Source organism: Ammodytes marinus (genome assembly GCF_949987685.1).
Source record: "Ammodytes marinus genome assembly, chromosome: 17".
NCBI lineage: Eukaryota > Metazoa > Chordata > Actinopteri > Uranoscopiformes > Ammodytidae > Ammodytes > Ammodytes marinus.
Window position 1 is genome coordinate 7,708,996 of NC_137221.1, and position 144,179 is coordinate 7,853,174.

The 144,179-nt window shown below is 41.5% G+C and overlaps 6 protein-coding genes across 13 annotated transcripts; 3 read left to right on the forward strand and 3 right to left on the reverse strand.

Moving 5' to 3' along the window:
- Positions 1-7,057: 7,057 nt before the first annotated feature.
- On the reverse strand, positions 7,058-11,192 carry c19h1orf216 (chromosome 19 C1orf216 homolog). 4 transcript variants are annotated; one of them, XM_080044997.1, is made up of 3 exons: positions 11,080-11,192; positions 8,887-9,331; positions 7,058-8,494 (listed from the first exon to the last, which is right to left on the reverse strand). In XM_080044997.1, the coding sequence occupies exons 2-3, from the start codon at positions 9,307-9,309 to the stop codon at positions 7,793-7,795; spliced, it is 1,125 nt and encodes a 374-aa protein (XP_079901123.1). In that variant the 5' UTR covers positions 9,310-9,331; positions 11,080-11,192; the 3' UTR covers positions 7,058-7,792. The 4 variants fall into 4 exon arrangements, with proteins under 4 accessions (XP_079901123.1, XP_079901122.1, XP_079901120.1 ...); XM_080044996.1 differs by lacking the exon at positions 11,080-11,192 and adding an exon at positions 10,924-11,063; XM_080044994.1 differs by lacking the exon at positions 11,080-11,192 and adding an exon at positions 10,621-10,911.
- A 4,951-nt stretch (positions 11,193-16,143) lies between these two features.
- clspn (claspin) lies at positions 16,144-29,521 on the reverse strand. Its single transcript, XM_080045229.1, has 24 exons — positions 29,340-29,521; positions 28,398-28,518; positions 27,470-27,888; positions 26,838-26,993; positions 26,320-26,391; positions 26,161-26,233; positions 25,851-25,953; positions 24,855-25,402; positions 24,258-24,446; positions 23,951-24,114; positions 23,638-23,822; positions 23,409-23,461; positions 22,985-23,172; positions 22,065-22,587; positions 21,843-21,876; positions 21,643-21,730; positions 21,346-21,464; positions 21,043-21,204; positions 20,368-20,489; positions 19,787-19,917; positions 19,406-19,538; positions 18,420-18,499; positions 17,774-17,935; positions 16,144-16,735 (listed from the first exon to the last, which is right to left on the reverse strand). Exons 1-24 carry the CDS (start codon positions 29,364-29,366, stop codon positions 16,610-16,612), a joined length of 3,978 nt encoding a protein of 1,325 aa, XP_079901355.1. The 5' UTR covers positions 29,367-29,521; the 3' UTR covers positions 16,144-16,609.
- A 1,559-nt stretch (positions 29,522-31,080) lies between these two features.
- Positions 31,081-56,775, forward strand: ago4 (argonaute RISC component 4). Of its 4 annotated transcripts, none has more exons than XM_080045718.1 (19): positions 31,081-31,250; positions 41,855-42,029; positions 42,285-42,405; positions 42,942-43,123; positions 43,559-43,695; positions 44,778-44,912; positions 46,255-46,342; positions 46,481-46,628; positions 46,760-46,879; positions 47,039-47,227; positions 48,746-48,894; positions 49,256-49,440; positions 49,616-49,775; positions 50,017-50,218; positions 50,414-50,557; positions 50,895-51,029; positions 51,132-51,233; positions 51,891-52,090; positions 52,556-56,775. In XM_080045718.1, the coding sequence occupies exons 1-19, from the start codon at positions 31,232-31,234 to the stop codon at positions 52,662-52,664; spliced, it is 2,700 nt and encodes an 899-aa protein (XP_079901844.1). In that variant the 5' UTR covers positions 31,081-31,231; the 3' UTR covers positions 52,665-56,775. The 4 variants fall into 4 exon arrangements, with proteins under 4 accessions (XP_079901844.1, XP_079901845.1, XP_079901842.1 ...); XM_080045719.1 differs by having other exon boundaries at positions 47,066-47,227; XM_080045716.1 differs by having other exon boundaries at positions 31,090-31,250; positions 48,761-48,894.
- A 3,382-nt stretch (positions 56,776-60,157) lies between these two features.
- cldn35 (claudin 35) lies at positions 60,158-60,847 on the forward strand (the record flags this gene model as incomplete). The annotated part of the gene is made up of 1 exon (XM_080045712.1): positions 60,158-60,847. One exon carries the CDS (start codon positions 60,158-60,160, stop codon positions 60,845-60,847), a length of 690 nt encoding a protein of 229 aa, XP_079901838.1.
- A 531-nt stretch (positions 60,848-61,378) lies between these two features.
- Positions 61,379-63,492, reverse strand: airim (AFG2 interacting ribosome maturation factor). Its single transcript, XM_080045520.1, has 4 exons — positions 63,037-63,492; positions 62,171-62,350; positions 61,949-62,067; positions 61,379-61,798 (listed from the first exon to the last, which is right to left on the reverse strand). The coding sequence occupies exons 1-4, from the start codon at positions 63,303-63,305 to the stop codon at positions 61,758-61,760; spliced, it is 609 nt and encodes a 202-aa protein (XP_079901646.1). The 5' UTR covers positions 63,306-63,492; the 3' UTR covers positions 61,379-61,757.
- Positions 63,493-63,657: 165 nt separating this feature from the next.
- cdca8 (cell division cycle associated 8) lies at positions 63,658-66,873 on the forward strand. Of its 2 annotated transcripts, none has more exons than XM_080045242.1 (11): positions 63,658-63,716; positions 64,000-64,092; positions 64,276-64,404; positions 64,590-64,630; positions 64,745-64,820; positions 64,912-64,979; positions 65,136-65,218; positions 65,308-65,406; positions 65,878-66,007; positions 66,272-66,358; positions 66,460-66,873. In XM_080045242.1, exons 2-11 carry the CDS (start codon positions 64,002-64,004, stop codon positions 66,490-66,492), a joined length of 837 nt encoding a protein of 278 aa, XP_079901368.1. In that variant the 5' UTR covers positions 63,658-63,716; positions 64,000-64,001; the 3' UTR covers positions 66,493-66,873. The 2 variants fall into 2 exon arrangements, with proteins under 2 accessions (XP_079901368.1, XP_079901369.1); XM_080045243.1 differs by having other exon boundaries at positions 64,748-64,820.
- Positions 66,874-144,179: the final 77,306 nt, after the last annotated feature.

The following is a 144,179-nucleotide window of genomic DNA, read 5'->3' on the forward strand; positions in this document are numbered from 1 at the left end:
GCCAATACTTTGGCTTAAAGTCGTCAGATGGTAAATTAACTCGCTGCTTTCGTCCCATTCTGTCGGCAGTGTGTGTGTGTGTGTGTGTGTCACCTCCACAAAAGACTATGAAGACAGTTCAATACAAAAAAAAAGCACAAGGCCACTCTTTCCTTTAGTTAATCATGTGGGATAAACAGAGGGGGCTGTTTGTTATTCATTCTCATTATTCATAATGGTGGCGACATTAATCCCTTTATTTTGTTTTTATGCTCAAAGATGGTGTGAAAAAGCCTGCCGCACTTTTTTTTTGCCAAACCCCCAGTGGAATAAAGGAGACTGCAGAGTTTTAAGGGGGATTATGTGGCAGACCCACACATAGCCTTGGGCCACAGTTTGGAAAAGGGGAACACAGTTTGGACGGCAGAGATTACAGAGCAAAGTGTGCATGGTGCTAAAAAGGACCATTTTCAGGCAGAGACACAGCCTTTTTAATACGTGGGTCAACATGGGGGATCTTCTATTGATAAAAATTCTGCTAATAATACCCATAGCTTATGGTTGAATGCATGAAAATTAAGATAAGAGATGCTTCCACGAAGAGGGCCCACATGATAACAGATTAGCTATATGTGTAGCCTGACAATTTGCATCCTTTGTGTTATTTGATTAATTTATTTTTTCTCAGCAAAGTTGCGAGAGATAAATTCATGAGCTGCATTATTAAAGAGCTTCAGCTTCAGTCCATACAGACCACCATATGTTGATGTGAAACTGAAATCCAATAACCTGTATGGAAGAAGCCTCAGGGGACTGTAGTGAGACAGAGTTAAAGAGTTTGTTAACCCCCTGCCTTATGAGTTACTTGGCATTTAGTCTAAAAAAAAAAAAAATGAAAAAAAGGTTTGCACTGTTTATCAGTTTAATCCAAAATTTCATGGTGCTGAGGCTGGGACGACCCTGCGCCGCTTGCAGCTTTTGTGGACAGGGTGTCACCGTTTAGCCCCTATATCTCAGTGGGTTAGACATGGGTGGGGAGGTTGGGGGGGGGCCTAGGATACTATTTTGGGGGGTGGTGGCCGGGATAAAGAAAAAGAGCAAGTGAAATGCAAGTGACAATCTGCGAACATTCCTGCCGGCAGCTGCGTAGCAATCTCCATAGTTCGCCAACCCTTTGCATTGGTCACCGGGGGCCCCCACCCATCCTTATAGTCTGACCCCCCCATGCCTGGCACACGCACCTGCCGCTCCCAGCCGTGCTTTCACCCATAGCCAGATAATCTATGGGCGGTTCCCGGGCCGGGGCTCCTCTCAATGCACTCTTGAGAAAACCCCTTATGCGTGAAAGAGCCCCCTTTCTCTTCCTTTTGTCCGACACCGTTTTTATGGGACAACATTGGGCATTATGAGGTTTGGGGGATTTTTCACGGCACTCCATAGAAGGCTATAATCCTTTCAGGCACGGGACGAATAAAAAAGTTTTAACCTGCTGTTTTCATATTTATTAGCTGGTTAAAGCAGACGAGGCAGCTGAACCGTCACAGCACACACACACACACACACACACACACACACACACCCTCCTCCTCCCCTTCACACACACACACACACACACTCAAGCTTCAAGTCCTGGAATCAAACGTTGACAAGATGCTGTGTCTTCAGAGGGGGGCCCTCTTAGTAATGGACCTGATTGCTTTAACTGAATCAGCCAACAAGAGTCAAGTGGGTGACTGACACCGGGGTCAGCGAGGCCTTAAATGTTGTTTTGTTTGCTGTGTCAGTCAACAGGTTGTAACAGAACATTATTAGATGTTTCGGTTGATCAAATATTCACATTCTGAAGGAAGATTTGACCGATTTTGAGTCATCTTTGTCAATTAAAGTTTGAACGATGTGTAGCGTGTGCACGGTTTTCAATTAAGGCTTCAAGTCAAGTCGAATTAAGCCAATGTGAATGAGTGACAGTAACAATAAGATTGGTCAAAAGAATGCAAACAATGATAATTAATAGTTTAATTATACTGAACACAGTTTTTTTGTATTTTGAGCTTAATTTAACCACTTTTTAAGGTTATATATTTATAGGCAGTTTAACCATGTTCAGTATTTAAGCTGTCAATAAAGTGATTGTAGGCCTACTGCAGTATTTTATTACGTGTTATTGTTTTTAAGGCTACAGGGAAAAACACTTTCTACTTTATTTCGTAATGTTGCCTCTTTTTCAGTCAGGATTGCTATCTATCTATCTATCTATCTATCTATCTATCTATCTATCTATCTATCTATCTATCTATCTATCTATCTATCTATCTATCTATCTATCTATCTATCTATCTATCTATCTATCTATCTATCTATCTATCTATCTATCTATCTATCTATCTATCTATCTATCTATGTGTTGTTTCTCCTCTGACGACAGGTCTTTCTATCCAGTTCATCATACACAGGCCTGGGGGGGCCACAGCCTCCCCCTCTCCTCCCCTCACCCCCTTCATCCCTCCCTCCCTCTCTCCCTCCCTCCATCCCTCCCTCACCACCCCCTTTCTGTCAAAGCTGATTGTTTCCACGCCAGCAGAGTGCTGCGGGCGAACACACTGTCACACTACATCAGGCAGAGGCAAGAAGGAGAGAGAGAGAGCATGATAGGGTTTATATGTATGTTATTTCCTGCGTTTCAAAATAAGCTCCTCACAAACAGTTAAGGCCGAGGATGCAGCAGGGATTCCCAAACTTTTTTTTACATGTCAAGGGCGTCCCAGTTTTTTTTTTCTTTCCTGAAAAACGCTTTTAAAGCACTGTGTGAATCTACTGTAGCAGGGAGTAATACAAAATCATCATATACGGGCATGAATGTGCAACATATCAAGAGATTATGTGAACTTTGGCAAAAGAAATTTGCCTTTTCAACTGATAACAAAGGAATAAGTCAGTGTAACTTCTATCCACCACCAATGGGTTGTTTTAGCCCGCTTGTTTACCCAGTGTCATTTATATATTACTGTTGGGTTGTGTACCCATGAGATATTTTGTGGCTCAATATTTACCTATAAACTTTCAAAAATACATTTCAAAAAAACTGCAAGGCATATATTATACATAGAATACACATATTATCAATTATCAGTTATAAAATAGTGACTTGTAAGTAAGAACAGTTCGCAACCACAGCTTAACTTTAGTTTGTGTGTATATTCCAAATAAACCATTGACTTGGGTGGTTTCTCTCTCTTGTGTACTGGGTAAATTTGGATCAATTTTGACCCAGTGATTTTTAACTGTGTCCGTTCAACCAAATCTAATCTCAACCCACAAAAACCTTATTTTTAAATTCAAGAGGAGATCCCAGACACTACAAATGTCATCATTTTGAGGGGAAATTTGAATAAAAATGTAAATATATCCTTCACTAATAAACATTATAGCTTCAATGAACAGCTTGAACAGGTTTTTGATAAGCAAACGTGGAGAGCAATTATAATTTTTCTTTATTTCATTTCATACAATTTGTCTGTATCTGAAGAAAGTCACTCAACCAACATAACGTTTACTACAAGATGTAAAAAATAACCTCAGTGACCATGATGACAACTGTTCAGTTCTCAAAAAATGCCTCTCCTCAGGAAGTTGTCGAAAATGAAGGTAAGATGCCCAACACTTTCAAAACTAATGATTGAACTCATTTGAATTATAAAACAATTATCTTTGTGCATATGATCAGTGTTTTCCATCCATTTTGCCTTGTTATGACCCCTTGAAAAAAAGTAATGTCTACTTGCAACCTCTTGTCATTGCATTATTAAGTCTGCAGGTTGCAGTTGCATTGCAATTTTTTCATAAGAAAAAATAAAGCAAAGATTAGAGGGAGATCTGAAAAGAAAAAAACATGCTTTAGTGCAATACAAATGTGTTTTTTTCTGCTTTCATCATCCTATGACCCCTCACGTTGGGAACCACTGTGTTATATTATCCAACCGTTAGTTAAAAACAATCTTCCCAATGGGAAACCTTTCAAAGATCCCAGGTGGTCTACCCCAGTTTAGTGCACCACTTGCTGCATGATCCAGCCCCTGTGCACGCTGCGGCCCCCTGCTGTTAAAGCACAGTAACTACAGTAGATGTCGCTCTGATCTGAGCCTGTCTGTGATGCAGTGTCGCCCCCTAGTGGATGCTGTTGACTGCCGTTGTCCTCACAATGAAGCTCCAGTGTGTGTCCTTTGGGTCAGAAATGCATAAGTTTGCGTCCATGAAGTGTGTGGAATAACAGAAATAGTCATGAATTATGATTTTAGATGGAGAGATTTTTTTGTTTTTGAAGATTGACAATAGCCAGACAGATGGAATACTATTAAAATACTCTGTTAAGGGATTATTTAGTAACTACACTGTCCCTGCTCTCCTAAATCATGAGGCGGCCGTACAATGAAGCACAGATCATCTTCACAGTGACCTTGACATTTATTATTTATTTTTCTCTCTGTAATTTGTAGCTTGATTTATACTTTGGGCTAAGACTGGAACATTTAAGCTAACAAATAGTCTCTCCACCACTGTATAACAGGATCCATACATATTGGATTGGTGTTGTTCTGTTACAGATTGCATTTCATATTTTATTAATTAATTAATTTGTGCTTGACACTGATATGATAGAAAGAATAAATAAGGAATGGATGAATTGTTTTCATGTTGTGTTTGTGGTGTGTGTCAAAGAAGAACAATGGAATGGAAATAAGCAAAAAGGCCTTTAGTTTGATTTTATCCAGGATTATTGTGTTATATATTTATTAAGTATTTTCAAGCACGAAATGGCCATACATTAAATCAATAAATCAATATGTTTGATGTATAGATTAATTAGGATGCTAGTTCTCTCTGAATGAGATAGACAAAATAATATATAATACATTAATACAAATCTGTTGGTGTCATTAGCAGAGTATACATTTTATGGAATCCTCTTCCTCTTGAAAATGTAGCCAATGTTTTTTAATGATCCATTTATAGTTTCATTGTCGATTGATAAACCAAAGTGCTTATGAGCCATCAATAAGAACAATTGTTGGTCTAGTGGAAAATCTCTTCCATGAATTGTGTTTGTTTATGCTCTACCAGGTTATTAATTTCAACAGTGTGATCTGCTCATGGGATCTTTTTGAAACATGCTGGAGAAGAGCATCTGGGTTGAGATCTTTCATGTGACATTCATGTCACTTTTAGCTAACCAAGGAGTGTAACATATTCTACAATTTTGCATAGATGACAAACTAACTTTTGCTGATGGCTTTTTAGAAAGTGAGAAACACTTGACCCTCATTGTTAAGTAGGCTACTTACTTCGTGACACCTACAGCTTCACAATTTAATCTAATGGATTTTTAAATTATCAAATCTTTTTCAGTTTTGTTTAGCTCTTATTTATGATATAGGCTATTTACTAGCCAAATTATTTTGGGGATGCAAACCAAAATTTGATCAATGGCTTATAACCCAAAACGTATACTCTTAATAATGAAGAGTGCCCTATCATTATGAGCAGGCTTTTTAAAATTCTCATCCAACTGGATACAATGGTGAGGCCTAATATGCCAGGGGATAGAACAGGGGATAGCCTATGACTGCAACACAACACCAACATTGTCGTTGCTCTAAAAATACTTATTCCTGAGGCTAAAACTGATCAGGAATCATTTATCTCCGTGTTCCACCACGAGCTTTGTTTAGGGTGAATTCAGAACCTCTCCTAACTACCCCGAAACCACGTCTCGGTGGTTTACAGAAATCACCCTCAAAGGCACATTTGTTCCTCCTTGTTGTCCCTGTTTTCATAAGAGGTTGCTACATGCACGTTGCTTAGCTACAACAAGTCACTATTCCTGTAAACACGTTATCCTCGCCTCTCAAACATCCATCCACCTTCAGCCAGAAAACAAGGGATCAATATGTAAATCGACTCTAGACTTTTCATTGCGGTGGCTGCCTGTGCGTCCAGGAGGAGAGGCGATAAGCTTCGAGAAAATGAACGGGAGTTTGGAGGCACATATTCGGGGGGGATTATCCCAAACTTGCCCCGGGGTTTTGGCTCTACTGCTTGAGCCGCTACCGGACCGGCGTCTGTTCACCCAAACGCGGCCGGGTAGGACCTGCAGGGCCCCGGGGCGCAGACTCACAGGATCCCCGGGGGGTGGAGCGAGAGAGAGGCCCCAAATGACTCGCTCAGGATGGAGATTATAGGGTGGCAACGCGGCTGGTATCTCAACAAACACACACATACACACACATAGACGCACACATGGAAAGGGCTGAGATGATGATCTGCTGAGTGCCCGCGGCATCCAGCAGAAAACAGGCCCATATAAAGATTGACGCCTGAGCGTCACACGGCTATCACACTCGCCGCAGAACACACTCCCTAACGCCGTGTGATGAGCCGATACAAACCAACTTTGTTCAGCGGACAAAGAGGCAATTGATGGATGAAAAAGGTCATTCGCCCAAGGGCTCCTCCAGTACAGCAAGTATAGCGCTACATAAGAGATAAGAACTAGCCCTTCTTTAGTCATATCTGCCTCTGAGGGGGGCTTTTGATAAACCTGCTCACCCCTTGAAAAAATCAACAAGCTCATCTGGAATGAAATGAAGGCTTTGGGCTCTGAACAAGATGTTATCAGCCCAGGACTTGGAGTTCCCCTTAGATTTAGAAAAAAATTTAAGTTCTTACAAAATCCTGAAATGTCATTAGACAGGGTTTTCTAGAACAAACAGGGACACAGACAGAAGCTCAAGATATAAGAGCATTTATTCATTCTTTTAGTATATTATCTCTGTACACGGCATGATCTCAGGGTATAAATAATATTTGAATATGTCAAATCTACATTTTATTTTTTTCCAATAATCTTTTGGTACAGCAGGTGTTTTTTTTCCACACACAGATCGAGACAAAGAGAACGGCAAACACACACAGAATATTTCTGATATAAACGTCACAATAATCTCACAACACAGTGTTTATCATCGCGTTGCTTTGACCACAACAACATACAAGTCATGTATTTTTGGTTTGATGAAGATGCAGAGTGTTAAGTCCAGTTTTATATATATATATATATATATATATATATATATATATATATATATATATATATATATATATTAAATCTCTTGGTGGGACACCATTAAGGAACATCAACAAAAACACACCTTTTTGTGTGATTACGATATGCAACACGAGGTTGAAGCTTAGAAATGTCAGACAGGATGATGGGAGATTCTAGGGGTGATACTAGATCGATTCATTGGACAACAATACAATATTTGTCGATATCACAAAGTCTGTCGCGATACAACTTCGATTGGATTCATTGGTCTGTGATCGATATGAGACGATGTCATATGCCCTTTTAACACAACCTGTTACATTTATTTCAACTCACAAAAAACTAGCTGAAATAGGATTTTAACATATTTTATTTCTGAGCTCTTTTCAGATATTTTAATGAAAAACAATCCATTCTTTTAATGGAAATAGTGTCACACACAGACGTGCAGGGAGATTGTGAAAAAATAACCTTGTAAATTAAAAAGGGCGATTTGCATCCATGTTTAAGCGTTGCATCGATGCAATTCGATCTTCCACCAATGAATCGTTATGTCGATGGATATATCGATGTATCATTACACCCCTGGGGGATTGTTTTTTTTATATAGAAAAGTCTTCAGGACGAAACCAAACAGAAGAAAAATTCCGTTTTCAATCTGCTTTCGTCCCACCTCGCCTCCCCCTCCCCCCTCTCTTTCTCTCTCTCTCTTTACGACTGACTGACAGCGGCGGCGGGCGCTACGTTAGCGGAGGCCGCTCCCATCCTCAGCAGCTCCTTCCTGTTGTCCAGGATGACGTCGAAGCTGGACTGCAGGCGGTTCTGCTGCTCGGTGATGCGTCCCTGCAGCGTGCGCACCCAGCGGATGAGGGCCAGGCGCCGGTACATGGTCAGCTGCACCTGGTGCTTCTCCATCTCCTGGGCCTTGAAGCGCTCGCGGTCCCTCAGCGTCCACACCGCGTCCATCAGCTCTGGCATCTCGCCCTCTGAATCCGAGGAGTGGTATTCTTCTTCATCTCCGCCCCCGTGCTCTTCGGTTCTTTCCTCCAGCAGGTTTCCCAGGTTGGATCCGCTCAGCGACTTGCGGCCGAAGCTTCGGTGTCTCACGGCTACGGGGTTTTTGTTGTTGCTGTTGGTTTGGTTGCCTTCTTCCCCGTTGTTGGATTTGGTCTCTCCGACCCCGATGCGGTCCCAGCCTCCCATGAGCGTCCCCTCTCCTCCACTGTCCATGTTGAGGGAGGACACGCTGCCCCCGGAGCGCTGGCTGAACTCTGACTCGGAGCCGCTGTCGCCCCATTCGTCCTCGTCCTCGTCTTCCGGCCGGGGCTTGTTGCTTCCTTCCTCCTTTCCACTGAAACCCAAACTGCTTTTCCTCCTCTGCAGCTCCCACTTCTCCCTCTGCTTCTCCTCATTCTGGTCAATCGTGGACAAAAAACAAAGTCGGACAAACAATCACAAGATGAATTCAGACTAGTGAACAGGATCGAGAAACTGTGTTGTGTGTATGTGGCTCTCATGAGATGCACTTTGTTTATATGTGGATTGTTGTCTTTTTGTTATTGTTTTTCTTTGTTTTTTGACTTATGTCTTATTGTTTTCATTTAATTAGCATTATTGTAAGTGCAGCCAAGTTATTCAGAGCGGTGTCCAATACAAGTTTCCCCAAGGGGACAATAAGGTATATTGAATTGAATTGAAAAATGACAGCATAAACTGTTAGAAATGCCAAAAGTGATAAATAAATAGGCTACAATGAATGACGATTAAGAAGAGTTCTGTTCAATACTGCACATGGTTCCAATCACCCTTCTCACTTCTTCCTCCATCCGGGCCTCCTCGGCTCCGTCGGGGGGCACCCGGCCGTACCCGTCGTCCCCGGTCTCGATCTCGGGCAGCGGCTCCAGCGTGCGCCAGCAGGGCCGGCGGGAGCGCGGGGACAGCAGCCCAGAGCCGTGGTGATACCCGGTAGACTGTGGGGAGTTGGGAGTGTCCCGACCTAGGGGGCCCAAGCTATGGGGCCGCACCTGGTTTCGATTCTCGTCCCCTCCTCCCCCTCCTCCGTTTCCTGTGAAGCCATCGTCATCATGGTCGCCAGACAGGAAGTTGAAGTTGCCATCTTTGTCGCCCTTCCTGTTCCGCAGCGAGGAGGAAGAGGAGGAGCCTCCGTGGTTTGAGCCTCCCCGCCCTCCGTAGGCCGAGTTCAGGGGCTGGTCCTGATGGTGCAGCATCACTGACCTGGACTGAGACTCACTGGAACCACAAGGGACAAGGACAGTCAACATTTAATAAAGTGGACTAGTGTTCTCTTGTTTTACTACAAGTTACATACATTCAAAGTATTTGAATAGATGACATAAGTGTTTTTTTTCTACTGTCTTACCAGCCAGAGTTTAACTTTATAGTCAGTACAATGCAAAAATCTATTTGCTTCGCAATACACCTATATATGGTTTATTTCCGAAATATGGTGAAAAGTGATTATAATACTCAAAGTAAGGTATCAATTTATCAAGGTAACTCAGTTATTCTATCCATATACCTTTCAAATGGTATGGATAAAACAAATGATTATACAGTGTTAAATAGCAGTGTTTTTAAATTCAAACATCTAAGTCATAGCAGCAACCCGTTTAATGCAAGTCTCAAATTCTCACTGTCCTCCCTACTGCTGCAGTTTTTCCCATCTCTAGATGAAACATGGCACTTGTTCATTCAGTTCTGTTTGACGGTAAACTCTACGATCTCGGATAATAAAACTTTTCAGAAACTCAAGGGAATTCTTAAAACACGCCAAGCTTCCAGTCAACAATTTTTGAGTATCTGAAAGTTGATTTTATGTAAAAAAAACAGCAGCTTCGTAGAATATCTGTAAACACTTTAAAAATGTTTGTGCAATTAGTGGGTTAAAAGAGCAGGATTAAAGAAAATAACATATAGGATCAATTGTACAATACGGAACAATACAACCCGAGGAAAAATTAAGTCTACTTCAACAACCCACACCACCCAAAACACACACACACACACAGTCCTAGGTCGCACCAAACTCCTTGTTTATAATGTCTATACAACTACAGGCTGGTCTGCACACTCCACTTCTATTAGCATCAAATATTTACATGTCTCCTCAGAATGGAAATTTCTCTAATCCTGACTTCAGGCTGCTGTCAATCAATCCTCTCTCTCTCTCTCTCTCTCTCTCTCTCTCTCTCCTCTCTGTTATATACGCGCGTTCACGTGGTGCTGAAGGACAGCGACGATGGCTTTAGTCGGGGGCGCGCGTGCAGCAAGCACAGACAGACACACTGATGCTTAGCTGTCACGAGGTGGGAAAAAAAACACACGGATTGTCCGAGTAAAAAAATCGAAATTTTTACGTTCAGAGCTCTTTAAAAGCGAAAAAATCATTAAGAAATGTATAAAGAATAGTCTATTTAGTAATGTGTTTGTATTAATACTAGGCTATTTGTATTTTACCAATGCAAAACATCAGTTCGCGGTGAGAAAAACATGTGAAAAAATAAATAAATAAATAATACCAAAATAGTCCCGCTGCTGCTGGGTGGAGGTTTCTTATCTGTACAAAAAGATGCCGGTCTTTGCTCGGACGACGGCAGAAAATGCAAAAAATGCGACCAATGGCGCTTAGTGGCTGCATATTAACCGGTTAGTTGTGAACATACATTTTTTAAAAAAAGCAAAAAACACGAACATTTGACATCCAATGCCATCTACAAGGTTTACAAAAAGACTCGAAATGTCCTCCTAATGTGATAAAATTGAGACATAAACGCAGAAAAACAGGCATATTTCGTGTACGTTGGGCGTTATGTAACGCTCACCCCATGTCAGTGCCGTCTCCTCTCTATCCTTCCTCAATATAAAAAAGCAACCATCAACCTCAGAGCCTTCTTTTCATCATCTCCTATTCAACCAGCTCGGTAAATCAAATGACTGACACGGGGGTCCGCGTGGGATATAATAGTTTTATTTCTTACCTTTCTGCTGGTTCGTCGTTCGGTGGTGGAGCTGGACACTACGCCCTCCCAATTCTAACCCCCTCCTCCGACCCTCCTATGTGATGTTTATCTTCCTCTTCCTCTCTCCTCCTCCCATCCTCTCCCTGCTACTGTGTAGTTCTATGGAGAGAGAGAAAAAAAACAGTAAAGAAAAAGCGACTGTGTGACTAATAACTTCCTAAACTGGGCTGGGTTCTGACTGGACCGGAGGGGAAAGGGAAACGGTAGGCTGGCTACACAATGACATAGGCTACAGTAACTTTAATTCTGTGAGAACAGTAATGGCTGACATGCTTCTCTGGTGTCCTTGTAAGGCTACTTAACTGTAGGTTTGAATGTACAATAACAGTGTAGGCTACATACCACAACATATAACAGCCTGCCATGGTCCATATTGTGTGATAAAAATGACCATTGAAAGCAGTTCAAACTTAAATTTCAACCCACTGTAAAAACTTAGCATTCATTATCAGTGCCTACATTTAATGAATGGTTCATTAAAACATCAGAAACAGTCTTTGTAACGTAACTGACCTGCAGGTTTGAATGCTAAACAACAACAGTCCTACACACCACAACATACTGTATAACAGCCACATGATGACATGGAATTAACCTGAGGTTACCTGACATAAAAGGCTGTATTTAAGCACTATGGCTGAAATTCTTATTTTCTCCATATTGTGTTGCAAAAATGACCAGAAAAGCTGTTAAAACGTTACTTAAACCACTGTCAATGACAGCATTTTGAGCATGGAGAACAGAACAGTGAAAACACGATGTAGTGCCATACAAATTTTAAAATCACTTCTCTTGGGATGAGTCTCTTAATCCCCTTGCTAGGATGTCCCAACACATGCATGTCAAATGATGCATGCCCCAAATACCTGGATGTCCTCCTACATTCAGTAGCATTGTTGCAGTGTGGAAACCAGCATACTTTTTTTTGGCTGTTCTGTCCCACAATCTTCTGTTCAGCGGATGTTATGCCACATCGAGTGTGACACCAAGAGAGCACAGCCAGCGATGTGGACTGCAAAATATATGTAAGCAAAAAGGTCAAGGCTTTAGGTGCATTGTTATGACAAAATAGTCCGTCCCAATTGTTTGCATACTGCATGCAAAGAAAATATTTTTTAAGGGCAGCTGCAGTTTGTAGCACAGTAAAAATTCTGTAACGCAAGGTATGATAAACTCAAGATATGTTGGATGTCACCTCATAACACATGCAAAGTGGAGCCAGTATATTAATGTGATGTCTGGGGCCACACACAGCTTATGGGCCACATAACTCGGCCTTCTGGGACATGGTTCTTTTCAGGACACCTGAATCTGACCGGTTCTCACTTGGAGACACTGAGCTGAACATTTTTCTCGTAGTCATATATCACCAGAAATAGTAATGCATTACATAACCGACATGTCTTAAAAGCTAATTAACCAATACATTAAAATTAGTTTTATGTGACATGTATCTTATATAAGCACGTTCTTTTTCAATCATGTTTTATGTGTCTCATGCTCAGCTCGAGTATCTCCTGTTTCATCATGCGTAACTATAGTAACATAATAATATTCCCATGGCTACAATAAAGATAAAGAATCCATTCAGACGCAGTTTAAGATATGTTCAAAAACTAAATCGCTGTGCTGGAAATATATTCATGCACATGATATTGTTTTCCCACAAAAAAATGTCAGAATAATATTTTTAAACCACCACACAGAGGGACTTTCATCATAGGAGAAAAGAGACATTTTACGAGGGGTTTTCTTGTGACTCGAACCAAGGACAAGACTTACTTTCACCCACTGTTGTCCATTTGTTGAAGTCGACAAGTGAGGTTATAATAGGTCCATGGTTAGAGCCCGTCCTCTGGTGGTCGGTGAAAGGCATGCTGGGAAAACGGAAGGAAGGAGGCAAAAGCAGACAACGCTTTCATGATTACAACATAAAAGCGTTGCCTGGCACATCCCAGTGAGGCCCGAAGGATGGACAACATCACAAGATAACGACAATTACAAGTGGTTTATGGGAGGGAAACGTGCTACCCACAATGCAACTCTGGCAAGGAAACGTCACGGGAGGACTGCAGGATTTGTTGCAGTGTGATATTTCTATAAACTGGTGACTGGCTGCTTTTTGTGACTGTCAATCTCAGATCTAAGGGGCATGGCAGTTGAATGTGTGTGTATGTGTGTGTGTTTGTGTGTGGCAATGGGCTAGATCAGACAGACTTAACAAGTGTTCACCGTCTCCCACCAACCCGCTTCTCATCCCCTGACATATCGTCGCTGGCGGCAGAAAAAACCTTGTGTCCTCCTCCTCCTTTTTCTTCTTTTCACTCACACACACACACACACACACACACACACACACACACACACACACACACACACACACACACACACACACACACACACACACACACAGACTTCTATCCCTATCTACCCCCCCTCCCCTCCCTTTCTCCTTCAACAACATCCCCATTCAAGTGCATCAGCTCCAGGCATCCTCCCTCCCTCCCTCCCTCCCTCCCTCTCTCCCCCTCCCCATCGTTCACTAGTAGCCTAAGCACATAAAAAATACATCAAACACAGCCGTCCTGCCCAAGGCCTCGTCACACGCAAAATCATCTCTCCCTCCAATCTCGTTCCCCCTCTCTCTCTGTCTCTCTAGAAAAAAAAAGAAAAAGAAAATTCCAAGTTACAAAAGACGACTACAGAGGACACTGATGGAAGCAGAGATAGTCTGAACTTGGAGGTTGGTGGGGTCGTCTGCTAGGCCTCCTGAGAGAAGACAGATTATTGTAATGTTATCACACAACAGCTTCTCTCTCTCTCGCACACAAACTCACACACACACACACACACGCACACGCACACACACACACACACACACACACACACACACACACACACACACACACACACACACACACACACACACACACACAAAAAGGAGCATGACTTACCTTGTGCATAATAAGACCTTGTTTGAAATTGTACACAGCCCGCAGCTACCGTGACCCACTTTCCTTAGTTCAGCCTCCACATCTGCTCCAGCACCAGTCGTGGCTGTGACAGCGGCCGAGGGCGTCCAGCAGCCACCCTGTGGGCCCACACTGCCTGTCAGATCCCCAGTACTGAGATGCACTGAGACTGTAAAGAGAAGCCTGCCGGTCCTCCAGCTCACAGCCAACACAAAAATAAAGAAATAATCAGCCAAATCAGGCAAGACGTGCTAAATCGAGCCACTAATACAGCACGTTTTTTTTTTTTTTTTTTTTTGCACACTAATTACACACTTTTATTTTAGTCATAGAATGTGAGTGGACACACGCAGTACAGTGGATACACCATGACACAAGCGAACACTCCCTTGGGTGCTGCTGCATCTCATGGTTTCTCTATAAATTATTCCACCCTGTGCTCTCTCTCCTTCTCATAATCTGAATGAGGCCGGATCCGTGTCCTCTAGATATTTAGCAGCCGGGGCCTCGGTGCCAAAACGTGTAACCTTCCTCCTCTTTCCACAGCGGAGTGAATTGGGGAGTGCGTTGACCTCCTAATTTCCCTCTGGGGCAGGAGGGTGGGGTTAAACAAAGTTGTGAAATTCAGTTTGGAGAAGCTGGTGTTGATGCAGAGAAGGAGTAAAAAATATACAGCAAAAAAAAAAATTGCATTACGCCAATTGCTCTCCAACTTGAAAAAGACGTCGTTCCTATTAAATTCTAATTAGAAATTGATTTTCTTGACCCTGCAAACAGACCCTGAAGGATTCGGAGTCAAGTCTTTATCTGGATTAATTGCGATGGTAATGGCTCAAAGATAATGATCGACGCAGCTCCGGAACCAAACTATATCATATTATCATTCCTTTAGCCCAGAGCCACTTGGCTCTTTGCCTTTCACCCAAATCCAGTGATGTTCTTCTGACACTTTCCACTTTCGGATGAAAACAAAAGCCGAGGCTGGAACGCTTTGACAAAAGGTAAAAGAAATAACTGTATAATCAGTGCTTTTAAAAACACCAGGCTTATATTAAGCTTGCCTGCAGGTACAACGGCGGGCCCAATATGGGGTTCATGTCGGAGCCTGCTGGCATTGGCCCCTAATGATGTGTAATGGGGCCTCCTGCGCCCATTCCTAACCCCAGGACCTTCTCCTAATCACCGTGGCCACTAATGAGATGGAGACATGAGAGGGGCTCGTTAGAAGACCCCCGCCCTTTAATGCCGGCCTATTATTAGCCATTTACCAAATCATTAGTCTCTAAACTGCAATTAATAGTTTAAAACAGCAAGAAAAAGTTTCAAGTTAAATAGTCCCAAAGTGTGGATGTTTACTGCGGGTGGAGACGTATGGAGAATTGTTCACAAGCTTTCCTGCGATGTCGGTATGTATCTCCATGTTTTCCTACGACAACCATAGAGGAAACTCCTGATTCTTTGCTTTATTTTCTGTGTATTTTGATCTCAAATGGTCTTTTGTACCGTTTTCCAGCGACCTTGCAGTTCTGAGATTGTTCGATTGTAAGAGATACTCAGCTTTTTTTGCGAAAAAAACTCAAAACAGCTCCATACAGGAGAGAATGAATAACAATTCTAAAAGTCCACAGCCATGTCAGTTGCGTCATCATCTAAATACTAACACATCTTAGTTTAGCTTATTAGCATGCTAACATTGGCACTAAACGCTAAGTACAGATGGGACTGATGGAGATGTTATTACTGGTCATTAACCACAGCCCTGGATAAATTACTGTGGCGCTAGCTGAAAGGACACAGGATCACCACTGTATTCATTATTCATCATGAGGGAATAACTGAACCAAATTTAATGCCAATCCAGTCAATAGTCTTGGAGATATTCATCTAGAAACCACCGATGTCCATCTCATAATTCATACCTGTTGCACACCTGACCACCTGAAGTAAATCTCTCAAAGAGTCTGACAAGAGAAGACAGAATCAGTAAGAGCGATGTCTTAAAATACACTTTTATTTACATTGTAAAAGCAATACATTTAAATTCCTCCTAACCATTAAAAAAACAAATCAATCCTATTTACATGATAAAACATTTGAAATGGACTTCAGCGACAGCCCAGATTAAGTCAAGTAATGGACTCTTCCAATGCCCTTAAAAGGATTTAAGATTTAGATGCACAAGCCGAAGTAGTGGACAGCTAATGTGAGTGAGAAAGTCAAACATCAAAAGATGTCTCAGTGGTGCTTTTTCAGTTTGCCGGTTTCCTTAAAAAGGCGAGGTAAACAAACACACATACAAGCATCTGTATGTGTGTTTCATAAGAGATACAAAGAGGACGACGTCTGCTAGCCACATCCGAACGTAGTCCGTCATTTACACGCCTCCTTCATTATTTGAAGTCTTATTAGCCCAAGGATATCACTGGACAGGCCTGGTTAATTCTGGCCTTTACCGGTTTGATCCACAGCCGGCTTTTCAGTTCAGTTCATTCAGTTCTTGTGTGTGTGTATGGGGCTCAGTGATCCAGGAAGCTAAAGATGCTCCGCTGTGGGCCAGTAGTCTGTCCCGAAGGTTTGTTCTCCCTGCAGACCCTCTTGGCTGCTGGGTTAAGTCTCTCCACCGGACCCCTCTTTTTCACCATCTGAGGAGCATAGCACACACACACACACACACACATACAGTTAAAGCTTTGACTACACAATAACACCTTGATAAGCACTGGCAAAATGACTGAGGGCATTTAAGGGTGGAGTCAGTGATTCTGGAGAATGCTTGTAGTCCAAATAACTTTTTGTCAAAATGAGTGAATATCTACAGCCTAGGCTATGTAAACAGGCATGTTGCTAGCTACAGTGGGCCCTCTTTGTTTACATACCCTTTGATCACATACCAGTTTACAGAGCCTAGGCTATCTATTAATGCCAGATTTTTCTTCAGCGCACACACATTACGGACAGGTAGCAGATGGTGAGGAGATATTCACTGATTTTGGTAAAAAGTGATTTTGACAAGAAGGGTTCAAGACTTGTTGACATAACCTTTAAGTAATACGTGTGGTCTAAGAGCACATGAATAAATGTGTTCTGGGGTGAAATTAAAAATAATGTAGTTGTAAGAACAGCCAAATCCAATGTAGTTAATGCTGAGTCTGGTGATCTGCCAAGCAACACAATCAAATGTTATTATGCCTCTCAGTGGGATGTAACAGGAGTAGTGGGCTTTGGCTCCCCCTAGTGTCATATATTGAGAAGACGTCATAATCAACAAATCCATCCATGGCACTCACATGACTGTCACACTGAGCAGCCTCTCCAAGACAAATTTGTTTTTGTGCATATTTTTCAAACAGAGATCAGATTTCTTATCATCTGTACGACAGGACTGGAAAACAAGAAAATGACTCTGACCACATAACCAGTCATGCATTTGCTATATAAAATCAAAAGATAATCAATATTTAGATACAGAAAACACATGAAAAGGTTGTTTTTTACTATTATTATGTGAAGTTTTTGCAGACTTTTAGACGGTCCAGATTCAAAAACTAACTTTAAATGAATGATTACATTTAATGCTGCCTTTTTATAATGATTCGTCAAAAAGGTCAAACTCCCACTGTCTCAGCTCCAAAACAAATATTTTTTTAATTTTCTTTTTAAATGAATCTCCTTCCACCCACCTGTTTCTGAGGAGCGTCCGAGGCGGTGTTGTTCTTCTCAGGAGACAGAGTTTGGAAGAGGAACCCTCGGCTGTTTCGTGGCGCTAAAGGATTCCCCTCAGAGATGCAAGCTAGCTTCTGCAGGACGGATTGAGGCTGGCTCAGCAGAGAACCTCTCCTCATCTGGAAAAGAAACCAATAAAACATTCATATTAGACGGACCTTGGACAGATCACAGGGAATAGGTGATGTGATGAAATATTTAGGGCTCACACCTCTCAAGTCTGCATCATTTTTGGGTCACTTTTTAGTAGAAGGTTATACAAGGCAGAAAACTGATCTCTGTTCTTCCCTGGCTACCGCTAGCTGGTCCTCCAGAAGCCATTTAGACATTAGATTATTACAGGTGATGTCTGCCAAAGTGGCTTGTAGAGTAAACAGCATGTGGCTGCTTAGTGTAAGAGCCAGAAGACTGGCTTCTGGTTTGCACCAATGAGTGAAGAGGTTATTATATATTCTTTAAGTGCTTTACAAGAAATACCTTCTTAGCTTTAAGTGTGTCTTTTGTAAGCTGTCTTGAACTGGGTTCAAACTTTTGATGTAAATAAATAGAGATGTCCCCCATCACATATTTGAACATATGATAGATCCAGTGACAGTAACGTACCTGTAAGGGCTGCAAGGGTCTCTGGAAGGGATTAAGAGATGATGTCGTCTTCCTTTCTGGTTGTGGTGCCACAGGAGACTCTGTAGATAACATGTAGGAAAGTTAGAGGGTGAAATATAATGCAGGAATATAACCGTCTCCTTTGACTAAGAAGTATCAAGTCACATACAGATTTAATTTGTCTCAAATTCACACTTTGAACTGTTTTAATCTTACATACACTGTTGTAAAGGACTTAAAAATAGGCTGTGTCATTATTATTGATAACAGTCTGATAGAAAAGGCATTTTCATTTAAATAAACTAATGGTCTTTTGTAGAGCCCACTTTGTTGTTTGAGGAAGTGAAGTGGCCGGTAACAAAAATCCATTAATATTACATTTAGCCACTCAGCTTTATTCACATTTCTCTTTCCTGCCAACAAAACAACAGTCGGGAAATGAATGTCTGTAGTGACTCGCTATTTAGCAATGCCATTATTGGCAGCACGTTCCCCTCTGTATCCAGTTTAGTTTAGTTTGCTGGGACAAATGCCAGTGAGTGTCTGTCTTTTTTCCCTCTGTAGAACATCAGATGAAGTTAACAACAGTATTCTGAACTGATGGTGCTCAGTAGATCCAAAAGCATATTTCTTAAGAACTAAAAAATTTTTTCTTTAAAAAAAAAAAATCTGGGATTAATCACGCCTTCATCCTTTCCAATGCAGACCCTGCCATGAACTAGTGTTTAATAAACTCTTTTACTCCTTACATAGTTTTTTAATTATGGATCTAAAAAAAAAAAAAAGGATCCCATTTCTTGCATCTCTGATCTGCCATTAGTACGTGACAGTTTCAAAGTTCTTTACTACGGCTTGTGAGTGTGTCTTCATATTTTGTTTCCTTCTATTTTTTTGAAGACAATAACCGGAATTATCATTGGACACAAACACATCTGGGTGTTTTTAAAGTGATTGATTCCTCTACTGAGAGCTTGCATCAAACCGACCTTTCCTCTGCAGAGTCTTGGCAGTCAGTTTCTTGGCGAGCTTCATGAAGTGGCTGTCTTCCTCGCCAATCTTCTCCTCGTCTTCTTCTTCTTCTGCGTCTAAGTTTTCCCCTTTCTTGGGTTTCTGTGCGGACTGTGAGCCGAGACACGGAGAGAACGGAATGAAGAAATAATTATTACTACACTACATTGGTCTGAATGCACACAAATATAATTTTTTTTCTTTTATATGTAGACATTTTCAAAATCAAAAGCTGCAAATGTCTGGGGTAAATGGTCCTTTTATATACTTTTGCAAATGTGTTTGTTAAAAAGAAAGAACATTTATTTTTATTATTTACTCTTTATTTTCTATGCGTTGGACTTGAACACTCGACTCACCTGTTCTCTGAGCCACTGCTCTTTCTCCAGTCTCTCTTTCCTCCTCTGGATCTCGGCCAGGTCCACGTCTCCGTCTTCATCCTCCTCTTCCTCTCCCTCCGCTCCCATTCTGTCTGTGTCGAAACCATCGTCTGGAGGAAGAATTGAAAAAAAAAAAGAAAGAAACTGAATGGCTTGATTGGGCAACTTTATAAAGGAGGTTGTGTAGAAACTAAACAAGAGATTGAATGGACTAAAAGTTGAAAGATTGACCTAAAATCCACTCTCGCACATTTTTAGATGGTGTATATTTACAGATTTTGAGTGTTTTTTGTGGTTAACAGTGTTTTCTTATTGTCTTTTATTCTGGGTGGGAAGCTGCTAAGATCAGTTGTTCTAGTAGGGATAAGTAAAGTTATACCGAGTTGTATGAACAATGTGGGGAAAATATACAAACTTTTAAAATTCTTAAATAAATAGCTATGAATCCATATGTTCCTGGCCCAACAGAAACATACTTCCATACTTGGGGTTATGTCTTCTTAAACAGCTATAGTGGAAAATCAAATTGAATTTCATTACCAGTGTATTTCATTACTCACCCATATTTTTCCATCGGAAGCGGCGAGCGCGTCCCGGCCCGTCAGAGTGGAGGTCGCCGTCGGCCAGGTAACGCTCCTGGTACAGCCTCAGACGGCGCTTGTCATCGTCCATTATCTGTTTCCTGTTGGAACAAACGCAGGTTAAAATGAAAAATGTTCCTTGTTCCATCTCTCAGTTAAAACCACTACATTTCAGATACAAGTGATCCACTCTGCATTATTCCTACAGGATACTTCTAGGAGCAATGGTGTAGGAAACAGTTTAGGCTTGGTACAAACCTGAGGACTACAGAAGCTCAAAACCAACTAGGACTGGACAAACTACACAAAAAGGTAGTTTCGACAATTCTTTTTTCTTTGACTATCAAGAGAAAACATTAACATCTAAGTTAATAAACTAGAGAACACACTGAACAACTGGTAATTAACGTCAGGTGTTCAGACGACCCTGTAACCCCTGAGAATGTCAATTGTCATGCATTGTTGTACCAAAATAAACACCGACAGCAACTCGCAGATCATACTGTTTATATGTAGTGCACTTTAAATACTAAACAGAATCAAGTTGTTTAAAACACAAGTGACATCATCAGTCAGCGTCGTCATGACCTAAGGCTTACTGAACCTTACTGAAGTGAATGAAAGGCTCCAGATGGCAGCAGATGTGTGACTCACATGTGGATCTTGTTGACTTGGTCCTGCAGCTCTTCATCAGAGGGCAGCTCCTCCAGAAGCTCCTCTTCCTCGTACTCACTGCCTCCCTCTCCGTCCTCATCGTCACTGCCCAAGTCGCTGCCCGACAGCTCGGCCTCCGCTTCCAGGTAGTCGGCCATATGCCTGTGAAACAGGGACGCAACAAACTATTAAAACCTGTTGGATTACATGATGAAAATGACTGTGATCCATTTAGCTGTAACGTCACAAAACATCAGTTATGAATGAACAGAAAAACAAAGTTTCATTTGATTCTAAACGTACATTTTCTTCTTCTTTTTAGGCCGTTGAGGGGCAAACAATCCCTCCATCTCCTCCTCTTCTACGTCCTGGCCGCCGTCTTCATCTCCATTTTCATTCTCCTTTTCCTCTCCTTCGTCCTCCTATAAACCCCACAAAACTCACTCATTCATTTGCAATATAAATGTTCTAAATTCCAACATTGTACCTTCATGTTTGAATGCACTTATTGGAAGTGGTCAGCTTAATGTGTGATCTAATGTAATGTAAAAAGACGCACATCTAGGTTTTTTATGCATTAAATATTACATAATGTGTTACCTCTTCACTATGACTTTCCACGTCTGACAGGAGCCGGAACTCACAGTCCTCGTCTTCCTCCTCCTCTTCCTCATCGGGCTTCTTTTTGCTTTAAACAGAAAAATCACTATGAGAATCTTGCATTGCAATTAAAATATTGAATAAAACATGCGAGTAGAATTGATTACCGATTTGGGATTATTTGGATCTTTGTACTGTACCTGTCTTGTGCTGGTGAAGCCATGTGGAGAGAACCTAAAAAAAAAAAAACAGCAAAGCAGACGAATTGAAATACAATTAAAAACATATTTTGACGTAAAAAATACATTTTTGAGACAACTAAAGATCCCTGTGGTCCTCATAGTTTTAACTCTAATCACAGACGCTGCAAAATGGATGACGATTTCAACAAGAGACGGAACAAACAGCACACAGCCATTTACCTTGACTAGGAAATTTCCCTGAGCACATCCCCAGCAGCTGATCCATGGTGTTATCAGACTCTTCGTCCTCTTTCCTCTTGCCCTCTGTCTGCTCCTCTCCTCCGGCCTGTGTGGGTGGGAAAGCTCCGGAGCACAACCCTAATAGCTCGTCCTCTTGTGTCTCTCCCAGGCCCCTGTCCCGACCCGATCTACCACTGCCTTCTGCCGACCCGAACACGCCCGAACACAACCCCAGCAGCTCCCCCATGTTGGCGTCCATGGCGTTCTCGTCGTGGCTGTCCAGCATCAACTGTCTCTTGTGTGAGCGTGGCGCGCCGGGCCGAGGACCCACGTTAAGGAAGCCGTCTGCGTCTAGCAGCTGGGACTGGGTGTCGTCCTCCAGGGAGAAGCGCCCCTGGGAGTCACGGCCAGATGCTGATCCGCCCATCGGCCCCGAGTCAGCACCGGGGGACGAAGGGGCGTACAAGTCCTGAGAGTCCTCCACAGGCAGGCAGAGAGAGGGCTCTGAGAGTTTGCCCGAACTCTGATGGGTCCAAAAAAGAAGAAGAATTGAAACCACTTCAGCAAACACAATACAAAAATGCAGAATTTTCAAGCAGTTTGTTGGTCGATGCCTGTCCCTCTTTTTTCTTTTTAAGCTTTTAGCTCCCTACCAATCCTGCACAAGCTATTGTTTACTTGTGTACTTAATACATGTACATGTGAGTATAAGTAGGTATAAGTGCGTATGATTGTGTATATATCATAAATTGGTTGCATTTTTTGATTGAGCAAACAAATAGGAAAGGTGTGCACCGCTTTCTTCAAAGTAAATTTCTCTTTGTGTCTTACTCATTTGACTAAACTAAAACCCACTTGATCCTTGGCAGGTTTGAAAAATCCTTTTAAGTATCGAACCAATTGAGAAAGATGAATCTTACCTTAGAGGCCGAGCCGAGGAAGCTGGGCCTGAAGAGGCAGGGAGAGGGGGAGCGGAACATGGAGGGGAAGGCCCGTCCCGTGGAGCGCTGGTGACTGACGGGCTGGTAGGATGTGATCATAGATGCTGCCAGTTCAAAGCTGCTGTTGTGACTGTTCTCCTTCACCAGGGATATACAGTCGTCCTCCTCTGGAAACAAGAGGGATGAGAGAGTGAGAAGGAAAAAATTTACATATTTTGCAACAAAAGTGTCCTGCCCTATACAGTAGAGCACTTTCAAGTGGAAAGATAAATGTGAAAAAAAAAAGCATTGTCATCATAATATTTAAGTATTTTCTTTTCTGCAAACCATAACTGCAAATTAGTCTAGTTGAGTTAAAAAAAAAATATGGTCAAACTGAAATAAGGTCTTTCACTCTACTCACCCATCTTATTACCGCTGTCCTGTCCAGAGGGACCAGACCTTCTTCCACCATCACTAGAAATGAGAACAGTGCATGTGAAGCTTTAATACCAAAATATACAAACAAGAGTAATAACGACAACCACTTCATAATGAAGTTATTTAGTTTTAGTTAAAATTTGTATGGGTTTATGTTTTTTTTTCTTTTTTTCGCTTACAAGTTTCAAATGTGAAAAACACACACAACTCACCCGGTACGAGAGCAGGAGTTTCCGGGGAACAGCATGAGTGTTCCGTCTCTGTTGACCAGGTCAGGGGTTGGCGACGGCCCGTTCCGTGCCACAGGAGACAGACTCCTGATACTCCGGGCAACTCTGCCTTCCTCTTCCTCCTCCTCCGCCTCACCATCATCACCTCCCAGTAAATCATCCACATTCTGGTGATAGAAGATCAGGCTTGAGTGCGAGTACAAATTAAATCGATAAAAATGTATTATTAAAAGCCTTGTTGCAGCCCTATTATAAAGTCATCAGATTTTCACAGAGGAAACGAATGTCCTCTTACTTCCTCATCTCCAGACTCGTCCGTCATGTCTTCCTCCTCCTCTTCGTCGTCCCCACACTCTTCGTTGTCGAGGCGATTGAGCTCGGCCTTGCGCACCCTCTCCTCCTGTCTGCGCTGGGCCATGGCTAACTGCAGCCGCTGCTTCAGAGTCAGCAGCTTAGCTCCTACCAAGAGAAGAACAGATGAATGTAGTCGTATCAAGAAGAAAACCAAAAATCCCACAAGTTCATACACGTGCGTCTGTAGACCATGGCCTTGCTTTTTATCTTCTTTCTTTTTTTATAAGTTTCAGGTAACAAATCAGTACCTGGTTTGGTCACGGCTGGTTCCTCTGCTCCCTCTTTAACAGTGACGGTGAGAGACTCTGTGTGTAACTCCTCCTGGCCAGACGGGGCGCTGTCTTTGCGGATGATTTCAAGTTTCATGGTGCGCTCTCCATGAGGGCGAGCGGGCGGATGGACGTGACGGAGGTAACGCTCCTTCAGGGACTCCACGCCTAGTTAAAAAAAAGAGAGGTTAATGTAATAAACAGGGTTCATAGGACAAATTGTTACTCTATATCTAACTTAAAAAACAAATACATTTAAGTGAAGTGTGTAAAACCACTGCCTCAAGTCTTTTATTCTATAATACTTCTTCATCTTCAAACAGGTGCAGACACCCACTATATATAAAACGCGTGCAGCCGTTTAAGTTTGTCTGTTTTGGGATACTGTTTAACAGACGCTGCACACCGCTCCTATGTAGGTATAAAAGGCTAGTTTATAAAGGTAATCAAATAAAAAACGTTTTCAAGCAATTATACACGAATAAAACGTACTGATAAATATAATATTCCATTTCTAACATGTGTCAGAAAACAAATTCCCTTTACACACTGCACCATTAGAATGGCCACACTCACCAGGGTTGAGCTGTGGAGGCTCGAGCTGAACAAAGGCTCCTTCATCTGCACACAGCCTAGCGACAAGTGGAGGGTCCAGTCCGAGCTCCCTGAGTCGGGCCAATCTGTCCTTCTTGGTTTTGGTGGGTTGCTGTGCTGGATCGGTGCTCTCCACATGAGCAGCTAAAGGTTGTACCAAAGCCCCAGACACTGGCTCTTTCTTCGGCGCGTCAGAGGAGGATGTTACTGCAGTCTGGCTTTCCTCTAGGGTTTCAGGAGAAGTTTGGGAAGCCGGTATCACTGCTCCGTCTGCTGTAAAGTTCTCCGTTAGACTCTCAGAGAGGTAAAGCATAGGCCCAGATTCTTGCTCGGGATCCAGGCTCTCTGTAGCTTCTCCAGGCTGACTGAGGCTCTCCTGTTGGGGGGACGAGGTGGCAGCGGGATGGGGTATGGGCTGGATCTGAGTGGAGGACACATCCAGAGGAGGAGAGTCCTCATCTGTGGGGGCCGGAGGAGGTGGTGCTGGAGCTATAGGTGTCTCCAACATCAAGGCTGAATACTTTGTAGATCTGAAGAGAATGAGGTACATTTTTATAATAGTATATTATTGAGTTTTCTTACAGCATTATTCAATTCTAGTCAACAGTTCAACTGACATATGAACATACAACCCCTAGTGATGATAAAATAAAATAAATTAAACCAAAACAAATAACAGTCGAAATCAGAAAATGAAATAAAATATACAGTGGTACTTCAAAAACACATGGTCTCAAATATATAGTCTTACTATAACAAGCACAAGATCTAATCTGGTTAGGAATTGCAAGCATGAGGGAACATTTTGATTATTAACTTAGGTAGGTTTATTATGGCAGCATTGAAACCTCGAACTGAATGCTATTTGTATAGAGGACAGAAATAAATGTGCCTGTGAGAACTGTTCCCATGTGAAATTAGATTGCTGTGCTGGTGACTAAACATTGTGTGCAATCGCAGTTGTGTGTTTGTTTTTACTTCAACAAAGCCATGGCGGGACCCTCGGGCCTGGCTCTCTTCTTAAAGAACTGGTCGATGGTTTTGGGCTCAGGTATGTGGTAGGGCAGGCCGTGTGCAGACTCTACAAAGACGGAAGAACGTGTCAGAGACGCAGCTTTGTTAGCATAAAAGACATCTCTTTGAAAGTCTTAACCAATACATTTTAGTGTATCATCCAAAACTACAGGTAATTCATTTGCTAAAAGAAATTCAGATTAAGGTATCAGAAAACAGTTAACGCATCACCACAATAGATACAAGACAATGGAAGGGTTTCTTGTAAACTGACCTCGGACCAGCCTCTGAGACTCGCTGTGCAGTTGCTTCATTGCTTCTTTGCTGGCGCGTGCAGCTTTCCTCTCCTAAAAGCATATTGAGATTGAAACAATTTTCCAGGGAATAATTTTACAGCATTACTAATAAATTCTGTTTATTTAGGACTGCATACCACACGCTGGGGTTTCTCTAGAGCCTCTTCATCATCTTCTTCCTCCTCCTCATCCTCATCCAGGAGAGGATCCTGCAACAACATTTGACACTGATTACACCACGGCTTGTTTGGACAACATGACAAACGCAAATTCTGACACCAGCTTAATATGCATTCATTTAGGGCTGCTCAATTATGGCAAACATCACAATAACTACTGTGACTTTGGAAACATCATGTATTTAGTAACTGTTTTATATATTTATTGGGAAAGCTTTTTAATCAGTGGATTTCCTTGATTTTAAATAGTTCAATTGTAAAATAAAAACAAGACCGGGGCTCATAAAATGTATCTTGTAAAAGTCGATTACCTTATTTTCACATTTGTTGGAAGTCGAAATTGTAATCTATTCATGCTACATATAACCATTTTACATATAAATATAGTTTTCATTTAGATTTTTAAAACATGATATTTATAATATTGAATGAACGATTTCAATTGTAGTCATCAGTAACAGTCACCCTGCTGTTACCTTGTGCTTTTTCATCTTTTGTTTGACAGCAGCTCGGATTGCCTCCAGAGACTCTTCCTCCTCCTCTTCATCGTCCAGCCCGGTGTCAAACAGGTCTGTGTCGCCCAGCAGACACCCGCTGTCATTCAGCGCCCGAGGGAGAGGTGCCGGCACGCTCTGAGGAAATGGGTAAAACGCTGTCTTTAAATATACATAGCATAATCCACGTCAATGATATTTATTATAGAATAAAAAAAAATATGAAGTTTAACGTTTGATTTCCATTTTAAATATGTTACTTTGTGTAGACGTTTACTCCATTTGATGGTTTGGGTGCAATTGTATACACACATTACCACATCTACAATTGTATGAGTATTATTTAGAATGAATGCAAACATTTCTAAGTCAGACAATGACCTATAATATGCAGTATTGAATGAGTATGTTGTGCTGTATATACAACATACTCTTTCAAGGTCTATGTGCCGTTTCAAAACGTATAATAATCATGATGACAAAAGCCTCCAAATGTTTTTTCCTCAACAGATTGCCGGACTAGATTGATTCATCATGACACACAAAGAGTTCAACAGCAAGCAAAAAATAACTGAAATACCACTCAAAATACCAAAAGGCCAAGCTTGACTCACCTCATCCATCTCAGAGAAACGCTCTTTCTTCTTCAGCTTTTCCACTGCTTTGCTACGCTTCTCCTTCTTCTCCCGATGCCTCTGACTCTTCTCTCTCGTGTTCCGTTCCTTTTTAGATTTCCCTTCCTTCCTCGTCTCCTCCATTTCTACAGGCTTCTCTCCTTCGGGCTCGCTGTCCTCGCTGTCGACGGGAGCGCGGCTAATTCTCTTGCTCTTCTGCGACCCTCTCTCTTTCCTCTCATCCTTCTCTCCCACGGTCTCCATCTCCTCTCCGCTGGAAGCTGATAGGACCAGAGCTTCGGCCATGATGTTCATACTATTGTCCGCGGCCGCCGACTCATCTTCCTCACTGTCGCTGTCTCTGATGGCGTTACGATGAGGCTTCCTGTGAACGGTGATCTCCTCGTCATCATCAGAGTCTGAAAACCAAAAATATTGGATTAGGAATACTCTAATAGCATGCACACACTGGCCATCGCAAAGCTTTTAGGATTTTTTTTGTGATGCAGCATGACAGTTAATAAGCTGAGAGAATGAATATGCACACAAGCATTGACACTAAAACCAATTCTTATCTGAAATTGATTCTATTTTGTGTCCTAGGTATTGTGCCTTTGCATGTTATTTTTGATTGCTCCAGTATTTCTTGATGATTGATTTGGTCTCCGTCTCTCTTAACCGGTATTTTTTGCTGATACGATATGTGATTCTTCAAATAAAAAAATGATTGCAGTAAAAGCATTATCCTTAATCTGTACCATTCGTGAAGCATTTTTTACATAGGCAAATTGAACGTATTGTGGTGCCTGCTAAACTACATAATGTAAATGAACAGGTTTACATTAACTTGAATGGCTCCCTCATTTACAAACATGGTGGCTCTGCTCTGTGTTTGGGTGTTATTTCATCCATTGTTGCGTTTCCTCACCTGGAAGCTCTTGTCTTTTGTTGATGGTCGTTTCTGTGACCATCTCCTCAGCCGGAGAGCCCATCCCGCTGTCTGAATCACTCTCTACTACAGCTTGGACAACAGCTGGGACCTCCTCTGCCTGGGTACAACAACACAACACTGAATTTAACCCACCATGAAGTTTATTTCAACAGAGTATGGGGCACTACTTTTAGTTAGGTATTCTATCTGTATCTACACATTCAATGTAATCTAAGGCACACACTGTCAACTTATTGTGTTCATAGTTACCTTTGGTTCTCTGTACACTTTAACAATACCTTTTATAAAACATAAAGTTACTAGGTATTACTTTCGAGGTTACAGTGACAGACACACAGGAGAGTTTTTTTTAAATGCGATACCAAAATTATAGTATGTCAACACTGGTCAAACAAATACTCAGTAAAAGGTTACTACTGTGCAAAGTTAAAATAGGGGTCTAATGTGTGACGTTAGGTAACCAAATGGCTGTTAAATTGTATCAGTGGCGCCTTGCAATGAACCAAACAATGAGCACAAAAGTAGGTTAGCTCTCGACCTTTCTTTCTTCCAACCGTTTGCAGTTAACTTTGCTATATTACAAATAAACAAGGGGATGATCTTCTTGAGAAATAATCTAGAACACACTATGGGAGGGAATACTATTCTAACAGTGGCCGACCAACCAAACTTTAATGCATTTTATCAATGTGACCAGGCCAAGACAGGGACCACCACCCCAGCCGGCTAAACCTAACCTAGCGAGATAGCGAGCTAACTGGCTAACGCTAACAATATCCACAATTTGCTCATTTATTTGATCTGGAAAACTATTGATGTTGCCAGTCTTTTAGCACAACTTTAAACTACCGAGGAGACACATATGTCATAAAGCTAAATGTCCAAACTAGCTGGTGATAGCCGAAATCATGTCCTCACCTGCTGTTGAGAAAGCACCAGGCTCATCTTTGTCCGCCAGCTAATTTACGTTTTTTGTCAAAAACTAAACCAGCTTCCTCGACTCTCGGCGGCCACAACAGACGTGGAGAGGTGAATGTCTGCGCGAAGATTTTAGGCGATAAAAGTTCATTTGGAGACAGTTTAGCCGGGCTGTTACTCTTCCTCCCGCCTGTTCCACAAACCCAAATGAATTTTGATCTTTCGCGCGCCGTGACAGCTGGCCCGCAGTTTTTTCGCCACCGAGCTGTCAATCGTCCCGTTCTCGCTTCCCATTGGTCCATCTGGGAAGTTTGTAACCGCCCAGTGTGACGACACAGTTTGGGGAGGGTTCAGTGAAAGGTTGTGCGGGCGGGGGCTAGGAGGGTTTCTTTTATCGTGGCAAAAATTAGGGTGATATTTTGGAAGAAAGAAAGAAAGAAAGAAAAATTAAGTTAATGTTTTGTATACAATATTATTGTTTGTCTGTATTATAAATAGGCTACATATTCTACAATATTGACAGCTGCTATTTGTTATGTGTGAATTCACTTGAGGATTGCTACTTAAGTTAATAGTACACTCTGCAGTACAATCTGCAATATAGCCTACTTAATCAACTACGACTTATAAGTACCAAATGTAGGATACTGTTGGTAGCCTACTTGACAAAAATAATTCGAGTAGCCTACAGGATGAAAGTATATGTATTTGATTGAATATACTTTCTTTTCCAATGCTAGATTCAGTTCTTTCTTTACCACAGCTAATGTGCAAACTATATATCTCTTTAATCCTGTGTTTTACTTTGCTTTACTGTATTGTTTATGTAACCTTGGTATTTTTACATTTCCACCTTATTCAGTTGATTTATAATAGGCTATCTATTCATGATTAGCAGGGTGGGATTTTGTTATTTTGGGGCCTTAGGAAAACACAGTCATTGGGCCTCCTCTGTTTTCATTCCTTATTTAACTGAGAAATACCTCTCTCTTTTTATTGCTCTAAATTCAAATGCAATATAATGTTGAGGCTCACACATTACGCATTGCAATACCATTTTAGCAAATGGATTTAAAAAAAAATAAGAATAAGTTCACTTGTTTATTTTATGGGGCCCCTTATTGGCATAGGGCCCAAGGCAATTGGCTACTTTTGCCAAATTGTAAGTCCACCTCTGATAGTCAGTATCTGTTTGTTAATTTGGATCGCCATTAGTTCCAGCATAAGATAGAAGCGATTCTTCCTGCAGTAGGCTACACATTGGACACAAATACAACACAATCACATTTATCACGATACACAAACCTTATACAAAATACAACTCACCTAAAGTTACAAAAATGACATCTGACTCAATAAAAGAAAAACCGACATTACAAAACCCCAAACTAATAAAATAAGGGATAGAAAATGTTTCCATTTTACCGACATAATACAAGGAATAAGTAGCTACTGAAGTTTATTTGAAGCTAATATTATTGGCCTATATTGAGTGTTTTTGTTGCATTGCTGTGTAAAATCTATGATCTAAAATCTGTACTGTTTCCTGTTCCTTTATATGCTACTGCTCAGACTTACCAACATGGACCTATAAAAAGCATGGACCTGATAATAAGAGGCTACCAGCCAGTAACCAGTGCAGTACAGAAAATTACGCATGCGCACAACGGGCTGCACGGCTTCCAACTGGCGCATGCGCGCTTACAAATCCCCAGAACCAGCAGCAGCGGCGGTAGTCCAGGTCGGTCAGTCCAGGCAGCAGTCATCCACGCATATATCTATATTTCCAGTTTCTTAAATTAGCCCCTTTAAGCTTCGCGATACCGCCCCCAATTGCAGCCTCGGTACGGAGCCGCCAGGCCGGGACAGAGACGGAGAGTGAGGAAGCGGCCATGGAAGCGCTCGGACCCGGTAAGACAAATAGTGAAAATAGGAAAACGAGCGAGGAGCAGAGAGCGCGAGCGCCGTGTGTGGGGCGCTTGTGCGCAAATGCGTCGCTTCACTGGGGGCCGTGGCTGCAGCGAGGCCTCGCTTCTGACGGGGAAAACAAACCGAGGCCCAGCCCGTGTGTGTCTGTGTGTAGGCTATGTATATCTATGTGTGAAGTTAATTACACCCAGCGGAAGCTGCTTTTGTTTCTTGTCCGTTGGGGGAGGTTTTGTGTTTTTATCGGTTCTCCAGTGACGTCTGCGCGGTTTTATGTATCTGAAGCACGCTCAGCTCGTCGTGTCGGGGCTGGCATTGTGTGAGTGAGTGGGGATTTAACTAGGACCTTCCTTCCTCCTTCCTTCCGCGTCGTGGTGTGTTTACGTTGATGTACACAATGCGTGTGTGTTTTTCTGTTTGGCCACATTACTACGACCCAATTTCTTCAATGCGACCACACAATCCTGTCGAAATGTGTTAAAATACCCCCACCTGGGCTAATACTCCCCTTCCTGCTAAACCATTTGTATTTGTACCATCGCCATCAGGAACAGTGCGTCTCTTCGGGGCTGCCCTCGTCCCAAGATGACAGCGCTGGGTGGGCAAAATAAAATAAATACCAATAAAACGCTTGTTACTGGTGTCAAACGAGCAGACGTGCGTATTCGCGGCTCGTTATTTACAGTTTTTATGCGTCTGTGAGAGCACAGCAGAGATGGATGGCTGTTTTATCGATCCGATCTGCAGAGCAGCTCCACATTATTCCACTCCTATATGATAACAAAGGCACTTATATTGCAGCCATGCAACGATCTTATGATAAAGCATGCGGATGAAAAGCAGCCACACCTCGACACATTGCGATACAATGCTTTTTACAATATGCTAAATGTGAGTTTACCTCGATTTCAAGTCAAACGGTTTTTCATTGTGTTTGTGAAATGCGCCTTTAGATGCACGAGGAATCGAGTCCAGTTTGCAAAGCAAACACATTTTTTGTTTCTCGACAGTGAAGCAATTGTTTATTTTGGTTGAATCGCTGCATATCCACACACATGGCCCACATGCTGTAGAAGAGAGGTGGTAGCATTAGGAAAACCTTGATGCATTATTGAAGGAGTAAATTTGCTTAGCAGGGCACTGGAGTAAATGTTAAACAGATGCATGGTGCTTTGTGGGGGTCCAGGGAAATGTTTGGACACAACAATAATGTACAACCGTCCACAGGTGTGTGACAGTGTTCCTCCATTGTCACCTGTTTGTGACCCATAATCAGCACAAGCCATCAGGTTCCAAGATAACAGCAGCTGATTAGTTGCCAAATTCACCTGGTATTTACAGGATTGGCACCAGGAAGCTACATTTTGCAAGGAGTAAAAGTATTTGATGAATATTTAAATTGCAAAGTTGAGTGCAGATGCAGATTTTAATCATCTGCATGCATTAATACAGTGATAAATGGCGTTACAGCAACATGATTTAACTCGTACTGATTTCTTTATAAGAGTTTAGCAAAACTGTGTGGGTAAACAAGTATTCAATACTTGCGTCAAGTGATATCATACCCTTTTATCCAAGATCGCACTGTTTCAATGCTGCAATTGGTAAAAAAAAAAACTGCAAGAATGATGCTGTAAACTAGAAATAATATGGCTACCCCGCATAGAAAACCCCACGTGAGAACTTTAATTTGAAAAGTGCATTTGTCAGCCTTTCTTGATTTAGTCGTGGGGATCTCTTCAGAGACATGCACTTTATGGGTTTTTTCCTTCACTGAGGCTGGAGGTGTTTAAGGAGGACCCCACAGGTGGTATCGGTATGTAACGATCAGGTAACGATGTGATGTAGGCTCGGGGGTCTTTTCACTGGATACATCGTTTTTTTCTGTTTCTTGAGGTGAAACGGTCAAAGTGCTGTTCAGATGCAAACTGAGGCAGTTGGCACATATGCACATTGTCACAGGAATCTGTCCGGGGTCACCCCGAGAAAAAACATTTAACAACTGCTAAGTTTTTGTGTGTTTTTACCAAAAAGGTTGAATCAGGAAATTTGTATATTGCCTCTTCTTGGCCAATGAACACAGACTACAGAGGTGACATTTATTTGATATGTGTGAATTATCTGATTTCACCTCCTCAAATTAATTTACTCCTTAAACAACAGCTAATAATTTAACTTCTACACACGGAGGGGGTCTGTATCCTTATCTTTCTTTGTACTTCTGCCTTTTGCACAGTCCAGTTTAGTACCTTTTTAATCCAGGTGATTTGCAGGTGTGGGCGTCAGTGTTTCTGACTCATCACCGGGCCGAGCCATCATCCTAATGCTTAGCTTAAGCCCAGCTGTCTCTCTCTGCTTGATCACACTGTGGTTACCAGGGACACACATAGCAGTAGTTGGCTCTACCGTGCATGAGTAGCAAAACCCCCCTCCACCGCAGACAGTATGTTGCTGCATGTAATATAGTGGTTATTAAACATTAGATCAGTGAAGAGCGGGGCTGAATATCATTCTAAAAAATGTTCCATATCGATACAGACACCTTGACTTCTCATCCCGGTTTCTGAACAATACTTTTTTACTTAGGTAACTAAACCTGGTATTGAAACTAATACAAGACATTCTTTCGATACTCAATAGTATAAATGCATTTCTGTCTGTGCCCAAAAAAAAGTATCGAACTACGATACCCAGCCATAGTGAGAGATACATCGACATGGTAGGACAGGAAGGTGGTAAACTTTGTACCAGGTTGTGTGGCTGGTCAATTTTGGATCCAAGCTGAAACATGCATTCAGACTACTTAAGGAGCAGAAAGACTTGTTGGTCATCGGTGCATACACTGTGTGCACAATTATTAGGCTAGTTGTATTTTTGAGGATTAATTTTATTATTGAACAACTACAGTGCTCTCGGTCAATCCAAAATGTTAATTAACCTAAACCTGAATGTTTACGAAAGTAAAAGTAAGGTTTTGTCTTTCTTACGAGAATATATATATGTTTTGCTATTATTAGGCAACTATTAGTATGCAGAATTATTATGCAACTAAATAAAAAAACGAAATTTTTCCCATCTCACGTGTTTATTTTCATCTGTTAAAGCGGACCTATGATACTTTTTGACTGTTATGACCTATAAACGTTGTTATGATGATTTATAGTCATGTTTAACCATACTAGATTATCAAATAATGACGTACATGCATTTCGACGTATTCCCTGCTACCGTCTGGGGTGTCTGTGCAGAGCACGAGACACTATTCTAGCCAGTCGAGAAGTCACGTGTTCAAAGCGGCTTGACGCTTTGTAACTTCGTGACGTCGCATGTAACTTGGTGTCGTCACCACGCGGATGTTTCCATGTATGGTAATGCTGCCAATTTCCTACTCGCGTCTGCCTCGCGCCCTTATAGGTCCATGCTCGCACCTCCCACCACTGAAAGTGTTCCGGAAGGAAGGTAACCAATCACAACGAAGTTGGGTTTTCAGGAAGGGAGGGGAGGGGGCGGAAATGTCAAAAGCAAAGTGTTTACAGTGCATGCTGGATCGCCAAAATAAGAGAAAGAGCTTCCCGATACATAGTTTTTTGTGATGTGATTTGTGTCAGGTTGCTCTATAGCAGTGTAAAACAAGAAATTAAGACCAGAAAAGTAGTATAATAGGTCCTCTTTAAAGTGAGAATAATAAAACAACTCAAAATTTACAAATAAAAATTTCCGACATGTCAACAAAAAAAATCAGTGACCAATATAGCCACCCTTCCTTTCAAAAACTGCCACAAGCCTTCCATTCATGGAGTCTGTTAGTTTCTTGATCTGTTGATGATCAACTTTTTGTGCAGCAGCAACCACAGCCTCCCAGACACTGTTCCGAGAGGTGTACTGATTTCCTTCACTGTAAATATCCCGATTAAGCAGGGCCCACAGGTTCTCAATAGGGTTTAAGTCAGGTGAGGAAGGGGGTCATGTCATTATTTTTTCATCCTTAGGCCTTTACAGGCTAGCCATGCAGTTGAGTACTTCGATGCATGTGATGGAGCATTGTCCTGCATAAAAATCATGGTCTTCTTGGAAGATGCAGACTTTTTCCTGTACCACTGCTTGAAGAAAGTATCTTCTAGAAACTGGCAGTAGGTTTGGGAGTTGATTTTGAGGCCATCTTCAACCCGAAAAGGTCCAACTAGCTCATCTAAAGATGAAAAGGTCTAAAGATGAGCTAGTTTGTCTGTCTCCCTTGGAGAAGATGTATTGAATTATGAAAACTTGCTTTACAGGTTGTTGAAATCTAGGAGTAAGTGTGCCGCTCCTGATAAGTCTACAGGGTGTCTTTATGTGATATCTAGCTCTAATGAAAATGTTTTATTGATAAGTTATCCAGTTTAGGAAAAAGTGATTCAGACTTGGTGTTCAATAATGCATGACAAGGCTGCGAAAGCACAAACCGCCATACTTTTGAAATGATCAAGCCTAGATTAAATTAACGTCAAACTATGCTGGTATCATTCATGCACATGAGAAGGTGATATTCAGAGAAGAGTGTCTTGTAGAGGAACATGATTATCTCTAATGTATAAGTCTTTGACGTTGGATGGCCTGGATGTTTGTGAAATACCTATTTGAAGCTTTTTAGGATTTTTTTTTCCTTCTGCTTGCATGCTCCCATCTTTTCACATGTCCTCTTCCAGGTCGGAGCACTAAAATATCCTAATTTCCTTGAATTTAGGCCAACCGTTTTTTTTTTTTTTTTTTTTTTTTTTTTTTTTTATATTTACCTAAGGCATTACTCTTGGTCCTTATTTGTATACTACGCTATTATGCTTGCTCGATGTGAGCTTCTTTATTGAGTTTTTCTGTCTTTTGGTTGGAATTGATAGGCAGAAAAATAATACATTTTTAAGCTGACATTTTATGGTTTCAGCTTCCGACATGAACGTATTATCAGTCATTTAATTGTAAACTAATCAGGGTTCAACATAACTTTTTTTCCCTACTGGCCCGCCGGGCCAGTGGATCCGAGTTTTACTGGCCCCTTGTATATTTTCACTGGCCCTGCACACACTTTTTTTTTCTTCATAATTTAGTGTCAATAATTATAATACCTGTATTAGAAAAATAAAGAAAGATAACCAGATCTAAAGGGAATATCTATACTGTAACAATATAGATATTCCCTTTAGATTTGGTTATTTTTCTTTTAGTTAATTATATGAAATGTTGATATTGCTCATACACATAATATAAAACCAGGCAAACATATTGAATTAGAAGCCTACAACTGAAAGTATGTTGAAAGAGTCGGCCAGTATTTTAAAGTCCAGTAGTTTGAAGGTTGTTTTTATTCTTGAATTTGGGCAGTTTAATGAATAGTTCACCTGCAGAAGTCATGTTCAAACATAAAAAATAAATAAGAGTTGAAGGTCTGATCATTCTTTGTGGTGTGGTAGGCTGTTTTTATTACTTTCTCTATATGCATTAGGGATGTGAATGTGTCGACCGAATGACCGGTTTTCCACTTTCGCTCAAGTTGACTTTAAAAATAGAATAGAAATCCGAAAATCAGTGGGTTATGCCGTTTTTTTAATGGGAGATTTCACCGTGTATGTGAGTTCACGTCTGGTCGTGAGCGCGCTGCAGGAGTGTCACTTCTCCATGAAGTGTCAGCTTCACATATAAGAGTCCGGTGTGGGACCATTTTTTCAAACTATTGATAAAAAACAATGCAGTGCAAAATATGCAGCATAAGTTAAACGCTCGTCTAAGACTATGACGTTAAATCACCTTAGAAACACACAATGCCTTCGTCCGATCACAGCAGCGTTTCACCGTGTGATCTCGCCAGCGAGTGAGCCGCCGCGCAGATGAACTGTGGTTTGAGGCTAAAATAATAACCGGGGATATTCTCCCCGTTAGCGATTTCAATGGGAAAGACTTCCGCGATCTGATTGAATGTCTCGAGCCTGAAAACACAGTGCCAAATTGCGCGACTATAGGAACTGTACAGTGAGCGGAGTCCCTCCGTTCGTTTCTGTCTACAACCGACACAATCACCGGAGACGCATTCACAGCGTTTAAATAACGCCTCTCATTTGTATTACCATTGGGGCTTGGATGCAAATATTGTAACATTACGGCGGCAGATAAAGGAAAAGCGCAGTTATCATTTTCTGCGCCTCAACCTCTGCTGTGGGAAGAAAGAAAGGGGGCAGAGTAAGTCGATTGATTTGTCGACTCGCAGGCGGACGGTAGGCAGCTCTGCCAACGGTGCCTGTCAAAACGCCCACGCATCGGTTGTCCACTGGCCTTTCATTAAAAAATATATTTTATATTAGGTTTATTATATTGAGTCTTAAATAAACACTGCTTTCATTACGACTCAGAACGCGCATTTCAATGAACCATGATGTAGTCTACAAAAAGATACTGAACTGTGATTGGCCAGTCACTGGCCCGGGCGGGACAGTGACTGGCCAATCAACTTGCCCTGCATATGATTTTACTGGCCCCGGGCCATCGGGCTATACGTTATGTCGAACCCTGCTAATTATCATAGGGTTTTGGACTGTTTGGTGGAAACAAACCAAGGCATTTGGAGGATTCACCTTTGCCTTTTTGATTTACGGTTTGAAAATAGATTTCTCTAAATGGTTAACTTTTTAAATAATCGGCAGATGAATGTCAGTTATCCGAAAAAGCAACCATATGTTTGGTATTTACTCCACTGTCTGTTCTTTCACTTTTATCATTTGAATATGTTTGCTTCCGTGGCCTTTTTCACTTCTTACCTTTTTGTTTGCACACACAGAAAGAGAAGGTCAACCCCAATCACTTTTATTGATACCAGTTTGATAACAGAATATCTTTGGGGTTTGGGCTGTTGGTCAGACAAACAAGCATGGTGAAGACACCAACATGATCTTGGACTATTAAATGCCATTGCATAGACTGAAACATGAATCCATTAAAGGCACTACGAGTAAGTCGGCACGTTGGCGACACCTTTGAACAAAAGCGGTAGTATTATTACGACGCCAGCTGTCGTGAAGCTGTTTGCTTGCTCGTGCAGGGCTGCAAGATTCAAATAATCAGGAAGCAATATGGTGCGTGTCCGTGTGTGGACTCATTTCGGCTCGGTGAGAGTGGTGGTGACACAGCATCTACTAATGCCAGTAAGTGCTAAACACTCCTGATTGCAATGAGTTGATGCATTGTCACCTCTCACGGAGCTGAACGAGTCTTTAGTAGGCTACCGCTCATTCATTTAGGAGTAAACACTGCAGTCTAGGTTCACTCCGTGAAATTGTGTAGGCCTATACGTTGCTTGGCAACGCCCTCCCACCCGCCTATCACTCTCCCTTTTTTGCTTTTCTTCATTGCATTTTCTTTTTTTGCTTTGATGGTTCAGCCCCGTTATCAATTATGACGACAAATAACTGTCTCAAACAAGGCTCCCGCTCCCCTTCTAGGGTGACCAGATCGCATTTCCATTACTTTTCACACGTCCCGCAAATTGAGACGTTGTCCCGCATTGTTATTGAAAGTGAGCCCCCCTTTTTAAATGCGTGTTTTATAATCTGGTAGCCTATATATCCGATAGCTGTGTGGAGACAGCAGTCTGTGAGTGTGCGTCTCTCCGTTTGTCTCTGTGTGTGTGTATCGCACTGTCGGGGGGCTGCTGGGCTCAGTGGCTCTGTGAAGGTGCTGCCTGCTTCGGCATTTCCTTTCTGTTACTTCAAAATAAAAGCCAACTCACGTTTGTCAAGTGAAATGCTTATGTGAAGCCAGTGAAATGCTTTTAATGTGAAGCCGCAGCCTTAACTCTATTTGTTTAACAGTAGCTAACTTAACTGCTGCGCGCTGATCTAAAGATAGTGTTTTTTAATATAGAAAGCCGTGTCTCTGGCATTACTGGTGGTGACACGAGTAATTTTTATTTTGCTAAAGAAAACGGCACTTTGTCCCGCACAAACGTAGTCTTTGTCCCACATCTGGTGAATTGGGATCTGGTCTCCCTATCCCCTTCCCTCACCTGGAGCCATAGGCTTCTCAAATCGCGTTCCTGCGCCACACTGAAATCTGCGACCAATGCGGATATGTGACCATAGAGCATGCACGCGTGAACCGAAAATCGGACTGGGTGTGCGACCAGATCAAATGCAGTAATAAAAACTATATAAAAACGTCTTTCTTTGCACTGATGGACTTGTTTGCTGTTAAAGGTAATTTATGATTATGAGAGGAAACATGAGGCTGTTTAAAAGATATTTAAAAGTTACTCGTTGCCGCTTTAATGGAGAAAATAATAGTGGACATAATCAGCTTGTTTGGGGTTGGTGGGGTTGAATGTGGTAGGTTGACGGGTTGTGGAGGAAGGATGGTTTCAAGCATTCCACGTCGAGAAACACACACTCTTAACAGTAGTAGTGTGGCAGCTTAGGAGGCTAAATATAGGCACAGCAATGGTTCTGTTGGAAGTGGAAGAGGAAGACCTCAAGCTCACTGCTCCGCTCACACACATAGTGAAACTCCTTCTGTAGTATGGTACCTATTCGTGCACCATGTGGGCAGACTGAAATAGAAACCTATGCACAATGTAATACTCGCAGTATCTGCAGGTCATGAAAAGCGTTGCACTTAGTTTGATCAGTAGTCATAGAAAGTAACAATAATAATCTTAGGCTTTGTCTCTTGGCTTGAAAAAAAGCTGTTATGTAAGGTATAAAATGTTTTTGTTATTGATTCATTATGGGTTGCTTCATAAATAAATCGTGGATATATCACCTGTACAATAAGTTCAATAATTAGTTTGATCTTCTGAGAATTCTGAAGATAAGTGAATCATTTGAAGTACATTTCTAGTGCAAAAATGCCGAAATATCTCAGGATTTGCTGCAAAATAGAGGTGAAAATATTATATAAATACATTTTCCTACTTGTAAAACACACACCACCAACACAATGAACCTGAAATGCTTTAGTGTTCCTGTACTACACAATGTAGAATTAGTACACACACGCACACATAATACTCCGTTGGCAGCATAGCCTAAGACACTTTTGTTGCCAACAGTAACAAGGCCAGTAGGACGAAGTCGGATGACTCATCAGATGGTTTAAATCCAAGTCGTGACAGTCCGTGAAAGCAGACATGTAACAACAAATGGCATATTATTTAGGTATCGTTCACATACTGAAAACTAAAGGATGTTACAATCGAGCTAATGGTCTGTTTGTCCTATGATGATGGAGGAGGATGGGGTAGTGGGGTTCAGGGGAGGTGATTTGGGGCCCGGGCTACACGGAGGGCATGTGAGGGAAGCGTGTTCTCAGAAAGCGATGGGGAGGGTCCCGATTGTCCGAGCTCTTGCGCTTCACTTGCTAACTGGAGCGTGTGTGTGTGTGTGTGTGTGTGTGTGGGGGGGGGTGCATGGAGTTCAGGAGGACCCCCGCAGTCCCATAGCCGTCAGTTGACAAAAGCATTAAGCAGCCTTCACTACCAACAGCACAATATTTTTTATTTTGAATATATTTATATGTTTTTGCTTTCAGAGTGTGCTCTCAGGCTTTTGTCCTAAAGATGCAAAGCAAAGATGAACTGATTGTGTTTTTTCTTGGAGCGTTTTGCTGTATTTTGTCGGCAGCACATTGCTTCCTTCACTCCATGTCAACGTGAATAAGTGTTTTTTGTGTGAGATGTATCTGTGACATGATGTCATTATCAGGTTCCCTTGTAGCTAGGTTAAGCCTGAGGTACATTTTCCATTCATAAAGCAAGGTTCCCTAGGCCCCACCTTAACGTCAGTATTTTAGTGATTGAGCATTTTTAGCATCTACCCGTTAGAACACTTTTTCCCCCATTGCCTGCTGCAGCTTGTAAGGCACCTGTGTTAGGTGTACATATACACGTATGTGATGTGTATTTGAGTGGGATGCATGGGTGGCTTGCCTTGTACTGTGTGTAACGGTAATCCCAGAGCCTCTCCATATGGCCCTGCTGCTGTCTGTCTGAGAGGAGCAAGTCTTTGTCTCTGCGTGAGGGGTGGGCGCCCTGTGTGTCTGGGTGGAGCTGGGGGCGGGCTGACAGATAATTGGGGGTCATTGTTTCGCCAGCCCCTTGTTGACCCATGTAGGTCAGGGGCCACAGCTACAGATCAATCAAAGAGTGTATGTGGGCCCAAGTGAGGCCATGTAAGTGCATTCAAGCAGGTGTAACTGATGAGATAGTTTGCAACAAGCTTGCCGTTGCATAGTGCACATTCATCTATAAAATGTGACATTTAATGCAAAGATGAGCGGCGCACACGCTCCTTCTGTTGCCACCTTTGCTCCCATTCAATTTAAATGCCAAACATATTTTATGTGAAGCTAAACTATTTCTTGACACAGAGTGAGTGAGTGGTCAATTCAGCTTTCACTGAGAGGAGGAAATGATTGACTGATGGCATGATAAGGTTAGGTATATTCTTATGCAAAGTAGGTCGTACGCCGCAGGAGTGTCAACAAAGTCTGTGGTTGTAATTCATACGGTTGTGAAAGGGAAGTAACTCTTATGGCAATATTAACCAGCTTCCCTCCGTCTTCTTTCTGGCCAGGCCCGCCCGCCCCTCCTCCCTCTCTGTTCCAGCCTCCACGGCGTCCCGGCCTTGGCACGGTGGGGAAACCCATCCGGCTCCTTGCCAACCACTTCCAGGTGCAGATTCCCAAGATTGATGTCTATCACTATGATATCGACATCAAGCCTGAGAAACGGCCTCGGAGGGTCAACAGGTAAATCCACCAATGGAGGATCAGAAAATACAACTTTTCTTTGCAGTAGAGGTGTTGTCTTACATACTCATAATTTGCATCATTAGCCATTATAACCTCAGGATGCCCAGGGAGAAATGTATGTCCTATTGTGTAAGATATTAGGAAAATGGGTTTAAAATCATCTTTTGTTCGAATTTTTCTTATGTTGTAACCAGAAATATAAACGGGACACTTGTGTTTTAAGCTTACCACCCTGTTGTCTCCGTCTCCTAGGGAGGTGGTGGACACCATGGTTCGTCACTTCAAGATGCAGATCTTTGGAGACCGACAACCTGGCTACGACGGGAAGAGGAACATGTACACAGCACATCCACTGCCGATTGGAAGGGACAGGGTTAGTATTTCAAACACTTATCTTCAGAACTGAAACGGAGTCATTTGAGTCTTAAAATCAAGTGTGTGAATGTTTTTTTTCAATTTTATTTTGAAAATTCCGCTCGATAGGAGAAATATTTTGCATTGAAGAATCTAACAATTATTAAGATATGAAGAAATAATATTTTTGGCGAACAATACGTATATTAGTTTTAACACTGTAGTGGTGTTTTAGGCCGAAAAGGCACCCTTTCCTTAGTTTCCAAGTTTACTTTACCAGAAAATAAAATGTAAAAAAGCACGTGTCCTTTGTCCATATTCACGGCAAATACCTTTTTGAAATGTATTTAAAACGAATGCTTAAACATACTTCCATCCACATTTGTTGGTTTAACAAGATTTACATCCGAGGTTAAGAGTTTTTGTCAGCCCTTCATGTACACCTGGCTGTATTAATGTAAGGTTGGCACCTCCTTTTTTTTTTTTTGTGGTTTTGAAAGACGAACCCTGATAACATTGTACTCTTTGCCCTCCTTCTGTGTCCGCTCCTTTAAGGTGGATCTGGAGGTGACCCTGCCCGGCGAGGGGAAGGACCAGACGTTTAAGGTGTCTCTGCAGTGGGTGTCTGTGGTCAGTCTTCAGATGTTACTGGAGGCGTTGTCGGGTCACCTTAACGAGGTCCCCGAAGACGCCGTTCAGGCTCTGGATGTTATCACGCGGCATCTTCCTTCCATGAGGTGCCCACACTCACTCTGTCACCTCTCACACAAACACACTCCACCACCACCCACACGTCTTTTTTCACATCTGTTGACAGCTATTGCTTTTCATCTTCTTTTATTTATTTGTCCGTATTATTTCATCTCCTGCTGTCGTGTGTCCTCCTGCTGGAATCATATTGCACAATATAATTGTGTTCGGTGCTGCCTTTCTAGAGCAACACTAACAACTGAACAACATGGCAATGCTTTTTTAATGATGTTTGTGTCCCTCTCTAGCATATATATTTAAAATCTGTTGACTCTGTTGACTCTGATTTGTGTATTGATCAAATCACATCACGCCACAATTGTGACACCACTTGCACTACGACGATAAATCAATTCACTGGACTTTTTGATGCCTAGACTTTTTATTGAGCCTTTATCTGTCTTCTGTGTTGGGGTCCCCAGGTATACTCCAGTGGGGCGTTCGTTTTTCTCCCCTCCGGAGGGCTACTACCATCCGCTGGGTGGAGGCAGGGAGGTGTGGTTTGGTTTCCATCAGTCTGTCCGTCCTGCCATGTGGAACATGATGCTCAACATCGATGGTGAGACATCAGCTGGGACTGTACATTTCCTTAGAGTACATTCATTCGAATGTCTCAATGCAGTAATTTTGCTTTTTATAACTGATATGATGTTTTTTTGTGTGTATACTGGGATGCTGCTACAATGTCGTTGTACAATGACAATAAAGGATTCTGATTCTAACTGATATATGACTGCAGCTTTTGAACAGTATTCTGTATCAGGCTGATGTTTGCTTTGGGTGTTAACTCATTTGAATGTTATGTCATAATGCTCTACGCGGCCACATTGAACATAATTGTGTGGACACAATCTTTGATAACCAGTGAATGATTTAAGATAAATGAAAAAGTATATGAATATACTAGGTTAATTCCGCTACATCTCCACTCAGAAGGAGAAGTTAGGATAGTCTTTATTAATATTTCTTGCACAATTCGTATTGCATTGTCAGCTAGCAAGGAAGCTGGCAGTAAAATGTATGAGTGAAGTGACGAGTGCTAGTGGTAAGGTGACCACAGTCTGATAATCTTACTTTCAGCTATATAGAATAGCTAATTCAGCAGTGTTCATGAAACCTCCTACAGATAAGAGTAGCTCTCTGCTGGTAGCAGTAAGGCTGCGTTAACACAGATAATCGCCACCAACACTGCATCCCCTTTAATTTTATCTGAAAAACGCAGCGCTGTTTTTTTAGTTCGAAAATATGTTAAGTCTGTTTAAAATTGTTAAACTCAGGGTTTCATAAGACACTGTGGCATTGAAGCAAGTTCCTTTTTTTACTGAGAGTGAAAGGGTAGTTTAGATGTCACAACCACCAAGACCAAAATACACTAACTGTCTTTATCTATGAGACTAAGACAGAGATGCCTTTTATAATTACAGGTCCTGATGTGAAGTTATATTAAGGAGACCAAGTCATTCTTTTGGAATGATGTTTAGCCGTTGTGTTGCCGTTATGCAGCTATGAGAATCTGTCCCACAGTTTGGCCAAACTTTTCCTGTAATTAACACTGCAATGCATTTATTGGCTGGCTTGTAATTATTGATATATAATGGGACTGATTTGCTGAATGATGTCATATGTTTTCTACCCCCTCAGTTTCAGCCACAGCTTTCTACCGCGCTCAGCCTGTGATAGAGTTCATGTGCGAGGTGCTAGATATACAGAACATCAACGAGCAGACCAAACCACTGACGGACTCGCAGCGTGTCAAATTCACCAAGGAAATAAGAGGTGAGCCCTCGGTACCAGCGTGTACACACAATATTAAAGTAATGAAAAGGCCAGCATTAACACACACACACACACACACACACACACACACACACACACACACACACACACACACACACACACACACACACACACACACACACACACCTACCTCCTTGTCTATACAATTCACCACTGAGATTACAGGTAGGTGATGGCATGCAAAAAACATGCATGTTTGTTTTCATGTTGCATGTAAAAATGTAAATGTACACTCACTCATGGCGCATAATCACGCTGTATAACCACTATACACACTATACACACTGCGTAACCTACACTTATGATGCACACTTGTTTTTTTAACCTCAGGGTATCAACACATTGTGTTTCTGCCTTTCAACCAGGCAGTCAGAAATATGTCTATGAGATTCGCTCATATATTCCTAACTAGGGGTGTGAACGTTTACAAAAATGTCTAACCGTGTACACAACAGAATTTTTTTCGTGTACACGGTTAACCGTGACATCATTGTCCTTGTGCGCCCACCGCCTTGTAAGCGCGGGCACACACACATACGCGTTCGCCTTTCATGTGTTGGCCGTCATTATCGCCCTTTGTTAATTTCCTGATTAATATAGCCTATCGCTTTCTACATGTCCACATTTATGAGGGTGAACAGGTGTTATAAAGTTCGGGCTACTTACGCGCGTAATTCACTTCAACCGGGTAACTTTAATCTTTAGGTTATCTTCCATCACTCGTCCGTGGCTGTTACTCGAGCCAAGCACGGCGCCTCCCCGCGCGTGTGTGTTTGCGATTATACACAGTACACACACACACACACACTCACACACACACGCCGAGGGACAGACAGATTGGGCAGACTATCTTTTATCCTCCCCAAGTAGTTTATTAGTGATGTAAAATCAATAAATGCGTGTCTCCAGAACATATTTAAAAACTTTGAAAAAAAGAACATTTAAAATTTGAAGATTTTTTTTTAAAAACGGTTTTCGTTTATTGATTTTTCCTAAACGGTTATGATTTACTAAACGGTTAAACGTGTACACATGCACACCCCTATTCCTAACTGCTATTCAAAGCAGCTAATTGTTCTGTATCTCTTCACATTTGAACCACACCATGTGGAATTGCATAGTGCTGAAATACCCTGCACACATTTGGCTGCCTTGTCAGCATGTGTCTTTAAAAATGGCTTGAAAACAACTGTTTCGTCAAACTGCAGAGTGCGATGCCGACCTGCTAAAGATATTTATATTTCAAATTACAGTTGGTCAGCAAATGATACTGCTTCTTCAAGTGACTAACTATTCTTTCTTGTGTGTTTTTTTTAAATAGGTTTGAAAGTTGAGGTCACACACTGTGGTCAAATGAAGAGGAAGTACCGTGTGTGCAATGTAACGCGCCGACCTGCCAGCCACCAAACGTAAGTGCAATCCCTACAATCATCAGTTGGTTCACCTTAGTGTTCGTGCAGTAATGATATTGTTAAACTTTTTGGAAAAAAATCCCTTTGTATTTTCTTTTTCATACTCACTTGCTCCCATTTTACCTTTGTTCACAGGTTCCCCTTACAGCTTGAGAACGGCCAAGCCATGGAGTGCACAGTAGCTCAGTATTTCAAGCAGAAGTATAATCTTCAACTCAAGTATCCCCATTTACCATGCCTGCAAGTAGGGCAGGAGCAGAAACACACCTACCTTCCCCTGGAGGTGAGAAAGGGGCTGTTTTGATTCTTAAATATCATTTGTTATATCAATAACATTTCCCTTATACTTTCTTGCGTTTGTTTCTCTTATCTGATACATTTAGTATAATTCAATAATATGTTCCCCCTCTGTAGGTCTGTAACATAGTAGCAGGCCAGCGCTGCATCAAGAAACTGACAGACAACCAGACATCCACCATGATCAAAGCCACAGCTCGCTCAGCCCCCGACAGACAGGAAGAGATCAGCAGACTGGTGAGTGCTGTTTCCCTCTGGGGGCGGCTTGAAGAAAATCAAGCCAGCTGCATTGTGTTTTGCACTTTTCTCTAACAACCTGTAGTTTTCAATTGCAGCGCAAGAGTCTTCGACGAGAAAAATCGACGTATAACTTGGCATTCCACCTTTTTTATATAGGCCTCTATTATCTCCAACTCCAACCAGGTCAAAAGTAACAGCATGGTCGGGGGCCCGGATCCCTACCTGAAAGAATTTGGCATCGTTGTGCACAATGACATGACGGAGGTAACGGGACGTGTTCTCCCCGCACCCATGCTGCAGTATGGGGGCCGAGTGAGCACCGACACAGGGAGAGACTGTGGCAGGGTGAGTACTGGGAATGGGTGCTTATGGGGAGAATTGAATGAGGAAAATAGTAGATTTTGCCACGCAGTGTACTGTATACGAACCACACAGCCAATTAGTGCTGCAAATTGAACTGATGCTATAACTACAGTGTTCAACTTAAATATATGCAGACCTGTAAGACCCCGAACTTGCCCCGTGTTATAATCCTGTGGAGCCTTTGCAGTCGGTTACGTCATTGCTTTAAATGATCTCCTTTACTTACACTGCTCCTAAAGTATTTAGATATTACAGTGCACTTAGATAAAGGCTTATTGCATTCACTAGTATCACTCCAGACTGCTGAGATTCATCCACTGAATTTGGGATCAGCCTTTAAGAGAGATATGATTGGATGGTGCATGCAAAAGAGAAGAATAAACATTTTCCTGGTTGAAAAATTTGCCTTTTCACAGAAATAAAGGCCTTATGCTCCTTAATTACGGCCTGGTTATCAGGTGTTAAAGGCTGAATTGGGATTCAAGGCTAACAGGAGGACGATAAGACTCGTAGTTACCAGCATTATGTAAAACCTGTCTAAAAGCGCTACCCTTTTTAAAGAATGTAACTATCTCACATCTGAAAACGAAAAGCTTCATATAAATACTACAGCTTCTGGAATATAACACCCCACTCAGAGGCAGCGTGCAAAGTTTCCGCTAAGATAAGATGAAACTTTAATGATCCCTGTGAGGAAACTGGTTGGGAGTATAGGCCAGCTTTTCCCTTGTACTCTCTGCTTTCAATTGCAATTATTCCTCCCAGAGGAGGAATAATTGCAGATTGTTAAATCTTATCCCGGTGCCATGCTTAGATATTCCACTATTGGCTGCCTGAACTATATGATGGTTAATTCACACTAGATCCTATCCCAACACTCTCTTTCTGAAAGGCTTGGCCACTTGCCTGCTGGGATATGGAGTCTAATCGGCTTTCAGTGAAATGCCCTTAAGTGTAGACTGAAAGCTTTTCTCATTTCTGTGATTACTTGGTGTGAATGGAATACACACACTTTCATCTTAAAAAAATGGCCTGCTGGTGTTGGCGCACAGACAGTTACATCAAAGTATCCACGGATACATACAATTATTATTATGAATTCTCCCTGAAGTGTCTATGTGCAACAACATATGCACTGTGATGAAGTTTTTATGTTGCTGAACCTTGAGACAATCCTATAATGAGATGGAGAAGCTTTTAACTTTTCCTGGCGAGCCACTCAAGTAGTTCATTGTGGACGCGTGTATTGTAGAAAATAAGCTTTTAATTGTCTCTGGCAAAGCTGGTCAACCTCATTGAAAGCCACTTCCCTTTTGAATTTGTATTCACACAACAATACTAGACCATAGGAAAACAATGTATAATGTCTGTGGGCTTGCTGGGTGGGCTTTTGATGCATTAGGTTTGCCTTGTTTATGGTTTGAATATCAAGCGTGCGGGGTTAGGTAGTTGCATCTTGTGTACCGGCTCATCCTACCGGGGGGTTCACTAAGAGTGTAGGGACACTCTCCGCAGAACAAAACCGTGGCCACGCCCAACCAGGGCGTGTGGGATATGAGAGGAAAGCAGTTCTACGCCGGCATCGAGATCAAGGTCTGGGCCGTGGCCTGCTTCGCTCCACAGAAACAGTGTCGAGAGGACCTGCTCAAGTGAGTCACGTCATCAGCTGTTGTGTTGTTATTATTGTATTAAAGGTTCACCATAAGGCTTGCCCTAGAAATGTACTAAAGAATAATACAGGAAAGTGACAGAACAAGGCTGATGCAAAACATCCAATTATACATTTATTCATTTTATATTTAGTTTTCTTTAAGTCATGCTATATGTTTTGGTCAGTCAGTCATCAACACATTAATACTTGCCTGATAATGAAACAAACAAATCTCAGGTGATGAATATGGTAAACCTTATATCAGTTTATATTAGTATGTTACTTTTATAAGTTCAGATACATGAGATGCTTCTACTAATACTGCTGATTTCTGATGAGCGTTCTATGCTTTTCAACAGGAGCTTCACTGACCAGCTTCGAAAGATCTCCAAGGATGCCGGGATGCCCATTCAAGGCCAGCCATGTTTCTGTAAATACGCCCAAGGAGCCGACAGTGTGGAGCCCATGTTCAAACACCTCAAGATGTCTTACGTAGGGCTGCAGCTGATAGTGGTCATCCTGCCCGGCAAAACGCCGGTCTACGGTGAGAAATCAAACCAATAATTTTATTTTATTTTTATTTTTTTGTGTAAATGAGTAAAGGGGAGGATGGAATAAAGGAAGACGGTGAAATTCATCTTTGAATTATTTGAATCTACAGTTTTTAAACACTATTTTGTGCAATGAGGAGCCTTTGACATCTCCGTTTCCGTCTACAGCTGAGGTGAAGCGGGTGGGCGACACTCTCCTCGGCATGGCAACCCAGTGTGTGCAGGTGAAAAACGTAGTGAAGACGTCCCCTCAGACCCTGTCCAACCTGTGCCTCAAGATCAACGCCAAGCTAGGAGGCATCAACAACGTCCTGGTGCCTCATCAGAGGTCGGCATCCATTTTATTTATTTTGTACTTCTCTGTTTTGTATTTCTCTGTTTCTCTGGAATTCCCCCCTGAATGTTAATCATGTGACCAAACCAAGTTGTAGTGATAATTTGCATACTTTTAATATTCTTCTTCATAGTTTTGCTGTTTTTGGTTCAGAAATTGAGTGAGAAATATTATGTACAGCTCTGTAATGCGACGATTTTTCCTTTTCATTTCTTTGTCCTGTTTGGTGGTCCAGGCCCTCTGTGTTCCAGCAGCCTGTCATCTTCCTGGGTGCAGACGTCACTCATCCTCCAGCAGGCGATGGGAAGAAGCCGTCCATTGCTGCCGTGGTGGGCAGCATGGACGGCCACCCGAGCCGTTACTGCGCTACGGTGCGAGTCCAGACCTCTCGACAGGATCTGTCCTCGGTAACGACACCTAGACAAGAGATGACCCAGGTAAGCGCTTTTCATATACTTATTAGCTTATAGTAACATTTGGACTTTCATACCCTTGATGAACTGTATCATTGGAAATGTTACACTTTTGAATTCTTCACATTCCATCACATCTGATGGAGCCTTAAACTTAATGTGATCTCTGATCCTTTTTTTTAAAGTCTAAATCAGTTGTTATTGTCTTGACTCTTTTAGGAGCAGCTCTTCAGCCAGGAGGTAATCCAAGATTTAACCAACATGGTGCGGGAGCTGCTCATCCAGTTCTACAAGTCCACGCGCTTCAAGCCCACGCGCATCATCTACTACCGTGGCGGTGTGTCAGAGGGACAAATGAAACAGGTGAGAGATGAGCAGTATTTGGCATAGATTTACCAGATCTCCAAAAAAAATTGTTCTGCCGTGTTTTTCCGTTTTTGGTGTGCAAGTCCCAAGTTTGATCTACTAGATATTAGGACGTTAGACATGTACATTATGAGAGGAAGGTTTCGAAACCTTAATTTAAATATGACATGCCGCTTCAGACCAAAAGGGTGACCAGGCCGCAAACCATCAGCCATTCAATTCAAAATAAATGTAAATGTTTATTTAATGCAGAAAATGTCTAGGCAGTCGTTTCAATTCAATACAGCGTGTTGGCATGCATAGGATGCATATACAGTTTATTTTGTATTTCCAGGTGGCGTGGCCGGAGCTGATAGCCATCAGGAAGGCCTGCATCAGTCTAGAGGAGGATTACCGGCCGGGCATTACCTACATCGTGGTTCAGAAACGTCACCACACTCGTCTCTTCTGCTCTGACAAATCTGAGAGGGTCAGTAGCACTTGACTCCACTATGATGTGTGCTATTTAATGGTTTCCACTGTATTGTGTGGGTCTTAACTACTAATCTAATTGATCCCCCCCCCCCTGCAGGTTGGGAAGAGTGGTAACGTCCCGGCCGGCACCACAGTAGACAGCACCATCACACACCCGTCCGAGTTTGACTTCTACCTGTGCAGCCATGCTGGGATTCAGGTAAGGGCTCCACTCTCACACGTTTGTTATAGATATAGTCTTCATCAAAGCTGTGTGGGAAGCTAAATGTTACACTCCATTGTGTCGAGTCCACTCGAGTCTTTTTTGCAGTTTTGTAATGTTGAATGGATTTGGCACATTTACACACACAAAATGACAACCCATTATTTCAGTGGAAATTCTCTTCAAGTCTTCGGCAATTTTGTTCTGTGGTTCCAACAGTAATGATGGTTAATGACAATAAACGACATGTTCTGGATTCTTCTTTGAGCCATCACACGGTCTGGCTGTTGTTTTTAAAGTGACGGATTACCCACAAACTATCTTTCAAATTTAAAACACATGTCCCCTGTACATTGAAGAGATGAGCTGTGAAAAGTGGAAACAGACACTTGCAGTGGTGCGTGCACATTACAGCGTTTGCTTCCAGGACTTTAATTCATCAGGAGAACAGCTCTTTCCGACGCTGCACTTCTATAGACATGAAGCCATTCTTGTATATAAATAAAAAATTAAGACCAACAAACTAATGCTGGGAAATTTAAATATCAAGATTTTTTTGTGTCACCAAATAAACATTGCCCTTCATCACATGGTATTACATGACTTATTAGTAAAGTATTGACATGTAACATGTTATGTTCCGTCCATCCTCAGGGAACCAGTCGTCCCTCCCACTACCACGTCCTGTGGGATGACAACTGTTTCACTGCCGATGAACTGCAGCTCCTCACCTACCAGCTGTGCCACACCTACGTCCGCTGCACGCGCTCCGTCTCTATCCCGGCCCCGGCCTACTACGCCAGGCTAGTGGCTTTCAGAGCTCGCTACCACCTGGTGGACAAAGACCATGACAGGTGAGGCTGCTAGGACGCTAATTAGCTCGTTTGTGGCTGTGCCACAGTTGCACAAAAAAAACAGAAGGATAATGAATCTTAGTCCTTTGAGGTCGCCACGGTGTCCAGTAACCTTTAGCGTTTGAATTACAGAATATTATACACCGACTCAGTGTAATGTCCCCAGAGGGGCTGTGTCGGTTCCAAGCTTTTGCAGCTAAGCTTCATGAAACTTCAGATAGTGTTACGATTTTCTTAAAAGCATATTAAAAAATAAACTTAACAGCATTTGTTTTTAAAAAGTTTGGAGACAGGCGAGACAGATCTCTGGATTGACCCTAGGCCATTAGAGGGTACATGTGTTTCCAGAGGCAGGAGACTAAATCATTTACCAGCCAGAACACAGCTCCCAATCTTGCTTTCATCCCCGAGTTTCCTTCTTTCTCCTGGCAAAGTGTAATCCCTGCCTCTCTCTGTGTCTTGCAGTGCTGAAGGCAGCCACGTGTCGGGCCAAAGTAATGGCCGGGACCCCCTGGCGTTGGCCAAGGCCGTTCAGATCCACTATGACACCCAGCACACCATGTACTTCGCCTGAGCTACGAGCACGTCAGCCAGTCCACCCGCGGATTCCCTCTCTTTCTCTCGTCGTCTTTTTTTAAATCTCTTATTTGCCAGTCTCTCTTTCTCCTTCTCCTCCACATCTCTCTTTCCTTGTAGTCTGTCTCTTTCTCTTCACACTCACTCTATATTTTCTGAATCTGCACCAAAGCGGCTCTTGGACAGGGTAGGGGGGGGGGACCCGCTGTCGTCCCTATTGTCAAGCAGGTTTTTTAATTTCAAGGAACAATCTTCAACCAGCGTTCCCACTCGAGCCGCCTTTTTCAAACCAGCAATCCAGCACTGGGAGCCCCGAGGGTTTCCAATGCACAAAAGAAAAAAAGAAAAACAAACCATATACACACATTATACTACAAGTTGAGCCATTATTTTGAGTTTGTTTATTTTCTATTTGAATGTCTGCACACTTTGTGTTTGTAAGGAACAAATGAGCAGGGGAGTGGATTGACACAGTCTGTCAGCGCAGCTCTTTAGCTCTCCCAGCTAAGCAGGACTCTTATCTACTTTTACCTCAAAGTCCCTTTGGGCAAAAATCTGTCACAAGGTCTTGGGTTTATTGGGTGGCGGGGAGGGAACTCTACAGGAAAAGAGATGGAGGGGAGTCGAAATATAAAATATATATATATATAAATAATAAAGAGGAATATGTATATATTTATCGATCTTTATGGATATATACATATATATTCCTTTTTATCAGCGTGTTTTAAACTTTTTCTCCTTCAATCTTTTACAAGCGAGGTGACCTGGGTTTCATGCCCATTACTACTTTCCTCCCATTTTAGCAAAGAATAAGCAAATCTTTGTGTGTTTGTTTGTGTGTGTGCGTGCGTGTCCATCTCTGTATATACATGTAATGATGTACGAGTGTGATTTTGTGTGTGCATGTGTGTTTCATGGCAGGCCACTGAATTGTAAAGGGAAATCAAGGAGATAACTGCTGTAAATGCCTCAGATTTGTTGTTTTTATATTCACACAATACAGTACATATAAGCATATATTTACATCTATAGAGCAACTTTGAGACGTATGACTTAAACAGGCTTCATAGAGGCTGGTGTGGGTATTTGTAGCAGCCCTGCGTCACTTATTAATTGAAATGCTTTGATTTCCATGTGTGTTAGATTGCTACTAGTGCAGGACTGGTTGGGTTTGCACCTTTGGGGAGCCAGCTGCTTCTTTGTGCTTAAAATCATCATTGAATCCCAGAAAAGTAACTCAACCCATTTCAAGTAGTAAGTGAGGCCAGGTCTGATGTGTAGCAGTAGTAACCGTGGTCTGGCCGGGGACTGGCTCAGCATTGGGACCTGTTGACTGGCTGAAGGCATTAAACACAGAGTATGGTCTTTATCAGCTTTGCTCTCTGTGTGAAAAGCAGGATCTTATTTTTCTTTGGACCTGATTATCTGAAAGATTATATGGTGACACTGCTGGAAGTTTGCTTCTTTTTTTTTTTTTTTGGTCTTTATGTCATTTTGTAGTAGTTTCAAGGGCCAGAAACCAACGTAGTTTTTTGAGGTCTCCTTTGCTAATACTGGCCAATTCATTGCACTGACCCGGGACGCTAGGCAAGCAACAGAGGGCACTCTCAATCTCTCTTACCTTTATGCATTTATACATACGAATCAACAAAGCAGATTTGTAAAAGTTTAATATAAGATGTTTTGTGGTTATCTTAAAAAAAACGGTTGTTTAGAATTAGTAGTTTACCATTGATGTTGTTGATGTTGTTGTTGTCAATGTTGTTACTATCGTGATGAAATTTTAAAGTTGGCAGCAAAGCCAGTTATATAGTTACTAGTGCGACTTCAGGAATAGACTTCAGTTGTTGAGCTGCAGGTTAAAGGGTAGAGCGTTTAGAGTTGGACATTTTTTTTTGTAGCATTCTGGTAAACGGTGAGGAGAAGTAGGCCCCAGGATGGATGAATTCATGCTTTCCTCTGTAGGTTCAGTTGTGGGTAACATTTAGAAGTGTTGTGTAGCACTCCGCCTGGTAGAAATGATGGTTTTGATCGGATAGATTGAGAGAATCAGGGATCGTAACCGGAGTGAACCTAGATTAAGGGATTTGTTTAAAAGCGGTTTGCGATAGGCAATTAATTGAATTTTTCCACATTTAAAAAAAAAAAAAAAAAAAAAAACGGTTTCTATTACTCTGTGTGTTTTTGAAGTATACCCACCTTAAAGTCTCTGCTATTTGACCGTGTTTTCACATTTTTACTGCATTTTTAACACTGGATTAAATGAATTGACAATAAGCATAAGCACTGCCCTTGGACCCCCTGTACAAAACACCCAGTAGACTGTTACCACAGACCGTAGTGACATCAGTGAGGCGCTGTGGTGACAGTTGCACTAGTGGTGCCCCCTGGTGTTGCGATTGGATCAAGCTGTGGGACGGGAGGGTTTGGAGAGACGGTCGACGTGCACGCCTCATCAGGGGGGGACAGCTCAGCGGAAACGCTTTTGTAATAAACCACCCGTAAAGCAACAGGTTTACTATGAATGAGTTTGAGCACCTGCCTGTTGGAGACGTGGGCCTCGGCATCGACAGGACATGAGGAGGGCTATGGTTTGGGGGGGTATTGGGAGGGTGTTGTCCAGGCATTGCATGCAATAAGTTTGAAAAGGGGCAGATCAATTTTTAAATTGTGCACTAGTTTTACCAAGTGGGCTGTGACCCAATATTTATCTGGCATCTCTACCGGGGAATGATTTTGAATTTATTTTTATTTTTGATATCCTTCACAATATTTGATCACAGTGATGATCACTCCCTGTTTGTAACAAGACATTGCAAAGCAATATTCACCCAGTTCAAGTTTTCAATTGTGGAAAAACAAAGCTATAATTCTACTCAACGTGGTTGTTGGTCTATCTCGCAGTCGTGTCTCTTTTTTATTTTGAATATATTTTGTTTATTTTATTTGCTTGTATCAATCAGTGGGAATGTGCATTTGGTGGAATAGTTATGTAGGCTTTAGACAATTTTCTTTCGAGTAACATAATGTAGAATTTGCTCGCCTGCATGCCAGAGTATTGTCCTTTTCAAAAAAAGAAAAAGAAAAAAAAAAAACACATTTTGGAATCATATTTATTATGAAAGAGAAAAAAGTATAAATGCTTTTTTTTTTTTTTTTTTTTTGGTTAATGTTTATCAATTTAGTGGGACTGTTTTAGGCTAGCAATATTTGTCCAGTCTCTTGAAGATGCATTTTAAAGATTCCTACACAAATGTCAGTAATTTGGGAGGTACACTGTTTCTCTGAGGCGGGGGGGTGCAGCTCTTTGCGTTGTGTCCAAATTCAAACGAGGTACTTTCTTCAAATGTGGACCCTGTTAAAGACCTAACCCCCTCTCCTCTTTGCCAGGTTACTGTGGCGAGCATTCACTTTGAGTCTCGTTCCTGGTTTTATTACCTTTGGTCATGACCTCTTGGTGGGGGCTCTCCTCCTGTCTCCATGGCAACTCTGCTGACCCCTCACAAATGCACTTCCTCTTTGAGAAGGGGTCCCCCATGGCATCAACAGAGCAGGATTACCTCTTTTTAACCTTTATAAACGAAGATATCCATAGTTCTCTCTGTGCCCCAATAGAAGGAGAGCATGAATTATTTTGAAATTCCTCTCACTTTGATATATTGTTATATCTTAACGGATTTGTAATGTGTATTGTGTATTTTAATTTTTTTCACCTCCCCCCTTTTTGGTTCCTTTTTTTGGGGGGGTGGGGGGATGGGGTTGTTCTAGCTCTGCTCTGCTTCTCTTCTTTTATTTTGTTTTGTTTATCCTGTAGTGGTCTCTGAAGCTGTGTGATTGTCAAATAGCAATAGAATCATAGAATTGGAACATTTCAATCCCGTGAATGGAACGAACGTTCCGATTCTGTGAATGAACGGAACCCTTTCTGACTTGTTCTGAGAGGGGCGGGGCATGTTGTAGCCCCACCCACCAGCAGAGGGCCATTCATTTGCTGTTATTGCTATTATGTGACATGTTCAAATACTTTTTTTTTTTTTTTTTAGCCTGCAGGGAATTCTTGTGTTAATGTGCAAATTAATAAATTGGTATTTTATGCCTATAACAGAGTTGGTCTGCTGTGTCTTTAATGATTTATGGCAATGAAAAGGTCATCTATGGTCTTTCTTTATAGAGGTAGTTGACCAATTGACACCAAGGCCTTCTATGTGCATGTGTTCTTTAAAGATTTTTTTTTTTTGGCATTTTTGCTTTTATTGGATAGATTTTGGAGAGACAAAGTTGAAATGGGGCAAAGAGGGGAACATGCAGAGAACTGACCCGGGCGGGACCAAGTTAAATGATCACATGATTACTGGGAACGGGAAAACAATGATCTAACCATGTCCTCACCTTGTCGTCATCTAACAGCTGGGTGAGGAATTAAGATATCGCAGCTGATCTTATGTTAACTAGTGTAGATGCATTCATACTGACCTTTTTGTTAGTAAGCAAATTCATATCAAGAACAATTAAACTCATAATTAACACAGTGACTTTTATCTTTACACTGAGACATGCTATGGGGATGAGGCTCTATTAGGTTTGTCATATACTATTGCTCTGGGCCTAAGCTGTGTAGCAGAATTAATTTGTTTAACAACATTTAACTTCCTGGCAGATACACGGGCAAAACAAAGGCCGGAACGGGCTCCTCTCTCTGCCTTGATATTTAGTTTCTTAGGGGTGTTATCAATCGTTAATTCTATTGAAAGGTGGGCAAGAAATCCTTAATTATCCTTAATTTTTTATTAGATTACTAACAGTCCACTTACACATGCAAATGTTTTTGGTTTATCGTGCTTCAGGTGAGGTTTAAGGATTAAAAGCCAGTTACAGTAATGTCTTGTGAAACGGCAAAATACAAGAGCCAATGGCTGAAATGTACCATTAATTGACAGCTGTCACATTGGAACAATGTTATTAAAGATCACTTTGTTTAAATACTGATGAACATTTTGATACATTAAAAAAAGTTTTTCCTTGAATGCGTCACTAACTTAGATATTCAAATAACATTTAATGTTAAAACAATTCATTTCTTATACATTTCCCACTTTCCCTTGTAACTTTGTGGCTGTTGTGTTGGCAGCACCTCCCTCCTTTTCTGGTGCCTCGGGTAAAAAAAAAAAAAAAAAAGTCATCCTGTCACCTGGTAGAACTTTCTCTGAGACAAGGGGAATTCAAGGACATTGAATTTCCAATAATTTAAGTAAATCGTCATTAAATAGAAACAGACCTAATAATAGGTGGTGACTTAACCATCAAAATATAGATTATTAACTGAAAATCTTAAGTGCTCTTTATAACAGTGAATATACGACTGTGTGACATTAACTGTAGTGACATTTCACCACAATTCTGTTATGTGTCACCTTCCTCTGCTTCCCCTGTTGTTTACCATCCGTTTCCTGTGTCCTGGCTGGTCGTCATGGACACTGTAACCAAGGGGAGTAGAGGCTACAAGAAGAAAGGAAACCTGAACCACAGATCTTGATGCCATGATATTTTATTCATCGGCACAATGGCACACCAACATAGTGTGTAATGCAGATGGATGCGAGATCTGTCTTTGGTAGATTGGACATTTCTGAATGTGGAGACAAAGGAGTGCTGTCAGGTCCTTCTGTTGCATCCAGGGTCTATTCTTACTCCCCTAAATGTTCACTGAACAATATATTGACAATAACCTCCCCTGTTACAGACCTGTCATTTTCAGTCTGGCAATGTTTCAGGCTCAATTTAGTCAAATTAAATGAAAAAAAAAATGACACTAGATTAAGATAAAACAAACTGGTAAAGAATTCAAGGGCTTTGAAAATTCCTTTGTCCACATAACACGGCAATTTTTTTTAAAAAACCTGTGGCTTTTCAGCATTTACAACCCTACGCCCCTCTTTTGTGAAGCCATGTCTCCCTTACAATGCAGACAAAAAAGGAAAAGTGAAAGGTCATTTTTGTGAAAACCCTTGCGTGTTTGCTTGTTTGTATGGTAGGTAGCAGTACAAACTGTGTCATCCTCATTGTAAAGCCCCCCCCGTTGTCTTTGTGTGTTAACTGATCCAGCTACGGACAGCGCTCCATCCTCGGCCAACCATCCTCGGCCAACCATCCCTCCCTCCCTCCCTTTGTTTCTCTCTCTCTCCTGCATCGGTGTTGTTTTCTCCCCTGAGGTTCAGTGTTGCTCTCGCAGGTTTGACCGTCAGCAGCTGTACTGAAGAACTGATGTTGTATTCGGCCAGACGTCTGAGGATGTGGACACCATTTGTTTTTTGAACCCTTTTTGTTTGGATCCAAACTGATCCACTTGGGGGAGGCTACATTGGAAGTGGTTGGGGGTAGGGCGAAGGCAAGCAAAAGCTAAGGTCTGAAGTGGCCTTGTCGAGGCTTGGACCACGGCATTGTTTCATTGTCGACGAGGAGACACTTCAGCTAGCAGCAGCAGTCTGATTCATGAAGAATTCTGACGGCTTTTTTAAAATTGGTGGACAGATTTAAAACATTTCTTCCGCAAAGTTTGTTTGAATTGAATAAGAGCTTGATTTTTTTTTATCTCTATGGGGAATTTTGTTTCGTTCATTCCTTGAGGGACTATATATTGGATTTTCTATCAGCGAAAAGCTACGCCGATCTCTATTCTGTGTAATCAAGCGTCACCATTTCAGCCCTTGCTGTGACAGGATACACTCACAGCAGCTTCGGTGGCCTTGAATCCCAAGTATCAGGTTCTATCAATCCGATCCACCTCGGTCAGGTTACACCATTCCGGGAGTGTGACACTGAAGTACACTGCAGCTCAACAATTGGTCCCTTGGGTTTGAACTGCAGCTGAAGGCACCAAACCACTTCCACACAAAAAACCAAAACAAAATAGAAGAGCCTGGCTGAGGTCCATTTCATCCCCAAGGCCAGGGACGCGAAGCCTGATCGACCGTTGCTTCTGCATTCTGCTACAGGTGGCTGAACAGCTATTCAATAATGCATTGACTCAAACTCTGCAATGAGAAGGAGGAGAAAGTGCCTTGGTTGATGACTTACACTTCTGGATAACACCGTTCATAGGGGACAGGTGGAGGTGAAACCAGTGAGATGTGCAGATGTTAAAGAGGAAAAGAAAAAGAGACGAAGAAAAATGGCTGGTGACAAAGTGACATAGGAAAGAGACTGTAAGAAGCTCAAACCAAGCAAAGACGTGAAGGGGACAAGTAAGTCAAAAAAGGAGTGGACTTTTAAAGATAAATAACGACAAAGGCACCCTGGTTGCTCACCGATAGAGTGTGTACTATACAGGCTAAGTCCTTGTTGCAGCGGACCTGGGTTCGACTCCTGCCCAGGCTGTTGACTGTTTGTCTTCCCCCTCTCTCTCCCCACTCTAAAAAACAATCCAATAAATCTAGAGGTGTCTGTGGTCAGACAAAGAGGAACCACACAAACAAAAAGGAGGCCGTCACCATGGTGAACACTGGCATGCAGCTGATCAGCTTCACCTGTGCGGTGACGGGCTGGATCATGGCCATCGCCGTCACGGCCTTGCCCCAGTGGAAGGTGTCGGCGTTCATCGGCAGCAACATCCTGACCTCGGAGATCAAGTGGGAGGGCATCTGGATGAACTGCATCTACCAGACCACGGGCCACATGCAGTGCAAGACCTACGACTCCATGCTGGCCCTGGCCCCGGACATCCAGGCAGCGCGGGCCCTCATGTGCGTGGCTATCTTTATGGGCTGGCTCTCCTGCACCGTGTCCTGCTGCGGCATGAAGTGCACCACCTGCGCGGGGGACGACCGGCGGGCCAAGGCGGCCATCGCGCTAGCCGGAGGAGTGCTCTTCATCTTTACCGGCATATGCATTCTGATCCCCGTCTCCTGGACCGCCAACACCGTGGTCAGGGATTTCTACAACCCCAACGTGCCCATGATGCACAAGCGAGAGCTGGGTCAGGCCATCTACCTGGGCTGGGCGTCCGCCGTCATTCTGATCATCAGTGGAGCGGTGCTGAGCAGCACCTGCCCGCTCATGGAGAGGGGAAGCAGGTATCGAAGGGGCTACACAGGCCGGAGCTTTGCTAATTCGCCGACTTCGGGGCAGGATCCCCCGAAGCCCATCACAAATAATAGTGTTCCAATGAAGGAGTATGTATAGGAAGGAGAGAGAAGGAACTAAGGAACACAAGCAAGTGGAGAGGGAGGAAGTCTTAAGAGTTGATGGAAACTCTGGTTCTGTCCTAAATGGACCTGTCTCAAGTCCTTTAAGTCTGTGCATTATATGAGATGAATCGAAAAATCTATATATTTATTTAACGTATATTTTGGTTTTTGTATATCTCTTTGTAATCTTCAACTTGTGTCCAGTACTTTAAAGCATTGGCGTTTGTTTGAAATTTGACTTTTACTGCACTCTGATTCCCCGTAGTGCCTGAGGAAAGCCAATTTGCCTTTAATGACAAATGGACAGCATTCACAACAAAGTATGACTGTTATGATGGCTTCTATGATGGCTGGTGTTTGTGTGTGTGTTTGTGTGTGTGTGAAGATTGCTGTGATTTCTTAAGCAGTTACTCTCTGATGATGTCATTACCTCTCCGTTTGTCACGTAAAGCCTCAACTGAGTGTGTGCCTACAACGAAAGTGTGAAATAAAGAAATTGAACTTCACTGTGTTTTTGTCAACCGTCTTTATGCGCATGTGTTTTATGGTTGTTCTTCAAAGACAAACATTTGGTCTGAGCCATTTGGAAAATCAGAGCAATAATATGTAAAAAAAAGAAAAGAAAAAAAAGGCAACTTTAGAAATGTATGTAGCAATTTCTTCTTCATCTTAAAATGACCAGTACCATTCTGGTAAATAGAGTAAAAAGGTCCTTTAAATGTCCCCGGGCATGTTCTTGGATGGGAAACAGAAATCCAGTCCTTTTCCGAACATCCATAGAAAATGCATTGATCTGAAGTATACAAATGTTTACTCATTCCTTTCATGATCTCTCTCTCTCTCTTCTTGCCTCTTCATAGAAACGCAGTTAGATTCACAAGCTTTAGAGTTTACTTCCACTCTCTTCATGGGCACTCAGTAAAGAAGGACACTTTGCAAAGTGTATCTGAAAGAGGACAGAGAAGTAATTCGAATTAGTTCAACTAAATTCCGTTTATATCTTACAAGAATGATCCTGTCATAATATATTAATTAGTACGTAATTGGCCTTAAATTGAAGTTTCAACTATATAGAAATAATATTTTTTTTTTATACCTGTGATACGGTCTTCGGCTCTGGCAGATTCCAAGGATTTCCATCTTTTAGGAGCAGATTCTAAAAGAGAGAAATCATCTGCTGGCAGCGTCTGGAGCAGCGTCTTCCTCCTCAAATATCTGAACACACGAGTTGAGGAAAAAGCAAAAGCAAAAAAAAACGACAACCATAACGCAACAGTATAACCCAACCCAGAGTGAACCGAAAAAGCACAAAGGATACTGTGTTCGATAGTGACGCTCGGCATCCTGCAGCCACTCCAGCATGTCCGCTAGGGACGGGGCGGTGGCCGAGCGCTCGGTAACAGTAAACTGATCCAGACTGTCGGTGTTCTGTTCATAAAGCTGGAAGACCGCACACACCTGGTTACTGATGGAATCTCTGACGGACTGTAAGGAAGACCTGAGAGACAGAGGGAGGGACGGAGAGAGAAAGTATAGGTGCCAATTAACTCCAAAAGATCTTAAGATGATATTGTGCTCACACTCATGTTCCTAAATAAATGTGTCTTGTCAAATCATTGCATTTACTCGGACACTGGGCAAAAGATTTAGTCCCATGCCATGTACAGGGGCAGCACCAGCACAGTGCGACAAAATACATACACACAAGTCAAAGAGAGTATGAAGAATGGGCAGCACCATTATTATGCTATTTTAAGTGGTATGTCACTCCTGTTTTACTGGCAGATACAACTTTGAAGTGGATTTATCTCAATAGTATTGCCATAACCACTTGTTCCAATAGAACAGAAGCGACAAAGCATATAATACTAAAAAGAATAATGAATACCATCAGTGATCAGCCATATACTGATCTCAGGGTCACTTGGAAAATTGGGCAGTGTAATAGGGGCCCATAGCTCATATTTGCCCAGGGCCAGCAGGTTGAGCTGGTCCTGTATGGCTGCTCTGCTCACATAATGAGTGATTGTCAATCTGCCACACCAACTAAAGGCCAACAAAAAGGACTTATATGTTTTGATTTGTGGATTGTATACCCTAAGAGGAAATATCTGTAGTCTGTACATCACCAGATTCGTGCAGTCTTCACGTGTGTGTCACACTATTATTGCCCCATATACTTACATCTTATCGTTGAGTTTGCAAAGGACTGTATCCGTGGCTTGTTGAAGCTTGAAACGCAGTCGTTCCTCCAGGTCAGGGAAGTCTCTGAGCGGCGTGTTGGATATCGTGACGTTGGAAAGCGCTCGCAGCTGCTCCGCCAGGTTCCCGAGAGACTCCATCAGAGGGCTGCACTCGACCAAAACACTCTGCCATACTGTCTGATTGTTTTCAAGGGTCTGGAAGCTTTTCCTCAGCGCCTGATGAAGCGGCAGCAGTGCAACTTTGGACATTTCAGGTGCTAGTTTTAGACATCAAAATTGCCACAAGATCAAAGCCGAGTATGAGGAATGAAATAGTTTCATGTATTTACTTGTTTTAATGCGTTTGGGAGCAAAGTATTATGTTAATAAGACTGTTATAACCCTTTAAAGTGTGATAACATTAGCTGCTAATAGCGTGACATTTCCACCATGTTGTGTAGCCCGGACCCATTTCTGTTTCCCCGGATGTAAATACTCTGACGTATGTTGCTGCGATAGGTCGGGAGAAATGTATTAAGTGACGCATCGCAAGCTCGCATTTCGATTGGCTGGCTCTACATTCGACCCCTCCTAGCGGGGAGATTTGAAACAAACGGCTTGCTGGGAAGAAACTAATAGAGGGAGGGTTCAGCGTCGACGAGGAAAATTAAAAAATATCAGGTAAATTGTTGTTTAAACACAAATGACCACGGTGCATACCTACTGTTTAGAGTGTTTATTAAGTGTTTATGCGTGTACATAAAGGTAACAATGAAGCAAGTAAACTAAATGGCGGAGACAGCTAGCTCTTTAGCCTGTTAGCCGCAGGTCGACAGTTTAATTTTTTAAAACGCTGTCTGCCATTGTATCCCAAAGTTACACAGTGTAACTCGATAATAATAATGTCTTATGTTGTTAAGCAGTGGGTGAAATTGTTTTCTTTTCCCGCTGACTATCGTTGCAGTCATGGCTCCCAAGAAGAGAACAACCAGACAGAAGAAAAACAACCCCAAGATGGCCAAGCTAGAAGCTTTCCTGGGGGATTTCGACATCGAGGGTGAGTAGTACATTTCATATATAGTTAACTAGCACGTTTAATAAATTGAATTGACCGCCAGCTCCATGCAAGACTTGCTTTATGTTGTAGGTAATGCATTAGGTCCTTACCAGGCCAGGGTTCCCGTTAAATCAATCAATCAACACATTAACAGCAACATTGTTTTCTTTATGTAATTCACAGTGAAGACTAGAGTTGCACAACTTAACGAGAAGGCCATCCAGATGCTGAAAGATATTGACAACGCCTACAACATGGCACTTATAAAGCTCCCCAAGGCTGTCAGACAGACCAACTGGATAGAGTACATCAGTAAGTTGACACAAGATTTGTTTGTATATTTCTGTCTTGAGTGAGTGTCATAATTCCTGAGTGATGTTGTGCATAGTTGCTCAAAACTTCAATAAGTTCCGAAAAGGAGAAACGGCTATGTATTTGTATATTTTATCTTTTATTCATTTATTGTAAATGAAAAGCATTTTCTCTTGTCTATGTAGAATCTGAGAAAGCAAAGTCAGGAGAAGTGGATAAGGAGAAGGTGAGCTGATTGTCATTATGTTACATTTTATGTATTGTGTGTGTGATCAGTTTCAAATGATTATTTTTCATGTATTGAACATTCGTTGTTTTGTATTCACTTGTTTTCTGTTAGCAGAGAGAAGAGGAAGCTGCCATTGTTAACAGTGTTGTGGCAGAGGATCACGCAGTCCATATGAAATCAGTCAAAAGTATGTACGCACACAATTTGTTTTTCTGTCTTTTTATTTGAAGTTATTTTTTTTCAATGTTCACCCTGTTTATTTTATCTCCATCCCCCAGCGTCAAAGAAAAAAGGTGCTGCCATATCCCGTGCAGGAGACGAAAACACCCCAGGCACAACAAAGAAGGTAGAGGCAGATTTTAGAAAGAAGAGGAACAAAACTCAATATTGATGATATGTGCTGTATATGAAGTCAATGATTGCTATGGAACGTCATGTGTGTGCCGCCACTTTACGCTGTTTTAACAAGGGCCCTAGTTTTAACTGCTTGTGCCTTATTCAGGCGAAACCAAGGGGGAGACCTCCGACTACTTCGAAAAGGGCAAAGGCGTTGGCAGTCAGCAACCAAAACACCTCCATCAGAAGGTGAGAACATTCTTTCTTTCCTTGTTCCAGTTCTGTTCAAGTTAAGTAGCCCAATGACATCATACTAAGCTGCCTCTGTCTTGGTTCAGATCCAACAGAAAGCCACTGGTCACTCCTGCCAGAAGTATGATGGACTGTTCTTTGATGATGGGCCCCACTCCCATGATCACCCCACGCTTCGACCCAAGGTAAGTAACCGATTATAGTTCCAGCTGCAGCACACCTTTTTTATGGTAAAATACTTCTGCTACTCTCCCTTTTTCTGCAACAAAATGTGTCTTGTTCGCTGCGAGAGGATTTAGCATCTGTTTAAGTTCTGGAAAAGGACAGTGTGACTATATTGAGGATTAAATGTATCCATCCCACTGAAAATCCCAGAACAAAATAGGTTGTGTGTGTGTGTGTGTGCCTTTTCAATATTACACTCAGTATTTATTATAGAAACAGAAATGACTGCACTGCAAGTGGATCTACCACTTTCATGAGTGTTGTAAAGTATATGGTCATTGGAGACTCCTAGAGGCTTATTTGTAATGCTCTCGTAAGGTGGCAGATAATACAATTTACTCTCTAATGTCTTATGTTTTCTTTTCCTAATCTTTGGACATAACCCAAAGCGAGTTGTTCATAATACTCACGTACCTGTTTTGTGTCTGCAGGCTTCCCAAAACCCCGGCTGTGAGAGTTCAACGCCACAAAGAGAAGGCCTATAGCTTTTCAGTCAACGGCTCTCCCATCGCAGCAGGAAGCGAGGGCATTTTCATAAACATTCCCACCGGCACCGGAGAGGTGAGTGCACTGGTTAGCTGGCCCAGACTTTTGGAGAGTACAGGATGATAGTTTATTTAAGGAATTCATATATTTTAGCAGAACAATATGCAAGAAAACAGGACCATGTATTACATAACCAATCATAATAATACAGAGGAACTTTATCTTCCATGAAACCATTGTGTTTTATTTATTATTATGTGACCTTTTATACAACTTTGGATTACACTGACAGATCAGGCTTATTAACCAATCAAATGTCTTTTAAATTTGTCGATCTAGAGCGTTAAGCTAGTGGCCAGTCAGATCGACTCCGTGGACCGGTCACTCCTGGATGAAGCGGCTTTGAGCAGCATTCGGGAGCTAAGGGTATATTTGTCTCATCTATTTTTGTCTTTCTTAGTGTTGCATTAGAAAGATTTTGATTTATTTATTTTTATTCTCATCATTGTTTGTTTTCTTCTTGACAGAATCATCTGACAGCGCTGTGTGGATCGGGGTGACTTACCATAACCGTTTGCTGTACCTGTACATTACTTTACATTTTCTTTTATTTCTGATATTGCTTTTATTTAGTTTTTATTGATTTTATTTAGTTAGGGGGCCAAGCCCGAGTAGGGCTGGGACCGCGTTTTGCAGAGCAACGCGGTTCCCAAGCCCTGCGGGGCAGGGAACCCTATTGTTTTTGTTGGGCCTTTTATTATTATTATTATTATTATTTTTCTCCGCGTAAAAGTGGTGCTGCAGCCCAAACCGTAAAGGGTTGGGACATGCCACTTGCAGGGCTCATCCAAGTCCGTACCCCGTACGCAGACAAAAAAATTCAAACATCCCGGCCACTAGGTGGCGCTACAACCAAGGAAAAGGCGTTTTGGGCTATAACTTCCGCACCGAAAGTCCGACAGTCAAAAACTTTATATCCACAGATGCCCACAAGTCAGCTGCATCTTTTGAGATAGGCCACGCCCATTTGCGTATATATACATTTTTTGCTACATCGCAAAAACTGTGTCAGTCACCGAAACATACTCCTCCTACAGTTTTTGCCCGATTTGGACGAAACCAAAAGCATTATGCTCTCCTGACTCCCACGAGCAAAATTGGGTCAAATAGTTTTTCTACGACTATCGGAAGACCAAACAGTAGCGCTTTAAAGATTCGCGAAAATTCCTTAAAAAAAATAAAAAAGGGGTTTTTCTTGAAACTGAAGGGAGACTATCATGGGGCATACCTGAGCCTATGGCAAAAATATGGGAAAGAAATTTTTATGTGGGCCGGACTTATTAAAAAAAAGAGTTTATCAATTTTTTTGCCTGTTTTCGCCATTTTCTAAGTCTTTCGGCGGGAAAATGGGAAAATTCAAAAAAGTGTCTTCACAATGGAGAGGATGACAATTTGATTTTGCTATAACTCCCCAACCGAACATCGCACATTCAAAAACTTGACATCCACTTGTTTGGTACATTGAGCTGCATCTTTCTATCTAACGTAGTTTTGCGAATGTCATCCATAGGGGGCGCCAAAACCACAAAAAGCAAAGGAAACGCGTTTGGGGCTATAACTTCCACACCGAACATCCCACAGTCAAACACTTAATATCCACAGATGCCCACAAGTCAGCTGCATCTTTCTACATAACACAGTTTTGCGAATGTCATCCATAGGGGGCACCAAAACCGCAAAAAGCAAAGAAAACGCGTTTGGGGCTATAACTCCCACACAGAACATCCCACATTCAAAAACTTTACATCCCCGGATTCCGTGAAGCGAGGGGCCGGCGCCGCGGACGACGACGCCCGATCCCGAGTCGCGTGGGAGGCTTGGCCCCCGTTCACAACTGCTTGCAGTTCTAGTTTTTATTGATATGTGTGATTTTAAATATATAAATCCTTCACATGGTTGAATTCAGATTTGTGATAGATTTAATTTGCAACTAAAATGTGTTGTTGGTTGATACAAGTGAGGACTAGTTGCTTCATTACAAGATATCTGCTGTTTTAGCAATAATTGGGGAAAAAAATGTTATAATCATGTGTAAGTAGGTAGAATTTACAGGTCAAGTTTGCTGGACAAATCTGTTTCCACCAAACTGTACTTTTGCATTATGGCCAGAAGGTGGCAGCATTTCACCATACAACTACTTGTCTCGCATAGACTGCAGCCACTTCTGAGTGTTGTTTTTTTTTCTCCAGTTGTAACCTGTCCTCAGGGTTAATGCTGTTACTACACTGAAAATACAATAAAAAAAAAACCTACTACATGAATAACTTGGTGTACATTTCAAGAACCATAAACACTTTTACATTGTAGTTTGCAACTTTGGTATTAATGTAATATACTATATCAGTTTAATTTCATATTAAAGGGGAAAACCGCCCTTGCTGCTTTTTTTGTGTTCTGCACTTTACTGCTGAGCATTATGTAGTTCATGGTGATGGACAGGTTAATAATACAATGACACTTTTTGTCCTTACCAGTCCACTTTGCTTTTGTTTGTCATTATTTCGCTGTAGGTCAACAAACTCTTGCTTTTTGCCTATGCGAGAAGTTCCTCTCGTCCTTTTATGACTTTGTTTACACGGAGGGACATTAGTGGGTCACGTGACATGCTGCTGTTGGCAGGAGCTTGCAGCCCTGTTCGCGTTGCTGGCACAGAAAGCCGCACTCTGACCTTCGGGGACATCATAACGCTGCCAATTAGAAGCTTGTTAGGCTTCGTTAGGCCTGATGAGCTCGTTAGGGGTTTTCCACCTGGGATGGTGAGCTGGGTCAGACCGGGCCTCACCTTGGGCACTGAAAGACAAGGGTTACCTCTTTTTGCTATTCCTGCCGGTTTCCCATGCATCATATGCTACCAAGCCACAACATGGAAACTCTGCGCCCCTGGCTCGAAACCTGGGCCTGGCCCCTTCCATCTGTATCCATCTTGAGCGCTCTATCACAGGCTGTCTCGCTGTGTAGCAGTGGTAAAAAACCCAAACTCTTCATCCCTACAAACGACAGATGTTGTGGTCAGCGGCGCGTGCAGTTCGACTCCCTCGTTAGCGGAGCACCGAGGCTTCGCAACACCTGCTCTACATATTATGGAATTTTCCTAGTGTTGCCTCTGAATGGATTTGAATTCCCCTTTTTTTATTCTCTAGGTGGGTGGAAAATTGCCATTTTGCACGGATGGCTTGGTTTTCAGTAAGCATGCAGGCAGTGGCGCAGTGACAGGTGCGGTATGGATGGGGCGGATTTTGAGGTCACAGAGTAACGCTGCTACATAAATCATCCGCTGAGATGTTCAGGTTGAGGGACTGGAACCCGAGAGAGGGAGGGTAGACACAGCGCAGAGATACTACAACACTTATCAAGCAGCTCTGTGTTAGTTGCCATTCTGTGCCGAATTATATCCACCTGCTTTAAAGCTATCCAACGGAAATTGTAGATTTAAAAGCAACACAGGGCCTAGGCTCTGCAAACCGGTATGTTGCTTACTACGATGGGCCCCATCCGATTGTGCAGGAGGTATTCACTGATATTGCAACAAGCATTCTACAAGATTGCTGACTCCACCTTTAATGGACTAGTTGGGGTAACCATCTTGGAATTATGTCAGAACGGATCCAAGTCAGAATGAAGGCTGGGTTTTCTGCAGAATAACACCTTTTCTACGTCAAAGCAGTGTAAGCTATCCCTGAACAGTTATACTTGTTCCACCATTAGGGTCCGCTGCCTACCAGTCCCATCTCTCAGCCCCTTAAGCCACCCTTTAACCCCCTAACCTCGTTCTCCCTCATAGTCTATCTCTTATTGAGTATTCTCCAAAATCTGTTCTCATCAACACACGTGTCTCACACATGAATGTGGCAAAGGCTATTCCTCACCGACGCTGGTCCCTCCCCAAACTGCTGGTGCCGTTGGTTAATTGAGCCCCCAGACCTGGGGTAAGTGCCAAATGTGTTGCAAAGACGAATAGACCTGGCAAAGGCGGACATTCTCCTTGCGAAAATTAATTCTCTGCTGCGTCGAGGCCTCCTATACATCCCATCCATCAAGTCGTTTCGCTAATCGACTTAGTCGCATGCCCACACCTCCGTCTGCCACCGTCTCTCATTCAATTCAATCTGAGCCAGCCAGGGGTCGAGACTCATCTTTTACTTTTGTCAGCACAATCCAAAAAAATAAAATAATAATAATGTCACTTCCGTGATGGAGAGTTAGGAGGACACAATCCGACGGTAAAGAGAAGGGTCAGAAGACTTAAACGGTATAGGCTACTGAACAACAGCCCCCAAATGATGCATTCTGGCCATGTGTTGGTCTGGTGGCCAGCAGGTTCCTGATGGTGTTTTGATGGGCGGCCCCTCAGTCGCTCAGTCACCTCTGATGATGGTCGGGGTGGAGAGGAGCATCTGCTGCCAACAACAACAACAAAAACTCCTGTGGAAAATCGGCCCTGAAAATAACTGGGCTGCTCAGAGGAGAGGCAGGAGGTAAATGCCATTTGCTGCTTTCACGGGGTCGGAGACACTTGTTTTTTAAATTACACATCACATCTGTTGGCCTACTGTAATTCAAGAAATAACTTACTTTCATGGGTGCTGGATAGTTTGGTGCACACAGGAGGAGGGCATTCATGGTAAAAGCAAGTACAGATAAAAGGCCAAATATTCAGAAGGAAGTTGCAGGCAAATAGGCTAACATGTCTTAACATAGAAATCATCTGCAAGGTTGTATGGGAGTAGCAGTTTAAGTGTTAGTGGAAGTTGAAATAAGTGAAGCGTGAGCTATCAAAGGGCCTGAGATGGTATAGGCCTGTTTGAAGAGTCAGAGCTAGAGTGTGTTCGGCTACTACTTTAAGTATGGGCATTTTTCTTTGAAAACCTTTGGGGAATTTGAGTTGTAGTTTTTAAGCACCGAAAAAGTAGGCTATTAAATCTTTATAATAAATAGTGGAAAATAAGTTAAAGAGTAAGATGAGAAATCTAAAATGTCAGATCAATGCCAAAGAAGGTTAAGGTGTGTGCAAACCTAAACAAGCCGAGGTGTCCTTTGATTGCAATTGAAGTCCTGAAAAAAGGGTGAGAAATACGCACTGGAAGTTGTTGAAGCGTCAGTTGGCTCTGTAGGAAGTGACGGCAGTAGGAAATTTAAGAGTTTTTACAATTTCGGTGTGTTTCACTGTTGTGTTGATGAATGCTGTAGTTGAATAACACCAGAGCATACTTTTTCCCTAAAATTGGACATTGAGAAAGGATATTCTATAACAGGCTCTTGATTGGAGGATACAAACAAGTAGCCTTTCTGACTTTGTAAAAAAAATCTAACTTCCTTTGTTAAGAGTCAAGGGCAAAAAGACCTACACTTTCTTCAGCAACCTTGCTGGTCGGAGGTGTAGGGTGAAAAAAACAAGCTTTCCCATTTGGTTAGGCTAGACAAATATGAGATGCAAATATCAGCAACAGCTACGAAGCAGGGATAAAATAAAGTGAATTCTCACCCCATTCGTTACCTCCTTCAAAGAAAGAAAAAGGAAAGTGACCATATAATGAGCGGTGGAGCCGTGGCTGGGATTGCCTTTGAGAAATAATTAAAGCCTCTTTGCAATGCTCCACAGCCTCCGGGTAAAACAATCCCCATCTTCTGTATAAGGTCTACAATTGATGTTTGGTTTACCAGCCCCTCTGTATGAAGCAGGCCTTCAATAAACTATATCACCCTATTTGTGCGAGTAATACAGCCCGGTGCGGTCCTCAATTAGCTATAAATGACACAGCAAATTGGAAAATTAGGAGAAGAGGGAAGGATAATGTGCTCCAAAACAGGCTAAAACCAATTCATTAGGAGAGCAGGGAGGACACAGTGGGTCCGTTTTTCTGTCCTCCCCAACAGAAAATCCCACTTTAAGTTCAGACGCCTTACAGTTCACCTTGTGTTTCGGAGGCTGGTGTTATCACTCAGCATGACTCACCCGTGATACATAGTGTGGGGAAGTTACTGTGAAGAGGAAAGACAATACAGTCTCCCTTGTTAATGCAATATATTAATAACATCACTGTAAAAGAGGAACACATGACCCCTTATTAAATATGGCCAGCTCTCACTGTCTGTAGCATTTGAGACATTACACGATTCTGTAAAAATCTAAGATCATTGCAGGATGGAGATGGTGAGAGCTGTGCTGCTCATTTAACTACTATAACTTTGCTTTACAACTCTGTGGCTGAAAGTCTTCCTGATGGATGACCTGGGTTAACTGTTTTGCTTAAGTATATCCTAATATTACCTTGCTCAGAGGGCGACTTAGAAGGCTTACTTAATTACCACATTAGCACAACTTCAAGTATTCATAAGCAGCTGAGAGGCCAGGACTTGAGAGCAGTTGTTCAAAGTCAAAGGAACCTGTGCACTACAAAAGCAACATAGCTTCACCAAATAATGCTATGTACATGGCATTTAGTATGTATTAAACGTGTCGAATGCATTGTCCTGTTTGCTGTGTCTGGCTCTCCAACAACTTTTGGATGGACAGACATCAGGGTCTGTTCTTTTTGTATAGTGCTCTTTTCCATCCATCCATCCATCCATCCATCCATCCATCCATCCATCCATCCATCCATCCAACATTCTAAAAGAACATTGTGAACATGCATTATAGTATCAGAAACTCTCAAGTCTTGTTTTCTTTTAGGCACATTAGGAAGTTAATACACTGGATCCAAATAAAATGGGAGGACTGGAGACTTGGGTCTATGGCAAAAAAAACAAAAACAAAAAGTTTTTGTGAATTCATCCATAACGGTGCCTGAACAAGAAAAGAACTAAAAGAGAAAATAAAACAGTGCCTTGTTTTCAGTGAATAGTCTAGCTGTGGTTCCACCTTTCTACACCATAGCGCCGCCTCACATATTGGGTTTGAGAGGAAAAACAGTTTGTGCTGTGTTTCAGACAAACGAAAAAGCAGAGCAGTCAACTTCTCATTTAGTTTTTTTTTGGAGGGGGGGGGGTAATGTTTTTTTAGGGATAAACCAGCAATAGGAACTGAGCTGATACTTTTAGTCTGTATAGTGTTCAGCTTTGATGCAGGAATACGTTCACAGATTTCATTCCAGTTATTATTTCAGCGTATTTCCAAAAAGTTGACATTTACAAAGTTTCGCTGTCTGTGATATTGACTTTCAAATATGGCTCAGGCTCTGTGCTATTCCTTGAACCAGACCCTGGGTTTATGTGGGATTGTATGAATTGTGCTCACAATACAGCCTCACCTATTATATAACGCAACTCCAAATACACCTGCTTTTGAAACATCCTCCCAGCACAGTTTTTTAACCTGCTTTCAAAATGTCAAGATGCTCAGCTTGAAAAAAAAAAAAGTCATCCTTCCATTTCTGATTTTTTCTTGTTTACCTCAATGAATGCAGTGGTGCCAAATTTGTGGTGTGGCTCCTGTCCAGGTATGTACTTGTGATTCTGGGCACAAAACAATGCAGAGATGAAGTTAGCGGTGATTTTATCGGTGATGTGAGACACACACACACACACACACGCACACGCACGCACACACACACACACACACGCACACACACACACACACACACACACACACACACACACACACACACACACAGGCTGTAGGATAATTGGAGAAACACCTGTCTCCCTTGGATTAGCTGCAGCCAACCCATACGTAATAATATAAGTTGGGGGATCAATTTGTCTTCATTTACCAGCCTCTCTTTTTATTAGATGCAGTGGTGAGTGATATGATTAGGGTCGTCAAGAGCTGCTGTACAATGGGCCTCTTTCCCACTTCAGAGAAAACAATAGTCTCTCGTCACATAATTGAATAGGATATAATGTTGGTAATTAATAATCAGTTTTTATCATTTAAATGCGCAGTGGCAGTGAATAGTTCTAATGATATTTTTGCTTTTGAATGGTCTGCTGATAGCCGGGCTCCGATCAATCATCAGTAACAAAAAATAAATAAAGGAGGAGAGAAAAATGAGCAGGAATTAGATTGAAACATCCACGCAGCTCTCTGACAAACACAGGGGCTTTATCTCATACAAATCACTGTCATAAGAGGCTTAAAATGACTGACAGGCTTCACGAATGCTAAGCTAACAATACGGTCCCGCCCGACCCGACATCAGTGGAATATCCCAGTCATTTTACAAACCATCCCCAATTATATAATGGATGATATTTTTGTCTTTTTACAGTGACAGCTGGTCAAAATACACCTGTAATTATAGAATGGGTGTTGTGCATATTCTTCAAAAATACAGAAAGATAATTTCTGAACTCATTTGTGGTAGGCTATAGAGCTCTGAGTGGGAGTAAAGGCCGAATTCCACCGGCTGCGTCTCCGGTCCTTCTCCGCTCCAGCACGGCAGAAACAAAAATACAATTAAGAGCAGTCAGTGGGTGAGTTTCCACCACGGCCGCTGCGCCGTCTCTCTGCTCCGCTGCTGCTCCAGCTCTCAGGTGAAATACGCACTGCTTCTATTTCTGCCGGATGCCGGAGCTCACCGCATCAATTTAGCACAGAACACATCGAGATAGACAGGAACACAGACGCCGACAAAACAATAAAACCTCCGGTTAATTTTCAAAATAAGACACTCGGTGTTCACTGCAGGTGACATTCTCAAAACAGTGACACATACAAGCATGTCCACTGTTCTTTTACTCGTTCGGATGGGAACAATAACCTTCCGTGCGTTCGTTGTTGTGTAAATACCATATAGGAGAATCATATTATCAAGAGCGATCGCCCGTCACTTTTATTACCACGGGAACTCCTCGTTCTCGCGACCCCAGCAGTTCAGCGGAGCTGGCCGTGCTGGTTTGAAAACGGAGCCGGTGGGTATTGCCGCACGTGAGCGCACGGAGCAAAACCGTTGGACACCGCACCCGCAGCCAGTGGAATTCCGGGGTTAGTCATGCTAGCATACTACTTGTAGCACATGGCCCTCTAGCCGGTTTAAAAATTCAATATTAGAAGACCAAAAGCAAAGCAAAGCTAGCCTAGCAAGATTACTCTCGAAAAGTGGTAGCTAGTTAGCCTAGCCTGCCAACATTTGCACTGATGCCCCCAGATGTGACTGGACTAAGCGTCGGCTAACATATGTAACTTGGATCAATTTTGCATCTATTTTTAATGCCTTCAAATCGATATACTGTACAAATCAAATTACAGTACAGATCTTATAAATTGTAACGATTTTTTTTAAATAAAACTTCCCTGTGGAGAACATCAATAGGGGGTGCTTAGCTTATATCGCTCTTAGATTTGGTTCGAAAGGAGGTAAAGAGTGCAATCTATAAAAGCAGTGAGAGATAACAGAGCACCACGTTCAGTAGGCTAAGCCAGCATTTAATTCCATGTAAGTGACAGTACGTGGTATTAATAGCAATTATAGGCTGAGTGACCAGGGAAAATTAGAGCCTTTTAATTAAATGTTCACTCAGCACAAAAGAGATCAGTATGAGGCCAAAGATGGACGGATGGATGAAAGGTTTGGATCAGGCAACTTTGAAAACTCCTCAAACATTCTTTTGAAAATAGTTTTTCTGCTACAAGTCCAGTCAATAAATATCTACCCGTTAAAGGAGGTTAATGTTTGACTTTTTAACTTTGGGAGTGTTCAGCTCAACATGGCACACACTTATTGATTTGGTCTCATCCTCGGTAACGGTTGTTTCTTTGCTGAGATATAGAGAAATAGACAGAAAAAAAGCATGAGGGGTGGGGGTGGGTGGGTAGGGAGCTGTACACAAAATGTCTTTGCCCTGTTAGGATACCACTTCAAGAAAACTGACACCTAAAAACTAGCTAAATAAAATTAAATTATCTATACCTCTAAATGTAAGTGATACATTTGTATTTTTATTTTATTTGTGAGTGGTGTGAGTAGGTGACCCTTAAAAGCTGCATCAATTTTTTTTGGGGGGTAGGGGGTGCTCAAACCAGCTATTTCATACTTCTTATTCAGTGCCTTAAACCCCTAAGGCCACCGCCAGAGATGTAAATGTAGATTATGAATCCCGTATCCCAAAACAAGATGCTGAAAGATGCTAAAATGGCTGACAGGGCTGCGGGGAGCTGCAGATTACGATCACAATTCTCTGCAGGTTTTTCATTGCATGGGACAACTGACTAATTTGACACTGTGAACATCAATTTTGATTGGTGCAGCCATGTCTATTCGGTGCCACACAGATGCGCGCACACAGTGGTGTAGTGGTGCCTGGAGAAGTGGGTATACTCTAAGTTGTACTGCGCGCGCATCCGCTTTTGCCGGTCCTATATTTCCCATAATTGCGCTGCCTCACACAGCCACTCGCGAGTAGTGGTCCAACACAGGCCTAATGCATGAATAGCCTATAAGATATAGAGAGCGTAGCTGGCAGAACGGCTATATGTTTAGCCTCCGTGTCCGCTCCATTTACAGCCATTAGTGCGAGTGGGGGGGGGGGGGGGGGGGAGTTCACTGTCCTGACAGCTGACTGCCGCTACGGTCTGCCGGACCATCACTGTTTGCACAGTAGGCTAAATAGGGAGACTGAGGTGGGGACCCTGGACCTTCTAGGGGGGTCCGGGGGAATGCTCCCCCGGAAGAAAAAAATGCAACCTTTTAAAGTAAAATTCATCAATCTGGTGCACTTTGAGAAGAAAACTGCATGCAACCAGGCCCAGGGGCCCAAGGGCTCAGGGGGGCCCTAAGCCAGAGATACTGATAGTAACTTTACATGTAGCATTGTCAAAGAGCTCAGTCACTCATGTCAATAACAGCCTAGGGTCCAAAAAGGAATAGGAAATAAATCATCATGGCCCCTAGCAGGGGAAAAATAGAAAAGCAAGTGCAAAACAAAAGCATTATTAGCTATGTCTTATGGGCTTCATGAGGGGCCTCTAAGGCCCCCACACACATACAGGAATAAGCTTTCTACGTGTAAATTATATACTGTTCATAAAAAGTAGCTTTCCACCCTGTATCTGTTGCAATGGGCCCCTCCATCATATAACATGGATCTGCAGACCAATCTACTGAAATGTTTTTACAGTTGCAGAGTAAAGAGTGCTGCCTGTTTAAGAAAAATAATGTTCCTTCTGCAGCTCAAGATTTGATTTAAATCTAAATTTTCCTCTGAAAGTGCATCAGATTGATGCATTTTACTTTAAATCTCATAATCCGTCTATGAACCAACTGGTTTCCACAATCTTTTTTATTTTTGCGGGGAGCATGCACAAGCATTATTCATAGAAAAAAAAATGTGGGGGCCCCCCACAGGGTCTTGAAACGGGCCCCGAGATCGTTAAGACCGCCCCTGCACGCTTGCCGCCTTCTCTCTGCCCGCTCGCCTCTCTATTGAGAATGCATTAGTGGGCGAAACAAACGCCTCGGCCCGTGTGAAACGGCCTGAACTGCTGAACGAAGGAAATCAAATGAGGTTCTGGCATTTTCCCCAAAAAACGGGACAAATTGTGTCCCGGGAGAGATTTTTCTTTTCCCGGGACAGCTGGTGAAAAAAAGAGAACAATTTCGGGGAAAACGGGACGGGTGGCAACAAGTCCCGCAGTCGCGGCCGTTAGAAGTGGGTATACGCAATGTCGCCTGAAAAATAAGTGGGTATACGCCGTATACCTGCGTATACCCCCCACTCAGTGGTGTAGTGGTGCCTGGAGAAGTGGGTATACTCTAAGTTGTACTGCGCGCGCATCCGCTTTTGCCGGTCCTATATTTCCCATAATTGCGCTGCCTCACACAGCCACTCGCGAGTAGTGGTCCAACACAGGCCTAATGCATGAATAGCCTATAAGATATAGAGAGCGTAGCTGGCAGAACGGCTATATGTTTAGCCTCCGTGTCCGCTCCATTTACAGCCATTAGTGCGAGTGGGGGGGGGGGGGGGGAGTTCACTGTCCTGACAGCTGACTGCCGCTACGGTCTGCCGGACCATCACTGTTTGCACAGTAGGCTAAATAGGGAGACTGAGGTGGGGACCCTGGACCTTCTAGGGGGGTCCGGGGGAATGCTCCCCCGGAAGAAAAAAATGCAACCTTTTAAAGTAAAATTCATCAATCTGGTGCACTTTGAGAAGAAAACTGCATGCAACCAGGCCCAGGGGCCCAAGGGCTCAGGGGGGCCCTAAGCCAGAGATACTGATAGTAACTTTACATGTAGCATTGTCAAAGAGCTCAGTCACTCATGTCAATAACAGCCTAGGGTCCAAAAAGGAATAGGAAATAAATCATCATGGCCCCTAGCAGGGGAAAAATAGAAAAGCAAGTGCAAAACAAAAGCATTATTAGCTATGTCTTATGGGCTTCATGAGGGGCCTCTAAGGCCCCCACACACATACAGGAATAAGCTTTCTACGTGTAAATTATATACTGTTCATAAAAAGTAGCTTTCCACCCTGTATCTGTTGCAATGGGCCCCTCCATCATATAACATGGATCTGCAGACCAATCTACTGAAATGTTTTTACAGTTGCAGAGTAAAGAGTGCTGCCTGTTTAAGAAAAATAATGTTCCTTCTGCAGCTCAAGATTTGATTTAAATCTAAATTTTCCTCTGAAAGTGCATCAGATTGATGCATTTTACTTTAAATCTCATAATCCGTCTATGAACCAACTGGTTTCCACAATCTTTTTTATTTTTGCGGGGAGCATGCACAAGCATTATTCATAGAAAAAAAAATGTGGGGGCCCCCCACAGGGTCTTGAAACGGGCCCCGAGATCGTTAAGACCGCCCCTGCACGCTTGCCGCCTTCTCTCTGCCCGCTCGCCTCTCTATTGAAGGCGCGTGTCCACCTGCGTCAAGTCATATTTTGTTCTGACGCGACGCGGTGACGTATTCGCCGCTTGGGGGCGGGGGTTTGTGGGCTGGACATTATACGGTGACAGCGGGAAAATGTATCTCTAGATATGAAACCATAGCAACGGCAATAAACAATTTCTCGCCGCAGAGTTTCCATTGGCTGCCGCCCCACTTTTTGACGTTCTCATTTGCATAAAGTATCCAGCGAAATACTTTTTCGCCGCGCCGCTGTCGACCATTCGCCGCGACGTGCCCCATAATGCCTTGCGGTGGCGTTTCTGCCGTCTGACGTAGTTCCATAGGAAATGAATGGGCTTTGCCGTCGCGTCAGATAACTTGACGCAGGTGGACACGCGGCTTGAGAATGCATTAGTGGGCGAAACAAACGCCTCGGCCCGTGTGAAACGGCCTGAACTGCTGAACGAAGGAAATCAAATGAGGTTCTGGCATTTTCCCCAAAAAACGGGACAAATTGTGTCCCGGGAGAGATTTTTCTTTTCCCGGGACAGCTGGTGAAAAAAAGAGAACAATTTCGGGGAAAACGGGACGGGTGGCAACAAGTCCCGCAGTCGCGGCCGTTAGAAGTGGGTATACGCAATGTCGCCTGAAAAATAAGTGGGTATACGCCGTATACCTGCGTATACCCCCCACTACACCACTGCCCCCACTACACCACTGCGCGCACACACACATACAAACACACACACACACTGCTGCTAAAAATGCTGACCTCGCTGTAAGCAACACCCGTGTGTCGTTCGCATAAAGCCCTGTTCCTCTGTCGTGCATCACAGAGCTGTCGACCCCTCAGACCCCCGCGTCTGCCCGCTCACTTGCAAAACATTTGCAAAGTGTTTTTAAGTGCTCGGCCCTCCAGTCTCCAGTAGCACATGCCCTTTTCTCCGCCTGTTGGTCTACTCAATACACGCACAACATTACAGTCCATCATGCCTCTGAATTTGCTGAGTTGCAACCCCCCCACCCCCCTGCATAAACAGTGCATCACATTAACAGTGGTGGATTGGTTGCATTAATTTGAGTGTTTTCTTGTCATTGGCCTCTGAGAAGGACAGCCATGCACCGCCGACGGAACAGATTACGTGAATCACATAGGAACAAATTAAACAAATGGATTCAAAACGTGCTTCAAGCCAATATTTTAACATTTACATGTCATTTGTAGTCATGCGTAGCTCTTGTTTTTTTCTTCTTCTATTGATTTCACCCTCTCTCCCACACGTGCCTGGTGTTCCACCTCAGAAACAATAGCCTACTGCTGCAGACTCCGGAGCAGCAAAAGAAAAACCATGTTCGGAATTTGCATCATGATTGGTTTTTCTTTTCGACATTAAAGCAGCAAGGGATCACATCCAGCGTTCCCCTGGCACGTGCAGGTTGCTAGTTGTGCTAATCAGAAGTTTCACGGTGATCATAGCTACGCGGAAGAATATTCAAACTAACTGAGCGAGGCTACGGTGAGGGTTTGCAGTAGCCTCGGTATCATAGCAGCTCAACAGGGTTTAACAAAGAGAAAATTTCCCTATTTTCCTTGTTCTCTTTTTTTTAAGAACAGACAGATGACACGGTCGGCTACATGTAAATCAAGTTTTTATAACCCTACAGCGGAACCCAAAAGGATAAAAACATTGTTAAAAAAAGAGTTTATTTTATCCATCTCAATGTACCTTTTGGATTTGTTGAACGGGGACGTGATTTCAAAAAATGGCCGAGAATAGACTGGAGTCACAGGTGTCCCTTGCCCCTGAGACTACTCATCGTTTTGTCATGGTGGGAAGTGCAGACAGCAGAGGAAGGACTCAAAAACAGACAGGATTTAGCAACAACAACCAAAAATAGTTACATGCAGGCAGCTAAAATTAAACAGCAATGGAAGCGGGGATATGGCTGATGTATGGAGTAAGAATAATTTAATAGAATACATGCATTCAAATATTAACAATATTGTATCCTATCCTTCCTTGTTTTGTACTGCTCTGGTAACAAAATAGAGAGAGAGAGAGAGAGAGAGAGATGCAGCCATATGGTCGTCTGCAAATATATTATCCAATGAATAAGTCCCAGTGCACCAAACTGTCTCTTTGTCGTTGTGTCCTTCTCTGAAACATGTTGGCTTTTTTATTTGGCAGCTGTTTTTTGCAGTAATTAAAGCTGCGACAGAGTTTGAGATTAAAAGATAGAGAATAGTTGTGTTCGTCACACATATGGAACGTGCAGTGAAATCAGCTTCAACCTTGAAAAACGGCTTGAAGTTCAAAGTTCAGGACATGTCAGACATTTTGGTTTCTACTGTTGTTTTAATCCACACATTGAATATTCTCATTAAACCAGGTTGGACACCCACTCAATGACACACGCACAGAGACAGACCCAGATCATATAGATTGATAGAAAAAATAAATAAATAATTAATATGTATAAAAGTGAAATTAAAGAGACGGAGAAAGACACTGACATGTTTGTGTGGACTGACTTTAGTGAAAGTGACCGACTGTGTGAAAGTGGTGTAGGAGGGGGAAGAAAAAGTCCTTAAAAAGACGCAGGGATTAATTTTTCAACGACCTTCCTTGTGAATGTCGAGTCGTTCCACATAAAAAGCACCGCATCAGAAAATGTGAAAAAGTTTAAAAAGGGCCAGGTTGAGAAATAAATCACTGCCATATTCATCATCTAACCGCTAATAAGACACAAACTAGAAAAGTCATTTCGGTGAGCATTCATCTGTGCCGACTAGAAATTATTTAAACCACTTGAGGACTTGATGTTGCAGAAAAGGAATTTTTCTGAGAGCTGGTGAAGAATTTGTGTATTGATCTGAGGCCGAGCCCTGTAGCAGTTTTAATACGCGATCGATACGTGTCAGGGCTACTGTATGTGAACTGGCACATTAGTTGTCAGATGGAGGTAATGAAAAGGAAACTGTGTGCTGTCAGATATGACCTTATAACCAGGCCGAGTTTAGATAGGTCAATATGTCCGCGCGTTATGAGTAAAAGTGTAATCATTAACTGTACTGTAGCACTCCAGTAGGTCTACTGCTGAAACATACACCTTTATCAAAAGATTACATGCATTTGAAATGTTCTGATAAGGCAAAATCTTGTCACTGGAAGACAAACGGGATTACCGTGTTTTTACTTTTTAATTTCCATACTAAACAGATGAATCGTTCAACAGAAAAGTAATCCTTTCTGGATTTTTGGCCTTATGATACAAAATAAAAATAACACTCTAATATTGCTTGGAAGCTCCTCATTGCATATGCTTCATCACACCAGAAGAATGGAACATTTGCCTTCATATGCCATATTCCTTACCTTGCTCCTCTCCTTATTTGTCTCCAATCCCCCAATATTGTGGTGGCTATATTACACAGCTGAGTCTATCTTTGAAGGAATCAAGGCAATAAAAAGGCTTTATTTACCCTTCTCTGGAGCAGAACCCCACCAAAACTCCAGTATAATAGAGACCGAGACACTTTCAACAGGCAGCCGGCAAAAAAAGCTTCCAGGTCCTGTCTCCTGGCTGGATTTTCTTCTTATATTCGTTTATTAAAAAGTCTCCTTGCTTGTCACTGTGCATTGTATATTATTGCGCCAGATTACTTGGGAGGGAATCATCTCCCATGAGCCGGCGAAGCTAATGGAAGGGAAGGCACAGAGGAAAGTAGGAATGAAACTTCAGGTTGCTAAATCAGGTCTAGCCTTGGACCACTTAATAATAAAAAGCAATTACAGGCAGGCTTAGCGCCGGGTTTTTTTCTTTCTTTCTTTTTATTTATCAGAGGACCCCAGATGGCTCGGTTGTGTAATGCATCTTCTCAAGAAGAGTTTTGAGCATGGCTTTCTGTTTTGTTCTTCCAATGATTTGGGTGTCAGTTTTTAAAGGTTTCGTGATGATGTCGTGAGCCAGAGGTCTGCCGGTTGATTTGTCATTTTACAGAGAAACAGAGGAAGAAATTTCCAATAACATTCACACACTGACTGAGTTTAGTTTGATTAATCCTGCTAACCAAATGTATCTTTCACAAAATATCAGCATTTGAGAAATGTTACCGGGCACCACAGCAAGATCGGAGAGAACATCTTCAACAAAGACTGGCAGCTCTTCAAAGACAGTGAGCTGTACCCCAGAAGCCCCCGGGTGGCCTGTGTGTAACACCTGTCTATAGCCTAGAGTATATATCAAGTCTGTAGTTATTAACAATAAGGTGACAACTCCATCTGACATGGTGTTAAACCGTGCTACACCTGCTGTTATAACTTTGAACCCTCGCCGCGTTATATAAATATTTAATCCTACTGTGAGAGATGCCTGGGGTTAAAATGCTTGGACAAGTGACTTGTGGCAGAAGGAGCTTTTGGCAAATCGCGCCGACAAGGGGGTGACCTTGTTGCTTTTGGCATTCCTGAAAAGAGATAAACACGTTAAAAAGTGAAACAACCGCTAGAACTGTGTGACAGCCACCTCTGTGTTTCCTACGAGGTGTGATGGATGGTGGGAGCCCATCGCAGGATGTCTTTTTCGCGAGCCTTCCATGGTGGCGAGGCGGCATGTTGGGATGAAGGTCATTTGGAACTGAAGTGTCTAATTTACTGTGTGAAACACGATTTAAACTGAACCCTTGTCGACATAGCAATGGCAACGTAAAAAAAAAAGAAATCCTACGGTATAAACTACTTTATCAAAGATTCATGTGGCAGGAATGGAACAAACGCCCCCAGGTTGATGTCCTCCCACACAGCAGCAACATGCTACACTTCCGAGGTTACGCCTCTTGAACTCAAACACACACTTTACCTCGATGGCCCATTCTCCGCCAAAGAAGACACAAAGCTGCAATATAAATAGGGACAATCATAGTATTCAATCCTACCAGATGTCTCTGTCCAAATATAACCTACAATTCGGTCCCTTGGAAATATGTGTTATTGTAGCCATTTTTTTTATACCGTCCTTGGACTGTTTCCGTGAATACACCGCATCACCTTTCTACCCTTCTTTCAAGCCCAGGGACGGCTGGGATCCGCGCCCTTCATGTTAATATCCCCCCGGTGACGCGGGTTCAGAACAAAGACGAGCCGTATCTGGTGAGCTACCCTTGCTCCGAGCCTCGGGTTGAGACATTCCCAGTGGGGCCAATCTATCACCATGTGATTTATAGGCTTTACAGCATTGGGGGTTTGAGAGAGACGACTAAAGAGAGAAAGTGAAGGTGTGTAAGAAGGGAATGGAGGTAGACGGAAACAAGTGGGAAAACATTGTAAGAGCTAGAGAGAGAGAGAGAGAGAGAGCCTTAACATTTGTAATGTGTGTAAATGTATGGGGGGGGGGGGGGGGTTTGATTGTTTGTTTGTTATTATTTGTAATATCTGTGATGCTTTGCCAATACTGTTTTGCACAGTAGTCATGCCAATAAGGCTGTTTGAATGGGGAGTTAACATTGGGTTAAAAGTTTTAACTTAAAACGCACTAATAGGGTTATAATGAACAACATTGTCAGTCTGGTTAATATATTGACATGATGTGCCCGGTCAGTGATAAGGTGGTAATGCAATTACAGTACATTTGCTTTCCGACTTCAAATATAAACAAACCAACAAAATTCAGTTCATACAAAGTCATATACTTCTAGTAGCTGTCTATATGCCGCTGTCCTTCCGTCCTGACCTCCAAGACAGAGAGCTGACCGCCACGCTATGACCCAGAATGATGAGGGCGAGCCTATCAGTCCCTGTCATGCACATTCCCCACTAAATCCCAGTCTATCACTCACCTCAATATCACACACTCCCAGATGACAGTCACCACTTCAGCGCTGTCCCAATCCATCATACGTCCGATTCTACGAGGCAGTTAGGTGTTAAAGGTTTAGTCGGGGTGGTCGTTTTAATGTCCGCAAGCCCACAAATCTGCCATGGAACAGGTTAGAGGTGACTGGGCATAGAGCTGGTGACCTTTGACCCAGACCCGGTTCACCGTCCATTACTCAAAACTACCGCTCACTATAGGCCGTATGACCTCTCCGCACCCCTGATGTTAAAACCCCTCTCAGCAATTTCTATCATCCAAAATGCCTGCACACTGAAACCCTTCACACACACTGTATACACAGCATAGCTTGGTATAGGCTTATAGTAAAAGGTGTAGTGCAGTAAAAAATAGCTGGCCAAGTATCACGTTCAAAGGGAGATCCACACTTTGTATTTTTAAGCTTTCATCTAAACTGCATTTTAATACTTCGCGGGGCAGCTCGTATACCGTTTTCGCTGGTAAAAAAAATGTTTAGAAATGGTATATAAGTTTGTTTAAGAATAAATCATCTCATAAAGGTGTCCTCTGCCTTGGAATAAAGTGTTCCATTTTGAAATTGGATTTCAGGCTGGATGCCCTACTGCTCTTTTTCTGTGGTAACTGTGCAAAGGGGGCACATAAAGGAGCAGCAACAATCTTAAGTTGCAAGTTGCTCAAGTGTTTTCAGACTGTGAAGGCACAACCTTATGAGAAATGTTTCACAAACATTTAGAGAAACACATATGTTACGTCTGTCTTAAAACCACAACATGCCATTTTAATATTCATAAAAATCTATTTAATCAAGCTAAAAACAAAGGCAAACAGGTTCAAGTATTCAGTGACACCTACATGCACTTATAGATTTTTTTTTTAACCAATTCCTCATATCATTAGCTCCAATACCCATTATTTCTTTGACCTCAGGACATTTATTATTTTAATAAACAACCAACCTGACCCTGTTGTCACGATACCTTTCCCCAATGTCCCATTTCACCTCTCACAAATATTCCTGGAGTGGTGCCCGCATGCAAACAAAGGAAGTAAATCATCAGTGAGTGAATAAGGTTGGGGACTGATGGCTTTTCAACTTTCTCTGACCTTTTTCTTTTTGGGAAGCGGGGGTTGTTGTAAGAGTATGGAATGAATTCAGTCTCAATATTAATGAATGCACAGAGAAGGATTCACACTTGTATTTTGTGATTTATATATAAATGACTCTCTTCTCACAAATACATTTCAATGCACACACAAATGAAAACCGTCGTATATAAATGTAAAATAAATCCATCTATAAGAAAAACGTTTCACAAACACATTTCCGATCCACACACAAATGTGTATTGTTTTAAATAAATGTTATATAAATCCATAAATATATTAATTTAAAAAAGATTTGCAATTTTCATCAAAAATGTGTTTGGATGTTATTACATTTATATACAAACTGTTACATTTGAATTTACAAAATGCTTTTAATTTGTGAACTTCCTTGCATTCATGTGTGAATTGGTCTGTATTTGTGTGTGGACTTTTGAGACTGCCCTGAGGTCGCTGGTTTCACAAATGTGTTTTTTTCAACCAGGAACTACCTATAGCCAATCGGATGTCTTCCTCGTTTTCAGCCAATCACATGAGCGCAGTCTCACAAGGGTCCGTTTACGCCCAGAGACAGAGGACGGTACGGTACGGCACGACTGAATGAGCTCAACCTCAATGCATTATTTTTAAAACTGCCGTGGAGTTGTCTTGCTGGAGTGGACCACGTTTTTGGTGAATCATAAACGAGTCACCAAAAATTCCAGCATTTGCAGCGTCCATTTCTCCAAAGAAGAGTTTAGTAACTTTGGCTAGAAGGCTGCTGGCTTTGCAGAGCGGCTATGTCTAGCTGATGCCTGCTGGAGCTGCCTTTCTTTCCTTCAGACTTCACCGACCCCGTGCTGATTGCCGATCATGTAAGTCACTTATCAGCTTAGCTGTACATTGCATTTTACTGTCTCATTAGCTTTAGTTATGCTACTACAGTGTATTTCACTTGTGTGTGTTGCTAACATTTAGCCCTAGGCCCAGTGTTTGAAGCTAACGTAGCTAACGTTGTTATCATAGTAGCCTACTACCAAATGTTTATTTTTAGCATGTCATGCTAGCTACCTTGATGACAATCACACAAAATATAACCACTGAATTAAGAATTATATTATACCCTAACAGAATATCTCTGTATTACAGCATTACAGTCAGCCTGTGCCAGAGTGAATGCTAGTGTGTTGAGGGCTAATGCGACATTGAGCCTGAACCTCTCATCTCAACCCGGGACCCTGGAAGACAGACGATGTGACCTACACCTGCAGTACCATGGAGAAGAAAAGGAACAGAGGTATGATGAAGAATCTACTCATGCTAATGTAGTTATAGATATCCTAAACTGCATAGAACTCTCTGTATATTCTATTTGATTGTTTCACTTAATAAGCTTATTAGGTGAACTAGCACACTGCATTTATTCTTCTCATAAGGACTGTTTTCTTCAGTGTCATCATTGTAAATATATTCAATTTCTTCTTAAAAGCAGAAACAAGGTTTTACTCAAAGACATCTTGAAGCTCAGCCCACTGTACCAGACCTCCAACTTGGAAGTCTTCAAGGTGTTGTCCAGGAGTGTCCTCTGGTTGTCTCATTTTCATACTTTGGATGCAGATCAGGTACTTATGAATACATATGCTAATCTTATAGTGTATGTATAATAAATGCCCAATAAACAATTAACAAACAACATATTGTACTTGCAGGTGTTCCCGTGGAGAGTGCCAGACGACGACAGTAACTATTAGAAATTGTATGTCGCAGTTTGTAACATTGGTGTGCAGTAAATAATAAATGTATTATACCTCTCAAATCTCTATCTATATTCTGTGATGGCTTACCTTGGCTGAAGGAGCATAAACTAAATTACTTTTACTATGAAAAACATTGTTGCTGTACCAGTGCATGTCCCTTTACAATAATACTTTCTCCAGGTCAGGAACGAGGTGCTTCTGGAGCATCCAAGGTGCAGGACGCTTCTTCAAGGCCTTGAACCAAATGTTTCTCAACCCTTATGCCTTAGAAGCTGCTCTACGTATATATAGGGCACATTAAGGAACCCTGCCTTTGAGAGGGAAAGCAGCTTACTAGATAACTCAACATCCATCATTCTTCAATAATACTGTATCTACTATTTGAAAATGCGTCATCATTTATTACACTTCAATTATATTATAATTAAAATAATTATTTTAAAATGCATAAATACACATGCACACAGTGTTGAATGAAAATATGTGAGGCTTTATTTAAAGAGTTTGAAGTCAGTAGGTCTTTGAGCAGGACACTTCCACAAAAACACTTTGTCCTTTCTCGTCCAGTTCTTGATAACTGCAACACAAAAGCACAGTGACAGAAAATAGGTAAAGGTTTGCTTATGGTTAACACACACACACACATACCTGGCTAACTGTTGTCAAATGATCTACAGTGGGTTGCAAAAGTATTCAGACCACTTGAACTTATTTTACAAGCCACACTTTTCAGTTTTTTTTATTTATTTAAATATAAAAAATTTAAAACTATGTATCATCACATCACAATTATAAGCAATGCTGTGTTGGTTTATTACATGAAATCCCAATAAAATAAATGTACGTGTGATTTATCCATGTGGAAAGGTATAAGGGGTATGAATACTTTTGTGAGATTGTGAAGATGCACTTCAAGATGTCTTTGAGTAAAACCTTGTTTCTGCTTTTAAGAAGAAATTGAATATATTTACAATGATGACACTGAAGAAAACAGTCCTTATGAGAAGAATAAATGCAGTGTGCTAGTTCACCCAATAAGCTTATTAAGTGAAATAATCAAATAGAATATACAGAGAGTTCTATGCAGTTTAGGATATCTTTAACTACATTAGCATGAGTAGATTCTTCATCATACCTCTGTTCCTTTTCTTCTCCATGGTACTGCAGGTGTAGGTCACATCGTCTGTCTTCCAGGGTCCCGGGTTGAGATGAGAGGTTCAGGCTCAATGTCGCATTAGCCCTCAACACACTAGCATTCACTCTGGCACAGGCTGTCTGTAATGCTGTAATACAGAGATATTCTGTTAGGGTATAATATAATTCTTAATTCAGTGGTTATATTTTGTGTGATTGTCATCAAGGTAGCTAGCATGACATGCTAAAAATAAACATTTGGTAGTAGGCTACTATGATAACAACGTTAGCTACGTTAGCTTCAAACACTGGGCCTAGGGCTAAATGTTAGCAACACACACAAGTGAAATACACTGTAGTAGCATAACTAAAGCTAATGAGACAGTAAAATGCAATGTACAGCTAAGCTGATAAGTGACTTACATGATCGGCAATCAGCACGGGGTCGGTGAAGTCTGAAGGAAAGAAAGGCAGCTCCAGCAGGCATCAGCTAGACATAGCCGCTCTGCAAAGCCAGCAGCCTTCTAGCCAAAGTTACTAAACTCTTCTTTGGAGAAATGGACGCTGCAAATGCTGGAATTTTTGGTGACTCGTTTATGATTCACCAAAAACGTGGTCCACTCCAGCAAAACAACTCCACGGCAGTTTTAAAAATAATGCATTGAGGTTGAGCTCATTCAGTCGTGCCGTACCGTACCGTCCTCTGTCTCTGGGCGTAAACGGACCCTTGTGAGACTGCGCTCATGTGATTGGCTGAAAACGAGGAAGACATCCGATTGGCTATAGGTAGTTCCTGGTTGAAAAAAACACATTTGTGAAACCAGCGACCTCAGGGCAGTCTCAAAAGTCCACACACAAATACAGACCAATTCACACATGAATGCAAGGAAGTTCACAAATTAAAAGCATTTTGTAAATTCAAATGTAACAGTTTGTATATAAATGTAATAACATCCAAACACATTTTTGATGAAAATTGCAAATCTTTTTTAAATTAATATATTTATGGATTTATATAACATTTATTTAAAACAATACACATTTGTGTGTGGATCGGAAATGTGTTTGTGAAACGTTTTTCTTATAGATGGATTTATTTTACATTTATATACGACGGTTTTCATTTGTGTGTGCATTGAAATGTATTTGTGAGAAGAGAGTCATTTATATATAAATCACAAAATACAAGTGTGAATCCTTCTCTGTGCATTCATTAATATTGAGACTGAATTCATTCCATATAAGAGTGCCCTCGTGGGAACACTACGCCCTCTGCGCATTAATTAAATACAGATTCATAATAAGAAGGAGAGGGTATTTGGAAGGATGTGGGGGAATTTTTATTATTAATTGGATTGGGGAGTTCTACGGGCGTCAGCAAAATGTCTGCGATCCTGTCGTCTCATTACAGTCGAGCTATTTCAGCAACTTCCTCCAGATGCTGGAAGTTCTTCTCTCCTGTCCTTTTTACCTTCCAAAGTTTACTGTGGGAAAAAGTTTTGACAATCTTTTTTTTTCTTCTTTTATTTTTTTGGAAATGTATAGGCTACTTTCTGTGGGACCCATAGACAGTATATAAAAGGTGGGACCTCAAGCTGACTAAAATTAAAGTTATGATACAGAGATTAACTGACATAATTATCTATTTAATTGATTACTAAATGAACATCGATTGAAAATAGCGTTTACTGTCGATGGAATAGAAATATAAACACGAAAAAAATATAGTCTCTCCCGTTTTTATTTAGTTTCTTTAAAACAAAAGGTCTAGGGAAGCCAAGCCAGTGTAGACAAAAGTGAAATTGCGCTGTTTCATTTGAGCCAATCATGTGGAGCCTCGCGCGACGGCAGGTGAAGTCAATTAAACCATGACAAACGGCCGCCGCGATTTCATAGTGACATATTGTATTAGGTGAATACAATATATAAAGAAATTGGACAGTGACATCTATCGCTCGTGTTTCTCAAAGCAAGCCAGGTTATTTTATCTTTATTTAAATATTGAAAATCAGGGCAGGTAGCTAGCAAACATGGAGGAAGTAATAAAGAAAATGGTTGTCAGTAAAATCAACCACCATCTCAGCAGCAACAAGTGCATCAATTGGACATTTTATGACTCGGATATGTACACCAGTTCATCTTCATGGAGGAAAAAGAGCTTCGAGGATAAATAAAGTAAGTCGACTGTCTGTCCACTAGCATGGTTTTATTAGGGCACTGATGGTTACTGCATTGGCTGTGTGTGTGTGTGTGTGTGTGTGTGTGTGTGTGTGTGTGTGTGTGTGTGTGTGTGTGTGTGTGTGTGTGTGTGTGTGTGTGTGTGTGTGTGTGTTGTTCTGTGCTGCTGTGCCTTGTTTGTCTGCACGCTGTTGGGTTATTACTGCTGTCAGCACTGATACAGCCAACAGGGCATTAGCTCTAACTTTGCTTTTATTGGTTGTTCACTCACCGGTTGACTGTGTTTTAGAGCCTGTGGAGAGGGCATGAGAGTTTCTCCAGATAGTTTTTTTTAAATGCCCTTTCTTGTTTTTAGGGATAGGCATTATCATGATTTGTTATCAGTAAGGCTATTTTTGTTTGTGTTGTAGTTCAGTCCAGTTAAGATCTTGGTAACACTTTACAATAAGGTACACAAAAAAAGAGTAGTTACCCTTTTAAAAAGGTTAGTTACCCTTTTGAAAAGAGTAGTTACCCTTTTCAAAAAGAGTAGTTACACTTTTCAAAAAGAGTAGTTACCCTTTTTGAAAAGAGTAGTTACCCTTTTCAAAAAGAGTAGTTACACTTTTGAAAAGAGTAGTTACACTTTTGAAAAGAGTAGTTACCCTTTTCAAAAAGAGTAGTTACACTTTTCAAAAAGAGTAGTTACCCTTTTGAAAAGAGTAGTTACCCTTTTTGAAAAGAGTAGTTACCCTTTTCAAAAAGAGTAGTTACACTTTTGAAAAGAGTAGTTACCCTTTTGAAAAGAGTAGTTACCCTTTTCAAAAAGAGTAGTTACACTTTCAAAAAGAGTAGTTACCCTTTTTGAAAAGAGTAGTTACCCTTTTCAAAAAGAGTAGTTACACTTTTGAAAAGAGTAGTTACACTTTTGAAAAGAGTAGTTACCCTTTTCAAAAAGAGTAGTTACACTTTTCAAAAAGAGTAGTTACCCTTTTTGAAAAGAGTAGTTACCCTTTTCAAAAAGAGTAGTTACACTTTTGAAAAGAGTAGTTACCCTTTTGAAAAGAGTAGTTACCCTTTTCGAAAAGAGTAGTTACCCTTTTCGAAAAGAGTAGTTACCCTTTTTGAAAAGAGTAGTTACCCTTTTCGAAAAGAGTAGTTACACTTTTGAAAAGAGTAGTTACCCTTTTGAAAAGAGTAGTTACCCTTTTCGAAAAGAGTAGTTACCCTTTTTGAAAAGAGTAGTTACCCTTTTCAAAAAGAGTAGTTACACTTTTGAAAAGAGTAGTTACCCTTTTGAAAAGAGTAGTTACCCTTTTCAAAAAGAGTAGTTACACTTTTCAAAAAGAGTAGTTACCCTTTTTGAAAAGAGTAGTTACTCTTTTTGAAAAGAGTAGTTACCCTTTTCAAAAAGAGTAGTTACACTTTTGAAAAGAGTAGTTACCCTTTTGAAAAGAGTAGTTACCCTTTTCGAAAAGAGTAGTTACCCTTTTTGAAAAGAGTAGTTACACTTTTGAAAAGAGTAGTTACCCTTTTCAAAAAGAGTAGTTACCCTTTTGAAAAGAGTAGTTACCCTTTTCAAAAAGAGTAGTTACCCTTTTGAAAAGGTTAGTTACCCTTTTGAAAAAGAGTAGTTACCCTTTTGAAAAAGAGTAGTTACCCTTTTGAAAAGGTTAGTTACCCTTTTGAAAAGGTACGTTTTTGAATTTTCTCCATCCACTTAGAATGGGGCTGTGGAGTCATTTTTGGAAAATAACATTTCAGATCCACATACATATTTTCATATATTTTCATATTTTCGGGGTCCTGGGGCCCATTCCAGAGGAGGTAATTTCAAACTCCTGAAAAAGTTGAACATTTTGAAAGTTATTAGAGGAAAAGCATTCTCAAACTCTCGACTTAGGCAAATTTCACTTAGTTCTACCCAAAAGGGTAACTAACCTTTTCAAAAGGGTAACTACTCTTTTTGAAAAGAGTAATTACACTTTTGAAAAGAGTAGTTACCCTTTTGAAAAGAGTAGTTACCCTTTTCAAAAAGAGTAGTTACCCTTTTTGAAAAGAGTAGTTACCCTTTTCAAAAAGAGTAGTTACACTTTTGAAAAGAGTAGTTACACTTTTGAAAAGAGTAGTTACCCTTTTCAAAAAGAGTAGTTACACTTTTCAAAAAGAGTAGTTACCCTTTTTGAAAAGAGTAGTTACACTTTTGAAAAGAGTAGTTACCCTTTTGAAAAGAGTAGTTACCCTTTTCAAAAAGAGTAGTTACACTTTCAAAAAGAGTAGTTACCCTTTTTGAAAAGAGTAGTTACCCTTTTCAAAAAGAGTAGTTACACTTTTGAAAAGAGTAGTTACACTTTTGAAAAGAGTAGTTACCCTTTTCAAAAAGAGTAGTTACACTTTTCAAAAAGAGTAGTTACCCTTTTTGAAAAGAGTAGTTACCCTTTTCAAAAAGAGTAGTTACACTTTTGAAAAGAGTAGTTACCCTTTTGAAAAGAGTAGTTACCCTTTTCGAAAAGAGTAGTTACCCTTTTGAAAAGAGTAGTTACCTTTTTCAAAAAGAGTAGTTACCCTTTTCGAAAAGAGTAGTTACCCTTTTTGAAAAGAGTAGTTACCCTTTTCAAAAAGAGTAGTTACACTTTTGAAAAGAGTAGTTACCCTTTTGAAAAGGTACGTTTTTGAATTTTCTCCATCCACTTAGAATGGGGCTGTGGAGTCATTTTTGGAAAATAACATTTCAGATCCACATACATATTTTCATATATTTTCATATTTTCGGGGTCCTGGGGCCCATTCCAGAGGAGGTAATTTCAAACTCCTGAAAAAGTTGAACATTTTGAAAGTTATTAGAGGAAAAGCATTCTCAAACTCTCGACTTAGGCAAATTTCACTTAGTTCTACCCAAAAGGGTAACTAACCTTTTCAAAAGGGTAACTACTCTTTTTGAAAAGAGTAGTTACACTTTTCAAAAGTGTAACTACTCTTTTTGAAAAGGGTAACTACTCTTTTCAAAAGGGTAACTACTCTTTTCAAAAGGGTAACTACTCTTTTTGAAAAGGGTAACTAACCTTTTGAAAAGGGTAACTAACCTTTTCAAAAGGGTAACTACTCTTTTTGAAAAGGGTAACTACTCTTTTCAAAAGGGTAACTACTCTTTTCAAAAGTGTAACTACTCTTTTTGAAAAGGGTAACTACTCTTTTCAAAAGGGTAACTACTCTTTTCAAAAGGGTAACTACTCTTTTCAAAAGGGTAACTACTCTTTTTGAAAAGGGTAACTACTCTTTTCAAAAGGGTAACTACTCTTTTCAAAAGGGTAACTACTCTTTTTGAAAAGGGTAACTACTCTTTTCAAAAGTGTAACTACTCTTTTTGAAAAGGGTAACTACTCTTTTCAAAAGAGTAACTACTCTTTTCAAAAGGGTAACTACTCTTTTCAAAAAGGGTAACTACTCTTTTTGAAAAGGGTAACTAACCTTTTCAAAAGGGTAACTACTCTTTTCAAAAGGGTAACTACTCTTTTTGAAAAGGGTAACTACTCTTTTCAAAAGGGTAACTACTCTTTTCAAAAAGGGTAACTACTCTTTTCAAAAGTGTAACTACTCTTTTCAAAAAGAGTAGTTACCCTTTTGAAAAGGTTAGTTACCCTTTTGAACTAAGTGAAATTTGCCTAAGTCGAGAGTTTGAGAATGCTTTTCCTCTAATAACTTTCAAAATGTTCAACTTTTTCAGGAGTTTGAAATTACCTCCTCTGGAATGGGCCCCAGGACCCCGAAAATATGAAAATATATGAAAATATGTATGTGGATCTGAAATGTTATTTTCCAAAAATGACTCCACAGCCCCATTCTAAGTGGATGGAGAAAATTCAAAAACGTACCTTTTCAAAAGGGTAACTAACCTTTTCAAAAGGGTAACTACTCTTTTTCAAAAGGGTAACTACTCTTTTTCAAAAGGGTAACTAACCTTTTCAAAAGGGTAACTAACCTTTTTAAAAGGGTAACTACTCTTTTCAAAAAGGGTAACTACTCTTTTTGAAAAGGGTAACTACTCTTTTCAAAAGGGTAACTACTCTTTTTGAAAAGGGTAACTACTCTTTTCAAAAGGGTAACTACTCTTTTCAAAAGTGTAACTACTCTTTTTGAAAAGGGTAACTACTCTTTTCGAAAAGGGTAACTACTCTTTTCAAAAGGGTAACTACTCTTTTCAAAAGTGTAACTACTCTTTTTGAAAAGGGTAACTACTCTTTTCAAAAAGGGTAACTACTCTTTTTGAAAAGTGTAACTACTCTTTTTGAAAAGGGTAACTACTCTTTTCAAAAGGGTAACTACTCTTTTCAAAAGTGTAACTACTCTTTTTGAAAAGGGTAACTACTCTTTTCAAAAAGGGTAACTACTCTTTTCGAAAAGGGTAACTACTCTTTTCGAAAAGGGTAACTACTCTTTTCAAAAGGGTAACTACTCTTTTCAAAAGTGTAACTACTCTTTTTGAAAAGGGTAACTACTCTTTTCAAAAAGGGTAACTACTCTTTTTGAAAAGTGTAACTACTCTTTTTGAAAAGGGTAACTACTCTTTTCAAAAGTGTAACTACTCTTTTCAAAAGTGTAACTACTCTTTTTGAAAAGGGTAACTACTCTTTTCAAAAAGGGTAACTACTCTTTTCAAAAAGGGTAACTACTCTTTTTGAAAGTGTAACTACTCTTTTTGAAAAGGGTAACTACTCTTTTCAAAAGGGTAACTACTCTTTTCAAAAGTGTAACTACTCTTTTTGAAAAGGGTAACTACTCTTTTCAAAAAGGGTAACTACTCTTTTTGAAAAGTGTAACTACTCTTTTTGAAAAGGGTAACTACTCTTTTCAAAAGTGTAACTACTCTTTTCAAAAGTGTAACTACTCTTTTTGAAAAGGGTAACTACTCTTTTCAAAAAGGGTAACTACTCTTTTCAAAAAGGGTAACTACTCTTTTTGAAAAGTATAACTACTCTTTTTGAAAAGGGTAACTACTCTTTTCAAAAGGGTAACTACTCTTTTCAAAAGGGTAACTACTCTTTTTGAAAAGGGTAACTACTCTTTTCAAAAGTGTAACTACTCTTTTTGAAAAGGGTAACTACTCTTTTCAAAAGAGTAACTACTCTTTTCAAAAGGGTAACTACTCTTTTCAAAAAGGGTAACTACTCTTTTTGAAAAGGGTAACTAACCTTTTCAAAAGGGTAACTACTCTTTTCAAAAGGGTAACTACTCTTTTTGAAAAGGGTAACTACTCTTTTCAAAAGGGTAACTACTCTTTTCAAAAAGGGTAACTACTCTTTTCAAAAGTGTAACTACTCTTTTCAAAAAGAGTAGTTACCCTTTTGAAAAGGTTAGTTACCCTTTTGAACTAAGTGAAATTTGCCTAAGTCGAGAGTTTGAGAATGCTTTTCCTCTAATAACTTTCAAAATGTTCAACTTTTTCAGGAGTTTGAAATTACCTCCTCTGGAATGGGCCCCAGGACCCCGAAAATATGAAAATATATGAAAATATGTATGTGGATCTGAAATGTTATTTTCCAAAAATGACTCCACAGCCCCATTCTAAGTGGATGGAGAAAATTCAAAAACGTACCTTTTCAAAAGGGTAACTAACCTTTTCAAAAGGGTAACTACTCTTTTTCAAAAGGGTAACTACTCTTTTTCAAAAGGGTAACTAACCTTTTCAAAAGGGTAACTAACCTTTTTAAAAGGGTAACTACTCTTTTCAAAAAGGGTAACTACTCTTTTTGAAAAGGGTAACTACTCTTTTCAAAAGGGTAACTACTCTTTTTGAAAAGGGTAACTACTCTTTTCAAAAGGGTAACTACTCTTTTCAAAAGTGTAACTACTCTTTTTGAAAAGGGTAACTACTCTTTTCGAAAAGGGTAACTACTCTTTTCAAAAGGGTAACTACTCTTTTCAAAAGTGTAACTACTCTTTTTGAAAAGGGTAACTACTCTTTTCAAAAAGGGTAACTACTCTTTTTGAAAAGTGTAACTACTCTTTTTGAAAAGGGTAACTACTCTTTTCAAAAGGGTAACTACTCTTTTCAAAAGTGTAACTACTCTTTTTGAAAAGGGTAACTACTCTTTTCAAAAAGGGTAACTACTCTTTTCGAAAAGGGTAACTACTCTTTTCGAAAAGGGTAACTACTCTTTTCAAAAGGGTAACTACTCTTTTCAAAAGTGTAACTACTCTTTTTGAAAAGGGTAACTACTCTTTTCAAAAAGGGTAACTACTCTTTTTGAAAAGTGTAACTACTCTTTTTGAAAAGGGTAACTACTCTTTTCAAAAGTGTAACTACTCTTTTCAAAAGTGTAACTACTCTTTTTGAAAAGGGTAACTACTCTTTTCAAAAAGGGTAACTACTCTTTTCAAAAAGGGTAACTACTCTTTTTGAAAGTGTAACTACTCTTTTTGAAAAGGGTAACTACTCTTTTCAAAAGGGTAACTACTCTTTTCAAAAGTGTAACTACTCTTTTTGAAAAGGGTAACTACTCTTTTCAAAAAGGGTAACTACTCTTTTTGAAAAGTGTAACTACTCTTTTTGAAAAGGGTAACTACTCTTTTCAAAAGTGTAACTACTCTTTTCAAAAGTGTAACTACTCTTTTTGAAAAGGGTAACTACTCTTTTCAAAAAGGGTAACTACTCTTTTCAAAAAGGGTAACTACTCTTTTTGAAAAGTGTAACTACTCTTTTTGAAAAGGGTAACTACTCTTTTCAAAAGGGTAACTAACCTTTTTAAAAGGGTAACTACTCTTTTTTTGTGTACCTTATTGTAAAGTGTTACCATCTTTACTGTCACACAAGAGAATTATTATTATAATTTTGTTTGCTGCTTAAAAAGACGAACTAAAAACATGTACCATGAACACAGTGAATTTTTTTTTAACACAAGTCTGTATTTATAAACTCAAATGAGCAGTATGTGTTGAAATGACTGGCCTTTCTATGAGATCATGGATAAAGTTTTTCCTAAGTTAAAAATACAAGTGAGAAACAAAGTAAGAGTCGGTTTAGAGACACAATGTACAAGTATAAAGTGTTATGCAGGATGTGTTGCTGAAGTTCTTTCAGCAGACATGACAGGTTGTGGGAGTCGTGTGAAAATGTGCGGCTACGGTGTGAAGATTCATAGCTTTTCTAATTACATTTGCAATAATGGAACTTTTACTCAATCAAACTAATGCAGCCCAGTAAACAACAGATGCCATTTGTTGGATAGGCTTTTCTCAGGAGGTTTCCAAATGCGCAGACTAAACTGGTTTATGTCTAATTGATCAAAACACAAAGGAGTCGATACGATGCTAAGAATAAGAACACGGTAAACAAGACCAGACGAGAACAAAAAAGACTTTACAGGTCGAGAAAGAAAATATAAAGTTTTGTCTGCCCGGTGTATCGATTTGTCTCAGAAGACTCGTTATCCGTCTGCCTGTCTGCCTGCAGCATTACATCAACCCTTTGCTTCCTGTCTGTCCTCTGAACCGAACAGCATAGTGCTCATCCGTCAAACTGCAATCCCACAAGTCTGCCAAGTCTAACGCAGTCTGCCTCGCTATTCTCTCCCACTGCACCTGAACCTCTCGCAGCCTATACTGTCTGTCTGTTATACTGTACATACAAAGGAAACTGTAACCCACACTAGCTAATCCACTTCCTATCCACCTGAGTCCTGTCTGCCTGTGTGACCCTCTTGCCTTTTGATCCGCATCGGTGCTTCCTCAGCAGTGCCTGTCTTCCTCTCTGAGCTACAGTCTACCTTGTCTGGCTACTAGATCAACTGCTCACTACCAAAAACCTTCCTGTCTGTCTGTTGCAATTTTTATCCAAAAATCCTTATTAGACGAACACATTCCTCTGCACCTGAGTACAACCTGCCTGCCTGACCTGTGTCCTCTTTCATTGAGAGAGAGAGAGAGAGAGGTACACACACACACACACACACACACACGCACACACAGCAATGTACTTCTTTGGCTTGTCAGCGGGTAGTCAGACACACAGGTGGTGGAGGTGACAGCTCTGTGCTAGTTTATTCCTGTCCTTCCATCACAGTAAAGAGGGCAGAGGGCGGGACGTTGAATCCGCACTGTTGATAAATCAGGAAGCAGCTTGTCTTTCTGTCTGTCTCTCTTGCAACCCACCCGAGGACATACATGTAGCAAGTTATCCGCCTGTCAGTCAAGATATATCAAGCTTTTTTTGACTTTTTTTTAGTCCATCTGTCAGACCAGGCCTTTTTGTGAATTTTGTCCTTAATGACACAGTAGGTTGTTTGTCAGTGTCTTTCTCATTGCTCATATAAAAAAATTGGACTATGCTTAGGTTTAAGCAATTTAATCTACTTTCCCCCAGGGTTTTGTGAGACTATGGTGGTACTCTAGGTGTGTCTGGCGGAAGAAATATTTGTGTATTTAAAGTTAAATGTATCAGTCTAGTGCACTTTGAGAAGAACATTAAGATGTTGGATCTATGAGGAAAACGATTTACTCCTCCAGTAATTTGATCGCCATAGTGTCTTTCGTCCTCTTTTTGGTGGCCACTTGGGCTCAGCGGAAACAAGCTGTAAACACAATGGCCGCGTTTCCCAGAATCGATCGTTCTTTGGGGCCAAAGAAGGGTCGAAAGAAGGGTTCGCCAAAGAAGGAGCGTTAAGATACGGGTGTTTCCCAGATGGCTTCTTAAGTGCCTTCTTTGGAGAACGCGTAAGTTGAAGCGAAAGAAGCTTTTTGGTGGGAGCTGTCCACCGCGGTCGTGCTGAAACTGAATAAATCGATGCCAGGCGAATCGATCACCCACCTCTTTATCAGCGCATAAGTCACACACAGCGCCCCGTGGTCTCCCCCACACAGGTGGAATTAGGCTACGCATGTATCGTGTGTGTGGGGGGGTGTGTGGGTGCGGGTGTGTGTGGCAACAAGTGTATCAAAGTAGTAATCAAGCCCATTAGCGCATATATACCCCGTGGATATAGGCACACACATGTGATGTGAGAATGGAAGAAAGTGGCAGCAAAAGAAACAAGCGGGCACCGTCGTTTACCGCGGAGGAGTTGGGCGTCTTAGTGGACGAGGTCTGGCAGCACCGGGGAGTTTTATTCGGGGGAACAAAGGGCAAAAAGAACATCACGGTGAAGAACCGTGTTAAGCAGGCCATAGCCGAAAAGATGTCCCCCTCCAGCCCATGTGGCCTGCGTGACTGGCGTGCTGTGAGGAAGAAATGGCAGGAGTTCCAGAACCAAACAAAAAGGAAGAGTGCGAAGGTTTCACTAATCAATCTCCCTTCGTTGCAGGTGATGCAGACGCCCAGTAAAGACAGCGCGGAGTAACCCCTCCCCCATATGGTTTCAATAAACTATTTTGGTTTCTTTTCAACCATGTATTGTGTGGATCATTTTGCATTGAAATGAGGGTGTCAAACCTAGCAACAAAAAGTCCCAGGCAATTTGTAATGTATCTAAGCGTAGGTTAATGACCTGTGCGTATTGTGCGCCCTTTCAACAGCATTCCAGTGCCAGACTTTCAGGTAAAGCACCCGGACACTGCAGCAATAATAATAGTGTGCAGGACGTTACATGTAGCCTACATCTGCTGGTTCTGTTTATTTATTTCAGCCTTCAGGCCTGAGAGTTGATATGGGTGATGTGTGGTGGTTGTGGGTTTATGGTTTAGTGCTTGGTGACTGGTGGTGAAGAGGTAGGGGCTGCGGGTTGTTGGACCGGGCTGAAGGCAAAATTGCAGCGGGTTGCTCTGGATGTGCCGTTGGATCTCCGCACAGGGCAGCCGGTACTTTGCCTGGACGGCCCGGTCTGATAGCACGTCCAGTGGGGAGAAGTGCCGACGCACGTATGCATTTATGTAAACCGTCTGGCTTCGCGCACGGCGAGGCTGTTGGTTCGCAGCGAGAAGGTGTTGTATTGCAGCCATGGTTTCTCAAACGCGCGGACTTTGGCAACGCCTTTAGCAGGTGGAGCCGCTCTGGATGAGGTTCAGCTGAGTTCAATTAAATCTGTTTCTTTGATATCTGTGAAATGCCACAGGGTTGTTGATGTTTTTTTTGTATGTGTAGTAGTACTATAAACTCACATGTGTGTGTGGAAAACGTAAACGTCTAATTCATTAAAACATTTTTTTTCTCTACTATTAGTCTATGTTTCTTGCGCCAGTGGTCCGCATTGAGCATTGTTTTATTATTTCGAAAAGTGGAGGAAATAAATTTCCCTGACGCGGCATGATCACTGACGATTTGGTCGCTAAGAAAGGTTGAAAGAGTGGGTCAGCTCCGTCTTACAGTTCCATCTTAGTGAAAGAGCTACTTTCGCTAAGAACGAATCTGGGAAACGCATTCTTCTTTCACAGCGTTCTTAAGAGCGCTCCAAAGAAGTACTTAGCCCAAAGAGGCTCTTAAAGATTCTGGGAAACGCGGCCAATGTTGATACAGTGAAATAGCTATATATAATAGCCAACAGTTACTTATTAACATAGTGAATTCACAACAACATTAGAATTCATTTAGACTTGTGTTCCTGTTGACCTTGTAATTTGTTATTGGCTTGTCCACTAAATTTATGTGCCAAAAACTTGATTTATTTTCACCAGCTTTATAGTTGCAAACCAAAACAGAGTGAATATTTGACATGTGTTTCCCTGATGGCCAGAGTATGGCTCCAAATGAATGCTTATGTTGCTGCATTACTGCTGGATGTAGAAATGATTTACTGTTTGTGAACAAGTATCATCTTAAAGGTCATAATATGCTGAACTCGTTTTGCACACAAGTTGGGTGTGGACCACTGTTATTGATTGATGCTGCTAATCATCCCGCTCTTTCACAATGTTTCTTGAAATGTCATACGCGGCCTCACTCATGTACACAGTGCCTTCATTGACCTTTAGTTGGAACATTAGAATTTCGCCTTTTTAGTTGTTGTTTTCTTGACACTAAAGAGCAATAACATACAACTAAATATTGATCTGTTTTTTAACGATGGTATTTTGTTGCAGTCTTTGTTGAGTCGAGAATCTTTTAGATACCATGCACATAATGTTCTTCATATTTAAAGTTTAAGTCAGTGATTCTGGAGAATGCTTGTCAATCACTTTTTTTTGTCAAAATCAGTGCATATCTCCTCCCGATTCACACCTTTAGTGTGTGCTTTGTTTATCTCCTTCCTGCATCCTTCCCCCACCTTTCCCTCTGTCCTGTCCTCGGCTCCCAGAGTCAGACTACTTATTTACTAATGATGTGCTGCAAACGCTTACTCTTGTGTTTTCACACTGCACTCTCCACCTCCCCTCTTCACCTCCATTTCCACATCCCTAAGCTCCCCCCTTCATCCCGTTCCCAACCCCTGGATTCACCTCTCCTCACACCCTCAAGGTCAAACCTGGGTGGCTTTTAATTGGTCGGTATCAATTAAATTCTGAGCGCACACCTCGTGAGGGACAAGCAACTGGACTTTGCTACAGCTAGTTATCTCATCTTCCTCCCACTACGCCTCCTTGGAACCCCCGGACCTGGGTTCATCCTCACACATGGAACTGATGCCTCTCGCTCCCTCTCTCTCTCTCCAGCCAAATCTTCCCTTTCATTACAAGGCCATCTCTTTCTCTCTCTGTTGCTCTCTCTCTCTCACCCCTATCTCTCTCTCTCTCTCTCTCTCTCTCTCTCTCTCTCTCTCTTCCTTATCCATTCCAATGCCGCCACTTTTAAATAGCTCCCCGCGGCAGTGACTGCGCCAGACACAGCTTCCATCATGGGACCAAGAGGAGGCTAATGCCTTTTTAATGAGGCCTCGGCCACAATGTGACACAGTAAAGTGGCAGGAATCGGTGGCTGGTGAGCCCTTGGTCCGGGGTATTTATCACCTAAAACCCTCTGATCCACTGGGCCTGTGGGAGGGAGGGAGAGAGGGATGGATGGAGGGAGGGAGGCAGAGGTTGAGGGGGAAAGGGAAAGTTTCCAAAAAGCAGAATGAAGAGTGTGTGAAAAGAGAGGGAGGAAGAGGATGGGAAGTGGAGAGATTTTTAAAATCTTTTGCCAAGCAATAACCAACTTTATCATTAAAGCTATAGTGTGTAACTTCTGTCGCCCCCATGAGGAATTCTGAGTAATTACAACAACACTGTCGGCGCGTCTCGGATTTTATACCTTCTGCTGTGCGTTTTTTCAACCACTGAACCTTTCTTGGGGGCTTCTTGAGCTCCTGCGCCAGTGTAGGGGCGACACCAGTTTGTAAACGGTACCAAACTAAGAAATACAGAGAGTTTTGTGGAGCTGATAGTCTTAATCAACGTTGTGTGTCGATGGCTTGAATATATTACATGTATTTATATGAAGCAGTTAGGCACTATAGCTTTAAGACAGCCACAAAAAGTGCAAGAACGAAAAAAAATACTTACTTTACCCTCTTTTCCCTCTGCTCATCAAGATAAGTGGTTCGTACATGTTCAGCATCCCACCACCAATGCCCCCCTAGAAGCTACATAATGTGAAATCATAATAATAACCATAATGCTTCAACAGTAATTAATATTCCTCCATGCATATTGCAGCAGAGCCTCAGAGGAAGGCACTGAGAGTGGTTAGCCTCCAGTGAGGGGAACTCACATTATTATACTCCCACTTCATCCAATATTAATGCCCATTGGGCCCAGTATTCTAATATGAGCTCTACTGAAAATGGCCTTAAGTGGTTGAATAGCAAATAAGATAGATTAGCAACAAAAGAAAACCACCTATTTTATTATTAACACAGCTGATTGAAAGTAATGGGGAAGAGTTAAGGTGGGAAATCAAAGAAGCTCTGGAATATGAACTGGTGGAATCTCCCTTAAACACCATTTCGGCAGCACCAGTGTGCTGGCTTAAGTCTTCAGTGCCGGTGTATTACAGCTCTGCACCACGTAAAAAGAGTGGGAGGTCTAATAAAATGTCCGTTGTAAAAATCCCCCTATCGTAGTTCCTTGCTTCAATCTCTCCACATTGTTGCATTGAGTTCTCGCACTATTAGAACTCTCACACAAGCTGATGCCCCGGGTGGATTTCTTTTGTCATTATTGCTCATTATGGTCCCTCCATAGGAAGTGTAGTTTTGTATTACTCACAGTGATATTTCTTCTTTTATTCTCTCAAACCCTATTTCAGATTTGATGGATACAGTGGAATTTTTTATCCCTTTTTTTTCTTTTTGGTAAAATCCATTCGATGCATTAGCATTCTGTAATGGCCTTGCTGTGTGGAAGGCTTCATTGTTACTGACAGTCTGTCTTTCAGATTGCATACACGAGGATTTCACAGGAAACGATACACGCATGTTGTGGATGTGATGTGAATGTCAATTGCTGGTGCTGGGCATTTGGAAAAGATGTTGACCGTTTTAGTCTTCCATTATCAAAACAACATGACTGGATGTCTACAGCAACTTTTGCTACTTTGAGCCTACAGTCATTTGATGACCCCAAATCTGCATACCTTTACCTTAGCTTGAGTTCCACAGTAACCTTTGACTTCTTCATTAGATTTACAGTAGCTGTTTTTAAAAGTGTGTTTTAAATGATATACAGTTATGTCCTCTGACCATTAAAATTCAAAGCTTTAGTCCCATCAATTGCTCTTAATCTCAGCGCTATCCCTTTATGGCAGGATACCAATTCATTAGCTTTAGAATTAACCTCCATGATAAGCCTCAGAAAAGTAACCTTTACAGTGAGGAAATATAGAAATGTTGCCAAGGCCTCATACTGCTACTGAGGGGAGATGCAAGCGGAGCAGAAAATACCATGAAGGCAATTAAATGGCTTGTGACAGGGAAGCTGTTGGTGCAAATCTCAATCGGAAATGACTTGGCGACTAGCATCAGGGTGCCCTTGAGCAAAGCAGTCAAGCTTATCTGTTTTCAACAGTAGACTGCTGTGATTATATAAGACAGTGGTATACAACTTTAAAACATGCAATGTTATGAAACTTTGCCCAGTAGAGCTAACTTTCTGTCCAAAAACAAACAAATACAAAGTGAAGGGTATTAATGTGTGCAGAATGATGCAGCTTTCCCAGAGGTCCCACTTTTTAAAAAGCTTCTCGCACTACTGCTGCTGCATTGTTGCCCCATCCTGCACTCTGTATTTGATACTCACAGCAGGACAGGGAAGTATTGTGATATACATTCCAATGGGAGGTAAGATCGACAAGATTAGCTTAAAGGCCCAGTGGGTAAATTTGTCTCAGACTCCAGACTGCATTTGTTCCAGCAAAAGTTTAAAAGATGGGCAACGCCACAGGAGAATTGGTGTAATGCTGTCTGGCTTTAAAAGAGACATCCCAGGGATTCTCCCTGTCAGGTACCAGATGAGCTGTAAGACAGTGTAAGTATTGGTTTTTGGATAAGAAGCTATGCCCTTCAGTTTCCTGCTGCAAGCCAATGTTCCAGACAGTCATAAATGTTGTAAGAATCTATGTGTGTGTGAGAGAGAGAGAGAGAGAGAGTGTGAGTTTGTGCGGATTGCAGTAGAATGAAGACATTGGTTCTAGGGCTGCCTCCCCTGAAAGTCCATGATTGGAATCTACAGTCTAATATCCAACGTCAATGCACTTTTCTGATTTGCCAAATAGTATTGAGAATAGACAAATCTCTGTGTTGAACAAGCAGTCGTGGACAGCCCTATGGTTGAAGACATTCAAGGCCTGGAAGTATTGTTAACCGAATGCCATGTAACTTTCAAATATTGAAAGTCTGTCATTGGTGTGTGTGTGTTATTTTGTAATTTCATAGATTCCTGGATGATCTTGGCCTCTAGAAATCTTTCATCTGATATGCTACTAAACATTTCATTGGTGGGTCCCCCTCCTGAATCATAGGGATCTTTATTTTGATCAGCTCTGGAATGCTGTAAAGAGCATTTGAAAATCAGAAAAACTGAGTATGAATGTGTTTATGAAAGAGAATATTGCAGTAATGATCTGCCTTGCATTAACATGTATTCTGCATGCTGTATGTTTAATCAGGCACTCAGAGGCTCAATACGTTCTGCTTGTAAATTAAAACAAAGCTATTTACATTCATTTACAATTCCTAGCAGCTCATGGATTTCACAACGAGCTCTCCAATTTGACCATGGAAGGCATCAATTTATCACAATTTGTTCAGGGGCTCATAGCCTTGTACTGTGTCTGTTCTCTCTCTTTCTGGAATTGTAACACATTTGGGCGAATCCCTGAAATCTGCTTGGACAAAGACCTGCTGGAAAATCCTGTAATATTTTTGGAGAATCCGACAATGTGTTGACAGAAAAAGCATCTCATTGCCTTCTGTTTTTTCCCTATCTTCTAATGCTTTGAAATGTAGTCCTTTTCATGTTTTCATCTAGGGGCTGCAACTACTCAGTTTAGAACCACAACATATACGGCAGCACATTATTTAATACCAAGCCAATACCAAGTAGTACTCCTCCTCAATTCATTATCATCCCTAATTGGTCTAATATTTACTTTAATGCATTCTGACTCTGCTTGGCTCATCAGTCATTATTTAAAATTAATTGCTGGAAAACTAGTAGGTGGAAAAACCCTTTCCAGAGGCAGGAAAAGCAGCAGTCTTTGCAACAAACAGTGTTTCTCTCAGGGCTGATGCGGGGCAGTGATGAATACCATAGCTTCCCTGTCATTAATCAGACTGCTGCATGTCTCTCTCTGGTACGGCCTCCCGTTCATAACACCGTGGCCCCCCCTGAAGGGGCCTCTGAGGGGGCTTGGCACAGACCGCAGAGCCCCCTTTCCTCTCTTCCTATCTCCCTGTGCTTCCTCCCTCCTCCACCTGACAGCTATCAGCCCCATCCTGCAGTCCCTATGGTGACGAGGCTCTCCCTCAGCGCAGATGCTAAATATGAGCATGGTACTAGCTCCGGGGAGAATGGGGGGGGGGGGAAACCCAGAAAAAGGGTGAACAAAATATGGAGAAGCAGGATTGTAAGGATATATAAAGGGAAAGGGAAGAGGAAGAGGAGGAAATGAGGAGGGTAAAATAGCAGAAATGGAGCATAGGGGTATTAGGGTTTCTTTTTAATCCCCACGACTCGCTCCCACAGACAGAGCACACCGGCCTGTCTTTAACAGGGCGCCTGTCCTTGGGAGATTTCTCTCATCATCAATCAAGTGCAGCCGGGGAGTCACACAGGGCAGGGAGAGGGCGAGAGAGATTGAGAGTATGAAAGAGAGGCAAATGGAGAGAGAGAGAAATGGAAAGAAAGAGAAGGATGGTAAAATTGATTCAATTAAGAGATGGATGAAGCAGTGAATGAGGTGAAGGAATACATTTCAGAAGATTCTCTCTGCTATGCCTCTGTTTCTCATGTCATACAGCGCTGTCAACACACGTGTCCAGTGTGAGACTACACATGCAGGGCCGTGGTGCAGCAACATGTTGTGGTAATGCAGCACACTGCACCATCAGTGCAGCGCTATTGTTTTCACATTTGCTCCTCAGATACGCCAGCGAAGGAGTTATTCCGATGATAAATTGCCCGGTTATGAGTTTTGATCTATAATCTTTTGTTGTTGTTGCATCTGCTCATGTTTGATGGTCCAGACCCAAAAGACAATCCAAGTTTAACATCCTTTTATTGCGGCGCAGTCGGGGCCGGTGGAATTCATTTCAGTGCTGATGAAAAATTGCCCCAACATTTACATTAGGCAACAGCCAATGTTCAGAGTGAGGTCGGGACATCTGCCAGCATTTAAGAGATTGTTCAGCTTTTGGAGAATTTTTGCTTTACTCAGCCAGGGTCTGAGAAACCTCATTTATGGATGCCGTTTGAACAATTCTGCTTGCAGCTTGAAATAATGTTGTGATCTCTATATTAAATGACTGAATGGCAAAATTTTATGAAAATGCAGCTGAATGCATAATATGTATGTTACTGTGGACAGTTATATCAATTAGAGTATCAATCATTTCTGGCTTCTGTTTACATGGCAACTTTAAAATTACCACTGGAGATGGAATGCAGTTGTTTGTGTGTGTGTTCGGTGGCAGGGTGTTTGAACGTTAGAGGCATACCTGTGTATTTGTGAGTGTCGTGAGAAAGAGGAGCATTTTATTCCCCAAGAAGACAACACATGAACAAACAGCGCTGAGGAAATTGACGATATTGAGGCCTTTTTCCTGACGTGTTTGCATACATATTTCTAATTATGTTTGCTTTTCATCATTTTGAAACAATTGTCATGGATTACACTAGACAATGTGCTGGCCAGCTCTTTTATTATCACACTATGAAAACAACTAATCTGTCGTGGTCTCTCTTGCGTGTGCGTGTGTGTCAGTGTGTTTGCGCATACGCTGCCCCACCCACCAGTGTATGCTAATCAGCAGCCATAATGTCCTGTCAAGGGAAATGCATAATAAATCAGGTTTGGTTTGACTTTGTAGTAAGACGGAGTGTTGAGACAGGGCAGTAAAGATATATGTATATACCGTATGCACACACAATTAATTCCTCTCCTTCAGCCTCTTCCCATTCATCCTCTCTTCTCTCTCTCTCTCTCTCTACTCTGCCTTGATTGCCCGTCTGTAGTTAAACCAAGCCGTGTGCTGCCTCTCATCTCTCCGTCTGTGTGTCTCTACCTTTTGCCAACAAGCTCTCCGGCTGTCGTCCAAACATGTGACTCACTCACATCACTGAGGAGGTATGGATGTGTTCCTGAAAACCTGGTTCTAGACATTAAACACTGACTGAAGGAAGCTGAACTATACCTGCCAATGATATGGGAAGAACAATGTATTTAAAAAACCAGAAAGTCCAATACAGACCCACATATATCTATATGTAAGCAGACTGAGTTTCCTTTTTCTAATACACACACATACTGGCATGTACACACAAGAGTTGGCGACACACGACCGCCACAGGCAGAAAAACGGACAATTTTATGCCAACTTGCAGAAGCGCCTATTCCGTCTTGGAGCCGGCCAACCCAAACAGAGCATGTGACAGCTCTCTCGCTGCCTTCTGTGAGTTCATTTCTTACGACAGCGCAGTCTAATTGCTGAGGTAATTAGATTAGGGAAGGCTGTGTTAAAAATAAAGAAGTCTCCCATGTTTCTCAGCACTTTTGCCTGGATGGGTATGAGGCGTTTGAAGGCGACATCCATGGCTGACAAAGTGCTAAACTGCCCTCTCCTTCTGCTCGCCCCTCTATTCTACCATAGCTGCAGGGAGGGCTGGCACTAAAACCAAAACTTCATTTCACTGAATGTTCTGCTTGGAGTCCTCCAGAGAAACAAGTTGCCAGAGTTCAAAAAGTCAACTCTTTTTTTCAGAGGGGAGAAAGTTAGGAAGCTATATAGGATGTATGGTTCTGAGGAAAAAAAACTTTGATTGTTTCCAACAGCAACCTGCCTCCAAGGGGACAGACATTTTACTTTGTCTGTGATATAGTTTTTGTATTTTCTTGTCACCCTGCCGTGTTTGTGTGTAAGGACATGGTGTGTGTGTGGGTTTGTTGTATGGTGGCTGTTTGTATGTGAGCTTATAGAAGGGTTGATCTGAGCCGTGAGATGCACAATATTGACCAAAAGTGTTTTTATGTCCCAGCTGCACCCACAGCCTTAGAGGTGTGTTAACAAATTAAAACAAACAAGATTAATTCTGCAATTACCCTTAAACAACAAATTAAAGTCCAATTCAAACAACTTTATTTATCCCAGGGGGCAATTTAATTCAACAGTCCACAGTTTGTACATATATTTACATACAGACAGACAACAGACACACACACACACACACACAGGAGTATGTCATAATCAACACAAGGGGCTGACCAAGGACTATACAGTTCACGTTTAAAAACAATGATACAAATGAATAAAATGAATATGGTTAAGACAAATGACACACATGCACTAAAATCTGGTTTGAGAAATGTATACTTGAACTGTCATGTTAAAATATTTATTTTGAATGTGTTGTGTGTGATTCCAGTAAGTAATAACTTCTATCTAATTGGATTCCATACTCTCTGCTTTGTGTCTGTGACATTCATTAGGTCATATGACATTTAGGTGAGTGAACCTGTCTCTATATTTAATCAGATTGTATACATGTCACGTGTGTGTGTGTGTGTGTGTGTGTGTGTGTGTGTGTGTGTGTGTGTGTGTGTGTGTGTGTGTGTGTGTGTGTGTGTGTGTGTGTGTGTGTGTGTGTGTGTGTGTGTGTGTGTGTGTGTGTGTGTGTGTGTGTGTGTGTGTGTGTGTGTGTGTGTGTGTGTGTGTGTGTGTGTGTGTGCATGTGAGAGAGAAAGTGACTGGCGTGTGAAAATGTCATGTTCTTGATATGAAAAATATCATGCCCTTGACTCCCATTTATATAAAAAAAAATTAAAAATAAATGTTGTGTCTGTGGTTGTTTTAAGCTCAAAGGGAAACTAAAACTAAATATATTTTTCCTACTATCACTATTGGTCTTAATGGCATTTACCACCATCTCTGTTCTGGAGATTTGGCAAGCGAAGTGACAAGGAGAGAAGGAACATGAACCTCCTCCAGCTTTCCAATAATGCTCAGTATTACAGAAATCATCTTGTCCTTGGGTTTGACTCCGCCAAACGACACACTATAAATTCCCTTTCTAACTTGTCTCTGTCAGTGAATTCAACAACTTAAAAAAAAATAAAAAATCTCCCCCATTCTGTATCATTGATGTAGATTCTCACTTTTGACACTTGATTAATGGCAGTAATGTGCTTTTTATACCATTGTCTCTAGTATATGTGTGTGTGTGTGTCTATCTAGTAGCTGTGTGCAGCCCCTGGGGTTTTCCCCCTTGTGTGTGTGCTTCCCTGTATACATGACAGAGCCGGTCTCTGTATCTACTCCCTGTATTTCCTCAGGTATGAAGGCATCTGCATCGATCTTGTGCGTCTCTCTTGATGCCCGGTGATTGATGGTGTGAAGGTGATTTATTAGTCATGTCCGAGAAGCAGGCAGCAGGGGGAGAGCTCTTTTGTCCCTGTCTTTTGAGGCTCTAGCCCTTGTTTTTCATTTTGTACGCAGCACAGCACAGCTCTCTCTCTTTCTCTCTTGCTCAGTTTTATTGTCGCCCTGCGGTGCCCTTTTATATCTGGCTGTGAAGTTTCCTTGTAGCAAGCAGCGCTACAACTCAGTAGTCTTGCCCTCATACTGCTATACGTGAGCGCCATTCAATAGACACTGACACATTTTTCTGTGTTTTTGTCTTTGGGTTTCTTTGTTCTGGTCTCAATGGAAGGATTATAACGTGCCTCAATATGTGTCTCTGGAATGAGTTATTCCCTGAATCAGGTTTGATGTAGGAAGATGTCAAAAGGCAGAGAAGAGCGACATGTTGCCAGGACTGCTCTTTTACCTCTTGTAAGACACTGAGAGACAACACAAGTGCTGAGGGGCTATAGGTGTAAATAGATTGTGACTGATGAGTGGCATAGTTTACACCTGGTTCAAGTTTATATGGGTTTGAACTGCAGGCCTGGCTGAAGGGATGGCAGTCAGTCTAGCTAGCTTGCCTTTTTCTCATCATAGAAAACAGATGACTATCTTTCCCTCTTACATTGATATGATACAACATATGATCAACAAATCCCATTCATAAATGATATATAAGGCTGCCGTGGTATTGCCTCGTTTCAGCGTGTGATGTGACATAATGTGGAATGATGCGATATGATTCAATGGAGCATAAACAGATGCAGTTTAATTCTGCTATGTCGTTTTTTTCCCACATCGGTTGGATGAAGAAAAAAACCCTCCTGTAAACAATAAATCAGGACAGTGCAGTTAAGAGAGAGAAAAATTCAAATGGGTTCCTTCGCATACTATTTGTAATGTCATTTATTAGAATGTACTGTGTGTTTCTCAGCAGATAGTGGAAACTGGTTTAACTAAGTACTTTGAAACAGTGCATTGTATAATGTGTATGAATTATTTGCTGCATAGACGACACATTTGAAAAAGCTATGTTGACTGCTCCTATGACCCCAACTATTCCACAGGGAATTAGCTGCAGTCAATACATGACCTGACGCCACTTTTCAGAGGAAAAAGAGAGTAAACTAATTTGGTGAAGAGTTGGTTATTTGTGGTTAAATAATTTTTTTCTATTGAACAATCTTTGCAGAATGTCCACCTGTGCTGCTTTCCTCAGAATTGTCATAACTTCCATTAAGCAAAGACTATTTTTCAGAATTTTTTAAAAGTAAAAGTTGGACTTATTTGTTTCCCGGCCATCAGGTTTTGAATTTCATTTCAGAAAGCACTGGGCGGATGTTCTTGTGTAGCTGGTAGTTTGGTCTGGATTGGGGCAATCACAAAGATGGCGGGTCTTTCTTCCACTACATTTGATGAGAATCACGGCTGATTCAGACGGGCTGATCAGTGCTTTGCCCATTCTATACTTTCTTCACAGCAGTGAACTGTGTCTGTTGCTCTCAGAGAACCAGGCGGACACAGACTGAGTTGTGTTAGTGTTACTCATCCCAGGGGATTTCACACTGTTTAGTTTCGGTAGCAGTAGCACATTGACTTTTTTCTTTTTTCCGAGAAGCCAGATTTACAGTGTGTACAACAATGTATCTCACATGAGACCATAGCTTTGCTGTTCCCTTGCTTTGACTGTTACAAAGCTTGTTCTCTGGACTCTTGGTTCAGCTTTAATAGAATACTGTCTGCAGTGACACCTTCATGTTTGTTGTTAGTTGTTGGACTAGCCAGAGAAGAACATTACAGGCTGTCGGTTCCACATAATCTTCCAGTCCTGGAAAATACATGATTTCTCTTACTTTAATAAGGAACTTTTATTAAACAAGGAATTGTGCCCTCAATACATACATTTTATACAATACACGTGTATAATTAATTCTAATTGAACAAGAAACAAACGCTGTTTCTAAATAACTTGTATATAATCATTGTTATTACTGAACAGTAATTTGTCATGTACACCGCTAATGACACATCTGCAATAAACTATTAGCTGCCAATTATATCGGCCCAGTAGATTAACAGTGTAGCTCCAATCTAGTGCCATTACAACAGCTTTCACTATGAACAAAGCAAAGATGCAACCATCAATACCATGCGAGATGCTACAAAAGATATTTCTACTGTCATTTCAAAGCTGGGTAAACTCCATTTCACAAATCAAAGGAGGGAAAAAGAACTGAAGAAGGATGAGCTGGGATCACACGCTCAATGGTATTTTGGGATTTTGCACCAGAGTTTCTTATTGTGGAATAGTCTGTAGGCAACTCAAGCGTGTGTGTGTGTGTGTGTGTGTGTGTGTATATTATGATTCAGTGTGTGTGTGTTTGAAGTGAAATAAGATGTGCAGTGAAACCTGCTGGGAATGCAGGAGATGTTCTCTCTCATATGCAACACACACAGACAAGCAATCACTTTATGTCTTTACGACTTTCAGTAAAAGTTTGTTTTTCCACAGTTAGACTTTCCCCTCATATACTCTACCATCTCTACTTGTTGTTGTTGCGGTGGTGTGATGACACAGCTCCCAGTCTGCACCTAACTGAAAAATGTATGCTGCTTAGGCTGCTTTCATTTTTCTTCATTGTTAGATTACATGTCATTTAGCGGACACTTTAATCCAAGGCGATTTACAACTCAAGGTAGGCAGTTAGTATTAAGGGTCTTGCTCCCACCCTGACTAGTAATCAAACCCTGGAATCCTGTATCAGTGGTGTTACCTAATACCTACTGAGCTATCCAGCTTGCTCTTATTTTCAACGTCATTATTTCATCTCATTTTCCTCTCCCCATTCAGCTCTCAACACCTCACCTCCGTGCTCCTTTGCCTTGGAAAATGCACTTTCACATCTCCCTCCTCCACTTCTGTCCCTGTTTTTTAGTTTCATTTTCAGCTGTCAGCCTGAAGGTAGATCATCTCTGAGATGATCAGTCAATGCTGGCAGGAAAACCCAGGAAACGTTTCTTGTAAGAGCGGGTTGTGCTATGATGAAAGTGATTCGACTGGACGATGACGAGTGGCATAGAGCAGTACAACCACGCCTCAACTTTACTGCTGCACAGAGGATGCTGCTGAAAGTCTGCAGTATATTTCTATCCTCATCTCGTCTAGAATAAATCTGTACTTAAAAGGACAAAAATTGTTTAATGGGAAAGGGAAAGAAATAGAACACATTATGATTTGAACAGTCTCTCTGGATTTGAAGAATCATTTCAAAACATTTACTTTTTTTAAAGGTTTTAACGATTTTCCTCTTTTGACCTTTGTGGCCCTTTTTGTTTCATTATGTAGTTTGCTCCGTGACCCATAGAGGGCACCCTTTAACTGCAGTGTCAGACAATCATGACCTGGCATTATCCAACCACAAGAACTTTCTTCCTCACTCTCTCTCTCTCTCTCACACACACACCAACACAAACACACACACACGTCTACACACACCCTCCCACCTGTCATGTCGTGGCCGTAGAGAAAGGAGTGATGAACGGCGGACCAAAAAGTGATGAGAGTTGGGCGGGAGAGTGATGAGCACGGGGAGAGATTGGCTCGCCGGCAGATGATTCGAAAATCATTCTGCCCCCCGAAATAGCTCTCCTGTTACGAAGGTTGTCTGAAAGCATTAATAACTAATGAAGGACCAGCAAGGCCTGGCTTTGTGGATGCACGTATTTTTTAGTTTTTTGTACATTTACTAAAAATCAAAAACCGTAGTCTCCCATTTACATAAGTATTCAGACCCTGGATTCACTACTTTGTAGAAGTGCCATTGGCAGCAGTAACAGCTTCAAGTAAGTCTCTGCAAGCATTACACACCTGGATTTGGGATGTTCTTCCCAGGTGTGTGCCTCTCTAACCTATGTCCAATCAATTCAGTTTGCCACAGATCGACTCCAATCAAGTTCCAGACACTTCTCGGGGATAATTAAAGCAAACGGGACGCACCTGATCACAATTTGGAGTGCCACATTCAAGAGTCTGAAATCTTATGTAAATGACAGACTTGATGAAAAATGATTAGTCATTTCAGCATGTGGCCAGTTACATGACCTATGTTTAATTCAAGTGACAAATCCATCCAGTGGCCATAGATATGTTCACTCTTCTTATGACTGTGCCAAGTAAAGAATGAAATGTTGCCAAGAAAGCAAAAACCAAGGTTTGATTTCTGCCATGTTTAGTTGTAATGTTTTTGGAAAGCATTGACAAATAATGTCATCATGCTGAAAGGGGCATCAGAGCAGAACATGCTTTTGAATGTCATATACAAACAGTATATTGTGTTGTTTTGATTTAGAGAGGACTTTTTGCGACGAGTAGGTGTTACAGCTTCCATACACAGCCCGGTGACATCATACGTGATAGCATTCTTCTTCACAAAGAGGCAAAATAATTAAAAGTCTTCCCTCCCGACACATCCCCAGCTGAGCGAATGCAGAGTTCACACTGTTCCCTCTTTACATTCATGTGCTGCCAGGGCTCCTACAGTTTGCAAGTCTTTTGTGTAGTGGCCATTTTGCATTCCGTCCCTGGTAAACACTCAGTTTAATTTGGCTGGAGAGACGCAGCATGGCACAAATTAAATCAACTCCCTGTGTGTACAATCATTTATTTTCAGAAGGACAGCGAGAGCAGCCAGTTAGAATAATGTGAATAGATCGTAAATCTGCTGCCCACCCGGACTGCAGAGCGGATAGCTGGTGCGAAACCAACATGATGTAATCTCCAAACTGTCATGTTCCTTTGTCCTTTGCGGCATAAAGGGACTTCATCTAAATCTAAGGGGCTTGGCAGTGCGCTGTACTTTGCAGACCTTTTATAGTTGTGATCGCTCGATAGGCCAGAGCACCTGGATGGCACTAATAGATACAAGGCTGCAATTTGTCCCTGGAGTTAATCGGCTCTGAGCAGGAGAAGAGAAGGGCGATTGTGTGAGGTGTGTGAGATCGAGAAGAAATGTATAGATTTAACAAGTGGAGAAGAGAGATAGAGAGAGAGAGAGAGAGAGAGTAGAGGATCCCAGTCATTTTACAGCGAGAGGATGAGGAGAGAATCCATCCTTTGTTATCATCATGCGTGGCCGGTTATAAGCCATTTTTCTTTTTAATAAATGACCTCCACGTGGAACATAAATATGATCGTACCCACACAAGGGTCTTCCTCTTATCTCGTAGCAGTAAGACAGGAGGAGGAACGGCAGAATGTGAGTGTGTTTAGGATCCGTGGTGAAAAGGAGGAAGTTGTGCAGGATGCATATACTGGTATCTACTCTACATGTGGGTGATGAAAACTGTGGGAAAAAACATGATATGTCCTGATTAGGAATACTCTGAATGTTTGGTAACCACATGTATTTGGTGAAAAAACATTGATGTTTTTGATGCTGTGATAAAATGGAAACCAATGTGGAGTGATCAGTCAAAGATGGTTAACAAACATATTTTATTTTACTAATTTATCTTAAGTAAGTTATATTGTGCTTTGTTGGTATAATATCAGCTGGAATGTAAAAAATGTTCGGTGTTCATTATATTTTAATAGAAGATTTCTGCAATTTGATATTTTCTTTGAAATACAAAAAAAAGGAAAAAGAAATGGGCAAATAAATAAAAAACGCATTCTGTATTCGGCCTTTGGCCGACTGTTTCATTATTTCCAGTTTCGGTTTTGGCCAAAAATGTCATTTCAGTGCATACCTTGTCCTGATCAAATAGATGCAGTGTGATGGGAATGATTTTGTGATGGGAGGTTCTGAACAGTTCTCATCCTGGAGGTCTGTCTGTGGTGCTCCTGTCTGATTGTGTTTGATCGTCATGCAGGTTGTGACGGTTGGAACTTTAATGTCGAGAGTATCTCTTAGCCATACAAGAGTTTAAAAGTACAAAGATGTTTTGAGTGTCCATTAGGATTTGACAAACATGGAATGATTTCATTTGTTGTTTGTACTTGTCAGGCGTGTGTATGTGTGTGTGTTAGTTTGTGCATGTGTGTTTGTTTGCGTCCGTGCGACTGTGCTGTTGTGCAGAAAACATCTCCATGAGCAGACTGACATGTTCCTTATCTTCCACATCCCCTGAAGACGTTCTCTGCATTAGTTCTGCCGTTTCTTGTAGCATCTCAACACTGGCCCTCGGAGGGGAAATACTTCATTGTTCACCATGATAGAATCAAAACACACAACGTTGATTCCCTGTCATGGTTTCCCCATTGTCTGCCTGATGTTCTCTTAATGCCACTACGACGCTGAGTGATCTGCTCCCCCAGGCGGACAGGAGAAGGCTGCAGAACTCCAGACTCTATAGATCTCACGTTGAGGATTACATGTAATGCAATTTACTGTAACATGATTATGGTTATTGTGACTGAAATCGGCCACAAATACTGGAAATGCAACAGATGTAGGTGTTGTCCTGTGATTCCTGCAATGCTGTTCAGATTAAGGTGGAGCTAGAACACAAGGCTTTAGGAGTAAAATTCAGTAAATGCGGAAATAAATGCATACCTCTGGAATCACGAGAAGAGACCATTCTATTAACTTGATTGATGATTCAGCCAGTTAAGTATTTTGCACTAATGAAAATCTAGCTCAGAGAAATTTAAAGGGTAACCGCCTGAGTTGTAACATTTAACAGGATTACACTTATTCGATATGGACGATTAAGGAACATTGTTTTACAGATTAGAAATAATGCTTAGTATTAAAGTATTTTACTGCTAAACGACAAACTATGTCAATTATTATCTTGAATATGATAAACTCAATTCTCAAAGGTAGATTTGAAGTATTCAGGACGCTTGCAATGTCCAATAAAGCATCTTGAACAAAATCATATTCAGTTTACCTTTTATATATGACAAAGAAAAGCAACATATCAGATATTTTAAGAATCTGTAACCAATGAATGAGTGGCATTTTTCCACCTAAAAATTAGATGAGAAAAATACCTGCCGATTTTAGATGATCCGATCCGTCTCTCATTGAGACCAGAAGTTGAAGTCCTGTGAACACACGAGCCATGATGGAAAGACTGCCACGTGAGGAGACTTTTAATGAACATTTTCAGGCCAAAACATGATTCCCAGAGGTGCGGTCTCGTACTGTCGGATCTCAGATCACTGGATATCGTGACATGGCAACAAACTGAAAGTTTAGAGAGCAATGGGAGAAGGAAAGCAAGAATAAAGTCAGATCAATCCGAGTGAGACAGAACTACTAAGTTGAAGCTCATCATGTTGAACTCTTGTCTTTTTGAGAGCGCGGTAAGTCAGACTAAACTTGGGATGACTCCTCACTCTTTTTCAGTCAGTCCCTGTCCCAGATCAATACATTATAGGCTCAGGCACTGGCAAAGGAGGAAGGAAGTCGGAGTCTGAGGGCCATTTCAAATAAGCTGCACTCTATTTCACCCTTTTCACTGCGTGTCCTTGCCTCCCTATTCATTTTGGATGTCTGTTTCATTTTTCTTTTTCATATACATCTCTCGTCCCTCTCTCTTTACCTCTTCAGGAACCTGCCTCTGTTTTTTACTCCCCTCGCACCTTCTCAACTTTTCCTAGTTAAATTCCTCTCCATCCAACTTTCAAGTTGTTTCATTTTCACTCTAAACCCATGTGAGATTGGGCATTTTCTTTCACGAGTGTGCTCCCTTAGTGACACTGTGTGTGTGTGTGTGTGTGTGTGTGTGTGTGTGTGTGTGTGTGTGTGTGTGTGTGTGTGTGTGTGTGTGTGTGTGTGTGTGTGTGTGTGTGTGTGTGTGTGTGTGTGTGTGTGTGTGTGTGTGTGTGTGTGTGTGTGTGTGTGTGTGAGATTGCATACTCCACCCATGTGTGTCTAGAAAGCTATCTCACAGTTGGCTCTATTCAAAACAATATTCAGCAGCAGGGTAATTTCATCAGTCGCTCCGTGGTCGAGGGGTCAACACTGATTCATACCCATTTTCCATCTCCCCAGCCGGTCTCGCTCTCTCTTCTCATATGCTTTCACACGTCATAATGCATGCATGGACACACCCGCACCTATATGAGAACCTATATATGGGTAATGGTAATGCATGGGTGTACTTTTCATTATAACTTGGAGGACATTAACTAGAAAGTGCTCAAGTTGTTTTAACATTAATCAATGAGAGAGTGATTTTAATTGGATATACCATTCATTAGTGTTATAAGCTGGGTTTGCTATATTTTACCTTCAAGGTACTAGACATTGCGTTTCAGCTCAATGGTGCATTGGAATAGGTGGCATGTTAGCCTTTTATTAAGATTTACACTATACCACCAATAGTGTTAATATACGTATTCTTCAGGATAGAAATCATGTCATGAATATGTTCTAGTGATTAATAGTGCTGCTTGCTTCTAGAGATTAATGAAAGTAAAAAAATGCTGATCTTTTTATGGAAAATATAATGGTATTTCTCTCAAAGCTATAGCAACTCTGACCCCCCCCTCCCCCCCACAAAACGGAAAAATGCTCACATTGTCCACTTTTTGGCTAATATGTCACTGCTGAAGCAGAAAACAGAGTCTAATGTCCATAAAGTTCTGACCACGTAAAAAAAAAAAATACTCCTACTGCTCCCCTTGAGTTAACTCCTTTTTACCACCACATTGTGGAAAGTGCAATGCTCATTTATTACGACAGTGTTCTCCCCTCAGAAAGATTAATTTACTGCCATTTTGCTTTTAGAAATCTTTATCACTGTCAGGGTGGCCTTTTCCACTGAGCATTGTAACACCAGTACTGTTCTCTGGCTGTTGCCAAATGTCTGTCTACAACACATTCCAGTTCAAATCAGCGCAAGCAATCTGGCCGGCTGATATTTTGTATTGACCTTTTAACAGGAGATTCATCAGCGATTACTTTTCTCTGCCCAGAATCCCTGAAGGGAGCGCTCTGCAATGCAGGCTGGCTCCGTCCTAACAGCCACTGTGATCATGCTTCATCCTATGATTACAGCATGTCCAACCTTTTATCAAAGGAAATATGGCTTTGTCACCGCAAACACTGCCATTTAATTTTGTGTTTGCGTGTGCGCGCGCGCGTGTGTGTGTGTGTGTGTGTGTATGTAAAAACATGAGATAATGTTATTAGATCATATTCTTATTGCATTGCATATTGAATAAGAATGCTTTTCCATATTCTGACAACATATCAAGATGCATATCACAATCAAAGGAAACTGCATCTTTGTGTCAGTTGTTCTGAAGCTTGAAGTTTGTTTTTGGGTGAAATTGACCAGGATACATTCTTGCTGTTTTGTCCCCCCCTCAAAAGAGATACATTAGCTGTTATTTATTAATGCATACAAATTACATTAAATGTCAACCCTTATCATTGGATTTTTTCCAAACGGCAAAATTGACTGATAATGTAAGGCTGTGTTGTTGAGACAATGTAGAGACTGACAATGGCACTATGATGTATGACGATGATGGATTTATACTGTACAGGAGTGAACATATCTTATGGCTATGTAGTGATTTATCAGAAGACATTTCACTGTTATTGCTGCTATTTTTCAAGCGGTGTTTACAGTGTGTGTTTCTTAAACTTCAGGCAGGCCATATGTGCATTTTTGTCTCAAAAAATAGTCCTTCCTTTCAGTTCATTACCTCCAGAAGATGACGTCATCTCATCAAGTTTTTGTGCATGGATATTCTGCAAGGTAGAATATCTACGCTCACAATGGATCTAATATACAATGGCTAGAAATGTTGCTGTCCCATTTACAGACTACATATCACATACGAGTGTCAGCAGTGCATGTACAGCCTATGTTTAGCCTAACAGTACATATGTTTACTGTCATATAGACTCTGGGTCACTATGCTTGAGAGAGATACTCTATAGGGTTATCATTGTCTCCAGGTTCAGCCTGGTCGTGTAGATACTGTTAAATGTGTCATGAAAACATGACATCTACAAGATGGCTGGTTTAGCTTCTTGTCTGTACGTACATGATATAATCACATAAGTGACAGTCAGGTCAAAGCTGTGTGTGTGGAAAGGAGGGAAAGAAGCAACTCGGTATTATTAAAGAAAACTATCAGGCTGTTTTAGTATATGCAATGTTTCTTATAGAAATAGGAGAGGATGCCTATTCTATGGCAGATGGAAGGGGAAGAAAGGAAATTTAGTTAAGGATAATAAGCCAGTAATAGAAATTATATAAAACATAGTTGCAATTATGGAAAAATAACGATGCCATATTTATCCAAATGGTAACCAAGAATCTCTGAAGGTAAATTTAAAAAGTAAACTGTAGCACCGGCCCTTTTCTTTTGTAATATTTGAAGTTTTCAATGTACTTCTATAATTCTGTCCGAAGAGCACTGTAAACCTAATACATTTTGTTGAAACTGAAACATATCAGTAATATGCTTCTTGGATGTAGCAGAAGTCACCCATTTGTCGGGAAAGTAACTGGAAGGGAGAAAGGGAGAAAAGGCAAAAATTTAAGGCACACGGAGTACTAACAGTAAGAGATAAAAAATCAAGAAAATTCTCGAGCATGAAGAAGCACGGCAAAATAATGGCGGTAAATGGAGGCGGCACATATAGGTTGAAAGCAGATGAAAGAGAAAGAAATCCAGAACAAAATGAGGAGGATGAATCTACCTTCTATCTACCGTCTCTCTCCTTACAAGGAGGTCAGTGCTATCATCGTGTGTGGAGGAGAGGAAGGTTACAGATATGAGGGGAGGAGCCCTCCCCATAATGAATTAATATAGACCCATAGCACCCCCACTCCCTGTCCGATTTTATCCCCCACCTGTACTATCATTTCTCCCTCTCTCTCTCTCTCCCTCCATCCCATCTCTCCATCTCCCAGACAGTCGTTCATCTTCCTCCGTGTGCCACCCGCTCCCATTTGTTCTCTCTTGACATGGCCTTTTACCTCAGATCCAATTCCCACCATTTTAATCGAGACAAAATCACATTACGGTGGGCTGCTGTTCCTGCCGGCCCGGCACGCCTGTGCGAGTGTTTGGCTGTACGTGTTTGTGTGCGTGCGTGTGTGTGTGTGTGTGTGTGTGTGTGTGTGTCACAATTTTGTGCTTTAGATAGGGGTGTGTCTACCTGTGTATATACGGCTTTCTGCTGCCTGTATACGTCGTATTTCTACCTTTTTATCTAATTGGCCTTCTCAAAGAGTGTTTTTATTGCTGTGTATGAAAGATGGGTATAAACCTCCATGTAATCAACACAAGGAGATCGGGTAAACAACATTCACATTATGATGGTCGTAATTCTACCCCTCGATATAACCGGTTTGTGTTATAATCATCTGTGCTCTTGTTTTCTTGCTGCATATGCTTTTTTGCAACACAAATAATTTCCATGTCATTTCAATAAATTACGGTACACAAAAGAGCGAGATAATCTGACATCCATTTTATGTTTCTCAGAAATGGCTTTGGCTGCATGTTTGATGACATTTTGCAGTGTGAATGTTATCTGATTGGCTTCAATGCGTATGCGTGTGCATGTGTATTTTTTTATGTTTATCTCTTCTAATGCTGCCTATTCTATGGCAGATGGATCAACGGAGGCAGGAAGAGAGGGGCAGGTGGAGAAAGAGACATCAGAAGCAGTCATTCTGGTGCCTGTGATGGAGGGGACATCAATATCAGTGAGTTGATCAGAGGAAGCAACCCCTTTCTCTCTCTCTCTCTCTCTCTCTCACCCTTGAGCACCTGTTTCTTTCACCCTCTTCACCCCTGTCTGTCTCACATATAACCTCCCTCGCTGCCTGTCATGTCGGTATTCTTATCTGTTAAATGTCTGTACCATTGTTGTATTTCCTTTGGTTTTTGCTGCCCTTACCGGGAAACTGACTTTTTGCAGTTCAGGGGACGATCTTTGTGAAAAATATTTTCTTTCGCTTGAAGATTAACCTCCCCTGAATATTTCCTTCAATATTTGCTGACTGCCAGTGTGTTTTTTGCACTTGGAGGCAGCAGAAAAGAGTTGTGAACACATTGACATATCACAACTTTTTTAGGTTGATATGACAAACTTGTCCTCAAACAGTCACTTATTCAGCTGTTACTGAGCAATGCTATTCATTTGGAGCTATGTTTTGGGCACAACTCACTTTATATTTGGTCTCAACCAACTTTTAGGGAAATATTTGTTTATTATAATTTTGTTTATTTACACTTTAGATTCTAAATGAAACTGTCTTACTGCTGATTGGTGCTGGGCAGGTCTTTTACAGTTACTCCTCTGCCGACTCCTGGGGTTACCTTAACTACATGTGTATGAAAGAGAATCTCTTACACACTATGTGATGATATGTCTGTTACTGCTTCTTTGTATCACTGTTGTTTTCACTGCACACCCATATTCCATCTTCAGCTCCAAACGGAGCAACGCAGGAGCAAAAGCCTAGCAGGCTCTTCCTCTTTACAAACCGAGTCTTGTCTTGGAATGACCTCAGCGCCAAACTAACTGTGACGGAAGTGTAGAAGGGTAATTGAAACAGAGGGAGGCACTTCTACAGCGGACAGCTCAGAGCAGGGCAGCATGACGCTCTCAGCTCCGGTGCTGACTGTCAGTGAAGTGGTCTAAACTACTTTTGAACCAGACGCTGGTAAAACTGTCCAATGCAACTGAGTCTGACAGCGCTGTCAGCAGCCAGGCAGGAGCTTTCTTTATATGTCCATGGGCAGGAGAGATGCTCCGTGGTGTGGCCAGGACCAACACGTTCACTTTCTCTGGCTGTGGATATCTGGCATTTTCACATCACAGACAATGAAGACATACATTTGAACTTGAATCTAACAGGTTAAACACTAGACTAACACAGGCGGATAAAAGAAGCTGTGAGGTCTACCGTACTGACACATGGGAGTGAAATGTGTGTATTTCTGATATTTGTAGGTAAAGTATATTGAAGAAAAAGCATCACTAATAATGCTTTTTTTATATGAAAAAATGTATACAATAAGGAAAAAGCCATGAACCATAAGTCGAATGACAAATTTCCCCCACCTTAAGTCGATGCATCAGTATGAAGTGCTGACTCTGAGAAGAGTAAAAAGTCCTGATTCAGGACAGCCCTAGTTTAGTATGAGTAGTGAAAGCCATTAGCTGAACAAAGAAAAAAGAAGAACATTTCTTCTATTCATTCCAATACCAACCACACTGCTGCAAAACAACAAATAAACTGAGACAAAACACAGTTTGGGTTAAACCGAGATACATTTGAGACTGGCTTGGTGCCTAAGGTACAGTATGTCTGCATCCCATAATGGCACATGCACTTTTTATGTATGGAATAAAACCACCAGATCACACCTAAAAATACATTCCCAAAACAGGTAAGTGAAAAGAAACGAAGAGCTAAAGTATTACAGTGGTAAGAGCTGACACTGTTTTTTGTTAGGATGTAATTTCTCTGTGATACTTTTTGTTCATTGCAGGTGTGTGTGTGTGTGTGTGAGTGTGTGTTAAGTGTACATATTTAAAGGGAGGGGGGGACTGCTCTGTTGCGTTTTAAACATGCTGAAGTTGCAGTCTGGCCACAGTGAGGAACGTTTTTTTAACACACTTCTGCTCAGGCACAAGGAACACAGCTGTTAGCATCTTTACCAGAAAGAGCAGAAGTTCAAAGGATATTAGGAGTGTGCTGTCATGCTTGTTGCAATGCAATGACCAACAACAACTCCTACGCTATCTCATTAGCTTTATTCTGCTAGCTAAAAGTAACAAATGTGTTTGATATGCCTTATATATGGTTAATATATCAGTTTTTAATGCATGATCATTTGGCACGACAGCTACAATTTATCTCCGACACGGCTATCCCAAACAAGTACAAGCAAGTGTGTCAATTCATTTTGAGATGCTTGGGGAAAAACTTACCATGGTTAGTTTCACAACTGGAAAAAGTTGAGCTTTAAATTCTTATTTAGGATTTTTGAATTGTGCTGACTAATCAAAAATGCTGCTAAAAGTTCATCGTGTGAGGTGTGCAGCAGTATTGCATAACTGAGTCATGTTTTGGGGCTATGTACTTCTTCCTTTAGGGCAGTAGAATATTTGATTTCACAGTTTGAGCATGATGTTTTAAGATGGCGAGGTTAAGCAAAGTTCACCAGTCATACACATACTTTATTAACTTCTTAGTTATATATTAATATATAATTATATATACACTATATTAATTAGGGCTCTCAAGCGATTAAAAAAATGTATCTAATTAATTACAGGCTCTGTGATCAATTAATCTAAATTAATCGCATACTTTTATGACACTTTTATACCTGTTTATAAACATCTGTATAGCCTGCTACAGTTTGTTTCTCTCTCTCTCCGTCTCTCGTAACTTCTGTCTCCACAACAGACAGCGCTGCACTGCCACTGATGCCTATGCAGATTCATTCCCCATCGTCGTACTCATAAGCAAAATAGATTGACACACACACGGGGCGGGTGTCCGTTTACGCGGGAGACGAGACAGCTAGCAAACAAAATTGTACACACGGAGGAAGATTGAGAGATACTTTTGAACCTACATTGTTGCACCCACTAAATCAATAATGCACATACACTGCGGAGAATAAAGTAAGATGTCTTCCTACCTTCATGCTTATTTGCCCGAAGCGTCCCATAAACCGTCCATAGAGCCCTCGGCCCCGCCCTTTCCCCCAGCTTCTCTCTTTACTTTTATCCCTTTCACCCGTGCGGGCCGTGTATGCAAGCTACAGGTTCAGCTCGGTGCAGCTGCGCACCACTTTTGCACCGGGTTAAAGTGCATTATAGAAGTGCGATTAATCTGCACTAATTTTTTTAATCGCGTTAATTTTTCGGTGATTAATTAATCGAAATTAACGCGTTAATTTGACAGCCCTAATATTAATATATATATATATTAATTATATATATTAATAAATAAACCATCCACCACCGTCCCCCCCCCAACCCTCTTAGTATTTTACTCCATGCTATCTTTATATATTCTGTCTCCACTCCACCGTGAGCCAAGGCAATGGAATTTCGTTCAATATGTGCACTAGTGCATTTATTGAATGACAATAAAAACAAGTCTAAGTCTAATTTTTTTCAAGAGAATGGTATTGGACTTGTATCTGTAGATACTCTAGGTTGTGCTAGCGGTATTGGAATAAGCATATCTGCTTCATTCTACTCACTGGAGAAGTATAAATGAGGACAGACAGAAAGGACTTCCTCTTGTTGTGAATAGCCTTATCCTGATTGCCTCTCCCTTGGTATAAACAATAGATAATATCTTTTTACTGGCTGAAGTGGAGACAGAGGGACGGATGAACGGAGAGAACCCGGTGTGTTTACTCAGTCGATGTCTGTAGCCCTGTCTTAAAAGCATCGATAGCATCTGTGTATTACAAGAAAGCAAGAAAGGGGTTTGATAGGGACAGAGAAAAGAGTTGTCGTCCACTCGTTGGGGCGTGGGTGTGGGGCTGGATAAGTTTTATAATTGGATGAGAGCTTTAAGCAAGATAAGAGCTGGTAATGTAAGATTAATTTATTGATACGGCTCTTAAAGAAAAATGGGGAGATTTGAAATGAGAGAAAAAGAGAGAGAAGGGAAATGGCCCCAGCAGTGACCACATTTAATAAACCCTCCCTTTTAATAAAATGTCTTCTGTAATGCAAAGTGAGGACATTGCACCCAAGATGTGGGTACTAAATGTACCGAACACCTGCCATTGCATAAAAAAGAGAGAAAAAAAGGAACGAGGGATAAAGAAAAAGGGATGATGACAAAGGAAAAAGATCTTACCAGAGCTGTAAAATATTGCTACAATAAAATTAAGATTGTGTGGCTTATTCCATAATCCTTCATTTAATATCATCAGATGACACCCTTCGACGGCAACTCTGGTGAACTCCTGTCACTCTAATGTACCTGTCTATAAGCTTTATGGTGCCATTATACTCTATGTGTGTGTACGTGTGTGTGTCTATGGAGGTGTGAATGGGTTGCGAGTGTGTGTGTGTGTGTGTGTGTGTTTGTGAGAGGAAAAAAGGCCTCAAACATATCCACCACGATCAAAACTACCGGCAAGACCAGATACTAAAAGTAAATGAGAAAACATATTAGTGAACTGACCCTTTTCAAAGGTTAAGGAAAGCTCCCAGGGAAAAATGTGGGTCAACACATGGGACCAAAATAAGTGTGTGAATGCCACATTAGTCACATTGCTCTAGTGTGTATGTAATGTGTAGTGTACAGCATGTGTGTAAGTCTGCTTTTGTCGTGTGTGTGTTAATCTATAGCCTCTTTTTGCCCTCCCATGACTGTGTATGGTGTAACTTATCAGTGTGTGTGTGTGTGTGTGTGTGTGTGTGTGTGTGTGTGTGTGTGTGTGTGTGTGTGTGTGTGTGTGTGTGTGTGTGTGTGTGTGTGTGTGTGTGTGTGTGTGTGTGTGTGTGTGTGTGTGTGTGTGTGTGTGTGTGTGTGTGTGTGTGTGTGTGTGTGTGTGTGTGTGTGTGTGACTCCCACGAGATGGCAATGAGAGTGAATGAGCACTTCCTCCCCCATGGTGTCCGGGGGACTAGCATCTGTCAGTGTGATGCACTCTCGACTGGTACAAACTCCATTACCCAGTGTCCTGCTTCTCTGTCACTGTTGGCAACCCCTTTTTCACACCCACACTGGGCACGTGCGACACACACACCTACACACATCCCACTCCCTCACACATTACCCAAGCCTCTTTCAAGCCCCTCTCTAAACTTCCAGAAGGGCTCCCCATAATGGCTGAACAAGCCCGGAGAGCTTTTTTGTACATCTACTTATGTGGCTCTTTCACAAATGAACTCTCAGTTTTAAAAGCTACCAATGTCAGTGTTTTTTTTTACCTTGTGCTACTTTTAAGCCTGTCATGCTGGCTGGCTATAAGGTTTGATATGTGTGTTCTGTATGTTTAAATGTGCCCTTTTCAATGCAAAGGTCTTCTGTAAAGTGCAGAGAGGAGAGCAAGACCTTGTACCACAGCAGCACTATCCTTTTGACCCTGTACATGAAAATGCATTTGGCCGTTGGAAGCTGCTCAAAATGGTTATTTTTTTGGTCACACATAACTTGTCAAAATCAGCTTGACCTTTGCCATGTATCTATCTAGTGTGGTTGTGAAGTATCGCTAAAGGCGGCCAACAGTACAGCTGTGTGCTCACATTTATTTGTGTTTCCTATGACAGAAAAATTCATTTGAAAGGGTGACACAAAAAAAAAAACTCAACCGGTGTAGACCGTTACTATACATCTCTGGCATCAAAAGGAAAAGTAATTTTGTCCAATAAATGGTCCATGGTGTTGAAATGAAGCTTTAAAATATATTTTTTCTTTTTTCAAACTTCTCCCTTTTTTGTCTGCTGTCTCTCCATTGTCATTGTGTCCGTGGAATGAGATTTTATATCTGTCGTATTCTTCTAAAGCACTTCAGATAAGTGTGTGAGTGTGGTGAATTACATTGAATTAACTACCTGAGTGAAATGAATTAGGGCATGATTCTCATTATGGCGATGCTTTCTCTCTCTCCCTGTGACTCGGTCTCTCTGTCTCCACCTCAACCTACTTCCATTTTTATCTTCCCTGTCATATTAAAACATTTAACAAAGATTATAGGGCTTATGGTAATAACCTGAAAACAGCATCGACGTACCTCCCCAAAGCTATATCTAAAGCTATTTGGAGTTTCTTTAGAAACTAGCGGGACATTACGCTGGGGGAACAGCCATCTCAAGTATATACATCACTGGGCATTTAAGGAGATATCCATATCTATAAAAGGTTATATTAAATATTGGTGCAAGGCTCAAATCACCATAATGGATTGTTAGTATTTCAAAACACATACACAATATATTAAAGACTTTGATGGAGGATTTTATTAAGAGCAGTTTATAAAACATTGAGTCAATATTCAGCTCAAGTACACTTCAACAACACATAAATGGTCGTGCTAGTTTAGAAAAAAAGAAGAAAAAATTACTTCCCTTGTCCTGCTGAGATCAGACTTTTAAGTTTTCAGGTATGTGACGGCCTGTGCTACCTCCACCCTTCCCTCTTTAGCCTGTTTATGTCATGACCTATTTGTAGTGATGATCAGTGACTCAGTGTGAGCGATTTATCTGCCCGGGATCTGCAACTTCAAAGCAGCATTTTCTGACACCTGCTGCGGTTGTTGTCCACATTTTCACACACACACACACACACACACACACACACACACACACACACACACACACACACACACACACACACACACACACACATGCACATGACACACACTCTTCTTATTATACAAAAACATTAATGCATTCTTAATAAATGTGACACAAGGTAAATATATGCATGTATGCACAAAGTAACACTGTGCGCGCACATACACACACACACACACACATACACACACACTTATTGTTGTCCACTGAGCAGCAGCGTGACATAAACAGATTGGTCCTGCCCAGCACTTTAGGGAGGAGTGGCCATTCATCAGCCTGACCTCGATGTGGGCCATACGCACTTAACAATGTGTCCTGTATGGGAACACACACACGCACGCACGCACGCACGCACGCACGCACGCACGCGCGCGCACGCACGCACGCACGCACACACTTACTTCTAAACAAAATACATGCACAAGGGTGTAGGCTTGGTTTAAGAATGGAGGGTGACAAAACGAAGTCAGGTGACCTACAAGGCAATGCATTAATACATATTTATGTTAGTATAGCAAATAACATCTAAGGATACAATTCATTCACGATTTAACTTTTCTTTATAGAGCCCTGATACTTTATTGCAGATGATCTAATGTCTTCTCATGTGGATTTCTGCAGCTAGACATTGTTTAGAGAGTGAATCTCAAGCTTTGAAAGTAGGGTGGGAACAGAAATAAGGCCTCCCCATCCCAGATGTACATTCTGTCCCTTAACACATGCGTCACACCTTCTGAAACAAGCCCCTTCTCTCACCTGTTCACCTGCACCTTTTTATATCTACTACATTTATTTTTCACCTGTCACCATTTTCTCTCTCTCTTTCTCTTGCTTGAATGGGAGGAAGAGAGCATGTAGCAATGTTAAAATGACAAATAAAAGCCATGGATAAAAGTACTGAAGTATGAGCAGGGAAAAATGGACTGAGAACTTTAATATGGTGGCACTGTTAACAAATCAATAAGCATCTGAAATGTGTTATTATCCTCTGGCCATACCTTCATCTGCGTGTTCCCTTTTTTCCATCTTCAATCATCTTCAATTATTCTTTGTTCCCAAGCATATTAATAGTAACGGCGATAGGGTGAAAAAAGTCATTGAGATACAGACAGAAAGAGAGATAGACAGTGGACTGGTCCAAAGACAATGATTGACTATAGGAGAGAGGAATAGAGAGAGAGAGAGAGAGAGAGAGAGAACATGGGAGGAGGATGAGAAGAGGGATCAACATGGCACTAATTGTTTCCTCTGCACCCCATGCCGAGCCACAATCAGCCATTCATCACCGCGCCCGGCAATCGCTCCGGCGCAGACACTTTGGCAAATGAAGGCCTCCTCTCACTCCATCCGCTCAGACAGCAGCATCATACACATAGGTGTGTGTGTGTGTGTGTGTGTGTGTTTAACCCACAGAGGAAGACAGATCGCGCCTGGCGTATCTTTGGAGCGAGCGAGCGCTTGTACAACACACAAAGAGATGATGGCGTGTTTGTCTCTCTCTTCCCCCGACGGTCGAAAAGAAAATCCCTCCACATTTTTCATTCTCTTCTCGTTTAGGGGCGACGCCATCAATCAGCTGTGGTAAATCAAATGGAAAATCATAGGCAATATTTTTTTTCTCTCTCCTTTTTTTGCACGTTGCTGACGTTTTATATATGCACTCTTGTATGAAAGGCAAGTCGACATCATGTGATGAATTAAGGTCTGACCCACGGCACTGTAAAAACACGGCCTTGCATCCTATTGCTTTTATTAAATGGCAGTAAGCGAGTGTTCTAATAAGCAGGTGAAAATTAGCGTATAGCTCCAGTAATGTGGCTGCCAGCTGTGAACGTCTTTGGCAATACAAATTTGACAGTGAAAAAAAAATCACCAATAATAGCTGCTATCACAACTTGGACAAACCTACATGACTGCTTTTAATACAGCTACGACTTATCTTCAAAGCATACATCCCGGGGTTGCACAGCGGTTACAGTATTTAAACATATATGTTGAAATGATTCATTCCCTTGCTGCCCCAGGGCCCTCACTTAGTTAATGTGATGTGATGTGAAGCAATCACGGTACATATAACCGTAAGTCCGCAAGTCCGGAGGCTAAATATTTGGATGTCTTTATTTAGCACAACCCCACCTTTCTGCTTTCAGAATCTGCGTATCCGCGTTTAGAGACTCACAGAATAGTTCCCCTCTTAACAAATATCAAAAGTGCAGCACTTCAATTAGTTAAAAGTTTTTATAACATGGTTGTATGTTACTTTACTGTGAACCATTAGTGTTGATTTGTTGTTCTCTAGCGTTGACAATTTGACCTTACCCTCTCTCACACACACATACATACCCACATCACCACATGCCTTTCTGCACAAAACTCTACCTAACACTCTCCATCCTTTCCCCCCTTCATCTCAATGATAAGTGCACCCCCCCCCCCCCCCCCTTCCCACAACACCATGTTGCCTGCGATCCAGCCATAATTTAATTCTCACTGTTCTAAATTAATTACGGCACGTACAGAGAGCAGTTTATTTATTTATTTATTGCTTGAACATCTAAGAAATTGCATTAGATGGGGGGAGGTGTGCCCCTTGGGAGCCCTTCGTCCAAAATGCTGCTTGATTGTTTAGAAAGTAATCTACATTCGTTTACCAAGCGGCAGAGGATTTTATTTTCCTAAGGGGGAGGAGGGAGGGGGGGGGGGCTCAATTAAGGCCTCATCTGAAGGAGAAGGTAGATGGTGTGAGAATCGGGGAAGGGCAAACAGAATGAGATGAACATGTGAACTTGGATGTACATGTATGTATGTTCATATCTGTGTGTGTGTGTGTGTAAGAATGTTAGTGATTAATGTGCAAATTTAATTACACATACCTTTGATTATCAGCAGTGAGGAGAATGTGTAGACGAGCCGTTGGCAAGTGATGTAATGGCATCATGGGAAAAAAAGCCGATTCTAGACCACATAAGCCTATACGCTGGGGATATAGCGTCCCTTATCATGGTGTTGTCAGAAACCACACTGAACCTATAGTGGATGTCTTTTTTTGATAGTATACAGTACACCTCTCTCTGCCTGCGGTGGTATTGCTCCCTGTTTCTGCATTGTGCAGGATGGAATGTAAATGACTTTGCCCGTTTGTGTGTGTGCGTGCGCCTGCCCTGCATGCTGCATGACTGCCTATATGTGTGTTGCCTCCGAGTTGACATAGACGAATCAATAATGCCTTGTGATATGATGCGGTGAGTTTGAATGTAGCGCCCCTAGCTTTGCTTTTGTCAGCTTCCTGCTGTGGCGTAGGGCGTACTGGCGCTCAAGGAGAGATTATCAGAGCAACGATCCTTCCTCTTCCCATAATCCACTTTGTTTTTTCCCTCCGTGGTCTGATCTCACTTCTCTCTGCCAAGACTGACTAACCTTGGTGCGGCTGCGTTCCCGTTTGTCAAAGAGCCTGTTTTCTCTGTCTATTTATTTACCTATTTATCTCCGTGTGGCAGTGTTGCTGACGCTTTATAGATCCTCTCCCTGGTTTTATGCTTTTCAGGTCAACAAGTATCATGGCTAAAGGAAGATTTAGTTACTTTTACCCTGGCTATCTTTTTATGCTGGCTACGATACAATTTTATTTATCATCTTTTGTTCTTCAACTTGCCTTTCCATGAGTTCCAAAGTATTACAATTATTTAAGTGTAATGCAATGGCACATAGGGCTGCAAATATCGGTTTGTTTCTGGATTAATAAGTGAATTGTTTATTATATAAAAGGCCAAAAAGTGGAGAAAAAATGGCATTATCATTACTGTTTAATTTGTCATTTCTCATGACCAGAGGTGACTCCAATTCAAATCGTTTTGTCTGACAAAACTACAGGAAAAGCTGGAACCCCGAAGAAAGATTTGCATTTTTGCTTGAAAAATTCAATGTTTAGTTGATTACTCAATTTGAATTTATTTTCCTATCCATATTAATTGGCTAATTTCAGCTCATTTGCATCAAATGATTTTCTCTAAACAGGGAAAATCTGCCAAAATATTCAGGGACAAAATGTTTAAAAAAAGACTTAATTTTCATGTGAGTGCTCTGTCTTCTATTTAATGTGCATCTTTCCAAGGTACTCACTAATGAGAAAAGCAGAAACAAAAGTGTTTTAATGTATCAGTACTGGCCAAATCGGTCGCTCGTTGTGTACAAAATAAGATCTTAAGGTTGAATACCAGATGACATTATTTTTTACAGTGTATGGATGGCGGTGTCCTTGACTTGTCCTTGTGTTTAACAGTGATGAGGTAGATTTATGTGCGCCTCTCAGGCACACGGCCGAGGCTATCATGTCATAAATTAGCGGCTGGTCACAGACAAGAGATGATGAACTGAGAGATTGAGAGAGAGAGACAGAGGGAGGGAGAGAGAGAGAGGAGGAGAGTGAGCTGTGTGTACACATGCTGTTGGTTTATCGTAATCACGTCTTTATCCACCTGCTCCTGTTGTCCTGCCATTTTGTGTTCTCCCACCCCTGACTCTCCCTCTTGTCCTTGGCTTTATCGCTTGTTATCACTTTTTCTCTCCCTCGATATTGTCCTCCCCTCTCTCTCTCTCTCTCCCCGCCATTCATCCCTTCTTTCTGCCCCTCTGACCTCTTCTCCCCTCTCTGCTCCCTGATTGAAGGTGTCTTTCTCCAGAGATGAAACCGTAGCATTGACCCACATCACCAGAAGGCTTTTTATTGGCTTTGTCAGCATTACGAGGAAGAGACGGACGGACGGGCCGGCCAAGTGAAGGAGGAAGTAAAGATGAAAGAGAGAACGGGGGGAGAGCAGGGTTGAAGGAAATAAGATGTAAATAGGGGAAGGGTGGGGACAAGTCAGGGTATTGGCATGTGATTGCATCAGCATGCGTTTACATGATTGTGTGTGTGCATGTGTGTTTGTGTGTGTGTGTGTGTGTGTGGATGATTTAGGGGAAACGGCCGCAGCAGCAGGAGATTGATGCTGCGTGCTGTTAGCTGTATTTGTGTTTGGCATCCCACAATAGATAAAGCAAATGTAGCGTGCTATCACACACATTGAAGTCAGGAAGGGTTAAATATAATAACCAGCCACATGGAGAAGCTACGCTAAGATAAAACCTTTTGCGGCACGCAACGACTGCAGTATTTTCTAATTCAATCCCAAATCCTCATCCTGTGATTGTTTTTGTTTATCCTACCGGTCTTTTTGTGCTCGGATGTGACTAAATTTAGCCGTGCTCTACTTTCATTGAAGCTTTTTTGAACTCGGGAACAGGAAGTGTGTGGATTCCTTTTGTGCATGAAACCAAAACGTGAGTGAATGTACAGTAGTTGCACACTGTAAACACTGAATATTAATAACTGTATTTGTCAATGTAAGCAAGTGGCGCGGGGTTTGCAACTCTTTCTTTATCGCCTTTTTACTCATATGTTTCAGTGAAGGCGTGCGCCTACAGACGGATGAAGATACCTTTTTATCCTCTTTTCTCCCTGCACCACGCACGCCTTCTTTTTTTCCTTCTCCTTCTCGCACTCTGCCAGCTGTAGGAGATAATTATTTCCAAACAAGCGGTCCCCTGGGTGAGGCCGTATTATCCAAAGCTGCCTTCATTAAATATTCCCGCAGCTGCATGGAAGTCTTCGCACTGCGGTGACGGGAGAGAAATTATATGGAAGGGGGACAAAAAGACAGACAGACAGAGAGAGAGAGAGAGAGAGAGAGAGAGAGAGAGTAAGAGAACAAAAGCATTCATACCGGAGCCGGGCGCTTGTTGTTTGTGTCCTGAATGAGACAAGGACAATAAAACTAAGCAAGACAAAAAAGAAAGAGGAGAAGAGTAGTTAATCAGCCAGGAGTGGTTAATCAGGTATAGTAGCCTGGCATATGGCATACATCTCCCTAATGGGAGCCATCAATACTTTCAGGCATTGTTGATGTCCTTCGTCTCCCGTAATGGTTGCAAATGTCCTTCTGTGCTCGCCACAATTACACTCAAACCCACAAATTTACAAGCACACACGCCTGCAAGCGCAGCAGCATGGGAGCAAGCTATTCTGCAGGTAGATTTATGACTAATCTAAAATGACAAGATAAAACGTAAATGCGAATACAACCCACCGGCCTGCAGCCATGTGTGCCGCACAAACCGCATGCATGCAGACGCACACACATATGCATGCTCACGTCCGAGAGAGTAGCGATAGAGGCGAGCTATTTACATAATGGAGTTGGACAATGCCTAGCGTGCAAGGTAATGCATTCCCTTCTTACGTCTGCATAACTTCACATACAGAACGAGCCAGTGACACGGGGTAAAAGATTGGCATGTCTGAATCGATTTGCATGAAGACAGTATATGTGGGGTTTAACATGAGGCAGGTACCGACAAAACTGCTGTGAGAGTAGATTGTATCACTACCTGCCTGCTGAACATTTTCATTCTTATATGACAAAGCTTCACCAATACCCAGGCTTATACTATACCGTATTAACGTTCCCTTTTTGCCTCTCGATAGGATTAACTTTTACGTTAATATGGTGAACATGTTTTTGCGTATTTACACATCCAGCTGAAATACAGAGCAATATTAGAATTCATATAGAGTCAGGTCCGTGTCCTATACTGACCTTCCTTTGCTGTAATAAAAAAAAAACATTTTATGGCCCGACATGGCTAATGTTAAGGTTGGATAGGATTTGGCACAATAATTACTTGGTCAGGGTTAGGGAATGATCAAGGTTGTGGTTAAAGTAAAGCTTATGTTAATAGCAAACAAAGCAAGCCAGGACTTCCGTGTCAAAGTCTTACCTTCCTCTTGCAGATTATTGGCTCTTATACGACTTCATATTTCCCCCTGCGATCCCTTTGTCATACGGTATGGCTTTCTCAGTTTAACTCGCATGTTCTTTCTGGACATTATATGAAACTACTGACGCAGTCGTTTCGTAGACATGGTCTCAAGATTTTTTTTTTTCCGAAGGACACTGGGGTCATAACGGTTTTGACCACTTTGCAGCCACCATTATAATCCATTGTATCCGCCAGACTTTGTTAGCAGATTTCAATGACGAACCCAAAAGGTCATCTCTCACCCTTTTAGATCTAACGGGGTCCAAATCTTCAGAGAGAGGACGTGAAAAAACGTCAGGAAGCTCAAGGCAGCAGATTTTTGCTGAGTGTACAAAACCACTAGATCAGGATCAGCTGCCATGTTTCCAAGGACGATGATTACGTTGGCAAAAAAAATACGATGTGCTATATATCCTCGGTAAAAACTGGACTGCATACTTTATGTAAAGAACAACACGTTAAAACTGCTGCCTGAAATCTATGAATTCTTTTATTTTTTTCTGTCCTCATAGACATAGACACATAGCCGTTTGGAGGAAATGGCATAATGGCAACTCAGAACTCGGAATAGTGTGCCAGTGTCACCCAATGCGATTTTCTTTCACACAAGCAATTATTTCTCTGAAAGTAGGTGGGACTTTTTTTTATTCACATGCTGGATATCTCACTTTGGAATGAAGCCTGCCTCATTTGCAAAGTGTTGGTTTCAAATGTGTGCCCCCTATTCAAACAAGAAAATAACCCTATACCGGCAGACACACAGGCAATGTGAACTGATAGTGAACCTGAAATGTTCTTTTGTATTGTAAATAGGTGGAAGGAGAATGAGGCAGCCCCACCAAAGAGAAATACTGAAACTGCTTTTTCATGTAGTGTTCAAGCATTCGGTCCTTTCTCTCTCTCTCTTCAAACAACTCAGTCAGTAAAGGCCCAGTAACTTTCTCCATATTTTAAAGAGTTCCAGATTCCCCACAGAAAATAAACAAGTTTAAAATATTCTGTGAAAGTTTATTGGGAGAATGACTCCTTATTAAACTTATATAGAAAGTCTACAGCATAGTACCATCAACTGCTCAGTTTAGTGAGATCACTTTAGCCGAACACTATGTTAAATCCACACTGATTTCCACTCAGTGGCAGCGGCCAGATATTCCCAGACTTTTAGGGTCACACTGTAGTTATGGCCCGTGTGCGTGTCACTGTGGTCGTCCAGATGGGAGAGTGCAGGGAGGAAGGCCAGGCAAACTGTATTTATGCAGCACAATTCATTCACAAGGGAAAATCCAACGTGCTCTACATAAAAAAATATATAAAGAAAGAAGAAGCCATTCACCTATGCAATACGCATTAAGAGCAAAATAAGTAGTAAGAGACCACTGGATATCAGGACATTTAAACCAAAGGCAGCTTTAGATTTAGTATTCTATACGGCACTAAAGCTTGATGAACTTGAATTCTGCTAAATTATTGAACAATTAGGATGTTTTCTGTATTCTCAAGACGAGACACTGCAGGCAAAAACATTGTGTTTTCAAGCTCTGATCAGTTTTCCGAATTGTCTATTTTGCTTTGCTATTTTCCACCCCAGACGGTCAGCAGGGAATACGTCTAAATGCATGTACGTAATTATTTGATACGCTAGTATTAAACATGACTATAAATCATTATAACACCGTTTATAGGTCATAAAAGTCGAAAAAGTATAATAGGTCCTCTGTAATAGTAGAGGAGTGGTACAGCAAGAGAGGTGAGGAAAGGGGGATGTGGGGGCGGGGAGGGGGAGGAGGAGAGGAAGACAGGTAAACAGTAGACAGGTCAAGCTGGGAATAGAGGAGAGGAAAGCGAGAGGCGTTTAAAGAGGTGGACGAGGTGTGGATGAGTAAAGAGGAGGAGGGCGGGTATCGTGGGAGCGAGACTGTGTGTGTGTTGCAGAGACAGAGAGAAGAGGGGTCCGACACAGAAGGGTATTGCTGCATAAGCAGTCTGTCCAGCTGTCTCGCCTCTGAAAACCGGCGGAGACAAGTGATGTCAGGATTCTTCTCCTCAACATCTCTCTCTCTCTCTCTCTCTCTCTCTCTCTCTCTCTGTTCAGTTACGTCTTCATTTCTCCTTCTCTCTCTTCTCCTTTACGCTGACTCTTCCTCGCTCTACCGCTTCCTTTCCTTTCTCATCTGTTTTATTGCCCATCCCTCGTTCTTTTCCCCCCCTATTTTGCTGTTTATTGGTTTATTCATGCAACGTTCAGATGTCTAGCAGTTCGGATCAAAGCTAGAATACGAGGCCTGCATGCTCATGAATGTCAGTGTGTGTGTGTGTGTGGGTGACAGTTTATATTGTACACAGTCAGTCTCAAAGTGTATTTATTGGTGTTTTTATGTCAGCCAAGTTCACCCGCTATAGTGTTTGTTTTTTGCCTCCCAGATATGTGTCTGCAGTGTGTCGTACTGCATTTCCACGCAATATATTGTGTGCATCCTAATGTCATGTGGCTGTGGTAAACTGGAGACATTTGCATATACATATAGGTGTTCCCATGTGTTCCAATAGGGAGAGCGCTGGCTAATGGGAGGTAGCATTTGACCAAATAGGCACGTGTTGCACCACGCAGAGACATTAAATTGGTTCTGGGATGGAAGATGGCACTGATTTCACACTGAGCCTGTCTTTAAGGAGCAGGGGCTGGTAATGGAGAGAGAAAGAGAGAGAGAAATAAGAAGAGAGGGAGACGAGAGAGAAAGAACAGAGGTGGTAAGAAAGGCATTCTCTAGGCTTTAGCTGGAAAATGATGAATATAAAGTGACAGAGGGAGTTTATGCCTCTTTGTGCAGCATCTCTGAGGTTTGTGTTTGCTAACAGTGTGTGTGTGTGTGTGTGTGTGTGTGTGTGTGTGTGTGTGTGTGTGTGTGTGTGTGTGTGTGTGTGTGTGTGTGTGTGTGTGTGTGTGTGTGTGTGTGTGTGTGTGTGTGTGTGTGTGTGTGTGTGTGTGTGTAAGGGTAAGCAACAAGTTCTCCCTCCTAATGACAAAATCCTTACCCTTTCCCTTTTTATTTTTCAGTGTTTTCTGATCAGCTGCTGCTACAGTTGAGGTTTGGATATAGGTTTAGGCAACTTAAACTAGTTGGTCATACATATATATTTTTAAAGATGAGTAGATTAAATAGATTTTGGTCACATTCAATTAAAACAATGAATTCATGTGATTACAGTATCTCCAACTGTGCCTCTTAGAGACAGCATTGTTCCCTCAACCACAGGAAAAAAACAAAACATAAATTGAGTTTAACTATGGTGTTTTAATGTTCGAAGAAATAATGTCTTATGCTGTATTTCTCATGAAGATTGTTTTGCAACAAATAAACGTGGTGTAAATCCACACAATGATACACAAAGAAGGGATTACATGTCACTTTCTATATGTATTTCGCCTTATCTTCTGTTCGGGAAGATTTTATAATAGTTTCCATTTACTTACGATAAGATTTTCATCTGAACGGACACAAACACACAGCGCTTCACAAAGATGCAGGACAAATTGGAGAGAGGTATTTATAGTACTCAAGAGAAAAAAAACAGTTCTTTATGTCTGAGTATGATGTACTAGAGGCAACACTCAGGTATAACAACTCTGTCTCTCTCTCTGTCTCTGTCTCTGTCTGTCTCTCTGTCTGTCTGTGTGAGAAGCAGTGGTTGGCTGTGGGCAGCGTTGTCGGCATGAATGGGTGAGATAAAATGAAACTTTAATAATCCCCGAGGGGGAAATTGGCTCATGCAGCAGCAAAGACATTGACGTGAGAATAGACCGATCGGAGCTCTGTGCGGTATTACTGAAGATAGTATGCAATCATTGAATCATCCCTGTCTGCTGAAAAACCTTGTATGGCCACGATATCAAGAAAAGCTTGCCCCATTGTTCCTTTTTATTATCATCACAAGTAGAATTAAATGACTGTCCGACAACGTATAATCCCTCGCAATGTAATCATGTTTAAAATGATTCATTCAAAAAAATTATATTAAAAAGGATAATTACTTTTTTTTTCTATGTTTGTCGACATTGCAATTATATATGATACATTCAAGAATAATGTGGAAAAACAAATGTTTGCCACCGGTGCAACATGGCAGATAGATGAGAGGAAATGCTGTGGTGATATTGAGGCACTTATTGAGGCACTTAGACATTATGAGTTGGATAACGAATCGGCAAAATGTAGTTTTTTTTTTTTAGACAGCTTGCATCCTGGACCACTTATAACTGTGAATAATACCTGTAATTCGTTTACACTGATAATTGGTGCTGTCTTTTATCATTTTGATTTTAGATTTATGATTGGGTCGGATAAATTAAACTCCCCGACAGTAATCTTCACCCACAAACGGTGGGGAAAAACAAGCTTTTACACGGCTTAACATCACAGATTTGGAAAGTATCAAATGCACACGCACACGCACGCGCACACACATGCACACACACACACACACACACACACACACACACACACACACACACACACACACACACACACACACACACACACACACACACACACACACACACACACACACACACACACACAAAGACAACAAAAACCTCTAGCCATCTTTCTTTCTGTTCCGTGTTCACCCACGGTGAAGTGCTGACCGAGAATGTGTTTACTCTGATTTTCTAGACCAGTGGCATTTGTTTTTTTTATTCAGTAGACTAGCTTCACTTGGGATGAACTGTTTTCCCTAGTGTGTGCTACTCTCCTGTCTTTTTCTGTATCTCTATCTTTCTGCGTGTGTGTGTGAGACAGTGAGTGAGAGCTTTTTTTAACGTGTAAAGTATATGTCCAAATGTATTCATGCATTAAGGTATTCATGTGTTTATGTGCGTGTTAGTATGTGCTAAAATGTGTGCGCAAGTGTTTATGTCTATGGAGGTGTGTGTGTGTGTGTGTGTGTGTGTGTGTGTGTGTGTGTGTGTGTGTGTGTGTGCGTGCGGCGCCATTGTGCATCAGCAGGGTTTGCGACTGACAGTTTCAATAAACATCAGCATTAAGGCAGAACTGAGCAGGAGAGTGGAACACCTATCTTCCTCTTACTTTACCCCCATCATCCCCTCTCTCTCTCTCTTCTCTCCTTCCGTCTCTTGTTCTTTCTCAATTATTTGCTTTAAGTCTCTCCATATTTCTCCTCCCCTTGTTCTCTCTCTTCCCCCCTGCCTCTCCCTTTCACGTTGAGGAGAGACAGAATTTGCGGTGTACACACACACAAGGTAGAACGGTGGAGCGTGGGCCCTTTATGTGTCACGAGAGGTTACTGATAGAGTTACAGCCTGCTCAGGTTGACATGTCTGCTCGCTTAGTGTAGCTCCCCTGGGTTTAAGTTATCGCCCCCACATACCGCCACTGCCAAGCCAAAATGCTTTAAATCAAGTTTTTCATATTTTTTCTATGTATTTTACACTTCTATTGAGAATTTAGATGGCCGTTAATATGTAGTGCACGTTGCCAGCCCCCTCTGGTTCACCAAAGGGAACTGAAGAACTGAACTATTTTTACATTTTCAGGAAGAAAAAAACCCCTCCTTTATGAACTTGATTTTCACAGAGCAGCAGCAGACATTTTGAAGGAATGTGTTTCTGTTGACAATTTAATCAGCGGATTGATTTGACAGCATACAAGAAGGATTATGGGAGAGCAACAGCCCCGAATTCATAACTCAGTTTATGTAACTATTCACCACCTGTCAGTCAAAATTCAGATGACATTTGTTGGAATACGTCCAATTATCCAGACGTATTACTGTTGGCTTGATTCATAATAAATAGTCATCAGTTAGGGATTAAGGATATAATGAGGTAAATATTTGACTTTTGAAGCAATAATGTGAATTCCTTTAGAGAAATCTCAATCACGATTAACCCCTTAAACCTTATTGACCCATCAAACTAATTTTGTGCAGCCAGACACTGTTTAATGAATGAATACATCGAGATTCATTGCCCTATGCTTGGTGTAGTCTTTTTCATCTGTAACGACAGGTTGAGTGACACACCCTGGAATATCATAAAATAAAGAAAGATGAGAGGTTGTCATCAAAACAATATTTTAATTATGATATTAATTAGCCCCTTAACTACTATATATATTTTGTGCGATGAACTACTTAATAATAGAAAAACAAATGCCTCATCCCTTTTGTACATATACATCCTGGCTCTGGTGGCATTTATTGTGCTCTGGCCTTTCCTCACAACCAGGCTTTTATGATTTTATTTGGTCATAAATATAACATAATCACATATTTATCAATACATAAGCACCACATTATCAACGTGTTTTTGTTTTATTTATTTACTGCTCACGCTCGGCTTATCCATTATTTATATTGAAATACTTGGCACTATCCTGCAGTTCACTGCCTCCACAGTAGCATAATTCCCCTACTATACATTGAGTGTGTATGTTGTGCTATGTGGGGTTTAAATGCCTTGTATGACTGAAGTCACTTTGAGAGCTTGTCGTTGGGACAGTGGGTGGTCCTAAACATGCGCTCCAGGCTTCCGCCGTCTCCTTGTTAAACTGGAACAAGTGTTCTGCGGATGTTAGCTGTCCTTCATGTCAGAGTTGGCATATAGCATATAGCTCCCCAGGCTTTTGAGTCACAGCCATATGGTGAGGCAACAAGACCTAATGTCTGTCATTATGTGGTGGGATTGGCAATGGCAGCTGTGTTTCTGTTCATAATGTAGTCTTATGAGTGATAACATACTGGCCGCTATAATGTTAGGTGTGTGTGTGTGTGTGTGTGTGTGTGTGTGTGTGTGTGAGAGAGTGTGTGTGTTGTGTTTGTGTGGCGGTCGGAGATAATGTGACATGTTAAGAGTTGACATATTCTGCGTCTTGGCTGTGCATCATTGCCTTGTGGTGTGACAATCCCCTGATGAGGACAATGGTCAGTGAGTCTGACTCACCAGACTGAATGCTGGTGTTTAGCTGGTGGGTGTAGAGAAGGTTACTTACTGTTGTTTATACCGTTATAGTATGTGACATGTTGTTTCGTTCTGCTTCTTAGAAGTTGACTATAGCACCTAAAGCAATGGCAGTGACACAAGGCAATGCTGGGAACACAATCCATGCACCAGGCAAATACCTTCCTTACACCCAAACAAAGGATATCACATCACATACACTAGCTCAATTTAAAGTACTATTACACAGGTTTCACATTATATGAAAACATTCAAATCCATGCGACCTATTACAGTGCTTTTGTATTACTTCTTAAAAAACATGCTGCAGAAGTTCATTTGCTGCTGCCAAGTGTGCTATCGATTATTCAAGTGAAATGTTTTGTGTAATTAAGGTCTGTTTTTGAAATGGTCAGCAAATCTCCTTCATGCATATCAAACAAGCGATGCATTAAGTTTTTTACCCGTTTCACTTAAACGTCAACGTGATAACCAAAGGGAAATCATATGAGATCAAATTAAATTTTTATATCATCTCAAAACAGGTGTTGATATGTTAGACATAAATGTTTCTTGGCTGCAGAGATAATTGGCAGTTGTGACCGTCCCTCAACTCGTTTCTGATGACATAACGCTGTTGATTTCTCTGCATCTTGCTTCTTTTTTTAAACCCATCATTCTGTCCTTGTCTCTCTTCCATCTGTGTACTCTCTCCCTCCATCCCTCCTCCTCCCTCCTCCCTCTTTCTTCTCGCAGACAGCTGATGTTGAGGTGTCAGCAGTATAGTTATTTTTCAGGTGCAAGCTGCTGCTCCTATAGGAGGCAGTGTGATGTGTGTCCTGTATGTGTGTATGTGTGTGTGTGTGTGTGTGTTTTTCAGGGCACATATACAGTATCTGTCATATGCTGTCCAAAGCATTTACATGTGTGTGTATGTGAAAGAGTGTCGATTATAAAATAGGGTTTTTATACAATGGGAATGTGCGAGGTGCATATAGAATATTTTTCTGTGTGTGCGTGCACACCAATGTATTGCTTGCAGAATCACTCTCTGCTTGCATTTGCTGCATAAGGTACCTCGGCGGGATAACCGTGCACTACAGTCTATGTGACGCATTGGGTAGCTCTATTGTTTTGCTGCATTGAGTATTTATTCAGCCCTGTCTCCATCTCTTGCACCTTCTGCTCCACTGTATGTGCCACGTAGTCAAATGCTCCAGGGTGTTCATGCTGCAAGTAGCATCTGGAATGACTCCTGCATCTCACTCAAGTAGCTCAACATCCAGTCAAGTAGAAATGGCCAAGATTTAAAACTGCAATGACGGTAGTCTTACGTCAACTAGCAGGATGGTTGTGTCGACCATAAGTCCATCCACATTGCATA

Excerpts from the sequence above, each read along its gene's own strand:
- c19h1orf216 (XM_080044994.1), bottom strand. The coding sequence starts at position 10,739 with ATGCAGCCACTAAGCGCCATTGGTCGCATTTTTTGCATTTTCTGCCGT. Across the intron at positions 9,332-10,620 it reads GCAGCAGCGGGACTATTTTG|TGAGTCTCAGTCCAGGTCAG; the intron begins GTATTATTTATT and ends TTGTGGTTCCAG. Across the intron at positions 8,495-8,886 it reads TGGAGGAAGAAGTGAGAAGG|AATGAGGAGAAGCAGAGGGA; the intron begins GTGATTGGAACC and ends ACGATTGACCAG.
- airim (XM_080045520.1), bottom strand. The coding sequence starts at position 63,305 with ATGTCCAAAGTTGCACTGCTGCCGCTTCATCAGGCGCTGAGGAAAAGC. Across the intron at positions 62,351-63,036 it reads TGCAAACTCAACGATAAGAT|GTCTTCCTTACAGTCCGTCA; the intron begins GTAAGTATATGG and ends TCTGTCTCTCAG. Across the intron at positions 61,799-61,948 it reads AGCCGAAGACCGTATCACAG|ATACACTTTGCAAAGTGTCC; the intron begins GTATAAAAAAAA and ends GTCCTCTTTCAG.
- ago4 (XM_080045718.1), top strand. Across the intron at positions 49,441-49,615 it reads CGGCAAAACGCCGGTCTACG|CTGAGGTGAAGCGGGTGGGC; the intron begins GTGAGAAATCAA and ends TTCCGTCTACAG. Across the intron at positions 49,776-50,016 it reads GTCCTGGTGCCTCATCAGAG|GCCCTCTGTGTTCCAGCAGC; the intron begins GTCGGCATCCAT and ends TTGGTGGTCCAG.
- cdca8 (XM_080045242.1), top strand. The coding sequence starts at position 64,002 with ATGGCTCCCAAGAAGAGAACAACCAGACAGAAGAAAAACAACCCCAAG. Across the intron at positions 64,821-64,911 it reads CCATATGAAATCAGTCAAAA|CGTCAAAGAAAAAAGGTGCT; the intron begins GTATGTACGCAC and ends TCCATCCCCCAG. Across the intron at positions 65,219-65,307 it reads CAAAACACCTCCATCAGAAG|ATCCAACAGAAAGCCACTGG; the intron begins GTGAGAACATTC and ends GTCTTGGTTCAG.
- clspn (XM_080045229.1), bottom strand. The coding sequence starts at position 29,366 with ATGAGCCTGGTGCTTTCTCAACAGCAG. Across the intron at positions 21,205-21,345 it reads CCTAAAAAGAAGAAGAAAAT|GCATATGGCCGACTACCTGG; the intron begins GTACGTTTAGAA and ends CCTGTTTCACAG. Across the intron at positions 18,500-19,405 it reads CAAGACTCTGCAGAGGAAAG|AGTCTCCTGTGGCACCACAA; the intron begins GTCGGTTTGATG and ends TGTTATCTACAG.